General features: G+C 35.3%; 2 protein-coding genes across 5 annotated transcripts in view; one reads left to right on the top strand and one right to left on the bottom strand.

Annotated features, from left to right (window-relative positions):
• Window positions 1-5,398: 5,398 nt before the first annotated feature.
• On the bottom strand, window positions 5,399-56,900 carry NUP155 (nucleoporin 155). 3 transcript variants are annotated; one of them, XM_074207578.1, is made up of 36 exons: window positions 56,597-56,900; window positions 56,267-56,497; window positions 53,406-53,543; window positions 51,652-51,748; window positions 49,278-49,348; window positions 48,156-48,248; window positions 47,165-47,331; window positions 44,126-44,231; window positions 43,456-43,529; window positions 43,050-43,141; window positions 40,084-40,181; window positions 38,782-38,934; window positions 37,658-37,758; window positions 35,284-35,454; window positions 34,439-34,549; window positions 33,232-33,326; window positions 30,859-30,947; window positions 30,345-30,410; window positions 29,361-29,511; window positions 28,727-28,793; window positions 27,739-27,854; window positions 26,954-27,054; window positions 25,452-25,585; window positions 24,183-24,374; window positions 23,203-23,341; window positions 20,509-20,644; window positions 19,693-19,846; window positions 19,283-19,387; window positions 18,867-19,021; window positions 13,799-13,928; window positions 12,776-12,889; window positions 10,748-10,868; window positions 10,247-10,357; window positions 9,637-9,773; window positions 8,444-8,550; window positions 5,399-6,455 (listed from the first exon to the last, which is right to left on the bottom strand). In XM_074207578.1, exons 2-36 carry the CDS (start codon window positions 56,427-56,429, stop codon window positions 6,317-6,319), a joined length of 4,194 nt encoding a protein of 1,397 aa, XP_074063679.1. In that variant the 5' UTR covers window positions 56,430-56,497; window positions 56,597-56,900; the 3' UTR covers window positions 5,399-6,316. The 3 variants fall into 3 exon arrangements, with proteins under 3 accessions (XP_074063679.1, XP_074063681.1, XP_074063680.1); XM_074207580.1 differs by having other exon boundaries at window positions 56,267-56,900; XM_074207579.1 differs by having other exon boundaries at window positions 25,452-25,582; window positions 56,267-56,651.
• Window positions 56,901-69,220: 12,320 nt separating this feature from the next.
• WDR70 (WD repeat domain 70) overlaps window positions 69,221-121,870 on the top strand; it is a 333,335-nt gene continuing 280,685 nt past the window's right edge. The window contains exons 1-5 of one of the 2 annotated variants that reach the window (XM_074202579.1): window positions 69,221-69,324; window positions 69,417-69,476; window positions 71,198-71,281; window positions 94,149-94,269; window positions 104,032-104,251. In XM_074202579.1, coding sequence (XP_074058680.1) covers window positions 69,300-69,324; window positions 69,417-69,476; window positions 71,198-71,281; window positions 94,149-94,269; window positions 104,032-104,251 — 510 coding nt within the window. In that variant the 5' untranslated portion in view covers window positions 69,221-69,299. Of the gene's footprint in view, window positions 69,325-69,416; window positions 69,477-69,554; window positions 69,648-71,197; window positions 71,282-94,148; window positions 94,270-104,031; window positions 104,252-121,870 lie in introns of those variants that run through there. The other variant, XM_074202580.1, reaches the window with a different exon arrangement.

Here is a 121,870-nt window from a genome sequence, read left to right as displayed (position 1 = left end):
TCCAGGCTTCCCTGAAATCCCGTCCCTCCTGGTTTCTAATAGAACAATAGTGTTCCATCACATACATATGCCACAGTTTGCTAAGCCATTCCCCAATTGAAGGACATTTACTTGATTTCCAATTCTTTGCCACCACAAACAGGGTTGCTATGAATATTTTTGTACAAGTGATGTTTTTACCCTTTTTCATCATCTCTTCAAGGTATAGACCCAGGAATGGTATTGCTGGGTCAAAGGGTATGCACATTTTTGTTGCCCTTTGGGTGTAGTTCCAAATTTCTCTCCAGAAAGGTTGGATGAGTTCACAGCTCCACCAAAAGTATGTGTCCCAGATTTTCCACAACCCTTCCAACAATGATCATTATCCTTTCTGTTCATATTAACCTGAGAGGTCTAAGGTGGTACCTCAGAGAAGCTCTAATTTGCATTTCTCTAGTAATTAATGATTTAGAGCAATTTTTCATATGGCTATGAATTGCTTTTGATCTCATCTGTAAATTGCCTTTACATATTCTTTGACCATTTGTCAATTGGGGAAATGGCTTTTTGTTTTAAAAATATGTTCTCTGTATATTTTAGAAATGAGTCCTTTGTCAGAATCATTCTTGTAAAGATTGTTTCCCAATTTACTACATTTCTTTTGATTTTGGTTACAGTGGTTTAATCTGTACAAAAGCTTTTTAATGTAATTGAAATCATCTAGTTTGTTTTTAGTGATGTTCTCCATCTCTTCCTTAGTCATAAACTGCTCCCCTTTCCATAGATCTGACAGGTAGACTATTCCTTGATCTTCTAATTTGCTTATAGTATTGTTTTTTATGTCTATGTCCTGTAACCATTTGGATCTTATCTTGGTAAAGGGTGTTAGGTGTTGGTCTAATCTAAGTTTCTTCCATACTAACTTCCAATTTTCCCAGCAGTTTTTATCAAAGAGAGTTTTTATCCCAATAGCTGGACTCTTTGGGTTTATCAAACAGCAGATTACTATAATCATTTCCTGCTATTGCACCTAGTCTATTCCACTGGTCCACCACTCTATTTCTTAGCCAATACCAGACAGTTTTGATGACTGATGCTTCATAATATAATTTTAGATCAGGTAGGGCTAAGCCCCCTTCTTTTGCACTTTGTTTCATTAAATTCCTGGAAATTCTTGACTTTATTTCTCCATATGAATTTACTTACAACTCTAATTCATTAATTTTTTTGGAATTTTGATTGGTAGGGCCTATGGACAGGTATGTGAGTATAAAACAAAAGAATTGGCCCCAACCTGATCAAAATTTGAGATTAGATTAGGTCTGCTCATCTAGTTCTGAGTTAACCTAAGGTCTGTGTCCTTTTTCTTTGTACTTGCTCAAGGTTATTGTGCTCATTAGTATAATGAGCAGGACAGGGGAAAACGTGTGGGGGTGAATATCAATTAGATTATGACCCTGGCCAAAGATTGGCATGAAGGGGATGGAACTAGTCTTTCAAACTGCATAAGATCCAGATTTGCCATGATCCAGGGTCCCTTTCCTAGAGAGAGGTGGTCCTTTTATGAAGATGTCTTTTTAAAAATTTATTTAAGGCAATAAGGCTTAAATGACTTGCCCAAAGTCATTAGACAATTATTGTCAGAGACCAAATTTGAACTCAGGTCCTCCTGACTCCAGGGCTGCTGCTCTCTATACACTGTACCATTTAGCTTTCCCAAGATATCTTAACAGAAGTCATTTTTAATCACTCTGGACTATTTATAATGATGAACCACTGATAACACTATCTTCACTTTTTAAATTTTTTTTAGCTTTGTCTTTGTTGTGGTTTTTCCCTTTTTGTTCTGATTCTTCTTTTGCAGTGAGACTAAAATGGAAATGTGTCAAATGATTGCACATGAGGAAGTGGGCCAAAAGTCTTCAGCTTTTCCTGCTTGTGACTAGATGCTGAGACTTAGTTGCCTCCAGCAATCTGGACAATGGAATTGTCTATCTATCCCAGCTACTCTGGTTCAGGTCCCAAAGACTGCAATGGAGGGATTTAAGGGCATGGGTTTAAATGTTTTAAGGTTGGAATGCATCTAGATTAGATTCTGTTGACACTACAAAGATCTCCTAGATGGGTGGTATTTGCCCAAGATTGTGGAAAAGTACCCCAACATTCAAGTTTTTTTAGTTTTAGGATTCACAAGGTCAATGTCATATATCTTGATTTTCAGAGATTAACTGGATGACCTACAAGGACTGATCCCTGAGTGAGGAAATAGAAAGGAAAAAAAACCTTAATCCTAATAATCTATTTCTTTCATAATCTTAAAATTTATTAGAATAAATAGCTGGTAAGTTTTGGCAAATTTCTGGATCTGTTTGTTCTTAACTTTCTTGTTTCAAATTTTTCACATTTATTAAAATGACATTTACTAATTTGTCAATGTTGTTCTCAAGAATCACATAATACCTCATTTCTTCTATTTTGTTTCTTGGTTCTCTTTCTCCTTAACCATTAACTCAAAGATAGGAGTATTCCCCCCACTAATATGAATAACAATAGCATTTGATAAATGGTCTTTGAGAGTTGCAAGTCATATAATAATGCCTTGGAGAATGCCTAGATCTCTTAACAAAGAGACAGCCTACTTCCTGTATTGTCTCCTACCACCTGATCTGACTGGCTGTGTAGCCAGAAGCTATCTTTAAAAAGGGCCAGATTGGGCAAGTTTATCTTTCCCTCTTGCATCCAAAGACTGATGATGATCATGGTTCACCCATAGTGTGGATGACATGAACTAAAAATTGGGAGATACTGGGGGAGGAAATATCTTCATATCCCCCTTTTTGACCCTTGGCTTCCAAGTTTCTTTTGGGCTGAGGTTTCTTTTTTTGATTGTCCTCAGTTTCAAGTGCAATTGGAAACCTGACCTGACCAGTTTGAACCTGAGACTTTGGAACCATGATTCCTGAGATTGTTGCAGTCAAGAAAGGACTGCGAAGTTGAGGTGCCCAGGACTTGAGGCTAAATGCAATTCTGGATTTGGGATTGTGCTCTACGAAAATGAAATTAAACTGAGAGTAAAGTGATATTTAGGTGTTTAGAATTAAACTCCACTTTTTAGGATGTAAGTTTAAATATTTGTGATTATATCTTTGAAGTAAATACTCCTTTGTAAAAGCTACTCTATTAAGGATTAATTGGACCTGGGTTACAAGGAATTTTCCCCCCCACAATATAGGGGAAACTCCATTGGTGGGCTAGCATTAAGGGCAGAGCCTAGAGGCTTCAAAATTTCTCTAGAGTACCAGAGAACTCTGAGAGGCGTAATGTAACACCCAGATAGTCAGCAGAAACAGGAAAATGTTGAAATCAAAAATTAGTCATCTTTGGACAACAGAACTTCTCTCAGTCCTTTTCCAGCTTGGTAGAACTTATATAAGACTTTATACTTTGTTAGGATAGCCTTTGAGAACCCTAAATCAAGTCTGTGCCATAGAAAATTAGGGGATTTCTTTTTTGAGGTTTTTTGCAAGGCAATGAGATTAAGTGATTTGTCCAAGGCCACATAGCTAAGTAAGTGTCTGAGACCAGATTTGAATTGAGGTCCTCCAGACTATAGGGTTGGTGCTATATTCACTGCCTTAGCTGCCCCAGAATGTCTTTTAAAGCTCTAAATCAGGAATTAGAGAAATGCAAATTAAATAACAGATCCTCTCCCACTTTTCGGATTGATGAAAATGACAAATGCTCTAGGTTAGTTAAGGAGAAAAAGTACTAGCAAATGGGGTGGGGAGGGGAGGTCAGGAAAGGTTTACTGTAAGTGGTTCTATAGGAGAAAATAGCAGAAATCATAAGAATCTGAGACCTCAGGAACCAGTTAATCTTATCTCTACTAGAACACTCAACAAATGCTGGACCAATCTGCTTGAAAACCTCCAAGGAACCCACTACCCAATCTACTTTTAGACATCTCTGGTTGCTAGGATGATTTTCCTCAGGTCAAATGTAAATTCGCCTCTTGAAACTTTTCTTACACACACCCTCAATCACTCTTGATTTTATCCTAGGAGGCTAAACTGACCATCTAATTTCTCCATCACAATAAGGTCTCTCAAGTATTTGAATATATTTATGTCATTTACACCCCTCTGCCTAGTCTCCCCTGCCCTTCCCAATCTTTTCCAGTTTAAATATGCCTAGTTCCTTCAAATTCATCCTATTAATGCCTTTTATTATTTTGATTGCCCTACTGTGTTCACTGTGGTGGTGCCCAGAACTGAACATAAGCTGTAGATGAAATCTTAGTAAGGGTAGAGAGTAATGGAACCATAACCTACATATTCCTGGGAGACATATCCTTCTTAATGAAGCCCAAAATTAGATGAGTATTTTTTTGTGGCTCATCACACTGTTGACTCATATAGAAATGACAGTCCACTAAAACCAGCCCATTTTTTTAAATCAAGAAAACTGATTTTTTGATACACCCAAGTTCAAGACTTTACTCTTTTGAATTTTATCTTTTTTTAAAATTTAAGGCAATGGGGTTAAATGACTTGTCTAAAATTCACACAGCTAGGCAATTATTAAGTGTTTGAGGCTGGAGTTGAACTCAAGTCCTTCTGACTCTAGGGCCAGTGTTCTATCCACTGTTATTGCCCCTGAATTTTATCTTATTAGATGAAATGTCTCCAGCTTGTTCAGTCTTTTAGATCCTGAATCCATTAATGATTATGCTATCTTTCCATTTCAGCATTGTTAAATCTGTAAATTTCAGAATTATATCATCTCTGTCTGATACTAAGCCATCAATAAAACTACAGCATAACACAAACCTGATTCCCTGCGGTTTTCCACTGAAGAATTCCTGCAATGATAATCATTCAAACAGAGCTAAATCCCTCTATTATCATGTGAGCCAGATGTTGCCTTTTCTCTATAAAAATGAGGGGCTTTATCAAAAGCTAATAAGTTTTTCATAACATTCCATTCATCTACTAGTTTCAGAAATCTTGTCAAAAAAGAAGTAGCCCCACATGACCTGTTCTTGATGAAGTTGTATTGGTTTTTTGTAACTACTATTTCCCTTTTCGGAAGTTTATCAACCATTTCTTTAATGAAACATTCAGAATTTTTATTTAATGTACATCATTAGTTTTTTAGTTTGTAGGACCATATAGGTAAAAGTGAGATATTAGAGTTTATTGAAGAGGGGAATGACTAGATTAGATATTTGTTTAAGAAAATCATTCTGTTAGCTGTATGGGGGAAAGACAGAGTTAAGATTAGACTAATTATCATAAAATGAGGATAATGTCAACTTAAAAGGCTGGAAGGTCAAGGGACATAATACATATATAGAGTTCTGCAACTGTAATGTACTATGTAAATAACTACCTATTCTGATTATTCATTTGAGGATATCTCCATAGTTAACTAAGTTTATTTTTCACCTTTTTGCTTCTGACATAAACTGCTGCATCTGCTATACACTATTTAAAAAAAAAGTAGTGTTACTCTGCTTGGAGTGCAGGGAACGGGTTTTTTGGGGGGAGTCATTTGTCTCTTTTAATATAAAATTTTTAGGGGGTATCTAAATAGCCTAATTTCTCTGTAATCTATCACTTTGCCATTCTAGCTGAAGGCCCCTGTAAAATTTTGCAAAACCATTCACTTTCCCTCAGGAACTGGCCTAGCTGCCTGCTCTGATAATCCTTTTGAAACAATTTATATTATTTTTATATAGTCCCCCCTTTTCTAAAAGCCATCTGTTGTAACAGATTAAGAAAGAGGGAAAATAGCAATTCAACAACACTAATCAATATATCGACTATGTCGTACAGTAAATGCAATCAATACCTACAAACTCCCACCTGCAATGTAGGAAGAAATTCTGCTAACATCTCATAAATGTAAATGTTTTTATGATAACTCGATGTTTAAACTATAAAAACCACAAATCAGGCATATATATTTAATATGTAAAACATACATGTACAAAGTGCCATCTTTAATCTCTCTCTATATATATATACTGAGATGCAAAAAAGAGACTTCAAAAGAGGCTTTAGTTTGGGAACACATGTTATTTCAACTGCATAAAAATGAATTTTAAAAGGACTACATAACATACTAGTAGTAAAAAAAGTCATTTGGCATATTTTCTACCACTTGTATATACCAAAAAATTAAGCACACAGAAACCATACAATTCGATTGATTGTACAATACACTTAATTCCCTAGTTCTTCTGGGCATCTATCCTGCCTTAGGGTACATATATCTGAACCTTTATTTTATAGTTGAAAGAACACATATTTAAAGTCAATTTCTATTAAATTAATCAATGAAGTCGTTCTAATTTAGCCTGAAGAGATTTAAAATTCCCCGTGCTAGCCTGTACTGCTAGTGTTGAGCTCATAGACTGGAGTTCAACGAGGTAGCAGCAAACAGCATCCATGCAGAGATTTGTAAAGCGTCGTCTGTTAAAAAAAAAATGCAGGTTTATCAGTTTATATACTATATACTCTTTTACATTCTCTTATACTCATATTATATTTTTCTTTTTCTTAAAGAAATGAAATGTGCACATGAGGAATAAATGAAAAAATAGTAAAATTATGGAAAGTAAAATTAGAGAAATAATAAGTTAGGGAAATAAAGGTAAGTCGTGCTTTTAAGATTTTAGGTAGTTTTAGGTATATAATAATAAAAACAATAATAATCTGATACAAGGGGAAACTTGGTTTAAATAAGGAAAGTTACTCTATGCTCATCAAAAACCCTAGAAATAAAAAGGAAGAAAATGAGGAGAAACAAATCAAGAAATGAGGGGAAGTGAATTTTATAGATAACATTCTTGGTTAAAAAATAATACAATTTATAATTACATATACTATATTATAATTATAATTATTAATTACATATTTATAAAAATAAATTTATTTAATATTTTTAAAGTGGAAATTTTAACAATGAAAATAATGAGCAGATTTATAAAATTAGATGAAATTAGGAATAATACAGCACTAAAAATGAAAAGAATTTAAATTTTTAAGCAACAGTCTTAAATATGATTATATTACTATTTTTTCCTAGCTCTGTAAAATAGTTTTTTAGAAGTTTGATTGGTATGTCACTGAATAAATACTTTAAGTATGATTGCCATTTTTAGAATATTATTAGCTGGGTCTACCCATGAAAAATTGACATTTTCCCAAATGTTTAAATCTATTTTTCTGAAGAATATTTATATAGTTTCTGGATTTGTCTTGGGAGGTAGATTGCCAAGTATTTTATGTTGTCTACAATTACTTTAAATGGAATTTCTCTTTCTGTCTCTTACTGTTGTGCTTTTTTGCTCTTATATAGAATTGGTTTATTATTGGGTTTATTTTATATCCTGCTACCTTGCTAAAATTGTTAATTGCTTCAGTAGTTTTATAGTTGATTTTCTAGGGTTCTCTAAATATATTTATCATCATATCATCTTCAAAGAGTGAGAGTTTTTTCCCCTCACTACCTATTCTGATTCCTTCAATTTCTTTTTTCTTACTGGTAAAGCTAACATTTCTTAACCTATTTGCTAAAGCTAACACTGAATATTGAATAATAGTGGTGATAATAGACTTCCATTGTTTCAACTTGCTCTAGTTTATTCCCATTACAAATAAAGCTTGCTGATGGCTTTACATAGATACTTCTTATCATTTTAAGGAAAATTCCATTTATTCCTATGCTCTTTAGTGTTTTTAACAGGAATCAGTACAGCATTTTGTGAAAGAATTTTCAGCATCTATTGAGATATGATTTCTGTTAATTTTGCTATTGATATGATCAATTGGTATAAATCCTACCTGATCATAGCACATTATATTCTGTAACATGATTTTACTGAGGGTTATCATGATAATCTTTAGAAACAAACCAGATTTTTCTTAAGCAGTTTTCAAAATTAAAATAGAATTGGACTTTCTCATGTTATTTCTCTATTACTTTTTAGCATAGAATTAGAGATGAAAATAAAAATTAGGAGCTAGAGAGAACCATAAAAGCTTTTGCTAGGTTATTGTGAAAAAATATGAATGCCTAAAGTTCATTATTAAAACCTGCTGTTTTGTCAACTTGAGTATAAATAGTCAGAGCTCAAATATCTTAGGGGTTACACTGGTACAAGATTAGAAGCATCAGCTTAAAGACTATGGTATAAGAAAAGGCTAAACTATGAGGCCAAAAGAACTTACAAGTACTCCTTATAAATTACTAAGGACTGAAGAACAGTAAGAGCAAAGGAGAGGTCAATCACAGTAATAGAAGAGTAAATTTTAGTAGTTAATTTGTACTGCATCAAACTGATCCACTTAGTTGAAAGGAAAAAGCTTTACAACTTTTTCCATCTCAAATTTTTACTCAAAGAACTTTATATTAAGAGTCCTAAAAGCTTCTAGAACATTCAATAATTTCTGATTACCTCTCATAATTAGACACTTGGTTAGGATTCTCAACATATCTTGACAATAATACATGTATACAATCCAAAAGGTGTAAGGGCTTCTTTATCCTAGTCCAGAATGGATCCTGTAAAGAAAAAAGACATATGAAGTAATATGAACTATATGTATTTTCAGCAAATGTCTAAGTCAGTTAAAGAACTCAGATTTACTATTAATGTTAGTAAGTACTCTGGGGTGGCATGGCCTCCTGGAGTATTGATTTGGGAATTAGAGTTAGAATTCTAGCTTCACACTTATTGTAATATGTGTAATTTTGGGAAAATCCCAATCTCTCTTTGGAAATCCACACTTTCCTATGGATTCTTCCATAAACTGGTTGATGTCTTGATGAGAAAGAAAGCATGAGAATGAATTCTGGATCAAGTTTTGTCCCTTATGACCTTTTTAATACTGGAATGGTCACATATTCTCTCAAGAAAGGAGTTTATTAATCTGTAAAAAGGGTAGTAATACTTGCCTTCCCTTTTTCACAAGGTATTCATGAAGAGCAAATGAGAAGATATGTGAACATACTTTTCCTTTTTAAAAGTTAAAACTAATAGAAAATTAAGATATTATTTCAAAACCAAAGTCTTTGAACATCAAAAAAAGTATGATTCTTATCCTCAAGAGTAAAAGTAAGCAAAAATTAGGTAAAATAAAATGCTGATCTGAAGTTTCAACCAATGAAAACAATTATAAAGAATGAACAACTTAAATTAATTAAACAAAGTTTAAAGTCTGATTTTTTTTTATTGGGGATAGGTGTGGCAGGGGGTGAGGAGATGGCCAAAGTTTGTGCTTTTTAGTCAATAATTTTATTCTGAACATCATGTACTCCTCTCTGAGTTAGAATGCATATATTTATTACAAGATTAGGGGCAGTTAGGTGGCAAAGTGAATAGAGTACTGGTGCTGGAGTCAGGAGGACCTGAGTTTAAATCAGGCCTCAAGAGACATAATACTTGCCAATTGTATGACCTTGGACAAGTCACTTAAGCCCATTGCCCACAAAAACAAAACAAAAATATTAACAGATTGAGAAGATATCATTAACTGTGCCATTAAATAAATTCTCTATGAAATAGTTCTCTTCTCACATTTTTCATAGCACTTTGTACTAGAAATCTGTTAACCAAAAGACAATATGCTGCAACTGTATTTTCCTTACCCTTGATTTGAACAATTGATCATATACTTCTAATAGTCTGGGCATTGGCACTCCTATTTCATTCATTGTTTGTATCACAAATCCTACATCCCAGTTCAAGTTACATACTTGCTGCTCTAAGAACTGTACAATAAAATCTGAAAAGGGAAAAAAAAAGACAGTAAGAAATTAGGAACAGCTTTATTCATTTAGGAGTAGAATTAAAAGAGAAACTTGTCTTTGACAAATATGTAACAGCAATATATTCAAAATGTGGCCCACAAATAATCACATACTTATGGATTATATTTTGCACACTATTTTTGAAATTATTTTGTTTTATTTTGTCTGTGTAAATGGGATTTAAATATCAAATGATTAAAAGTAGATATTATAATTTTAGTTTGAAGTACACATTATTATATCTCTATTTTAACTTACAGAATAGCTAACAATAAAATATGGTCCACTGAGGTATTCTGAAATACTATTCCTTCTTACAGATTAATATTACACTGATCACAGATGTAGCAATTATAAGAAGTTATCATGGGAGTAAAAAAAAGAAAAAATGATTTGTTGTAGAAGTATGCTAACATCTATCTATATATCTCCAATGTGCTCTACTTACCTAAAGGAAAAAATCGAGGTGTGCCAGCATAAATTTTGCCAAGTAGAACAATTTTCAGACTAAGAGCCTGCATTCTGTCTGAAGAACTCATTGTCACACTGTCATTCAACTCTGCAAGAAAGAAAAAATTTGTCATATTTTACTTTTATTTTTACTTTTATTTGCTTAAAGACTTCTAAAAGAAGTCTACCATTGAAACTTATAATAAGCATTATTAATATATTCTGCCCTACCACTGCTAGCATTCCCGAGTAGTAGCCAGGAGGGAGGTTACTCTCATTAGGTGTAGATGTTAACATCTACAACATGACAGAAATATAACTTTCTTTGTAGTTGAATACACCAATGTTTTGAATGTTAAATTAAATTTGTAATTTTTATCAATCTACATTGCTGTGCACTCAATCATATAGACATGATTTTTACTTGTTCCTGATGTTTGAATAACTAGCAATTTTCTTATTTCTTCTAAATTCTTTACATTTTTATCCAAGCACTTACCCTTCTCTATGATATCTTGCCAAAGTGTTTGTACCAAGATAGGGTCTGAATGACCAGCACAATGAATTATTGCAAGTTTACACTCTGCAAGTTTGAATGGGTCAGCAAATTCTCCATAGAGCTGCAGAAAAAAGAAACAGGAAAAGCAAATTAAGTTACAAAACAACTGAAAAAGTAACTGACAAATTTACCAAAGAAGATAATATATGTAGAAAATCAAAGCAGTAAAAATTCATCAATTCTACTTAAGTTAAATAAGACATATTAACAAGAATTTTTCCTAAAAACTGAAATATGATGTAGAAAACTTTCTTAGACTACAGGAAGCAAATTCTTTCTTCAAAAAGACCTAGTTTAGGGGGCAGCTAGGTGGCACAGTGGATGGAGCACTGGCCTTAGAGTCAGGAGTACCTGAGTTCAAATACGGCCTCAGACCCAATAATTACCTAGCCATGTGGCCTTGGGCAAGCCACTTAACCCCACTGCCTTGTGAAAACTAAAAAAACCAAAAAACCTAGTTTAGGGGCAGCTAGGTGGTGCAGTGGATGGAGCACTGGCCCTGGAGGCAGGCAGATCTGAGTTAAAATCCGGCCTCAGACATTTAATAATTACCCAGCTGTGTGACATTCAGCAAGTCACTTAAACCCTACTGCCCTGCAAAACCCAGAAAAAAAAAAAACCCAGAGCAAAAAAAAATGACCTAGTTAAAAAATGTTGAGTTTGTTTTATACACACACACACACACACACACATATGTATATATATATACACACACATACACATATACATATATATGTATATATAATATATGGGGCTTAATTTATTATTTTATTGATTTTTTAGAACTAAAAGATAGTGAAAATATTAACAATGGATGTCAAATTTCAAAATGTCATGAATATATATCCCCCCTCTACAACCCCCCACCCCAAAATTTGATTTTTTAAACATTTACCAACACAGCAAACCAGTTTTAACATATTATCATAAAAGTCATACAGGCTTGTAATGACTAAAGCAACAAGCCCTTATTGTTTCATATTTTATTTCCTTGAAATGAAGATCCATGGCTTAAAATGAAATACCTAGGAGAAGGAGTATAGGACAGAGGACCACTGAGGGAAGATCTTAAGACAAAGTCCACTCCCTTTGGAGGTTAAAATTTTTCGTGATTGACTATAGATTTATTTTAGAATAAATCACCCTACCCAGACAGAAATCTAAGAAACCACAGTACTACATAGTAACTAATACAAGGTCTTCTAATCTAGAAATGGGGATAATACAAATTAAAAGGAAGGGTCATGCTCAAAAGTCTAAGTGGAAAAGGTTTGAAAAGTATATAAAAAAGTAAATGCTTGCAAAGGAAAGGGAGAGGTTGGTACTTATTTATATTAAGAGCTCTTTATAAGGGGCAGCTAAGGTGGTGCAATGGAAAGAGCACCAGCCCTAGAGTCAGGAGTACCTGAGTTCTAATCCGACCTCAGACACTTAATAATTACCTAGTTGTGTGGCCTTGGGCAAGCCACTTAACCCCACTGCCTTGCAAAAACCTTAAAAAAAGTTCTTTATAAGGGGCAGTTAGGTGGTGCAGTGGAAAGAACACTGGCCCTGGAGCCAGGAGGATCTGAGTTCAAATCCAGCCTCAGACACTTAATAATTACCTAGCTGTGTGACCTTGGGCAGGTCACTCACCCCCCCCCCCCCCCCGAGTTCTTTATGAAAAAACAAAGGAAGATTAAACACCTTTTCAGGACTAGTTTGTTTTTAAGATTTATCCAGACATTTTTCATTATGGTTGAAAAAGTCTACCTGATTTTTTAAAATAAATTAGCAGTTACCTCTTCAAATACCAGCAAGGAGATTCTAAACCATTAAAAACTTTCCTGGTCTTCAGATGCTAGGGAATTCATTTTTTTTTTATTGGAATCCCCTGAAACCACATAATACAAACCAAACTAATAACCTTATTTTGCACTTTAGGCAAAAAATTCTAAAAGTTCTCCAATGGGTCTTTCTCTTTATTACCTTGGTTATGTCCATTAGCTCAGAATCTAGCTGTGAAATTGCATCTTGCACTGAAGAATGATGGGAATACTGCCTTTGTAGTGTTTCTTGTATCTGAAGTTGGATTCTAGCAACCTAATTTAAAAAAAAAACCATTTTTCATGAAATAATGGGGATTTAAAAATTTAAAAGAAAATTAAGAAATAAATCTTTTAGTAAAACTAACAACTCTTAACCTTATGGATCTCAAAAGCTACATTTTTTCATTGTGATTTCACTGAAATTATAGCAAACAAAACAATCCTGTTGGCTGCCTTATCATATAACTCATAAAACTCTTAGAAAAGCAATATGTAAAATTATTAAACAAAACCAGTATCTCCTTTGACAGTTGTGATGTAATTTCATTAGTACAGAGATTCACTGGTGTAGACTAAAACTTCTAGGTGGTACTTCTGGACCTGGAATCAGGAAGCCTTGAATTTAAATCCAGTCTCAGACCCTTTCTAGCTGTGTGATGCTGAATAAGTCACTTAACCTCTTTGTCTCAGTTTCCTTAAATGTAAAATGGGGATAATAATACTATCTAATTCATAGGGTTATTGAGAAGAAGCATTATATAAATGCTTATTCTCTTCACCATATCCCTTTCCAGAAAGAACCCCCAATGAGGAACTCTATTTAAGCAAGTCATCATCTTTTCAGAGATTTAGTCTTGAGAGTGGTGCCTGGAATAATAAGAAGCTAAGCCCCCAGGTCACAAGGCCAGTATTTATTAGCTACAAATAGGAATCCTATGTTGTAGAGGCCATACTACATCTATTAAGCTACATTATGGTCATCATCATGCTGGTTTTATTTAAACAATCCAAACAGTTGATTTAAAAAAATCCAGAATTTTTACTAACTGAAACACAGAGAAAAAAGAATCAAATTGTGGCTTCTACAGAACTAGACTTTATAGATGTTAAATTAGAGAGGAAGATGCTTGCTGCAGTATGTGAGATAATGAACAGAATGGTTTCAAAGCCTTGTTTTCCTTACTTCCATCTTTTCTTCGAGTTCATGAAGGAATTCACCATCTGCAGCTATTGATGAGATGGCAGTGGAGCTTTTAGCACTAAGAATGGCACGAGCAATATATTCTAAACGCTGCTGAAGTGAAATTTCAGTGCTGAAGGGAAAAAAAGAAAGGTTCTTTTAAATTAGGTGCCTCAACTACTAAAGACCATATGTTACGATGAAGCAATTTACTTAAAATTAATATAAAAAGGCATTCTAAACGACTTCTAAATAATTGTAAAAACTCATAAGGAGCATTTTCTTACAGTATCCTTCTATAGGATTTTATTATTTATCAACAAGCAATGGACTGTGGGCGACCTAAGAGATATATTAAACATGGCTCTTACCCTCAAGCAGAGGTATCACATTAGTCACAAAGAGTATCAAGAATTATAAGGAGTTACCTTAGTTTGTAAAAGTTTTTATAAACATTTCCTGAATTAATTACCCTATTTTCAAATTCCTCCTAAATTTGGTTCTCAAAGGAATTTTTCCTCCTAACCTTCCTAAATATTTAAAGTACATAAATGACATAAACAGAATAAATGGAATTAAAGAGAGCTTCATGGACAGACGAGGAGACGCTTCAGACCTCTGGTCTACTGGCAGCACAAAGCATGGGCTTGGGGGCCGATGACGTAGAAACAATGATATTAGATAGATCAAATGCTGAAGTAATCATGAAGGAGGAAAAAAGGATAGGATGAGCAAGAGATATCTGTTGTTGAGTGAAATGAGCAGAACCAGGAGAACATTGTACACATTATCAACAACACTGTGTAATGATTGACTATGACAGACTTACAAAGATCAGACAATTCTAAAGAATTTGTGATGGAAAATGCCATCCTCATTCAGAGTTTGAATACAGACCAGAGCATACTATTTTTACTTTTTTAAAAACTGATTTTTTCTTTCTCATGTATTTTTTCCCCCTTCTGTTCTGATTTTTCTTTTATAATTTGACTAACACTTGCTGCCATAGTAAGGAAGGAAGGATGAAGATATGTGCAACTCAAAGTATTACAGAAAATGAAAGTTAAAAATTATCTTTACATCTAATTAGAAAAAAGAAAACAGAAAACAAACCAAGCTCTATCACTGATCAAGAATTACTATTTTGCATGGATGGCATTATAAGTAAATGAAATAACAAATACTAAATTGGAAATGTTTTCTATCTTCACTGAAAACTTTTATGCATTTTCTCTTTTAGACTATTCATCCTATGATTCTGAAATCATAGGCACCTTTCAATGAACCAAAATCAATATTTAATGTGATAACTACACTATGACAAAACAATTTTTTATAACAACTATTTCTGAAATTTCCTAAAACATCACTTTTTCTCTAAAAAGAAGTCACTTAGAAAAGGGATTGGGATGAACAATTCTGATTTTTTACAGAATGGGCACACTTCTGGACTCTGCAAAAGTTATTCTCTATACTCCTTTAGTTAGCGTACTGGGTGGATTCTAGTCTTGAAGTCAGGACAACTGAGGTCCAAATCCTGCCCTAGACATTTATTAGTAAGTTATATGACACTGATCACTTAACCCTTGTCATCCTCAATTTTCCTCATCTGGATCATGAAGGTAATAATAGCATCTACCTCTCAGTGAAAATATAAAGATCAAATGAGATAATATATATATAAAGCATATTGCAATTCTTAAAAGCACTCTGTAAGCATGGCCTTTAAGGCATATAATTATTGCAGTTTAATGAACACCAATATTATTGACTTGATAGTCCAGGAATTAAGAAAGTTTTTTGCTTTTTATCTACCTTTTAAGAGATTTCAAAGTTCGTTATTTGTTTTCCCTTTGCCTTCCTCTAATCTCTTCCTTAGACCAGTAAATATAGGCCACCTTCTCCAGCCCTGGAAGCTGGATTTGAGAGTTTCCACAGGAAACCTGAGCCACCGTGAATGTAAGAGGCAGGAAGACTGAACTTATGATTAGAGATCCATGTTCTCTTTAAAAAAAAATTATTATTTAAGGCAATGGGGCTAAGCAATTTGCCTGAGGTCACACAACTGGGTAAATATTAAGTGGTCCGATCTGAACTCATGTCCTCCTGATTCCAGGGTCAGTACTCTATCTACTGTGCCAGCTAGCTGTCCCTTACACATGCTCTTAAAGTAAAAACAAGATGATATGAAATTTTTTAAAGAAAGAATAAATGGGGCAGTTAGATGGCGCAGTAGATAGAGTCAGGAGAACTCGAATTCAAATCCAAATTCAGACTCTTAATGATTACCTAGCTATGTGACCTTGGGCAAGTCACTTAACCCCACTGCCTTGCCCCCTTCCCTCCAAAGAAAGAGAATAAACTGATTACTTTTACTAATGTCCTGATGGGTTTTTAAGATCTTGTTTCATTTTTCTAAGAGAACTTAACATCTTCCTCTCACTCAACTCTGCCCAGCTTTAACTCATCTCTATCATATAGAAAGAGATGCAGCTGTATTTCAACAAGGGAAATCCCAAAATAAGTGTAGTTTTTTTCCCCTTTTTGGGTCTTCAGACCCAGTACACTGTCATTGTCTACTCTCAACATAGTTAAAGATGATGTTCTTTTTTTTTAGTTTTTTTTTTGCAAGGCAAATGGGGTTAAGTGGCTTGCCCAAGGCCACACAGCTAGGTAATTATTAAGTGTCTGAGACCGGATTTGAACCCAGGTACTCCTGACTCCAAGGCCGGTGCTTTATCCACTATGCCACCTAGCCACCCCTAAAGATGATATTAAATAGAAAAATATACACTGCAAATTCCTACAAACTACAGAATTATAAAATGTGATTTTGCTGTGAGAAGAATTTCATTCTCTGGCATAGGGCCAACAGATTGGTTTGGCAGATTACGATAAATAGGTGAAATCTTTAATAAGAATCTCTAAGGGTATTTTCATCTTTCTAATGTGATATATATATAAATACAATGTTGTTTAATAATACTTTTTCTTTTAGTTTTTTTGCAAGGCAAATGGGGTTAAGTGGCTTGCCCAAGGCCACACAGCTAGGTAATTATTAAGTGTCTGAGGCCAGATTTGAACTCAGGTACTCCTGACTCCAGGGCCAATGCTCTATCCACTGTGCCACCTAGCTGCCCCCAATAATTCTTGTTGAATTAACATTCTTCCTTAATAAATCCATTGCTTAAAAGGAAGTTCTGGTTATCTACATATTTATCTAAGATGTTCATTTAACAATGAGAGATGAATGCATGCATGATTTGCTTGTTTCTCTGACATCAACAAAGAAAAGCCTAGTTAAACTGTACACCCTAACAACAACATGGGGGGGATGATCAACCTTGGTGGACTCACTCATTCCATCAATGCAACAATCAGGGACAACTGAGGGCTGTCTGCAATGGAGAATATTATCTGTATGCAGAGAAAGAACTGTGGAGTTTGAACAAAGACCAAGGACTATAAGTATAATTTAGAAAAAAATACTGACATCTTATTGTCTGATCTTGTTATTTCTTATACTTTATGTTTCTTCCTTAAGGATATGATTTCTCTCTCATCACATTCAATTTAGATCAATGTACAACATGGAAACAACGTAAAGACTGGCAGATTGCCTTCTGGGGTGGGGGGAGGGAAATAGATTAGGGGGAAAAATTGTAAAACTCAAAATAAATATAATCTTTAAGTACAAAAAAAAAAACACCTTAAATGGCCAAAATTTACTTCAGCACATTTCTTATATTCCTCACAACATATAAAAATTATATATCTCACAACTGAACCATTTGGAGTGGTCAGGTTCTGTTACCAAATATTTAGAATTAAAGAATAATTAAAAAAGAAATATAGTTAAATTATTTTTAAGTAAATCCAGTAGTTGTATTTAAAAGCTACTATTAGAGGAGGTACACCTAGGGCAGTTAGGTGGTGCAGTGGATAGAACACTGGCCTTGGAGTCAGGAGGATGGGAATTCAAATCCAGCCTCAGAGACTTGCCATTTACTACCTGTGAGACCTTGAGCAAGTCACTTAAACCCAACTACCTTGCATCCAGGGCCATCTTCTAGTCGTTCTGATTCATATCTGGCTACTGGACTTAGATGGTTCTGGAGGAGAAAGTGAGGCTGGTGATTTAGCCCAACACCTTCTCACTCAAATCCAGTTCATGCGCTTATTATGACATCACCTCCATGATGTCATGGTCTTCTTCGAGAATGAAGGGCAAAATCAGAGTACTTTCAGGTAGAGGGTCCTGAAAATGGATTACTAAGTGAAAAAGAATTCCAGAATCTAGAGTGAGATTGAGGCTTGGAAGTTAACTAGAGTGGCCACCTCCTGACCCAGAACCTCCTTTATCATACCCACCCCAACAGGTAGCTACCCTGACTGTTTTAAGACCTCCAATAAAGGAGAAGTTACTGACTCTAGAAGAAAGTCCATCAAAATTTGATTTTATATAACTTCCACTTGTTGCTTCTATTTGTTCCTGTGGGGTCTAACAGATATGTCTTTTTCCCACCTCTCACCTCCATAGATCCCTTTCAACATGAAAACCTTTCAAATGCTTCAAGACACGTTTCCAAATTAATTATCACTAAATCATTCATTCAGATAATTTTTATATGGCATATTCTCAAGTCCTCTTAATATTCTCTACTTTCCTTTTAGAAAGGTTTCAGTTAAGGGCTGAGCTGAGATGAATGGACTCATTTCAATTGTATCTGACTCTTCATGATCCCACTGGGGTTTTCTTGGCAAAAATACTAGAGCGGTTTGTCATTTTCTTCTCCAGTTTATTTCTACAGATGAGAAACTTATGCAAACCATGACTTTCCTGAGGCCTGATTCCAGGTCCAGTTCTTTACAACCTAACTCCCCATATGCTCATAGGCATATAGGGAAAAGGCAAATTTCAGCCCAAGCTATTCCATGAATCAAGTATCCATGAATCTTTGGTAGCACCCAAATGACTAAAGTTTTTGTGTTCTTCTAAAACTTTAGTGTTCTTTCACAATTAACTAGACTTTTAATAATTTCTCCCATTGAAACAAAACATCTTTCATACCTATGCATATCAGCTAATTTAGCCAACACTCGAGCAGCATTACTAAAACTCCTATTCTTCTCAAAGTATCTCCAGAGTAAATCCATATAACGAACTTTGTTTTGATCAACTTTCGCCATACGAACCAGATGTGGCTCCAGAAATGGGGAAGAAATCTGGAAGATTTATAAAGTCAATTAAACATTTACTAATTACGGAATGTATACATACCATTGAAATCAAAATGCAAAACACACAATATATTTTAAGCTTTAATTGCATCTCAGTAAGAAAATCAGAACATAAAAATAAAATCTTACAAAAAAAGAGTAAAAAAATGAGATAATCATTAAAAAAGCCTTTAAAAAAACATTATGTAAGTTCATTTGTAGTGTTACTAAAGAAAGAATTAAAACATGAAGAAAACCCACTCTTACCTGCAGCAGCTTGTCTACGAGGTCTGCTTGTATTAGCCAGTTGTAAAGAGCAATGCTAAAAAGTTCATCTTTAGACCTCTGAGCCAATCTAAGCATTTGTTCAAACTAAAAGACAGAAAATATGCAATGAAAATGTTGCAAAATTTTATTAATGATTGAGATTGTCTCTACATATGCATGTATACATGTAAATATGTAAACTCATAATATTTTAGTCATAAAAAATTATTAAAAAGCAGAAATTTGAGATTTCTTTAGAACCTAGTATATATAGTTAATTAATGGCTCTGATATAATGCAAGTTCATCAAATATTAGGAGCACTTCATGAGTAATTTCTAAGAGATACGTGTTTTTCCCAAGGCTTCCTATACACCTCTATAAAATTTGTTTCAAAAACTGACTCCTTACATGATGTCCTGCTTCTTCATTACTCAACATATTTGGGTCCGATGACAAGACTGGAGGACCTGGCTTTTTAGGCACACTGGGAGACTGAGGAGCAGCTTTACTCTGATTGACAAGTTCCTGAAGTGTATCTGTAATGCACTTGTAGCTATTCAACCTATAAAAATTTACAAGATAGTATAGACATTTAGACACTGGCTTATATTTTATTCATATAGTTTAAGTAAACATTTCAATATGAGAAAAATTAATAGGGATATGTATGAATAAAACTTATACATTTTATACTTTTAGATCAAAAGAACTAAAGATTACAGTGATTTTTTTTTTATTAGGTTTTTTTTTTGCAAGGCAATGGGGTTAAGCATTACTTGCCCAAGGCTACACAGCTAGGTAATTATTAAGTGTCTGAGGTCGGATTTGAGCTCAGGCACTCCTGACTCCAGGGCTGGTGTTCTACCCACCCCTACACTGTGATTTATTTTAAAACAAACTTGCAAATTCCCTTTCAAACAAAAGCTGATGATATAATAAAATTAAATATCAAAACTGGCTCAAGTATTTTAGCACAGTTTACAAAAGTTCCTTGGTGTGTTTCTCTTCAAAAGCTATCCAACACAGGAGACTTTTAAGTTATATACTAAATTTACAAAGCAATGAATTTTAATTAGAACTAATTGTTCAAATTTTCTCTAAAAATATAATGCATGATGCAATTAAAATGTGTTTAATAAATATTATATATATGAGAAAATAAACAACAAAAAGCAAAATGTATAAGCCTGAAACAACCATTATGGTTGTTAACTGTCAACTTGCCTCTCTTGGAAAGCCTGCAATCCCACAGTATCCTCTTCTGGCTCTCCATGTTTATAGAAATGGAGTCCAAGACCTTGAGGATCTTTTTTCTCAGCAGCCGTGAGAGAGAGTTCCACAACACCCTCATAAAAACGCACTAATGAAAAAGAAAAATTACAATTTGGGGATTATATTGGTTATTTGTCAATGAATTATGGAAAACCACATCTGAAGAATCCAAACTCCAAAGGAAAATGGAGAAATGCAGGGTGGTTGCAAAAAGACTGCAGTATATTATCATGTGATGGGAGTTCAAAGGAAAAAAACCAAAGAGATTTCATCAAAAACCTGAGTTTAAATCCTTCATCATAAATTTGCTCATGTGCTACCTGAGCTAGCATCAATTTCCTCAACTGTAAAAATGAGGAAAACTACAATTACGTTATAGGGCTGATACAACAATCAAATGAGAAAATAGATGTAAAGAACTTTGTAAACTTGGAAACACTACGTAACTATTAGCTACTACTAAAAAGAACAAGGCCAAGATGCAATGACTAACCATGATTTGAGAGAATCAATGATGAAGAATGCTACCCATTTCAAGACAGAGAAGTAATGGCTAAACTTGCAGAAGGTGAATACTGCCAATGAACAAATCTGTTTCGCTTAACTATGTAACCTTATTGTTGTTATTTTTAAAGTGGGAAAGGGAGAAAGAAGGAGGTATAAAAAGATTATTAATAAGAAACATTAAAAATACATTAAAATTAATAAAATAATATATATTTTAAAAAGTGATACACCAATCATGAAGTGTCAGGCTGGATGGTTTGGGTACTGCAATTGACATCTAGAATGGGAAGGTGAGGCTGGCTTGTGATCAGCACCACTGAAAGAAACACTCAGATAAGGGAACACAGATTCACTAACAAGTGAATAATCAAATTCTCAGCAAGCATGCAAAAGTAATAGAATATCTTCAAACTACAAATATATTATTTTGGTGTTATCATCATCACCATTATCATCAATAAAAATTGATTCTTCTCCATGCATGAACTGATGTTGAGCGAGATGAGCGGAACCAGAACATTGTACACCCTAACAACAACATGGGGGTGACTGTCAACCTTAATGGACTTGCTCTTTCCATCAAGGCAATATTCAGGGATAATTTTAGAGCACCTGTGATGGAGAATACATCTCTATCCAGAGAAAGAATTGTGAAGTTTAAACAAAGACCAAAGTCTATTACCTTTAAAAAAAAAGCCTTATGTGGGTCATAATTTTGTTATCTCTAATATTATATTTTTTCCTCAAGTATATGATTTCTCTCTCAACACAGTCAATTTTGATCAATGTACAGCATGGAAACAATATAAAGATTATCAGACTGCCTTCTCTGGGGGGGTGGGGGGGAGGGAAAGGAGAATAGGGGAAAAAATGCAAAATTCAAAACCTTACAAAAATTACTATTATATATAATTGAAAAACAAATAAAATATTAATAAAAATTGATTCTTCTGTATTCCATAAGGTAAATTAAATAACATTTTATATAATGTCCCCTTATTTTTAGTATCATATTTTATTTTTAATTCTGTCTTTCATGCTTTTCTCTCTCATTTCAGATATCTAGTCTCTGATCAAATTCTATCAATTTTATTCTCTCAAGACCCACATCTATTCCCTCCTCTTTACTTTAAATTTCAGCACCTTAGTACAGGCTCTAATTACTACTTACCTTCAATACCAAATAAACATTTTTAAATGCATTATCATTTATTTCTGCAGTAGGTTTTAACATTTCTGAGTCTCTGATGAATGTAATCCCCAAGTTGGAGATGTCTGCTCTCTTCTTAACCTTGATAAATTACTTTCTAGTTTTTACACGATTTTTTTATTATTCCTCAATTGGGAATAACCTTCCTCTTGACCTGGACATACCACTTTATGTTGCATAAGGAGTTCAATGTATACTATTTTACATTTATCTATTTATTGGACTTATCTGTTGGGTAAGTGACCAGGACTATAAGCTCCAGGAGAGAAGGGATTTGTTTGTTGTTTCTCACAATGGCTACTCTTGTCAAACCACAGAAATATCAAGACACTGGCTAAGGAACAGCTAGGTGGCACAATGGATAGAGAATTGGCCAAGGAGTCAGGAGGATCTGAGTTCAAATCAGGTTTCAGACATTTAACACTAGCTGTGTGATCATGGGGGAAAGTCACTTAATCTCGATTGCATCAAATAAATAAACAAATAAATATTGGCTGACGTATCAAATAACCTAAGGATCACTTAGAAGCAATTTAAAATGTCATCAAATGTATAAAAATTCATTTTTAAAGTATTTTTAAAATCCAAGGTAATAAATATATAAACAAAAAGTAGTTTATTTTGACGAAGGTGGAAAATAGAATATGGTATCAAGTTTCAAATGTCAAAAGAAAAAAAAGCATTGAAATGCTTGCATAAAGCTTTGCTAATGTCACATAATCACTTTGATTGTCACCATATTAGGTTCATTAATATAGAAAAGGGTGAATATCATATACCTAGTATAATTAAAGATAAATTCATTAAAGATTTCATTTTGTCAAGATGATCTCTGATCATAACTTCCCTTATTTGTTGTTCCAGACTCTATTCTATTATTTAACCTTGATACTGCATGTTTAAAACAAAAAAGACACTTTGCTTCTCACCTTGTCTATACTGAGCACAAACATTGGCAAGATCCACTTGATTACTAATTTTCTGATATTCCTTCAGTGATTCCCTTAACATTCTTTCCTTTTCAGGTTTGCTTTGAACTTGTCGGGACCGCTGAAGAAGCTCATTTGCCTAAACACAGATAATCAGGCTATACAAAAATGTGTACAATATATTCAATTCAGGCTAGAACACATTGATCTATTATCATTAAAATCTAAAAAATTAACAAATTTGCTTCTTCACAGTAGTATTAGAAAAGTAGGACATTTAATAAATCATCCTAAATAAAAGTTAAGAAATAAAACTTATGTTTGCTATTCCTAGTATAAAAATTAGTGATAATTTAATTTTTTTCACCTAGAAGAAAGAATATGGAAAGATTATGAATAAACGTCTACATCTGTTTGGGGACAGATATCTTTGAATTCCCATTTAAAAAAGGGAAGATAATTATGGTTATTATCTACTTCACAGGGTTATTCTGACAATAATAATGAAAATGATAAATATTTATAGTCCTTTATGTTTTGAAAATGTTTTATATATAAATTATTTCATTTGAGTCTCACAAAAACCTTGAGGTAGGCACTGTATGTTATTATCAACAATGTTTTATAGAAAAGCACTCTGTAAATCTTAAAGGGCCATATTAATGAATTATATTGGATATTAGATATGCTTTCTTATAATTCAGTTAGACTGAATTTTATTGCAACTCTGTCCTCTACTTTGAAGTGTTTTATATTTTAATTTTAGGATGAATACATTTTTTATATAAAACAGAAAGATTTTTTAAAGATAAATCCTTAAGTTCTCTTTGTGTGTAAATTCATTATAAACATAAGAAAAATGAAGACCATAGAGCTAAATATATAGAACGTTCAAGGTTATACAATTGAGCTTGAATCTAGTGCCTTATCAAGCAGTAACGGTTTTAATTCTAGTCCTTTTTTAGAAGTGCCCATCATACCTTGGAACAAATTGCATCATCTGTGCTATAAAGAAGAGGGCAGATGTCTTGTAGGTGTGAACTGATGCCATCAACAGCAGCATTATCTCTAATGTAACAGTTGATAAGGGAAGCAATCAATGCTCCAGTTAATTCTTTGTCTCTAATGACCAGGTCTTTGAAAGTAGTGATCTTCAATTGCTCTTGAAATTCCTAAAAGGAAATAAATCACTCTGTCCTTGAAACACTTCTAAGCAAGATTATAGATCTAACATTTAAGAAATTTAAATAGAACCAGATAATTGGACTTTATAAATAAAAAAAAGATTATAGATGAAGAAATGTCTCTTCAGTAGATAAAAAGCCCCAAACATCAACAAAAGCCCCAAAATCACTAAATTCATAAAATAAAGGAAATGTCATCATTCTTAAATAAACCATAATCACTACTAGAAGGAATTTGAACTAGAAGGAATCTTAGAATACCAAGGCACCCCCTCCTCTGCTTCATGGATGAGAAAACAGAGGCTTAGAGATATTAGCTTATCTAAGTTTGATAGACTGGGACTAAAGCCCAAGGTGCCTTGGCTGCCAGCCAATTCTTTTGAACACATTATTATAGCCTGTTGATTATTTATCTTAATTGGATAACAACAAGGAACTAAGGAATCAAACATCGAATAATTCAAAAATTATTTACGCTTATCTTTGCAATTCATTATGTGACAAGGGTGGTGATAAAGTAGAGGGGAGAAGCAGCAAATTATATATTCTTTATATAGGTTATTATTTACTTTGCATTTTCAAAGCACACACCATATGGTAATGGAGGAAAGAAGTCCAGAAGGTTGATGACAGAGAAAGCTGGCCAGAGATGTCAATCAGATGAATCACAAAGTGAATACTGAGTTGCTGGTATATTAGCAATATTGTTAAAGCCTACCTCAAATTAAAGTACATGCTAAATAAAGCTAAAAACTTTAGTTAGGTTAGCATTGGACAAATAATTTTATTAATAAGAAGAGTACCTCTGATGAAACAGTACCATGAATTAGAACAATTTGGAAATACTCTCAGAACTAGAACATACCCACACCCACTCAAAGGCCAGTTTTTATCATCACTAACCATGCTTTGCTATTATGGGATGATCATTCTCCAACAGTATTATTATAAATTAATCAATCTTCTCCAAAATAACTGACTTCTCTAAACTGTAAATATATATCAAGGAAAACTAAATAAACAATCTGAATCCTACTGTTAATTTGTTACATGAACAAAAAATACCTTCTGAAGCTCTCCTACAATGACATTGAATTGATGTTCACATAGGAGTTTCCATAAAGCCAAAGCCTGGTATGATTTGCGAACCAATTGCTGGATCCCCTGAAGTGAAATTTTTTCACTCACTTGAGCCTCTGCTGGAAAAATAAAACTTAGGGAGTTCCATAATAAAGATCAATGCAAAATAGTACAGTAGTGAAATGACATGTTTAGAATGTGGGAAGAGAATTACAATGAAGAACACTGTGGAGCAGATGTCTTCATCTTTTCTGTGCCATGGACCTCTCTGACAAGCTTAAGTCCTTCTTAGAATGTCTTAAAATGCATACAATAGGGGTAGTTAGGTCTATAGAGCATTGGCCCTGGAGTCAGAAGGACCTGAGTTCAAATTCAGTCTCCGGTACTTAATAATTACCTAACTATGTGATATTGGTCAAGTCACTTAACTCCACTGCTTTGCAAAATTAAGCAAAGAAATGCAAAAGTTAAATTCAAAGAATTATAAAGGAAAGCAATTATATTGAAACACATTTATTAAATTATTTTAAAAATTAGTTCTAAACTAATGGTTCAGAATGCTAGTGATTTACAATTGCTGACATTAGATTTCTAAGATGCTTCAAGAGCCACTATTTGACACTATTACTAATACAAAATGATAAGACACTATCACTAAGGCAAAATGAAAATTTTATCAAAAGGGGCAATATGCAACCCCAGGAAAGCTCTTGGAGTCAGAATACTTGCTTAAGATACATAGTAAATGAGTTTTTAGGAAGACAAACTGTAGCTCTTTAGAAGGTATCATATATCCACCCTATGGTTATGAATATTTTATTATGACTCCAAAAAAGAAATACTCCATCCTAATTTTTTTTGGCTTTTCTTTTGGATACTACTTACTGGGGTCATGTCACTTTTGGTTAAGTACTACAACCAAAGTGAAATCAAAGAAAAAAAAATAAGGGTGAAATCTATAATTTATTTTGAATATAAAACAAAAAAAATCTTAAAGTCTTAAAGGCATGATATAATTTTTACTTTTCATAAAATCTTTACTTTTAAAAAAGTATGATTAAATGTTTCAAAAAAGATTGTGACTAACATGAATGCAAATTTCAATGTGCTTTGAAAAATACCTTACACCTGACTGTTCGCTGCTGAGGGGAGGGGGGTGGTGAAGAGAGGATGGAAGGAAATTTTGTAACTCAAAAATATACACGTGCATATGGATGAAAATAAACAAATAAATTAAAAAAAATATTTTACAGATACCAGGTTATTATCACTAATTGGAATTTATCCCATACATGAAAAAATGAAGGTAATTTTATGCTGTCATGTGAACTGCTTTGAATTAAATTTATTCATTCCAATCTACTAGAGAGGGATCTAGTCCTGCTCAAAACCAAGCACAGAACTTAGTACAAAGCAGCAAATTAATATTTGTCAATTAACTTAAGACTAGATCAGAGTATATTTAATTTTGCAAGAATATAACATACCATGGAACTTCCTCTGTAATTCTTGTTGCATTTGTTGAGAATTCCCATTTTCAGGACGCATGAATCCAATCAACCTCTGTTGCACTCTGGCAGTGGTAGTACTGAAATTGGAATAAAAAAATTTAGACAGTTGAAATAAATGAGCAAATTTCATTTTAATTACATTAATTTGTCCTTCACCCTTTAAGTTCCAAACCAGGTAAAAGAAGGGAGGTAAAAGAGGGTCTACAAGAGTACGCTATCAGAGCTATATGCCTCTTTTAATATTCCCAAGGAAAAGAAATTATGAGAAATCGAGAGAAAAATAATAAAGTATATCAAATATTTGGGCATGAACCTAAATTCAAAAGATATACAAAAGAAAATATGAACATTGCATGTAATTTTGGCAGAAATCAAGCTGACATGAATGAATGAATATTCCTCACTAATATTTAGATAAAAGCAAATATAGCAGGCCCGCCTTATTGGAGAATGATTTTTATTGGAAAAATATCATTCAATATGAATTCATTAAAAAAAATTACTCAATGTCAAAGGGAGGGTAGAAGGGAGAAAAATGTGAAACTCAAAACCTTACCAAAAAATGTTTATTGAAAATTATCTTTGCATGCAGTTGGAAAAATACTTTTTTAAATGTGAAATCATTTAAGAAATGTACCAACATTTTATAGTCAAATAGTGGAAAAGATGAGTTGAATGAAATTTTATGTTTAAAAACAAAACAAAAATAATTCATTTGAAATTTAAAAATTATATTAAAAAAAGACAAGTTTTATTCTTACTGTGGGTTTCCTATGGGTCCTCCTGCAAACTGTGAATTTCTGTCAAGAAATTCTTGCAAACCTTTTAGTTCCTGTAGCACTGATTCGAGCAACTGAGATGGTACACTACTTTCAATCTACAAATAAAAACATTTTAAAAAAAACTGAAAAACTTTACATTACAAAATAAAATAAGTAATAACTTGAACATTCAATGTTAAATAAAAATAACTTGATAGGTTCATTTTAAGAAGCAAAATTTTCAGAAAACAATAAGGGGATCTACTCAACGATTCATGATGAGACTACAACAAAAGTGTTAGTAGGAAAACCATTATGGAAATAAAATAGCATCAGAGCTTAAAAGATGAGAAATAACTTTTGTGTTAAAAATAAAGATAAGCAAAAGAGAAATGTGATAGGTTTATACTTGTAAATCAATCAACAAACATGAATTAAGCACCTACTATGTGTCAGGCACTGTGCTAAGTGCTGGGGATACACAAAGAGATTTCCAGGTCACTTCAGTTGTGTCATCATCTATAAAATAAAGATTTTGGCCCTGGTGACCTGTAAGATCTCTTAAGACTGATTCTAATACAAGAGCATGCAAAGGGAAACAAGACAGTTCCAAGTCTACAATCTTTAGTAGAGGATAATTCTATGCGCGTGCGCATGAGTGTATGTGTGTGCGTGTGTGTGTATTTACATGTCTTCTCTAAAAAAATTTTGCATTTAAATTTTGATAATGAAATTATCTGAGATGAGCTACAAACAGGCTCAAAAATATTTCTTATTTAAAAGCCTAATAAATGTTCAGACACAGCTAATGTTTCAATTTGGTTTCCCTGATTTTATTATTTGGGAGGGTTTGGACAATAATAAATTATGAGCACCTGAAAAGTGACTAATATTTTTAAAAGAAAAAACTCAATAAAATGTATACAAATTAAAAAGAGCCTAATAAGTACAAAATAAAAAAACTAAAAATTAGCACCCCCACACTTACTGCAACAATTTCTCTGTTGCCACTCTTGAATACTCTCTCCACAACTAAACTTGCATCCCAAATATTTCTGAAACACAGAAAATATTTCAATTAACCATTGTACTGATACAATAAAAAAATTTCTAAATATGGTTAATGACCTTCATCTTTCAGAACACAATACTGAAGAAATCAGCTGCTTTTATACTCGATACATACCAAAAACTTAGATTTACTCCATCTATTAAACTTTCTTGAGAGGGAATAAGGTAATTGCAGTTTAAGTAAGGCTGTTAAAAGAGACTCTTGAGTGAGATGAGCAGAACCAGAAAAACACTGTACACCCTAACAGCAACATGGGGGCAATGATCAGCCTTGATGGACTCGCTCATTCCATCAGTGCAACAATCAGGGACAATTTGGGGCTATTACCTTTAATTTAGAAACAAAAAAACCCTGATATCTTATTGTCTGATCTTGCTATTTCTTATACCATGGAAACAATGTAAAGACTGGCAATTTTTTTTCTCTCTTTTGTTTAGACAAAATTTCAATCAAAGAAATGAAAAATAAATTATATTGTTATTATATGTTATAATAAATAGAAAAAGGCACACAACTAAGCCAAATAATGCATTTTTCTTAAATAACTTACCCCATAATCCGAGAGAAGTAAATGCAGATACCATTGTGTTTGCCAGAATACACCATCTCTGGCCCAGTCATACAACCAATATTTGTAGTAGACTGAGACATCTGGCTTCCAGTAAGATACATTGGTGTTGACATGGCAGGAGAATGCACACCTAGGAAATATATAAATCCTTAAAAAAAGCTTCCAAACCTCCAACCTTATGTGCAAGACACAAGAATTTTTCTTAATTTCCAAGTTCAAATGTGGGACTCTCAGATATCTATATCATATGAAAGGAACTCTAGGTAAAGGAAGACCAACAATGTCTTTACTTTCTCTTTAGTCTGGAACAGGACTAATGAGGTTAACATTTTTCTTTTGGTTTTTGCAAGGCAATGGGGTTAAGTGACTTGCCCAAGCTCCCACAGTTAGGCAATTGTGAGGGGTCTGAGGCTGAATTTCAACTCAGGTCCTTCTGATTCCAGAGTCAGTACTCGGGCGGCTAGGTGGCATAGTGGATAAAGCACCGGCCTTGGAGTCAGGAGTACCTGGGTTCAAATCCAGTCTCAGACACTTAATAATTACCTAGCTGTGCGGCCTTGGGCAAGCCACTTAACCCCATTTGCCTTGCAAAAACCTAAAAAACAAAAACCAAAACAGAGTCAGTACTCTATCCACTGCACCATCTGGAACATGACTAATTAGGAGCTATTTCAGAACTTACTCACCCTACTACCATGACTAGCAACAAGGGTATTATGTTAAATTGAGTCCCATTGTTGCCCTGTAGTAATGGCAGCTGTGATGTTCCTTTGCTAAATGATCTATTTTCACTTATTTCTTGAATGTCTGCAAATTAATTTAAAGTAAGAAGAGAGTCCTAAGAAAGAGAACTTTCACTGCACTTCTACCAGGGACAAAAATGTAAAATATTAACTAAAGAATATTTAGGGTAGGTTTTAGCTTGTCAATATTTTTAATTTTAAAGTAGAAAAAGTAAAGTACCTGGAGATGGGGTTCCCAAAAAGGACGGATTAGGATATGGACTACTACTCACAGGCATAGGGGAACCTAAAAATAAAATCAACACATATTTATAAAGAAAAACAAAAACCTTTTGAAATTGATTTTATAAGTACCCCCTTAAGCCCAAAGGGATACCATATAGCAACACACAGGAAAGACAAGAGTCAGGGAAGCTGAACATTTCCCCATGGAATCTACTGAGGCAAAATATTTGAATAATGAACCTGCAGCTTTCTCAGAATTCTCACTTTGTGGAATACTGGTCCAAAATTTTAGTATGAAAGGAATCATGTTTTTGGAAATGATGTCAATGTGTTATGAAATTTAAGATATAAGGTGACAAGAGACATGTTAAGCTCTTCCATAAAAAAAAAATAATTAAAAGAGAATGAATGCCTTCAGTGTTTAAACTAACACACTGTAGAAAAGGTTACAAGGATTACAGAATTCAAACAGAAGCTGAAACAATTTTATTTCAATGTTTCATACTCACTAGGATAGACAGGAGACCCCAAGATAGGTCCAACATTACTTGGAGGAGGAAGAGCTGATGGAAATCGCATCTGTGCTTCTCCACCATACCTAATTTAATAGATAAATCCTGAGTTACTCCATTCAATACATAAAGTTGTTTAGAAACCATAATAGATTCAAAATGTTTAAAAGGCAAAAGTACTAAACTGAAATACATTTCTTAAATTATCTGACTTTAGGTCCATTACAAACACTTTTCTACATAAAGTAAAATTGTAATTTCCCCATAAGGCTGTCTTTCTAAAATTATTATGAACTTTCTAAAAATGACATTTATAATTTTTAGCAGCTCTTTTAACAGTGACAAAGAACTGAAAATTGATGGGGTGCCCATTAATTGGGGAAATGGATGAACAAACTAATGTTCTATAAGAAATCATGAGGGACAAGACTTCCCAATAGCCTGGAAAGACTTGAATGAACTGTTACTGAGTGAAGTGAGCAGAACCAGAAGAACACTGTACACATTAACAGTGACACTGGGTGATTATCAACTAAGATGGACTTGTTCATTTCAGCTGTACAAAAATCAAAGGCTGAGAAGCAATGATGATTCTAAAAGACTTATGATGGTAAATACCATCCATATCCAGAAAGGGAAATATGGAGTTAAAACACAGACCAAAGCTTACTATCTTTAATTTTTCAAAGTTGTCCTATGTATTATGGATTTTTTCCCCTCTCTAAATTTTTTCTCATTTTGATTTGATTCTTCTTTCATAACATGATTAATATGGATTTATGTTAAACATACTTATACATGTATAACTTATATTAGATTGCTTTCTATTTGTGGAAGAAGGAAGAAAGATAAAAGGAGGGAGAAAAATGTGAAACTCAAAACCCTGCAAAAAATATTCCTGAAAATTATCATCACATATAGTTCACAAAATAAATATTAAAATTACCTCCTCAAAATAAATAAAAATAAAATTAAAATGACATTTTTTAAAAGAAACATCAACAGGAAAGAACACACTTCTTTTGAACTAGTCAAAATCCCTCACTGTCACTAAAATCTTATTAATCACAGTGTAAAGTAGCAGAAAGTAGTAGAAGTTTAAGAACTGAAAGGGAAGTTATTTGTTTGAACTTCTACTTTAAAACATGAAAAGTAGCCTTATAGCTCCATTTGTTGACATTAGGATAGAGAAAAGAGACTATTCTCATTTCAAAAGTAACCCATTATATGTTTGGACATCTCTTACTGTTTTATACACATATTCATAACACATACATATGTGTGCATAATCATTAGATTATGAACTGAAATCCATTTCTTTGTAATTTCTAGTCCCTCTTCTAAGGAACCAAGCTGAATCTTTTTAATTCTTCTTTCTTATCAATACTTTATTGGAGGTTTTCATCTCACAGTTAATCAGAAAAAAAAAGGTAATGAGAATCAGGATAGAAATAACCCTCTCAGGGGCGGCTAGGTGGTGCAGTGGATAAAGCACCGACCCTGGAGTCAGGAGTACCTGGGTTCAAATCCGGTCTCAGACACTTAATAATTACCTAGCTGTGTGGCCTTGGGCAAGCCACTTAACCCCATTGCCTTGCAAAAACCTAAAAAAATAAAATAAAATAATAACCCTCTCCTATTACAATGACCCAGAGAAGTTATATAGCTTGTTCCTAGTCAGAACAGTGGTAAATGGAAAGGCCTGGTTTTAATCTGGGTCCTCTGGTTTTAAAGTCTATGAAGTTCTTTGCACTGATGGAAGCTGTAATTTGTAAGATTTAAAGAACTAGATTTATAAAATGTTATTAAAATGATAAGAAATAAAAGAAGGGGGGGCAGCAAGGTGGCACAGTGGATAAAGCACTGGCCCTGGAGTCAAGAGTACCACTTGGGTTCAAATCCAGTCTCAAACACTTAATAATTACCTAGCCGTGTGGCCTTGGGCAAGCCACTTAACCCCATTTGCCTTACAAAAAAAAAATGAAAGAAAAGGACAAAAAATGAAGAAATGAGGAAGAAATAAGAAAGAGTAGGATAAAACTTATAGTGGTACCTGAAGACTAGGAGATGAGAAAGGAGGTACACATTACCATTTAATACTTTCATATGGGCTACATTACTGTGATTTGTTCAACTTCAATGATCCCTGATCAAAAGCAATTTTGTTCTCATATCCTCTTAGCATCTCTAAGGAAGATAAATGGCACAAATTTCTTTTACAAATTGCTCAAGAGATACTCATTAACATTCTAAATTTGAAACCAGATACAATACTGGTCTTTTCCCAACAATATTTTAATTTTAAAAGTTATAATTCCAAGATTCAGAGATAAAACTGAAACAAAAAATATAGATACAATGACCATATACCTGAAGAATGCACGTGTTGCCCAAGCAGATACCTCTCTATCACAGGCAGAAGTGGAGCAAGCTAGGATAAGGCAAGTTGCACAAGCCTGGTCCTCCTATAGGAAATACTACCATCCATAAATATTACAAATACTAAAACATTTAAATGTAAATATTGTAATCCCTTTGTGCTAAAACAAAACAATCTGACAATATAGCCTATATAAAAGCAGATCACATTAACAGGACAGCACATACCTTACCTCTTAAGTTATCATAATACTACTTTTAGTTTATTCTAGTTTAATCCAAATTGCTTCATTTATGGATATCTCTCATTTTATAACCTACTCAGAAAAGAGTAATGGACTGTGTCAAGAAAACTTCCCTAGTATTTAACCTTAATAGCTCTTTTGGTTTATTCTAAGTTATAGGTGCTTTTTAAAACTGATAGCTTTCTCATTAATGATTATTTTTCTCTCAGTGAGAGGAAAAAGCACATTCTGTATTTTGTAAAGAAAAATCAAATTAACAGAATAAAATGTGGCATTTACCATTTAAAATTATAGCAGGGCACAAGCATGCTAGGTGGATGTTCATTAAGTCTACCCACAGGAAAAATCAGAACAGATCACAATAAGGAGTCTAAATATAGTTCTGTTCCCAAACATCTATTTAGAAAGACAAAATTGGAGCTAGTAAAGAAATAGATATAAAAAGATTAAGGGATGAAATTGATTGACTTTGTTAGCAATCTTCATTCTTTTAATAACAGAAGTTTAAAACAGGCTCACTTGCGCTTATTATTTAAGCTGAAATTCTTTGGCATATAATAAACATGATGTTACTGTATCCAGAGAAAGAATTATGGACTTTGAACAAAGATCAAAGACTATTACCATCAAATTAGAAAAAAAGCGTTATATTATTATGTAATTTTACTATCCCATACTTTATTTTTCATCCTTAAGGTTATGATTTCTCTGTCATCACATTCAACTGAGATCAATGTATAAAATGGAACCAATGTAAGCATTAACAGAATGCCTTCTGTGGGGGTGGGGAGGGGAGAGGGAAGCAAGAACAGGGGGAAAATTGTAAAATTCAAAATAATCAAAATCTTTCTTTTTAAAAAAATATGTTAAAAAATAATTAACTATGGACCACAAGAAAAAATTAAGCATTCTGCTATGACTGGACAAGAATGTAAGGAATTACAAATATTCACCTGATGCAATTTGAAGAATCTTTCAATCTCTTCTCCATCTCCCCCCAAGTTACTAACAAGGAGATGCCTCAGTTGATCCACAGGTCTAAGTTTGTGAAACATAAGACTCCCCTAAGAAAGAAAAAGAAAGAAATTGATGAGCATAAAAATCATAATTGCAGAGTGACAAGTAAGCAACAAATCAAATACTGTGCCTTCATCAAGACAAAGATGCAAAGAATAAAAAATTCAATACTGTTGTAAAAAACAAAACAAAAACAACCCCAGAAGTCATTAATTTAAGTATCAAACATAGTATTTTGGTCCAAAGAACGATATAATACATTTGAAAAGAAAATATTGCTAAGAATGCTAAAGATAACACTGATCATTTTTTTTCCCCTAGCTGTTTTTAGAAATAAAGTGCAGACAATTTGGGATCTTGTACTGTTTCGAAATACAGCAAATAAAGCATATTATTTCAGGAAATTGTAATTCTTCCAATATCTACAGTTATCAGATTATCTGACATACACATAAATTATAACTTCATTAAGTTATATAAAATTACAATTTTCTACAAAGATTTTTAGAGTAAATATTTATGAATATCAAGTCAAGATGACAATATATTAAAGTCTATTATTTCACAGAACTATTAACTGCTATTTCCTTTTTTTAAGTCTATTTTTTTTTAGGTTTTTGCAAGGCAAATGGGGTTAAGTGACTTGCCCAAGACCACACAGCTAGGTCTGAGGCCGGATTTGAACTCAGGTATTCCTGACTCCAAGGCCAGTGCTCTATTCACTGCACCACCTAGCCCCCCCCCCCCCTTAACTCTATTTTAATATGAAATATATACTTACTTGAGCAGAAAGCAGGACAAATTTCTTAGGGGGCAGCATATGCTGCTGTACAACAACTGGTGAATCTGTTATTGGAATATGGTCCTTATTTAAAGGTGTTATTATCTTATCAATTTTCAATTCATCTATTGCAGAGAGTGCCCAAGAATGACCATCAACACGTGTTGTCATCTTTAAAAAAATCATTTTCACAGGTCACTAACTGAAAATAAGAACTTTTAGGAAATCATTTTACTATTCTTTGAACACAAAGGTAATTTCTTGAGATATTATAATATTCAATTCCCAATTTCTATGATTTTCAGTGCTTTTCCCCCATTCATATAATTTCTTGTGATCAAAAATTAAAGGCAGTAAGCACTATTTTTTGGAACTTTAAAATAGCTTATATTTTGTGACATGACTTACGATATGCTCACAAATGAACTTATACCACATATTCTTCTTAACCCAAATACATCCTACTCCTACATAATGGTCAATTCTGAAAACTATGGAGAGTTAATTTAATATCTGTATTTTGTTAATATGCAAATTAGTGTTTCTAAACCACCAAAAAGTTCTTATTGATGAAATAATTTTCTCCAGCTCTTCTTTCTCCTCTAAGAAGTATTTATGAAATAATACAGGATATAAAACCATCTTTATATTTCTAAAGTCTCTACCTTAGGTTGGGTCATCATCATTACTTTTTTAGTCTGTTGTAGTGGTCCCTGTGCCTAGGGAGGGGCTAGACGCCATTCTAAGTTATTCCCCACAAAATTACTAGAGTGATTTTTCTAAAACTGACAATGTCAATTCTCTACTCAATCAATTTCAGAGATTTCCTAACTTCAAAGATACATAGAGCTTTTTATAGCAAAGGTAAATGCTAATATATGCTTCTGTTATGCTTTTCATTGTGTGAATTTTGAGACAGAATTACATCTTAGGCAGAATTATTTCAATTGTTTCATATTATGAACATTTACACCATATATATTTAATACTATAATCAATTTAATACTTTCTTCAGATTTCATAGATGCACTTTGTTTTATTACTTGGTGATAATTTTTCCAAATCATTCTAAAAGTTCAAACTTTAACGACTGAAAGTGGAAGTTTCATTTTACTTAAGTTAGGTCATGAATGTTGATAAAACTACTTATAACTGCTTATTGTTAAACTAGCAGTTACCTATAATTTCCAGTGTTTGATAAAAATATTTAGCATTTTCATTTTGAGTCAAAGCTTAAAGCACAACAATGAATGAGGCCATTTTCTATCACTTCCAATAAGTATTGACGGTGCTATCTATCTATCTTGTATTTATTTATATTTACATTAAATCTGTGCATACTTGAATTTGCTGGATCCCTTAACAGAATGTAAACTACTAGAAAGGATGAAATATTCTATTCTTTGACTTTTTAATCAGTGTATAACATACAGTAGTTGCTTTACCAATGCTTGCTGACTATGTCCAATAGTGTTCTTTTGTCCAGAACTGTCATGACCATAGCTTTTTAAATGAGGATACATTGTCTCCATATTTTTAAAACACTATTTTCTGAACTTCAAAATTTAGGCAAGACATTCTAGGTAACCCCAAAACAATTTAAAGCACAGAAACTGTCTCATGAAGGAAAGACCAACCAGAAAACAGTGACTTTTCATAGAATTGAAAAGAATAATTCATTAAGAAACAAAAGTATTTAAAGGAAGAAATCTAGAATTAAATGTAGTTACTTTGATACTGTTTCATACAAATCATATAAAATTTTTAAAAATTCAAGTTATATGAAATTCCTGCAAATGTAATATTGATAATGATTTGCAAAGAATAAACTATTACACAATAAATGAAAATTGCTCAATTCCATTTAATTTTCTTTTTTGTTTGTTTGTTTTTTTTTGGTTTCTGCAAGGCAATGAATGGGGTTAAGTAATTTGCCCAAGATCACACAGCTAGGAAACTATTAAATGTCTGAGGCCAAATTTGAAGTCAGGTTCTCCTGACTCCAGGGTCGGTGCTATATCATAACTGCGCCACCTAGTTGCCCTTCCATTTAATTTTCTAATATAATTTCATATTACCTGACAAAAAAGTAAATTAAAAAAATTAAATCACAATTTTTTTTCTTTTTCCTTACAGGAATATTATCTACATTTTTTTTTTAGGTTTTTTCTAAGGCAAGGGGTTGAGTGGCTTGCCCAATGCCACACAGCTAGGTATTTATTGTCTGAAGCTGGATTTGAACTCAGGTACTCCTGACTCCAGGGCCGGTGCTCTATCCACTGCACCACCTAGCCACCCCTACATATTTTAATGTTTAGATTTAAATTTGAGTTAAAATAAAGTTAAAAATAAAGTTAAAAAAAAGATAATTTACCTGGGTTTCCATCATTGGCTTTTGGAATGGAAAGGTATCATGGTTGACACACCACAAAATGTCATTATCTTCATTTTCTGAAGCTGCCATTAGAAGAACACCTAAAATGTATAAAGGTTACATAAATATAACTATATCCATTAAGCCAAATTATATGGGCAACCAATGCCATTTCTTAATTCGAAAAATTAATTAACCTAAAATTCATTGCTCTACAGTTAATCAATATAAATTCAAATAATCATTAGTCCAAGTTTAATCTAGGTTGTCTCAAAGGAAAAATTTATTTAAAAGAATAGTTACATTTTTAACTCAATACTCTATATCACATGAACTATTAGAGTCAATCTTAAAATAGTAGAAATATACAAATTGAAAGTATAAAGCAAATTCTACTTTATTGTATGCCAAAGTACAAGTCTTTTTAAAAACAGGTAAACAAAAAAAAAATTTGCTATTTGATTTTGGAAAAGTCAAAGACATGCTTAGTCAAGTATTTCTCGTACTTAACTCCCTCTCCTCCTTAGCTGACTTCACTTTTAGTGACTAAATACTGTTGGTATAAGTGGATAATGATATCCCTGAAAATATACACATGTATCAGATATTAACAGAAAAGAACTAGAAGTTGACTAATAGTAAACAAAGCAATGTAAATAGCAACTATTCACAAAACATTTCTCAAGTTCAAAAAAATTGAATTTGGAGTGTAAACTCAAAGTCAAAGATTTTAAATTTCTCACCTTTTGATTTTAAAAGTAACTAGAGAAAATATAAATATTTTTATCAAACACTATAAATTATTATAGTTAACTCTAGTTTAACAATAAGCAGTTATAAGTAGTTTTATCAACATTCATGACATAACTTAAGTAAAACAAAACTTCCACTTTCAATGGTTAAAGTTTGAACTTTTAGAATGATTGGAAAAATTATCATCACCAAGTAATAAAATATAAAACAAAGTGCATCTATGAATTCTCCTGAAGAAAGTATTAAACTGATTATAGTAATAAATATATAAGGTATAAATGTTCATAATATGAGATAATTCTGCCTAAGATGTAATTGTATCAAAATTCATACTATGAAAAAACATAACAGAAGCATATATTAGCACTTACCTTTGCTATAAAGAGCTCTATGCACCTTTGATGGTTTTTCTACAGTTGAAGAAGCTGAGAATCCAGGAGGTAAGCGGACATGAACAAGTACCAGCGTATTGGGCCTTGCTAATGGCTGTCTAAATGGGCATGTGCTGAAATATAATCTTACACCTAGGCACATGGGAAAACAAGAAATGATAATCAAGGAACTTGCTACTGGCACACAACAATCATAATCAAAAGTTTAACTAAAATGGAGAATTCTGGGGTGGCTAGGTGGTGCAGTGGGTAGAGCACCGGCCCTGGAGTCAGGAGTACCTGAGTTCAAATCCAGCGTTAGACATTTAATAATTACCTAGGGGTGTGGCCTTGGGCAAGCCACTTAACCCCACTGACTAGCAAAAAAAAAAAAAAAAGAGAACTCTGCTAAATTCAAATTTTTTTTATTCACTTGAATTGTCTCATAGGAATACTTATATGAGTTCAATAAGCTGTAATTATCACAAATAACTAATCTACTTTTTGGTATTTTTAATTTGTAGTGAAGCAGTTATTCAACTTGAGGTTAACTGTAAAGATTCCAAAACCATGACGGGGGGGGGGGGGGGGGGGGGGGGGGAATTCAATTTCTAGTTCTCACTTTACTCCAAATGAATTGCAAAAATCTTTCAGAAGTTAATTAAATATTCCAAGTTCCTGGCCTCTACTGACTTTTAGAACCCCTAGTTTAGGAATGCTTGACTCAACACTCTCAGAATGAGTTCTTTAAAGCTCCCCATAGCTGCTATCACTTTCTTGTACTTTATGAATCAGTTTTATATAGAATTGTATACATATGTATATTTTCTTCTTTGTTAGAGGTGCCTCGCCCAATGCCTGGCACATAGTAAGCATCTAATCATTCTGTTTTTTGTTTTATTTATTTTTTATTTTTTTTAGGTTTTTGCAAGGCAATGGGGTTAAAGCGGCTTGCCCAAGGCCACACAGCTAGGTAATTATTAAGTGTCTGAGGCTGGATTTAAACTCAGGTACTCCAGGGTCGGTGCTCTATCCACTGTGCCATCTAGCTGCCCCCTAGCATCTAATAATTCTGATAAGTAATTCATTTCCTCATCCACTCAAAATAAACCCTTGAAAAAGAAATTTCTATATGAAGATATATAAGTAATTGTGACTCCTTTTATTTTCTTTATCCAAACGAGGTAATTGGACTGGATGTATTGAAGGTCTTTTGTGGACTTTGATTTAATGTTATACAATAATTCATGACAAAAGCAGGAAATAAATTGTCTATTTCTCTTTCTGATGATTGAAACATACCTGCATGTGTGATTGCCAGTAACTGACAATCTATGGATTCTGAGTTTTCAATCACTGCAATTTGGACAATTGGCTTAAAAACAGAACGATCTATGGTCCTAAAAACAATAAAAAAAATTTAAATTTTAATCAGGAAATGTGTAGTAAAATTATAAGGGAAGATTTTTACAATAAACATTGTTGCACAGATGAACACATTCCAAACAAACTTAAGATTAATTTCGTAAAATACGCAAGAGCCAACATATAAAAAAATGAGAAAACACTAGGAGTATCCACCTAGAAAGAGGTATAAATCAAGAATGTTGACTTATTCTTTTTATTTAACACAAAATTGAAAATTCTAGCAACTGTAGCAAAATGGGAAAAAAAGATAATGAAGGAATTAACACTGGAAAGGAAATAGTGAAAATATCTGTAGATTTTTTTAATGGTATAACCAGAAAATAAATTATTCCAACCAAAAAAATTACTTTAACAAAGTCATAGGATATGGACTTAATTCACAAAACATCATTTACAATCTTGTTTAAAAGATCAGAAAATACCATAAAAAAGAAACCCTGCAGGTAATAACAGAAAAAACCAAATTCAGAGTTAATCAAAATTGAAAAATACACATGACCTTTATTTTTCATGGATAACTGGGGTGGGAGCATATGTTAATGAGGGAAAAAAGTTGGATATGATTAATAATATAAATAACAATGTCAACTTGAAACAATACTTCTTTACCCCCAATTCTTATATTAAAAAATTAGTATAATTTAGAATAGGAACTCTAATAAGGCTTTTTTCAGTTTTTAAGTTTAAAGGAGAGGTTATTTGTGGCAATGCTTAATTTATCTGTAAAATATACTAGAAAGTTTAGTAAATTACTAATTCAAATATATATATATATATATATATATATATATATATATATATCAGAACTAACTAAAATGAACAAAATAATGGAAGATCTATACAACAAAAAGAACATCAACCTCAGGAGTCAACTAATACAGCAAAAAAACACAAAATTAATTTAAAACTTAATGAATCACAATCAAAAATGTTTTTTCATAGACCTAAATAAAATTAATGAAATTTAAGTAGAATATTAAAGGACATGATGAAATGAGAAAAAAGGTTGATAAAGATGTTCTTGCACTCTGAAGACTGAAACAAACTGCAAAATTATCAAAACAGATAAACTCATAGGATTTTTAAAAAAAAGCTATTAATAATAAAAATGTATATGAGAAAATTGCTTAATAAATTACAGGGTAAACAGTTTAGGTAAACAAATATAATATATACATTGAATTATATATTTTAATGAATTCCAGGTGGATTCTAAATTTAAGCAATAAACAAGATGGAAAAAACAGTTATATTACTTGATTTTTTTGGTATTGAACTAATAGAATAATTATTAGGAACAAGAGAGATAGGCTTCATGATTGTATCATTGATGCTCTGGTAGCATAAATTCTGCAAAAGTCTAAGCTTGATTTGTCTGCAGCACTAAGAGACAAATGACTTACCTAAGGTCACTTGGACCATAGGTAAGGGTTATTCAAAGGTAGGAACTAAATAAAGAAGTCTTCTAGTCTGATTCCAAAGCTAGAGTTCTTTTCACTATATCATGCTGTATTTCTAAAAGTATTTGATTACATTAAAATGGCCTTTTTTTTAAAGGTTTTTGCAAGGTAATGGGGTTAAGTGGCTTGCCTAAGGCCACACAGCTAGGTAATTATTAAGTGTCTGAGATCAGATTAGAACTCAGGTACTCCTGACTCCAGGGCCAGTGCTCTATTCACTGTACCACCTAACTGCCCCCAACAACAATTTTTTGTTAAACAATTTTTAAAAAGTAAAAAAAAAATAAATTATATGGGGACTATGTGACAAGAATGGCAATTAGAGGAAAAATATGTAGGAAAAATATTTTTGGCAAATTGGCAAATAAAAACAACATATAAAGAACTTGATGAGGAATAGGTGAATATGAGCAAAGTTCATTCCTATGCCATGATTGAAAGGATTTTCTAAAAAGGAAGCACAACTTTTTTTTTAAAGATTTTAGTTTGAGTTCTACAATTTTTCCCCAATCTCTCCCCCACCCCCCACAGAAGGCAATTTGCCAGTCTTTTCATTGTTTCCATGGTATACGTTGATCCAAATTGAATGTGATGAGAGAGAAATCATATCCTTGAGGAAGAAACATAAAGTGTAAAGAGATAGCAAGACCAGACAATAAGATATCAGGTTTTTTTCACTGGTGGAAGCACAAATTCTCAATAATTTTGGAAAAAATAACTGTTTAACCTCACCATAAGAGAGATGAAAATGAACACAACATTGAAGAAGAGTTCATGCGTTAAACTGGTAAAAAATTCAATGCAATAAAAATTCAGTGCTGAATGGGTCACTGAGAAAAAAGCTATACTCATTTGGTACTGGTAGAATTATAAACTAGTAGATTCTTTTTTAGAAAGCAATCTGGAAAAAAGATATAAAAGATGATCAAGTCCTTTGAAATCTATTCTAAGAGAGATATCAAGAACAAAAGAAAATGTATGACTATAAACAGATTAACTTCCTCAAAACAAAACAAAACAAATACCATAGGATAAAAGCAGGAAAGAATAAGAAGCAAATTTGTAAAACATAAATATGCATTGCTTGGTCAAGGTTTAGTATCTGGATTACAACTTTTATCAGTAACTGAAGAGTTATTAAAAACTTATTTTTTCATGAGATTGCTTGAATTTTATAAGTCTTCTGTTTTATGAGACTCCAACTGAGATGATTATTTTAAAGAGCCATAAAATATAAATTCAATTTTAATTCAAGAATTTTTAAATTATAGATCTCATTAAATTAGATTAAATCAAACTCTTTTATTAGTTTTCTTAAGTGAACAAGACATATTGATACAGTTGAAATTGAAGTACTTAATATTAACTTTTTTCAATTACCTTGCAATATTTCCAGCAGCATAAACAATAGCGTTCTGTGAAACAGAAGCAACTCTGCTTATTCCTTTTCCATCATGGCCCAAATCATAAACCTGCAATTAAATAATTATGTTCAAATAATTTCCACCTTTCAAAGAAAAAAGGAAAAAAGTCACACAAAATCATGCCTATATATTTCTCCAAACTTTTTCTAAACTTATTTTATCTATTGTTCATGCAAGAATGGGAAATAAAAAGGACAAAGCTACATTACAGTAATTCTAAGAAACAGTTGGGGAATGTCATTTTAAAGAGCAAATAGCTCTAAAAACCCATCAATATCCTAATGAGTATCCAATCATTTCTACTAAGATGGAGAATTTTTCTTTTAATTTCTCTTAAATGTTAGGCAGAAATTTTTAGTTACCTGTATCACACCTTTTTCTGAGCGAGTGTATAAGATATTCCTGGAATTATCAATTGCAATCTGTACAATAGGATCTATGTTGAGGGGGGAAAAAATTGAACACAAGCCATTTAAAACAAAATAAGTTTGCTATACCAAACCTCTAAACCTTAAAGCCTTCATCCCACTGTTGTTTTAGCAAAGATTCCAAGCGACTTAAATGAGAGTTTTGCCAAGGAAATTTTTTGCCAGCTATTAGCTTATGAAATAACAGAAAATGTTTTGGAAAAAATTTAAAGTTCCACATAAATATAAGGTACTGTGTGTACTGAACTTTAGATGACTTATATTTTTCTTTTTTATCCACTTCTTATCCATGAAGACAGTCAAAAATTTCTAGAAAAATACAGATTTACTTGACAAGTGAGTTTCCTTTAGTTAATATGCAGGTATCATATATTTAATGAAAAGCCCAGTTCTAAACCAGTTTACCCCAACAAATATTTCTAAACAGGACAAAACAGGAACTAGTATTTATTTAAATCAATATATAGTTTACTCTTCTGGTAATTCTTTCTGGCTTGTCTACATAGTTTTTAGTAACCCTAGCAACAATACCTATAATATTTACTAAATAAAATTTACTATTTTAAGTATACATATAACATCTGTTACTTGAATAGTTCCTTACCATCTTCTGAGAATGTGAATTGCAGTATAGATGGAATAAGGAAAGAAAGTGAACTCTTTGAGTGATTTATCTTTCTGCACCTCTGGCTAAACCAGCCGGCTTCTGCCTGGACAAATATAAAAGATTATAATTCTGTTAACTCCCCTACGGTAATTATTCAATTTTACCTGCATATTTTTTGAACAAAATGTCAATGATTACAAAGGACTGTTAAAAACTAAAAATTGAAGGATGTCATTAAAACTTAAAGAACAGCTATTTGCTTATACATGCCATCCTTAATCTTTCTCTGGAAGTGTTGGTATGTAAATGCTATGCACTGGTAAATTAATTTTATATATATTCTTGAAAATTCTTAACTAAGCAATAAGGAAAAGGATATATATATGTAGATATATTTTTTAAAAAAACCCTAAACACTACAATTCTAAGAGGTTTATAGATTCCTGACCACCTCTATGTCACAGAAATTCCTTTCAAAAAGGCTCAATTATAGGAGGGGGCAGCAACCCCCCCCCCACAGAGCTCTGTATCTTTGGAAATATAGGTGGAGAAATTCAGTATTATTAGAAATGTTGGGAACAAGACACACACATTCACCACTGATGGATCTCAGGGGGATAACCACAGTGAAAGAAGGAAAGAAACATATAAAACAGAAAACATAAACAAAATAAATACAAGGTTGCTTTGAAGGGGAAACACTAACAACTGAAGGGTGGGGGATCTGAAAAAACCTGTAGGGTCAATCACTTTGGAAAATAATTTAGAATTATTGAAAAAAATTAATTTTAATTCATAGCATTGTGATTTTCTGAGTCAATAGTTCTGTGACTAAAAGTTATTATTACTTCTAGAAAATAAGGAGGGTCAATATGCTGAGTATCATAAATAGGTGTTACAAATTCTGGGTCAGTTCTGTGGAGAAATCATGCAATTTAATATAAAAAATCCTAGACAGAATGAGCAGATACATGGTTAGTGGGAGAATTCTTTTGGATCTGATGGTATTTACAACCAACCTTTTTTTTTTAACTTTTTTTTTTTAAGGTTTTTGCAGGGCAATGAGGTTAAGTGGCTTGCCCAAGGCCACACAGCTAGGTGATTTTTAAGTGTCTGAGACCGGGTTTGAACCCAGGTACTCCCGACTCCAGGGTGGGTGCTCTATCCACTGTGCTACCTAGCCACCTCAATGGGAGAATTCTTAAGCCTTACAGGAAGAGGAGAAAGATGAAACAATTTAAATTTCAAAATCAAAAGCTTTTGATAGATAAGATCAATTCAATTAGTATGAGGAGCCATAAAATGAATAAAAATATGTGTTATCAAATATCTCTAATAAAAGTTTGATATCAAGGCAGCTAGGTGGCGTATAGTGGATAAAGCACCAGCCTTGGAGTCGGGAGTACCTGGGTTCAAATCCGGTCTCAGACACTTAATAATCACCTAGCTGTGTGGCCTTGGGCAAGCCACTTAACCCCATTTGACTTGCAAAAACCTAAAAAAAAAATGCAACAACATTGGAGAAGTTGTGGAAAGATCAGTACTCTCCTCACTATTGGTGGACCTTTGAATCAGCACAACCTTCCCGGAATACAATCTGAAATTATGTTAATAAAGAGGCTAAAATGTTCATACACTTTGACCTAGAAATTCCATTGACAGGAATATACATTGAGATCACTGATAAAGATGTTCCAAATGCACCAAACTATTTATAGCAGGACTCTTTATGATAGCAAAGAAGTGAATACAAAGTAAATGCCCATTCATTGGAGTATGACTAATAAACAAACTGTGGTACAGGAATGTGATGGCATCATTGTGTTGTAAGACAAAGACAATGAATACAGAGGAAGTATGAAAAGACTTACATGAAATGAAACAAAGTGAAAACAGCCAAAAAAACCCGATAGATACAATGACTACAACAATGTAAAAGAACCACCACCCAGAAATAAATAAATAAATGGTTAGAAATAATAGAGATTAACCTAAAAAAAAAGAAATAATAGAGATTAATTTAAGCTCCAAAGAGATGAGTAGATACCATCTCTCCCCTTACATACATATTCCCTTTGCAGATTTGGAAAGTTAGGGGGAGAAAAGCATCCACAAGTATGGATTACTACATGTATTAACAAACAGAAATTTCCAATGTACCGATTTCCTGATTTTTTTTTCTTTTCCTTTTAAGAAAATCAAAAACTCTGAACTTATACCTTCTACTGAAACTGGCAAAAATGAGAAAAATGAGAAAAAGCTAATATTGCATGGGTTTTAGGAAGACAGGCACACTAAAAGTCTATTGGTGAAGCTGTGCCACCAATAAAACTAAAAAAAAAAAGATAAAATGAGGGAGTAGGTCAGATAAACTCTTAAGTTCCTCTTAATTCAAAAATTTTCTGATTCAGCCAAATCTACAAAAATTAGAAAAGGGAACGTTTTATTCAATTAACTTCTGAAATTTTTGAGAAAACACAATCAATATTGAACAAGAATCACAATTTTTAAAGGTAATTAATTTGGACTTAAACTAAGTACTTGAAGGTAGAGGCTATCTTTTGCCTCTTTTTGTAGCTTCAGGGTTTATTTTAGCACAGTGGCTAGGCCGAGGTAGAAGCTTAATAAATATTTATGGCCTGACTTAAACAATGATTTACATCTCTGCTAACAATTCAATCCTCATTCTGATTCCTCAATTATATGTCCCTAATTGGACAAAATAACCCAAGATTCTAGAAAGACAGGACAGTGGAATTTGAAGAAACTTAGGGGAAAAATTTATAGGGGGTACACTTTCTTTTTGACAAAAGATATAATTTTTAAGATTTTTATCTTTTACTTGAAAAGCAAATTGAAACTTTTATAAGCAAATTCTTCTATATTCTTTCTTAATAGAAAATATTAAGTCCAGAACAGTTCTCATTTTCAAATAACCACAATCTTTAAAATAAAATATCTCAAAAAATCTAACCATCCCCACCTTCATCAAAAGATTGATAATTGAATCTAGTTTCCTACAAATTGAATACTTACTTGGTATGCTACTTCATATAAACAACCATCCTTTCCAGCCAAGAAAATTCTACCATTATCCGTGGAAGTGATTGTCAAAAGATAAGTATTGTCAGTGGGTAGTGAATACAAAGGATCTGGAAGTAACTGCATTCCACCAGACATACTGTCATTAAGGACTCCAATACCTAGTTTAAGTCAAGAAACAATGAAATATTTCAAAACTCTCAGAGAAATATTTACTTTTTTTTGGATTTAAAGCATAATCATATGTATTTAATATAAAGTACTGTAATCGGTCATACTTAAAATGTGCTAGGCAAGTTAATCTTGCCATGGTTTTGAAAAAGAAATATTTATTTTTTTATCAATTAATACTTAAGTAAAATATCATCTAAAGATATTTGAAGAAATCCTTAAACACATGATGGAATCATTTACCAGACAAATATGGAAAAAATTTGAGATGGGCCAAATTGATGTGAACTTAAGAGTACAATTTTTCTTCAAGCATATATTAAATTTAAAGAATTAAGCATTGAATCATCTAAAATGCATTTCTAAAATAATCTTTTCTTTCAAATATGTATCTATATTTAGATCAAAAATTTTGCCTTTAAAACAAGTATTAGGACTCAAAAAGACCAGGAATCACTACTAAATTCTGAACAAATCAGCATGTCTTCATGAAGCAAATAAATTAGATTTCCCCAACTTATGACGAAATGTCATATTCTTTCCAATTACATAATTAATGAAGTTAATATCGAGTAGATGAAAGCATTCAAAATATTTTTATTTAAAATGCAATAAATCGGGGTAGTTAGGTGGCATAGTGGATAAAGCACCGGCCTTGGAGTCAGGAGTACCTGGGTTCAAATCTGGTCTCAGACACTTAATAATTACCTAGCTGTGTGGCCTTGGGCAAGCCACTTAACTCCATTTGCCTTGCAAAAAAAACTACAAATAAAAAAAAATAAAAAAATAAAATACAATAAATCCACATACATACCTGTTTGCAAATTAGCATAGCTCAGTCCTAGAATCACTATGTCTACAGGGGTGGCCAGAACCAGGAGGTGTCTTACATGAGGCTGAAAAATACCTTTTAAAAGGATAAATTCAGATAAAGAGATCATTCTTAAGGAGGAACACCACAAGTTTATTAAAAAAATACTTATTCTGTGTTTAGTAAATTTTTTACTATCTGAATTAAGTCTAATTTGTCTTGATTTAATATATGTATTATTTCTAACATGATGTTCAAAACAACTTTCTAACATGATATAACTTGAGACCACAAATAATCTGTCTCATTTAATTGAATAGCAAACACTGGAGAGAATTCTTGCAATGACTAACATTCAGAATAAGGGTTGCATAGCAAAGTGACAGATTATAAATACAAAAATAAGGTATTTCCTGGTAATTTTAAAACAAACTCTATTTTTTTTTAAATTAAATTCACAGGACAGGTATCTGTGGGAAAACCAATTAGAGGGCAAACATAAATCATGATTGACCTTTAAAAAATGACCTCCATTCCTAAAACATTAAATTCAGGCTTAACCCCCCCCCCCCCCTTAAACTTCTATCAGGTAACATAGTTATTTCAATACTAATCAGCAACCTGGATAAAGGGAGGATATGAGATAAAATTTTAATTCATTTATTATATTATTTGTTCCCAACTATAAAGGGAGTTTGGGAGGAATTAGGTTTCAAGACATTAGGTAAAATGACTGGGTATTTTATGAATTTCATTTAGCAAATGCAAGACCAAGTATCAAAATTCCAAAAGAACAATGTAGCCATTGGAAATAACAGCACATCTAACAATTCTTTTTATATATTAGAAAATTACATTAAATAAATCTAAAATATGGCTACCTGAAATCAAGTTTAAATAATAAATTTTTAGTTTCCATAAAGAAAAAATATAAAATATTTCAGATAAGAGAATGGAAGTTATTAGCTAAAAAAATTATTTTCACACTTATAATGAAGTCTAAATTATTTTAATTTCAATTGGTGTAATATAAGAACAAGAATTCAGAAGAAAAAAATGAATTCTAACCATCTGGAGAGATACATCCCCACCCCCCCAGATCTACATGCTCTCTCTCTCACTTACCAGGCTTTGGCTTCACAAGACCCACAGCGAGAATAGTTTCACTAAGTCCATCAAAGTAGGCAAGATCCCCTCTGTCAGTAATTGAAAGAAAAATTATACAAGTATGAATAACAGAATTCTGTCAATATTCAAATTTACCAAGTAAATTTTTAATTACTACTTTTTAGTAATTGGAAAAATCAGAGTAATTTATAGAAACAGGGCAGATAGGTGCTAAGAGTGAATGAAGTGCTGGGACTGGAATCAACAAAACTTCCTGAATTCAATTCTAGCCTTGGATCTTGGCCAAGTCACTTAACCCTGTTTGCCTAAGTTAAAAACAGCAAACTCCAGTATCATAGTCAAGAAAACCCAAAATGGAATCATAGCATCAGACACAAATGAAAAATCACAAAACAACAAAATAAACAAGCATCCATGAACTTCCAACTTGTATTTATTTTTTTTTAGGTTTTTGCAAGGCAAATGGAGTTAAGTAGTTTGCCCAAGGCCAAACAGCTAGGTAATTATTAAGTGTCTGAGGCCAGATTTGAACTCAGGTACTCCTGACTCCAGGGCAGGTGCTCTATCCACTATGCCACCTAGTCGCCCCATCCAACTTGTATTTAAAAGTATACATCTTGCATTAAACTTCTGCGAAGGACATTGTTTCAAAAACCAATATATAATAAAGAGCATACAAATGTTTTCCTCAGAAATGTTTTAGACATATTGTATTTAAATATCCATAGTAAAACATAAGAAACTCCAACTACTATAGAAACACAGTATTTATGGATACATTATTTATTACATTATTTCAGATCTGAGTGGTTACACTGGGATGTGACAGAAATGGTGAGGGTGAGGAATAGAGGGAAAGAAAAAAAATCAAATGTCTGATGAGGATGTATGATGGTCAGTAGCATACAAGGTAGGACTATGTCTTTAGGGTTCACTCCATAGTTTAGCAGAAAAATAAAATAAAAACTAACACATTCATTCAACTCTATAGTTAACCTTTAAAAGAGTAATACTGGATTATGCTCAATCTATCAACAATAAAAGGGTGACTATCCAAGAAATCACTTGTAGATTGCAGATCTTCATACTTTTCAAGCAATTGTGTATTTCACTTATGTCAATTGTATCTAATGGCACCTTTTCATTTCTTCAAGTGGAACTATATTCAAATTATGCTTTTTCAATGCAGTGAAATAAAGCACCAGATTGTAAGTCAGGGGACATGTATGCTAAACCTAGTCAAGCCACTAACTGATTGTGTGATTCCCCCCCGCCTCAATTTCCTTGATTTTTTTTTTTTTTAGATTTTTGCTAGGCAATGGGGTTAAGTGGGCTTGCCCAAGGCCACACAGCTAGGTCGTTATTAAGTGTCTGGAGCCGGATTTGAACTCAGGTACTCCTGACTCCAGGGCCGGTTCTCTATCCACTGTGCCACCTAGCCACCCCAATTTCCTTGATTTTTAATGAAGCAGCTAGATTACTGCATCACTAATGTCCTTGCTAGATATTTAAGTTTTATGATTATACCAAAGTTAACAAAAGTAGCTTCTATTTTTCATCAAAATGTAATGTGGTACTTAACTACCTAAAAATAACACAAAAGCAATAGTCAGCAACTTTTCCAATAACTTAAAATTGTAAAGCTTTCAAAAATAAAATGGGCAAAAAGTACAAGTACTGATTAAACAAGAAATGCCAATGTAAGAGAAAATTTGGATAAAGCATATAAAAAACAAAACTCTAGCTTACTACAAAGTTTACAAAGTAATAAATACAATCATCTTGTTTATCCTAGAATTCCAAAGAGCTTTTTGGGAATGATCTGAATAACTTGATCTGTTTAAAAAAGATAGCAAATGGAGGAAGTGTGAATTGAAGCCTGAATGGAAAACCAAATGATAAGTTTTTCTTTTTTTTTCTTTCTGCAAGGCAATAGGATTAGGAAACTTGCTGAAGGTCACACAGCTAGATAATTATTAAGTGTTTAAGGTTGGTCCTCCTGACTATGGGGGCCAGTGCTCTATCCACTGCACCACTTAGCTGTCCCTGTTAAGTTTTTGAAAAGGAGTTTTTTAACTTCTTACATAGATTATTAGAAGTGTAGGACAGGGGTGGCTAGGTAGCGCAGTGGATAGAGCACCGGCCCTGGAGTCAGGAGTACCTGAGTTCAAATCCGGCTCCAGACACTTAATAACGACCTAGCTGTGTGGCCTTGGGCAAGCCACTTGCCCCATTTGCCTTGCAAAATAAAAAAAAAAGGAAGTATAGTAGAATACTCTAATTAAAATCAGAAGTACATTTTGGGTGTTAAGAGTCCTAGTTTCAAAGTCAGAGGAATCTTTCTTTTCTTATGTATTAAAAACATACATACCCATCTTCATAGTTCCACATAAATATGTCACTGTCAATAGTTAGCCATGCCCTCCCAATTTCAGGGAATACACCCATCATACAGTTACACTGCATATCTGAAGCATTATAGATGTAAGGCATAAATGTTTTGATCTTATTTGAAACCTGTTTCCAAAAGCTTAAAAAGTTGTTTAAATAACTTAAAATTTCTTCATGTCCCATACAGAGTAAATAACCTATGAAGTATTAGTAGATTTTATCTTCAATTAAAACATAATTTTTAAGGCAGAAAAATTCTTAGGAATACTTTAGGATGAGCAATATATTGCATGTCTATTTGTGATATTTAATTTTAGCTACCTTAGCCACAATTTCAATTAAAAATGTACAGAATTTTAACATCAAAGCTTAAAATAAGAAAAATTGTTCATGAAAAAAGGGAACAAAAATTATATACAAGTAGGTTCTGATTAATGCAAATAATGAATTCCCCTTGAATTAGCTTGAATTTGTAGGTACATATTTCCATTAGGCTGTAACTAATTACCACATTTGAAACAATTATGACTGAAAAATTCAAAGACCTGCAAGGGGATTTGGTGTTCACACTAACTGGGATACAACTATGTATGGTACTTGGAAGTCATAAACAGGTGTCAATTTCACAGACACATGTGAAAGAGGACTTAATTTATAGTAAGTAAGAATCATAAGTCCAAACTATGTTACTAGTTGTATGACCACAGGTTAAAACTATTCAATCTCTGAGCCTCGGGTTCCTTCTCTATAAAATAATAAAGATGCTAAATAAGAGATTTAAGTCTTTGCATGTATGAACACAATAAAAAAATTGTTCTTTGCAATTTATATAAACTAATAAGACTAGAAAATATAAAAATGAGAGCCATAGAACAATTCTGATAAAAAATTTAAAGTACTATAATTGTGTTAAATGTAAATTAAAAATGAGATGGGCTAGAGTGTGAGACAAAAAATAATAAAATATTTTTTAAGTACTTCAGAAGAACAGAGTGGAAATTCTAGGAATAAAACAAATCTTTTGCTAGTTTTTCTATTTATGTTCTGTTCTTATTCCATTTGCATTCCTTTCCATTACCTATTTGCCACTGCAAATATTTCAAAAATAAATTCCTTTTCGTTTTTAATCAACCAGTTCTTAGTTTTTTGTATAATTTCCTTGATCCCTTTATCAAAGGCCATAATTCATTAAAATATATAATAGTCTTAAAAAAAAGTAAGTCAAATGGTAAATGTACATATATTACAGAAAAAATAATGAAGTACACCCTACTCTCAAAAATTAAAATTTAGGAAATGCTCCAAACATGTTTTTTATCATTCTACTAAGATACAATTATCTTCCAGAAACCCTGCTCCTGGCATCCCACGATTTCCTGTAGCAAGAAGAATAGTTACAGTCATTTTTTAAGAGATGAATCCATGAATAACTGTGAGGACTACTTGAACAGGAGCATACTAACTTACAAATCAACTTAACTAGGGGCAAAATGTTTGTATTGCAAAATGATTTATTAGAGATTTCTTTAAATAGTTTCCTGTCAAAAATACATTTTAAATTATACAATCTACAAAGTTTTTCAGGAATATATCTTATGCACATGGTACACAACGCTGACTTTTGAACATAATAACATATTTTTAATGACAAAAACTAAACCAAAAAATAAAATAACGTATAGAGACACAGACACACACAGACACAGACACACACACACACACAATATAGGATACGGCCAAACTGTTCAACAAGCTCAGGGGGGAGAGGAACTCGTCGAATTGAACTGATTTCTGGAAGATTAGGTACTGAGAGCAAACCAGGTCCTTGTAGAGGGTAATCCATGTCTGACATGCCTGAAACTGTGGGACTATCTGCAAAAAAGAGAACCATTTATTCAAAGATTATTTGGGGGCATTAAAATTTTTTTTGTAAATGATGGTTTCTAGTGGCTTAGCAATTGATCAGTAGGGTTAGTGAGCTTGGTTATTCTCCTGAAGCCCTTAAGCAAATTTAAATCTAAATCTAATCTGGATCTAAAATCAGGAAAATAAAAATATCTGAAGCCTTCCTGAAAAAAAAATAGACTACTTCCTTCTATTTATCTTCTATAACATTTCTGAAGTATAGTTTTCTAGTTATTTATGGTATATTTTTATTATCTCCCCAACTACATGACAAACACTTCAATGGAAAAAAGCATGTGGTTTTGGATGCTTTAAAATTACCAAATAAAGCATTATAAGGATAAAACTTTGTATTCTCTTTGATTAACTTTTTTCTTCTCATGGAACATGCCATTCTTTTGCAATAAAGGTAACTCAATAGGTACATAAACATAAGCAAAGAGACAGAAGACAGAGGGAGAAAATTTATAAATACAAAATATTTATAATAGAATACTATTGTACTATAAGAAATGATGAAAGTAATGGTTTCAGAGAAAGCCAGGTACATGTGTATAAAAAGATGCAGAGTGAAGTAAGCAGAACCAAGAGAACAGTAACTACATGTAAATAACAACCTTTAAAGATTAAAACCCCTAAAAATACGCCAGAAAAAGATTCCAAAGGATTGAGAGGTGAGTGTAGACTGAGAGTGTAGGCTGAGACATATATTTTTTTGGTTATGGTCAATGAAGCAATTTGTTTTCCTTAACTGTACTTACTGGATACAGGGAGTTTTCTGTTTTGTTTTGTTTTCTTTTTTGATAGGAAAGATGGAGAATCAAGAGAGTGGAGGGTAATGTCAAAAAATAAGAAAAGTGTCAATTACATATCTACACAGAAGAAAATAGAAGGCTTTTCTTAAGAGGACAAAGAAATAGAGCAGTGTTGAAAATACATTAAATTTAACATATAATTTCAAAAGTACTATATAAATGCTTATACAATCCTTTTTTGTTCATTTTTATTTTGAAATGTTCATATTTGTCCAATTCATAATAAAAACTTTAAAAAAATGAAACATTAAAACTAAGATAGGTACCTCTCCAAAATGTTTATCCATTAGGTTAATGATAATACTCATACAAGCCACTTGTCAAATGTTGGATAACAGCTGTTTATAGTTTGGAACCAAAAATAATAGAAGAGGGGAATCTTTACAGGAGGCAATTCTTTGTGGGAACAGTATTAATTGTCAATCTATTTTCCCACTCTTCAAGTCTCCACATGTAGGTTTAAAACTCCCCAAAAGGGAAATGACGGGAATAATACACCAGAATTGAGAAGTAAAGATCTCAAACTACTCTGCTATCTGGCTTTACATAGTGGATTACAGACGTGAGGGGGAAAGGATCAGAATAATAGAGAAGCATTGTACTGTCCCCTTGTAAATGTTGATGCTGACCAATCGGACACACAAACAGATAAATACTATTCTGAATTCTTGCCTAGATCATCAAGTCCTCAATACCTCAATCACCCAAGGTTCCCAATTAGTCTTTCCCCACCACCCCCATTCAGTTTTCTCTACAGCACTAATCTATTCTTCATAATACTGCCAATATAATCTCAAAAGCATAGGTCTGATCATGGCACTTCCCTGTTAACTTTCAGCAGTCTGGGATAAAACACAAATTCCTTAGTCAAGAATGTAAATGCTTCCACAATCTAGGCCTAGTGTACTTTAACAATCTTATTTCCCAGTATTTTCTATTACACACACTTGTTTTAGTCAAATTGGACTTGCCATTTCTTCCCTCTGTGAACTCCCAAAAGCTATCAATCATGCCTGGGACACATTCCCTCTGCTTTTCCACCTCAGAATGCTTCCATCCTTTAATGCTCGGTTCCCATAAGCTCTTTGAAACCTTCCCCAAACTAACTGCTCAGAATGGTCTTTCCCTCCTCAGATTACTTTGAATTTTTTTATTTTTCTCTGTACACATTACAAGTCTAGTTCAGAAACTTTCATTCCTGTCCAGCACAGTTTAGTAGGTACTTATAAATGCTTGCTGAATAATGCCTAGACTTAATTCTGACAAGGATATAAAGACTAGCTTGTAGAATTTAAATGAAGCTATTTAACAGAACGTTAGAACTGAAGACTTAAGGGGCCAGCTAGGGCAACCTGACCCAATTCATAAATCTTCCCTCCAATAGATAAACTGTAAAATCAGCAGACAAGACTACTCCCAAACTGGATATGCCATCCCGATCTGTGCAGCAACAAGGTGGGCTATTCTTTCTCAATCTTTCTCTCCCCCCCCCTTCACAGCTCATCAGACACCGCCTTCCTCCGTGTGGCCTTCCTTGCTTGCCCCCTGGAGACTTCAGCTTTCTTATCAGGTTTCTTTTTTTTTTTTAGGTTTTTTTCAAGGCAATGGGGTTAAGTGGCTTGCCCAAGGCCACACAGCTAGGTAATTGTTAAGTGTGTGAGACCAGATTAGAACCCAGGTACTCCTGACTCCAGGGCCGGTGCTTTATCCACTAGCCGCCCCCCTCTTATCAGGTTTCCGCCTGCCTCCCTCCCTCCTGAGTTTCCTCCAGAAGGAAGCCCCTTGAGGGCTAGGCTCTGCGGGCCTGGCATAACAAAAGCTGCAATGACTCTACATCCCGGGCTCAGCCGGGGCGCGGGAGCAAGCGGGTCTCACTTGGGGCCGGCACCATGAGCAGCTCCGACAGGTCGGGATAGAGGCGGTCGTCCTGCACTTGGCGGTCGATGAGCCGCCCCGCGTTCTCCAAAGCCTCCTGCAGGGCCGCCACGGCCGCAGGAGTTACCGCCGCGGCCGCCGGGCTCACGAGCGAGGACGGCATCGTCAGCGACCGATCCTCAACCTGCGTGGCCGCCGTCACGCCCTCGGTGGCAGAAAGCGGCGGAAGATCTGAAATGAAGAAGAGAAAAGAGAGAGGCAGAGCCAGAAGAGGTGTGCGGCCCGGGAGCGCCCGGCAAAAGCGCGCCGCGGCGCCCGGCAGTGACGTACTTCCGGTGCCATGGTCCCGCTGCTTTGGACTTCCGTTGTTGGGGTGAGGGTGGGGGTGGGGGTGGGGGTGGGGGTGGGGGGGAGACGAAAGGGGCCCTGGCTGAGGCGGGGGGGGTGAGGGAGAAGGGGCTGGAGCCCCGGGAGACGGGGAGAGGAACGGGCAGGCGGAGGGGGAGGGGGAAGGGGAAGGGCCGGGGCTCGGAGCCCCGCGGCGGGAGGCAGAGTCCGGGCCCTGCGGCGGGCGCGCTGGTCCCCCGGCCGCTAGGGGCGCCGGAACGCCCGGGCCCGTGCCAGGGCCGCCCCGCGCGGGGGGCTCCTCCCCCGGCGCCCGGGAACGCGGCTCCTCGGTGGTGCGGGCCGAGCGCGAGGGAGGGGCCGCGCCGCGCCGCGCCCCGCAGACCCGCGGGCCTGGGGACCCGGCCCAGGCCAGCACCCGGCGCCCGGGCTTGTTGCAGATGTTGGTGGAGCGCTCGCGCACTTTGAGATTTGTAACAAAGTAGCACGGGCAAGAATTTACGCAAACAAAAAAGATAAACTATCAATATTTCCCATGAATTACAATTTTGCGGTAATAGATACTTGCTTCAGAGTGCCTCATTGCCGCCTGAAGTCGACCAGAACTATGGAGTCGCCAAGGCCTAGGGAGACAGTCTTGCTTGGGGCTGAGGACATCGGCACACAGCTGAAAAGAACAGACCCTGCTCTCCAGATGTTTGTCTGTGGGGAAACTAGGACTATTCCGGAACCTTCCGTGCTTGGCTCTGCAATAGCTGGTGGCTATAAAGACCAAAATGGAACGATCGGTGACCTCACGAAGCTTACAGTATTATTGGGGAGCTTTATTCATTGGATGAGAAAACTATTTTACAAAAATAGAGTAAGATGGGGAACCAAGTGTTGAAGAATCAAAATAGATTTTCCTGTGGGAGACATATGATTTGAGCTTTGAGGGAAATAGGAAGTTAAAAGGAATGGAGGTGGAAGATGGAATGTCATGTTCAGTGTCAAGAAGGAAAATAATACGAGATAATCATAGGAAGGTAAACTAAAGCCAGGTGGTAAAGAGTTTTATATATGAAACATGCTAATTGGTTCATTTTCCTGCAATCCATTGTTCTTTGACCCACTCACTTTAAGAGTAAGTTATGGGGGCGTCTAGGTGGCACAGTGGATAAGGCACAGGCCCTGGAGTCAGGAGTCCCTGGGTTCAAATTCTGTCTCAGACACTTAATCATTACCTAGCTGTGAGGCCTTGGGCAAGCCACTTAACCCCGTTTGCCTTGGAAAAAAAAAGAGTAAGTTATGTTCACAGACTGGAAGCCAACTCACACTTGTTTCAATCAGCTGGACCTTCTGCCTGTGAGAGCAAGGAATCTGTGCCATATATTGCTTTTGGCCATCCCGAAGCGCAAAGGGCTTCAGGCTGGCTTAGCCCCAAAGGGCTGCTGCTGCCACCCTGTTACTTTGGTCTACTATCACACTTGGGGATAGGGAGAGGAAAACAAAGAGAGGGAAACCAACCCTTACACACAAGACCCAACAAAAACGTTTTACAAACCAGTAATCAAGCAACCACCCAACTCTTTGTCCTGCCCTTTCCCCAGTGAGAAACTGGTAGCAGCTGCTTCCCAGTACTGCACTCCTTTGGAAAATTCAAAAGCATTTGAATGGGGGAAATCATATACATATACATATATATATATATATGTATATATTTGTGCATATATGTATGTGTATATATATATATACTCACACATATACATACATACACACATATACACATATGTACTTTTTGTTCTGTTTATATTTCTTAATTTGTGTTTGGAATGTGTTGGTATGAACATTTAAAGAGTCTGTGGGAGCTCATCATTGGCCTCCCTGGCTCCAGGTGAGGGTTACAATAAAGAGTGCTTGGCAAGAAAAAAATTTAAGTTATGGGGACAGCTAGGTGACACAGTGGACAGACCAATTCGAATTGGTGACTGAATTCAAATCCAGCCTAGACACTGAATACTTGCTTAACTTTGTGACCCTGAGCAAGTCACCTAACCCCATTGCCTTGTAAAAATAAAAGTTATGTAGTTGTAACTTTTTTTTAGATTTTTTTTTTTTCTCCACAAGGCAAACGGGGTTAAGTGGCTTGCCCAAGGCCACACAGCTAGGTAATCATTAAGTGTCTGAGACCGGATTTGAACCCAGGGACTCCTGACTCCAGGGCCGGTGCTTTATCCATTGCCACCTAGCTGTCCCCTAGTTCTAACTTTTAATCTTTTCTTCAAACATCCTTTATTGAATATATGTAGGGAATTATTGTAAACAATGCATTTAATATTTCTAGGTCTGCATTTGTGAAGTTTTATACCTTATAAATAGTCAGTTTTTGTCATTCACAGCAGAAAATCAGTATATTCCTTTCTAGTGCTATTCAGTATTCTCCAGAGGTCAAGCATATCTACCTTTTTCTATAATTTTATTTATTTATTTGAAAAAGACTGGGGTGGGGTGGCTAGGTGGCACAGTGGATAAAACACCGGCCCTGGAGTCAGGAGTCGCTGGGTTCAAATCCGGTCTCAGACACTTAATGATTACCTAGCTGTGTGGCCTTGGGCAAGCCTCTTAACCCTGTTTGCCTTGCAAAAAGCTAAAAAAAAAAAAAGACTGGGGCTAGATATATAGACTTGAGTCATTTACAAACTCATAGGTACTGGTAAGATCATGAGAAAAAAGAACAGAGAAGGAAGAAAAAGGGACTCAATATAGAACCTTGTGACATACTCTTAATTAAGAGATGTCATATGGAAGCTGAAACAGGAAAGGAGAGTGAGGAGCCATCAGACGTGGAAAAGAACTGCAAGAGTACATCACAAATAATGAATGAATGAAAAATCATTTATTAAGCAAAATGTGGGGCATACAAATAGAAAACCAAGGACATCTGTTCTCAAATGGAAGCTTACATTCAGATGGAGCCCAAAATACATATAGGAAGTTTCAACTGCAATATTAATGGGAAAGTCTTTTGATCTTTAGGATGCAAGAGCAAGGCAGATGGTGACAGATCATCTTTAATGTCATATCCATTAGTAAAATCATATCTGTGACTGCTGCCAACCACTTGAGAGAGCAAATGACTCATAATGAACACTTCCTTTTCCAGGTTTACAGTAACTGGCTGCTGAGGAGATGTGGGTTTGCAAAACCTTCAGTTACAATTATAAAGGCAAATCTTTCCAGGGATTACTTCTCTGGAAGATGACTGCGGAAACTGAACTGGAAGCAGGACAAGTGATTTAGGGTTAGGTACTGGTATAACTAGGTTTCAGGGCTCACCTGCCTGTTGGTAGCAGTTGGCTATTGGTGTTTATTGTGGAGAGGAAATTGGGTCTCTTGTCACAAGTGTTGTTCACCTTGATAATGACTGTGGAAAGTGAACTGGAAGGAACTATTCTCCAGAAAGCAGAGTTGACACAGAAGAAAAGGGTGATCAGTAGTATTTAGGGCAACAGATAGATCAAGCAGAGTGAGAACTAAGAAAAGATAGTCAGTTTTGGCGATGAAGAAATTATTAATAAGTTTGGAAAGAGCAGTTTAAGTTGAATGATGAAATTAGAAGTCATTTTACAAACGGGTGAGGAGTTAAAGAAGTAGAAGTGAGTATCAATAACTTTTTAGGGGGTTGGCTGAGAAATGTAGGAAAGCTTTAGGTGAAAGGATGATAATGTAGTGAAGGTAGTGGAAGAATTGTGAACTCTGAGAGGAAGAACTATCTTTTGCTTCTTTTTGTATCCACAGTTCTTAGCAGAGTATCTAGTGCATTCAATACATGTTTATTAATTGAGAAGAAATGTTCAATCACTTCTGACTCTTTGTGTTTTGTTGACAAAGATATTAGTTAGGTTTGCCATTTTATTCTCCTGTTCATTTTACAGATGAGACCAGGAAAATAAGTCTTTCTGACTCTGGTTCTGGCATTTTATCTATTGTGCTATATAGTTGTCCCATGTTTTATCAAGGGTTATCATTTGTGAAACTTACAGTCTAATAATACAATCTTAGAAGATGCCTTCAGTGTGAATGTATATTATTTACATAAAATTTTTTTTATATAACTAGGAAGTATATATAAGTTAGTAGCAGTTGTTTGTCCCTTGGTTACTCTTTTTCGTATTAATAATGACTATGATTTTGTTCTATTATTCTGTCCTCTGATGGGACTCTGCTTTAGTTCCTCAATTGTGACAATTCTATCACTTCCAATGTAGATGTCCTGTGGGTACATTTTGTATTTGAGTTGTTTTTCTTGTCTTCTCTTTCTTCTATCATTTTTATTTCCTCTATAAATCAATCTGTGCTATCAAGAATATGAATGTGGTGACTTCACTGTAATTGATGGGGGGAATATTTTGTTAGAAAATTTTTTAGCAGACTTTTTTCAATTTTTCTTCTTTTTGTTGCCCTTCCATTTTGATCTTTAAACATCCTTGGAATGACTTTACTTGATTGCATCTGTTGGCAATATGTCTTTAAATTAGTTTTACACTGCCTTACTCCTCTATTTTATGAACTGATACTGCTCATAAAGTTCTATTATCCTACTTTGTAGGATTTTTTAAGAGAATTTATAATCTAAATTTCTGTTATCCTTGGTTATCATATCTCTCTGCTTGATAAGTAAGTCATGTTTGCTAATGAAGATGCTTTTAAGACTCTTTTGGTTTTCCTTTTATTGCAATTGTTTATACAGGTTAAATTTCTGTATGGCGTTATTATAATATGTGTAGAAGATCTTTCTCTTGTTTTTATCAGTATATCAATAATAATACTAGATAAAGCTGTGATTCACTTTTCACAATTTACCTGCTGGTCAATTGAAACTCTTCAAAGTTACTTATGATTTCTTATTACCAAATGTGATGACTTTTTCTCATCCTGCATTCTTCTTGACCTTTATGCAGTATTTGACCTAATTGACTTCCTTTCCTTCAGGATATTCTGGTAATAATGTTCTGTCCTTGTTCTCTCCCCTTAGATACTTTGCTGGATATTCTATATCATGGCACCCAATGTATTTTTCTAGGTTCTCTTCCCTTTATACTGACTTGATGATCTCTCTCATCAGTTCTTATGAGTGCAGGTACCAGTTCTGTCTTTTGTGTCTTAATTATATGCCTTGAAATTGGAGTCTGAGGCAGCTAGGTGGTACAACAACTAGAGTTCTAGCTTTGGAAGGAGTTAGGAAGATCTGATTTGAAATCTTGCCCCAAATATTTACTAGTTGTGTATCACTGGGCAGATTGCCTGCTTCCTCTGTAAATTGATCCCATCTCTCAGGATTGTTGTGAGAATCAAATGAGATAATATATGTAAGGGCAGTATATAAAGGGCATTGTAGAATTGCTAAAGGCACTACATAAATAATAGCTTTTGTTGTGTTGTCATGGTTGGGATTTGTATGTGATTGAAAAAAAAACAAACAACCCACTGCATACTGATCCAGTGGCGAAAATTACCAGAGCCAGAATCCTCAGGAAAACTTAAGGGGAATCTTGTTATGCCCATTCTTGAAATACCCATTCCTACTTCACCTAGTGAGTTGGAAAACATACTTTTAAATTCATCTCAAATGTCATCTCTTCCATTATGTTTTCCTTGAATATCCTTCCCTCTTAGACCTTATGAATACTTTTAGTTATTATGTAATATTGTGTACTTTTATGAAAGTAATTTAGTTTGCTCTCTTCTTCCCTTTTAATTCTGTGCCCTACTGTTCAATTGAAATATTGTTGAAAATTAAATGTAATGATGGACTATCTGTAAAGTTATTGATTCATTTGCTTATTATAGTCTACATAAATCCCTGACTTTTTCCTGAGTATAGAGTCAGGTTAAACTTTTTTGAAGCCTTATAAACTACATTTAGGATTTCTGCAATATTTTAGGGCTTTGATATAAAACAGGAGCCTTTGGAAGATTTCATCATAGCATACCACAATTGATTTGGACTTTGCTCTAGATATTTTCTGACAATAGGAAATACCTTTCATGAGTATATTTCCCTCTCATGTCTTACTTGATATTAATAACCATGACATCATCAAACATTATTTTTGTTGTTTCTTTTGAGGAATATTGTATAATTTTTTAAAAATATTTTATTTACTTTGAGTTTTATTATTTTCCCCCTAATCTTGCTTCCCTCCCCCCACCCCCCACAGAAGGCAGTCTGTTAGTCTTTACATTGTTTCCAAGGTATACATTGACCTAAGTTGAATGTGATGAGAAATTGTATCTTAAGGAAGATAAAAGTATAAGAGATAGCAAAATTACATAATAAGATGAGGTTTTTTTTCTAAACTAAAGGTAATAGTCTTTGGTCTTTGTTTAAATTCCACTATCCTTTTTCTGGATACAGATGGTATTCTCCATCACAGATACCCTAGAATTGTCCCTGATTGTTGCACTGATGGAATAAGCAAGTCTATCAAGGTTGATCATCACTCCCATGCCCATGCTGCCAGGGTGTAAATATTGTATAATTTTAACATATATATGAGAGACCTCTTGTTTGAAGGAAACTTTTAAAGCAACATTTTGCTCTGTTCAATCAAATGCTTTTGAAGCCAACAAACATAATGGAATCTCATTTTTTAGTCATTTGCATACTTATAAAGATGTGATATGCTATATATATATCGATTTGTGAAAACTTTTAAAATTATTTTCACTTCATCAACTATTTTTCCTATTGTCTATGGATGATATTTTGTTCCTCATAGATGTTTAATAAAATTGTTAAAATGTAGTACCAACTTTGCTTGACTGTGTCTTCTTCTGAACTGTGTTCTCTCTTAGAATGGATTAAGCAAAAAGATTTGGAAGTAGAGGATTATGATAAATTTCCCCATATTTCACAATTTTAGCCAAAGGTAGCCCTCAAAAATAGTGTTAGCTTGGTTATTTTAGTTCTTCAGAAAGGATGCCATCAAGTCTATTTATAACCCATAACAACTCAGACCCACTCTGTGCAGATTTTCCTAAATATTTTCACATACTTATTGTGAAATTCAAGTTTAATAATGATTTTCAGGCCCAGGAGAAACTGATCTTTCTCATATGACTTCTTGGTATTCTTAACTCCTCTAATGTACTTTTCATTTTTAAATTTATATAATTTGTTGTTCACTTGTTTTAGTTGGGTCCAACTCTTCATGGTCTCATTTTGGAGTTTTCTTTGCAAAGATTCTAGAGTGAATTTGTATCATATCTTTTTTCTTTGTATTACTTTTATTTCCCAACATAGAACTTATTATATAACACTTAACAAATGTGTACTGAATGAATGAATTAAGAAAAATCTCCTTTTAAAGTGAAATGTAAATAATTCAAAATCTTATTCCTAGCATTATCATAAATAATCCAAATATTAACATGACATAATGGGAAGGGCATTTGGAGTAATTAATCCTTGTTCTAATTGAGTCCTACCAATTATGTGACTTATAGTAAGTTAATTCACCTCTTGGAGTCTTGTTTTCCTCACCTGCAAAATAGATGTAATAATGCTTATATATTATACATAAAACATTATACATAATGCTTTCTCACAAAGGCTTAAGAGTCTTTTATAAAATAAATTATTTATTTTCACATTTTCACATACAGTGTATTACAGAGTGGAAAAAGAGCAGGGGGGTAGCTAGGGGTTGCAGTGGATTGAGCACTGATCCTGTAGTCAGGAGGAACTGAATTCAAATTTGACCTCAGACACTTCATAATTATCTAGCTGTGTGACCTTAGGCAAATCACTTAACCCCATTGCCTTGCAAAAACTCTCCAAAATAAAAAAAGAGCAGGCCATTGAGTCAGAATACCTATGTCTACCACATACTAGAAATATGACACTAAAAATATTACTTTTGAAGGGAAATATTGAACAGAGAAATATGTTTTATAGTTATTAATCTGTTCTCTCTGCATTGATTATATTTCTTACATTAACACTGACACACTCCCTCCCCCTATCTCATGAGATGGGGTAAATAAACTTTAAGTGTTTTTTTTTTATGGATATTTTATTCTTGGTAGTTTTTCAACAATTGCCATTTGCAAACTTACAAGTTATACATTTTTCTACCACCCTCTCTCCCCTTCCCCCCCCCCCCCACTTTGGAAGCAAAATGTCTGGTAAAAGTTATACATGTATATTTCTGTTTCACATATTTATATATTAGATATTTTGTATAAGAGGAATTAGGTCTAAAGGAAAAGAAAGAAAAAGTGAATATAGTATACATTCAGATTCTGTGATTTTTGTTTTTTTTCTTCTGGATGTGGATGGCATTGTCTTGCAGAATTTTCCTTGATCTCTGAACTGCTTAGAGGAGCTGCATCCATCATACTTGACAATACTGTTGTTAATGTGTACAATATTCTCGTTTCTGCTTCCTTTGCTCAGCATTAGTTCATGTAAATCTTTCTCCATGCTTCTCTGAAGTCCAATCATTCATAGATTCCTATAAAATGAAAATACTCTATAACATACATGTATCATATATGCTATAACTTGTTCAGCCATTCCCCAATTGATGGGTATCCCCTCAATTTCCAATTCTTTGCCACTACAAAAAGAGCTGCTATGAATATTTTTATGTGGGATTTTTACCTTTTCCATGATCTCTTCAGGGTATAGACCCAGTAGTAGTATTGCTGGATCAAAGGATATGCACATTTTTATTGCCCTTTGGACATAATTCCAAATTGCTCTCCAGAAAAGTTGGATCTGTTCACAACTCCACCAACAATTGTATCAGTGTCCCAGATTTCCTACATTCCCTCCAACATTGATCATTGTCCTTTCTGGTCATATTGGCCAGTCTAAGAGATATGAGGTAGTACCTCAGAGATGTTTTAATTTGCATTTATCTAATCAATAATGATTTAGAGTAATTTTTCATATAACTATGGATAGCTTTGATTTCTTTGTCCGAGCATTGCCTTTGCATATCCTTTGATCATTTGTCAATTGGAGAATGATTTGTCTTTTTATACATTTGACTCAGTTCCCTATATATTTTAGAAATGAGTCCTTTGTCAGAAACTAGTGGTAAAAATTGTTTCCCAATCTACTATATTCCTTTTGATCTTGGTGATAGTGGATTTAATGTAATCAAAATTATCCAGTTTTTTTATGATGGTCTCTGTCTCTTCTTTGGTCACAACTAGAGATTTTTTTCTTAGGGAGTTTATTTATGTCATTGAACTTTTAGTAAAATACCTTCCTATCCTTGGCAAAGACTCAGTAAATCCCTGTCTCTCTATAAAACAATGGATTCCTACCTTAGCCTGGAAGGATTAAATCTTTGAGGTACTACCCTTCATCTATATATCCCTAATCACCTCATCTCCACTCTGAGTTACTGCCCTAGTCAACAAATAACCTAAATTATCTCATTTCCTATCCCTTTAATAGCTCAGCTCACTCCTCAGTTGAGTTGCAAGTCTTCCTGTGAAGCTGGTTGGCTCTGGGGGAGCACCTCTGTGACCTTCCTTAATAATGATGATGTTTACCCTTCATTTTTGAAGAAGACCATGGCATCAAGGAGGTGATGCCATGACAAGCACATGAACTGGATTTGACTGAGGGGGTGCTGTACTAAGTTACCAGCTTCACTTTTTTCTCAGGAGCCATCTGGGTCCAGTGGCCAGAACTTGTGGCCTGCCCTCGTTTTTTACTACTTTACTACCCTGATTGTTAGCCTTATTTTGGAGGACAGCCTGTTCCAGGAAGGTAGGATTCCCCCAAATTCTTCTGCTCCTGTTATCCTCCCTTACTGCTTATACCATGTTGGCTTCTCTGCCTTTGGAGTAGTGTCAGTCCTCCCAATAACCTCTTACATCCCTTTGCCCTTCTTTACTACTTATCCCCTGCTGGCTTGTCCTCCTTTGGAGGAGCCTGCTTTTAGAGAGCATAATTCCTATGTGGCTACTATTTCTCCTATACCTTTCCTAACTGCTCAACCTCTAATGTTGGTTTGGGTCTAGGTTGTTCTTTTATTTAGCTTCCTTCACTGCTTAGAGATCAGTGGTTTCCTGCCTTCACTTTAGGTTCTCCCCCCCCCCCCCACCCTTAGCAAATTGTGAGCTTTTTGTAGTAACTTGAGAAATTTTGCAGGCACTTGGGAATTAAAATTTAAGCCTTTTCTTACCTTCCTGAATCAAAAAATCTTGTGATTTCTTCACCCAAAATGAACCCACATAGATCCTTAAGCATACCTCCCCCAAAGCCCATTCTCTGGGCTTCATAATGATGACTAGAAAGGGGTCAAAGTGGGGCTTCACCCAGTACCTGGCAGCAACTTAACCTGTCAGTGCCATAGGCAACTCTCTAAGATTTCTGATCTACTTTGTTGGAGGGTATGGATAAAACCACAAATCAAGATAATCATGATTTTCAGCTAAGTGCAGGGACTGATGAAACTATTTGAAAAATTCCTCAAAAGTAGGGATACTTTGGATTTAAGGAAGAGCAAAAACTGAATTGTTTAAAGGCACATTTACTGATAGCTGTTAACCACAATTTTATTAGCTAAAAATGAAATAGTTTCATTTTTTAGAATCTTACCAAAAACCCATGGGTGGATGGCATCCTTATAAATACCAACACAGAAGTAAGTAAATAATCATTATTTATAGGATTTAACAATGAATAACAACAATTTTGGCAGCCAACCAATCAGGTTACACATCTTACACAGAGGTGTCACTGATCTTAACTTATAACTTCTATATCTTGTTTTACAAAGTTTATTCCATTGTACAAAACTGATAATTAGGATAGAGGAAGACCATAGTATCCTTTTCTGGGTACACAGATCAATTCCTATTAAACTTAGCATATTTAGTTCCTTGTCTAAAACTGTAAAAACTCAAATTTATAAGTATACATATCAATAAGAGGAAGTAGGTTAATGAGACAGAGAGGCAGTCTGCCTTAAGGTCTCTGTTGATAAGGTCACAATTCCTGTCTAGGGCAAAGGTTAGTATCCAAACTTACAAACCTCACTTAAGGATGTATAGACCAATTTTAAATCAGAAATATAAATTCCAAAATAAAGAATATCAGATTAGGTATAGTTTACTAAGTTGTAACCTGCAGCTAGCATGAATGAGGGAAGGCTGGTTGAACTTCCTACTTTTTTACTTAAATACCTCTAACCTGTCATCTCCAGCTCTTCCAACTAATGACGGTGGGGGTAAAGGGAGGGAGAGGTGAGGGAACCCCCGAAAAGGCAGTGGGGAAGGAAGATATTCTAGTGAAAGGAAGAATTCTAAACTCCCAACCCAAAAGTACACCTTCAGGATCTATTGATGGCATTACAAAGCTGAGTTTTGGGGGGAGTTGTCTCAAAGTACCTTTTATTAAATGCTAATTGGACTAGACCATTCCTCTGCTCCCTAATTTGACCAATAGGCATATGAAATAGGGAATTTTCAATCACTTGTTACAGAAGTTTAAAACTCACTCATTTCTGACAGGATGTCGGTTCACATACACTCCCTACCTAGCCAATTTGTGGTCAGATCTTGCCATTTAATAGCCTTTTCTTTCTCAGTATGACTTCCTTTTACTCATCCCTTTCACTCTTTCCCTCTTGGCTTCTGCCTGGACTATTGCAATGATCGAATTCTACTTCTTGCCACAAATACCTTCTCATGTCAATCCATCATCCGTAACTGAGAATGTTTGGTCATTTTTCTCTCCTTACTTAATAGGGATATTGACGGGGTGGTTAGGTGGCACAGTGGATAGGGCACCGGCCCTGGAGTCAGGAGGACCTGAGTTCAGATCCAGCCTCAGACACTTAATAATTACCTAGCTGTGTGGCCTTGGGCAAGCCACTAAACCCTATTGCCTTGCAAAAACATAAAAAAAAAAATAAAGGTATTGACTAAGGACCTTAGTCCAGCCCTCTGCTGGAGATACAAAAAAGAGGCAGCTCCGGCACTCAAGGTGCTTAGACTCTAGGGAAGGTAGGCAGCCCACGAAAGGAAGCCGAAAAGGGAGCTCCAGGGGCAGAAGGGCAGCAGATGGTAAATGAAAACAACCCTAGTCTTAGGCTTTAAAAGCCCTTCCAACCCAGAGCACACCCTTTCCCCAGCCTGTCCTACACTCCATACCCAGGCCTCACCTCTGGGCCTTTGCCCTGGAGGTGGTCCTTGCTAGCAAAGCGCTGCCTTCCTCCAGGAATCTCTGAAAGTTGGTTTTTTCTTTTTAGGTTTTTGCAAGACAACGGGGCCGGTGCTCGGTGCCCTGCGCCACCCAGCCGCCCCTCTGCTAAGTCCTAACCAGCAGGCTGAGTCTGCGGACACCCCCTTCTCTGTCCAGCACGACTTAGAGCCCAGTCCGGATCCAGGGCCGAGCCCCGCCGGGCCTCTGCCGGCGGAGGGGCGGCGCCCTGGGGACGCGTTCAGCCCGCACGTGCCTGGACGCCCCGCCCAGGCCGGCCCCGCCGGGAGCCGCGAGTGCCCTCCCGGGGCAGGAGCGTGGGGTCTCCCCCGCCGCAGCGCCACTTCCGGTGTCGTGCAGACGCTTCCGCCCGGCTGAGAAGTGACTTCCGTGTCGCTGCGACTAGACTTCCGCCCGGCTTGGCGGAGCCGGGAGCACGGGCTGGAGTTTGGGGCCGTCCCCGTCCCCGGAGCTGGCATGGAAAGCTCGGGAGGCGGCGATGGTGGGTTCGGCCCGCGGGCGGGGGTCGGGGCGGCGCGGGACGGGCAGAGCCGCGCTAACGAAGCTCCCTTTGTTCTCCCTGTCTGCTCCCAGGCACCGACGCGCCGGCCGCGGACCCGGAGCTGGCCTCCACCATGGGCTTCACCGGCTTCGGTGAGTTCGGGGCCCGGGCCGGAGGGGCGCGCGCCCCGGGGAGCCTCGGCTGCTGCCGCCGCCCGCCCTGCCCGGCCTTGGGGGAGAGAATGGGAGAAGGGCAGGGAAGAGGGGAGGATGGGAAGAGATGGAGGCGCTTCCACTTTTACATTAAAGGAGCCCAGCTCGTAGGTGAGGAAAGGGCCCGTAGCGCCTGGTGCTAAGTGCGGCTGGGCCCGCGCCCTGAGGGTGCGAAACTGTGTCGCAGATGCCATGGGGTGGGTAGGAGCCCTGGGAAGGCATCCCCGGAGAAATCCTGATGGATTGGGGCTGTGCCCTCAGCCCTCACTGGTCACAAAGGGAAATGCATGTTTATAACCAGTGTCTTTGACATCCATCCTCAAATGTTCATTTTTTGTTTCCACAAAATTATTTGTTTTTAATATTCATTTAAAAATCTTGAGTTCCATCTTCTGCTACCCAGTGAGACTGCAGAAAATTTATCAACCATTCATGTGAAGTCATCCAAAACATGCCCATGTTAACTATCGGCGAACATTAAGTGCATGATGTCATAAATGCTTTGCTAGTTGCTGGGGATGTTCCTAACCATCTAAACTATCTGAAAAGGTTAAGATTCCATCTTTCGCCTCTTTCCTTTTTTTTTTCCCCCCATGGTAGCCTTGTTTATGTATGTATGTGTGCATGTATGTATGCCATTCATTATTCCTAAAGGTAACTAAGATAAGATGAACAGACAAAGCTGCTCTATGACCATGGAATTATGTTTGGAGTCATGCTTTGGGTAACAGGTTGCTTGGGAGATTTTCTTTAATTCCCTTTACCTCTCAAGTACTATGACTGAATAACTTAGTAAATGCTTTACAATATTAGTGATCAATATTGACTGCTTAGGTACAACAGAAATAGTATTTATATTAGTTCTGTGATTTCATTGGTCTAAGGAACTCTATCAGAAAACTCCTTCCACCAAAACAAATTAATACTTGCTCTGCAAACTTACAGCCTAGCCTTAGAGACTGGCCTGAGGCATCCAGAAGTTCAATGATCAGGGTAGCACAGCCAGGATATGTTGCTGATGGGACTTGAACCTGCATCTTCTTGACTTTCATTTTAACTCCTTATATAAGTTATGGCACTTGCACTTTTCACATCACCACCACAAGTACTACCTGTATTTTCTGGGTAATGTCAGCCAAATTGCACAAGGGGAAGTACTATTTTCAAGCCCTTTGCATACTTGTAGCTTGCAAAACTGAAATGAATATCCACAAAAGAACGTATTTTTCTAAAAGATTATTTTTCTTTCTAACTCGACTCTCCCTCAGAAGATTTGTGAGCATAGCATTGATAACTAACCTAAAGCACCTTATTAAGGCTATGTGAGAGTACTTGACATACATTTATCTCATTTGCACAGTATAATCACCCTTTGAAATAGGTAATTTGCTATTTCCCTCATTTTTTATGTATTTAGGTAATTTTGTGGCCTAGTCCTCATCTTTGAGAAGTGGTACTCACAGAAGTCTAAAGTTCTTTAAATTAGGAACTTAATTGCTGCTGCTTTCCCTTTTCTCCTAAAACAGATAGACAAATACAAAGTTACTGACCCTATTCTTCTATCCCTCCCCAAGACCAGGATTTCTAGGTTATAAATAGACTAATTAGAAATTTGTACACTGTCATATCCACCTTCTCTGTTATCTAACACTACATTGTAGGAAAGAAAGCCAGGACATTTGACTTGGAAGCCATGTTTGAGCAAACACGAAGAACAGCTGTGGAAAGAAGTAGAAAAGTTTTAGGTAAGTTTAGATACCTGCATTTACATATGCTATAAGTAGAAAAATAATACACAGCTATAATTAAATATTTTAAATGTTTCTAGGTGTTTTACAAGGCAATGGGGGTTAAATGACTTTCCCAAGGTCACATAGCTAATTAAGTATCAAACGTCTGAGGTAAGCTCCTGAGTCCAGGGCCAATATTCTATCCATTGCACCAGGTAGTTGTGCCAATGTTTTCTAGTTTTAGAGATGTATGTAAGTGTATATGATTTTTAAACTTCTAGTACTCTCATGGATATGAATCTCATTGACATGAACTACCACTAGCACAAAGGACAAACCAGCTGTAACTTCTCCTCTTATATGACTTTCAACTATAACCTGTGTAAAAAAACTTACACAGGTTACTGTGTATGCTAGAGATATTATTATTCTAGATTATTAACTTTTTAAAAATATTTCCTAATTACTGTTTTAAGTCTTGTGTGCTGTTCTTCATTCTCCATTTAGAGTACAAATTCATTTGCAAGCCATTAAGAATGACAAAATTGGGGCGGCTAGGTGGTGCAGTGGATAGAGCACTGGCCTTGGAGTCAGGAGTACCTGAGTTCAAATCCGGCCTCAGACACTTAATAATTACCTAGCCGTGTGGCCTTGGGCGAGTCACTTAACTGAATTGCCTTGAAAAATCTAAAAAAAAAAACAAGAATGACAAAATTAATTGTAACTCTCACTTCGTATTTTGAATATGCTAAAAATTTCAACTGAAGAAGATAAAGTTTGTTTTTAAATGCTCATAACTTACTGACAATTTCAAAGTATGATTTTTATGGATTCTCGAGGACTTGTAACTTCATTGATCAATTAATAGATCAATTCCAGTGGAAAATATAAATTGATCAGAGAGTTAAAGAATATCAGTTTCAGTCTCCCCAAAGCTTCAACTCTTTTTAGACCCACTAGTAATATGATGAAAGAGGGGGCGGCTAGGTGGCATAGTGGATAAAGCACCGGCCCTGGAGTCAGGAGTACCTGGGTTCAAATCTGGTCTCAGACACTTAATAATTACCTAGCTGTGTGGCCTTGGGCAAGCCACTTAACCCCATTTGCCTTGCAAAAATCTAAAAAAAAAAATAATATGATGAAAGAAAGTATTTGGTTATCCAAAGTCCTGACAGTGAATTTTATTGTTTTATACTATGTTTGCCAATAAACTCATCATGTTCAAAATAGAACACATTATCTTTTCTTTGCCCTGTAACCCTCTTCTCTTTTCAGTTTTCCTATTACTATTGATAACTGGAAACTTAGAGGGTATTCAATATTTAGGGTTCAGTCACAATTTGACTGAACAAATTATGGTGTGCGAATCTAATGAAATACTATTTTGATCTAAAAGTGAAGAAAGATGGCTTTAGAGAAGATTTGTGTGGATTGATATAGAATGAAATGAACAAAACCAGGAGAACAATTTATATTACAACAATGTAAATGTTAAATTAAATTTAAAAGTGTAATATTTAACATTGTCACACAGCTGTGATGGTTTGACTCTGGGTAAATTATTTTATCTTTCCATGTTCATGGTAACTAAGACTATACATTACAATGTTTCTAAACCAGAGAAAAAGAAACTAGCCTGGCGATAGCTCCCCCCCCCATCCTGCAAATCATCCAAACTTACCAAACTTGGTGACATTGTTGACTTCTGTCTTGCACATATTGAATCTTCATATTCAGTTTCTTGTCTTGTTGTCATTTGTTACTTTCTCTCTTTTCTTTGTCCCTCTGTCTTCCATGCTCAATGTATTTCTCTTTCCCTCCTTTTCCATTCTTCCTTTAAAGTTGTTAAGCTATAACCACCTCTCCTAAACTTTCTGTCTAAGTAGGGTTCAGAGAAGACATATATATCATCTCCCTGTAGTGGAATGTAAGTATGGTATTTTTTTTTTAATTTAGTTCTTCTATCTTTATTTAGTCCTGCATTATTGGTCATTTGTGTTAACCTTTTTTAGATTTCTCTTAAATCTGTATGTTTGCTTCAGAGTTTCTACATACTTATTGCTTTTCATATTGAATACTTGAAATTCTTTAAGTTCAAGAAGAAAAAGTTTATTTTTCTCCTCTAGTATTATTCTCAGTTTTTTTTTAGGTATGTCATTCTTTGTTGTTAAGTACTAGCTGTGCTGGAGTTTCCTTATACCTGCTCATAAAAATTGATTGTAGGGGTGGCTAGGTGGCACAGTGGATAGAGCACTGACCCTGGAGTCAGGAGGACCTGAGTTCAAATCTGGCCTCAGACACTTAATAATTATCTAGCAGTGTGACCTTGGGCAAGCCATTTAACCCTATTGCCTTGCAAAAACTTAAAAAAAAACTGATTGTAAAATTTTCAGTGTAAGCACTTACACTTCAGAAATTAGCAAATGCTATTAGGCTATTGAAGGTGATGAAGTAAATGTTCCTAGTGTAGATTAAACTTAAATTTGTTGTGTACATTTTTTTCCTATAGAGCTGGTTATTAAACATTTGCCAACATATCATGTTACAAACTTCTATCCTTTGCCTTCTAGAATATTGTATTCCAAGGTTTCTGTTCCTTTATCATGGTGACTACTTAGTCCTGTGTGATCCTGACTGTGGCTCCTCAGTACTTGATGAATTTCTTTTGGCCTGCTCCTAGTATTTTTTTCTTTGATAATGTCTTTGAGTTTTGATTTTGGAGTTTCTGTCAGAAGTTGACCCCAGAATTTTTTCTGTAGTTATTTGATCTATGGTTCTGAGAGACCTGGGCAGATTTCTTTTAATATTTCTTGAAATATCATGTCAAGGCTGTTTTTTTTAAAATCAAGACTGTCATGTGATCTAGTAGTGATCCTTAAAATCCCCCACCCCCCATTCTGTTTTCCAGGTCAGTTGTTTTTTTAGTATGGTATTTTACATATTCATTTATTTTTTTTTTCAGTCTTTTGTCTTTGTTTTCCAGGTTCTTGTTTCATAGGGTCATCAGCTTCTATTTTTCCATTCTGTATTTCAGTTTCAGTATGAATAGGCTGTTGTTGTAACCAACCACTTTTTTTTTTGCTTCTACAGTTTATTTATTTTTTCATATTACCACAGTGGTCTTGTTTTAAAAGTAAACATAATTCCCCCTTCCCTTCATAAAGATAGAGAAACCTCAAAAAAAAAATGAAGTGGGAAAAAAAAAGTTTATTTCAGTCTGTATTCAGATACCATCAGTTCTATCTCTGGGATGGATCACATTCTTTACCATAAGTTCATCAGAGAAGTTGCTTCAATAATTTTCCCACAGTTGCTATTGCTAGCTGTATTTCCCTCATTCTATTCCTCCCCACTTCCATGTATTCTATTCTCTCTCTCCTTTCATCCTATTCCTCCTCAAAAGTATGTTGTATCTGACTCTCCCATGATCTTCCCTCTCTTCTATCACCGATACCCTCTTTTCCTCCCCTTATCTTATTTCTCCCGTGTCTTTCCTTTTTTCCTCTAGGATAAGAGGGCTTACTATTCCCAGTTGAGTGTGTATGTTGTTTCCTCTTTGAGCCACTTCCGATCAGAATGAAAGTTCACTCATTCTGCCTCACCATCTCCCTTCCATTCCATTGCAAAAGCTTTTTCTTGCCCATATCTTAGTCCATTCTACCTCTTCTTACCTTTTCTTTACATTAACTCTATTTTTATAATATATTATTACCTTCATATTCAGCTTCTCCCTTTACCTTGTCTATATGGTCCTTCTAACTGCCCTGATAAATGAGAAGGTTCATATGAGTTAACAGTATCATCTTCCCATGCAGGGATACAAGGATTCAACATCATTAAATCCCTCATAATTGCCGTTCCCTTCTACCCTCTTTATGCTTCACCTGAGTCTTATATGTGAAGATCATACTTTCTATTCACTTCTGGTTGTTTCAACAGGAAAGTATGAAAGTTCCCTGTGTCATTGAATGTCCATCTTTTCTTCTGAAAGAGTATGTTCAGTTTTGCGGGATAGTTGATTCATGATTACAATCCAAACTCTTTTGCCTTCTGGAGTATCATATTCTAAACCCTATGAGCCCTTTATTTAGAAGCTGGTAAATCCAAACTATAGCTACATGATATTTTTTTTAGAAAGATTTTATTAATTTTGAGTTTTACAAAATTCCCCCCATTTTGCTTCCATCCCCCCACCCCCCATAGAAGGCATTCTGTTAGTCTTTTTTTTTTTTTTTTTTTTTTAGCTTTTCTAAGGCAGTGGGGTTAAGTGGCTAGCCCAAAGCCACATGGCTAGGTAATTATTAAGTGTCTGAGGCCGGATTTGAACTCAGGTACTCCTGACTCCAAGGTCAGTACTCTATCCACTGTGCCACCTAGCCGCGCTTGTTAGTCTTTACATTGTTTCCATGGTATACATTGATCTAAGTTGAATGTGATGAGAGAGAAATCATAACCTTAAGGAAGAAAAATAAAGGATAAGAGATTGCAAAATTACATGATAAGAGAACTTTTTTTCCTAAATTGAAGTTAATAGTCTTTGGTCTTTGTTCAAACTCCACAGTTCTTTGTCTGGATACAGATGGTATTCTCCATTGTAGATAGCCCCAAATTGTCCCTGATTGTTGCACTGTAGGAATGAGCAAGTCCATCAAGGTTGATCATCACCCCCATGTTGCTGTTAGGGTGTACAATGTTTTTCTGGTTCTTTTCATCTTGCTCAGCATCAGTTCATGCAGATCCTTCCAGGCTTCCCTGTATTCCCATCCCTCCTGGTTTCTAATGGAACAATAGTGTTCCATGACATACATATATCACAATTTGTTAAGCCATTCTCCAATTGAAGGACATTCACTTAAGTTTCCAGTTCTTTGCCACCACAAACAAGGCTGCTATGAATATTTTTGTACAAATTACGTTTTCTCCCTTTTTTTTATCATCTCTTCAGTGTATAGACCCTGTCATGGTAGTGCTAGATCAAAGGGTATGCACATTTTTGTTGTCCTTTGGGCATAGTTCCAGACTGCTCTCCAGAAAGGTTGGATGACTTCACAGCTCCACCAACAATGTATTAGTGTCACAGATTTCTCACATCCCTTCCAACGTTGATCATTGTCCTTTCTGGTCATATTGACCAGTCTGTGAGCTGTGAGGTGTTATCTCAGAGATACTTTAATTTGCATTTAGAGCAGTTTTTCACATGACTATGGATCGTTTTGACTTTCTCATCTGCAAATTGCCTTTGCTTATCCTTTGACCAATTTTGTCAATTGGGGAATGGCTTGTTTTTTTGAAAATTTGACTCAGTTCTCTGTATGTTTTAGAAATGAGTCTTTTGTCAGAAATACTAGTTGTAAAAATTGTTTCCCAATTTACTACATTTCTTTTGATCTTGGTTACAGTGGTTTTATCTGGGCAAAAACTTTTTTAATTTAATGTAATCAAAATTATCTAGTTTGTTTTTAATGATATTCTTCATCTCTTTGGTCATAAACTGCTTCCTTTTCCATAGATCTGACAGGTAAACTATTCCTCGATCTTCAAGTTTGCTTATAATAATGATGTTTTTTTATGTCTAAATCCTGTATCCATTTTGATCTTATCTTGGTATAGGGTGTGTGGTGTTGGTCTAATCTAAGTTTCTTCCATACTAACTTCCAATTTTCTCAACAGTTTTTATTGAAGAGAGAGTTTTTATCCCAAAATCTGTTTATCAAACGGCAGATTACGATAATCATTTCTTGCTACTGCACCTAATCTATTCCACTCTGTTTCTTAGCCAGTATCAGACAGTTTTGATGACTGATGCTTTATAATATAATTTTGGATCTGGTAGGACTAAGTCACCTGCTTTTTCCACTTTTTTTTCATTGAATCCCTGGAAATTCTTGATTTTTTATTTCTCCATATGAATTGACTTACAACTTTTAATAACTCTTTAAAGTAATTTTTTTGGAATTTTGATTGATGGTGTATTAAACAGGTAATGTAGTTTTGGTAGAATTGTCGTTTTTATTATGTTAGCTCAGCCTATCCAAGAGAAGTTGATGTTTGCCCAGTTATTTAAGTTTGATTTTATTTGTTTGAGAAGTGTTTTGTAATTGTTTTCAAAAAGTTTTTGAGTCAGCCTTGGCAGATAGACTCACAGATATTTTATATTTTCTGAGGTTACTTTGAATGGGATTTCTCTTTCTAGCTCTTTCTGCCTTATCTTGCTAGTCATATATAGAAATGTGGATTTATGAGGGTTTATTTTATATCCTGTGCCTTTTTTTTTTATGTTTTTGCAAGGGGTTAAAGTGACTTACCCAAGGCCACACAGCTAGGTAATTATTAAGTGTCTGAGACCAGATTTGAACTCAGGTACTTCTGACTCTAGGGCTGGTGCTCTATCTACTGAGTCACCTAGCCACCCCTTCCTGTGACTTTGTTAAAGTTGCTAATTATTTCTAGTATTTTTTAATTTAAAAAATTTTTTTTCTTTTTAAAAACTGTTTTTATTAATGTCTTTGGTCTTTTTTGTATTACCACAATTTTCCCCAGTATACTTCCCCTCCTCCTTCCAGAGAGTCCTTCAGTGCAATATCATTTTACATTTATTTATTTATTTTAATTTTTGTAGAAATGATTTTTTTAATACATTACTAAAATATTCTTGTTTAAGCGTGGGCATAATACCCTCCCCCCCCAAATTTAGACCCTCAGCAATAAAATAAAGAGAAAAAATAAAAATAAAAATAAAAAAATAGTAATAGGGGCAGCTAGGTGGCGCAGTGTACAGAGCACTGGCCCTGGAACCAGGAGCACCGAAGTCCAAATCTGGCCCCAGACACCCAACAGTCACCCAGCTGTGTGACCCTGAGTAAGTTACCCCAACCCCATTGCCCTGAAAAAACCAAAAAACCCCAAAATAAAATAAAATAAAATAAAATAAAATAAAATAAAATAATTATAATAGTAACGATGATAATAATAGTAGGGGCGGCTACTAGGTGGCGCAGTGGACAGAACACCGACTCTCGAACCAGGAGCAGCCAAGTTCAAATCCGGGCTCAGACACCCCCAAAATCACCCAGCTGTGTAGCCCTGGTCAAGCCACCCAACCCCATTTGCCCTCCAAACCCCCTCTGCAAATGATAATAATAATAATAATAATAATGATAATAATAACTGATGTGCTTCAGTCTGTTCCAACGCCACCAGCTCTGTGGCGGGTGGATCACATTATTTATGACAAGTCCATCACAAAAGCTACTTCCATATTTTTCCACTGTTGCCACTGCTGATCACAACTTCCTCCATTTGTACTTCCTCACTACCATAAACTATATTTTCTCTCTGTCCCTCTTCTTAGATGTGCTGTAGGGTAGCTGAGTGGCACAGTAGACTGATCACTGGCCTTGAGAACAAGGGGCCCCAAGCCTACATACCACCCCTAAGGCCAGCATACACCTGGCCTTGTGGTCCCAGACAGGCCATCCAATCCCAGTCCCTTGCAAGAAGTTAAAAAAAAATGTATTATATCTTATCACTCTACCCCACAATTCACCCTCTCCTCCATCACTCACATCTTCCCCCCACTCCCCTTGTCCTTCTTCTCTCCTTCTTACTGTAGATGTCTATACCTCATTGAGTATATATGCTGTTTCCTCTCCGAGCCACCTCTGATGAGAGTGAAGGTTACCTTATTCCTCCTTGCCTTCCCCCCTTCCATATCATTGCAGTAGTCCATTGTAATAAAAAAAATCTGATTATATGAAATATCTTAGCCTATTCCACCTCTCATTTCTCTTACTCCCATTACATTTCCCTTTTAGCCATTGACTCCATTTTTACAATATATTATATCTTCAAATTGGGCTTTCTCCTGTGCTTCATCTATAAAAGTTCCTTCTACCTGATCTATTAAATTAGAAGTTTCTTATGAGTATTATCAGTATCATTTTTCTATGCAGGAATACATGTAGTTCATCATCATTAAGTCCCTCATATTTTCCCCTTCTCCTCCACTCTCTATGCTTGTATAATGTATTATCCTAGTAGTCGTTTTCCTAAGATTTTATTTAAGATTTTTGCATCTATATTTATCAGGGAGATCTATAATTTTCTTTCTCTGTTTTAACTCTTCCTGGTTTAGGTTATTAGCATCATATTGGCGTCATAGAAAGAGTTAGGCAGAGTTCCATCTTCACCTATTTTTCCAAAGAGTTTATATAGAATTGGGAACAGTTGTTCCTTAAATATTTGATAGAATTCATTTGTAGAGCCATCTGGTCTTGGAGATTTCTTCTTAGGGAGTTCAATGATGGCTTGTTGAATTTCTTTTTCTGAGATAGGGTTGTTTAGATTTTTGATTTCCTCTTCACTTAACCTGGGCAAGTTATATGTTTGTAAATATTTGTCCATTTCACTTAGATTGTCAAATTTATTGGCATAGAGTTGGGCAAAATAATTCCAAATTTTTACTTTAATTTCTTCCTCATTGGTGATGAGTTTACCTTTTTCATTTATGATAATTTGTTTTTTATGGTTTCATTTATAGTAATTTGCTTTTCTTCTTCCTTTTTTTAATCAAATTGACCAGAGGTTTGTCAGTTCTTTTGGCTTTTTTTTTTCATAAAACCAACTCTTGGTTTTATTTATTAGTTCAATAGTTTTCTTACTTTTGATTTTATTAATTTCTCCTTTAATTTTTAGAATTTTTAATTTAGTATTTAATTGAGGGTTTTCAATTTGTTCTTTCTGTTGCTTTTTTTTAGTTGCATATTTAATTCATTGATTTCTTCTTTCTCTAATTTATTCATGAAAGCATTTAAAGATATAATATATCCTCTGACCACTGCCTTGAGTGAATTCCATAGGTTTTGGTATGGTGTTCCGTTATTGTCATTATCTTGTATGAAATAATTAATTCTTTCTATAATTTGTTGTTTGATTCACTCATTTTTAAAATGAGGTTATTCAGTTTCCAATTAGTTTTGGGTCTATATCTCCCTGGTCCAGTATTGCATATGATTTTTATAGCTTTATGATCTGAGAAAGATGTATTCACTATTTCTGCTTTTCTGTAGTTCATCATTACGTTTTTATGCCCTAGTACGTGGTCAATTTTTGTGTGTCATGTACTGCAGAAAAACAAAAGCATATTCCTTTTGGTCCCCATTCAGTTTCCTCAATTACTCTATGATATCTAGGTTTTCTAACAATCTGTTTACCTCCTTAACTTTCTTTTTCTTTATTTTATGGTTATATTTGTCTAAATTTGAGAGTGGGTGGTTGAGTGAGTGTTGCTGTCTATGTCTACCTGTAGCTCTTTCAGTTTCTCCTTTAAGAATTTGAATGCTAGGGGCCGCTAGGTGGCGCAGTGGATAAAGCATTGGCCCTGGAGTCAGGAGTACCTGGGTTCAAATCCGGTCTCAGACACTTAATAATTACCTAGCTGTGTGGCCTTGGGCAAGCCACTTAACCCTATTTGCCTTGCAAAAACCTAAAAAATAAAAAAAAAAAAGGAAAATTAAGAAAAGTCAGAGAAAAGGAGGGTCCACAGAGAAATTCCTAGAAGGAAAAGATCCTAACTCAGAGAAACCTAGTACCTCTGAGGAGAATATGATCTGGTCTGCATCACAGAAAGACTTCCTTGAAGAAGGAGTTTCAAAATCAATTGGAAAATTCGGGAGAGACAATTAACACCTTGCAACAAAAAAAACCAAATCATTGGAAAACACAACTGAATAAATGCAAAAAAGAAAATAATTCTCTCAAAACCTCAATTGGTCAAATGGAAAATTCTTTCAAAAATAGAACTGACCAATTGGAAAAGGAGCTGCAAAAGGTAAAAGAAGAAAACTCTTCTTTAAAAAAAAATGGAGTCTGTGGAAACTAATGACTTCATGAGACAGCAAGAGTCTACTAAACAAAACCAAAAAATACAAAAAAATAGAAAATATAAAATACCTCACCAGAAAAACCACTGACCTTGAGAATAGAAGCATGAGAATTATAGCTCTTCATGAAAATACTGAAGAGAGGAAAAAGCCTGGACTTAACATTACAGGATTTAGTGATGGAAAACTGCCCTGATATCATGGAACCATAGGGCAAAATTGTTATTGAAAGAATACTTCGATTCCCTACAGAAAGATATCCTAAAATGAAAACCCCAAGGAATGTTGTGGCCAAATTCCAGAACTATCAGATAAAAGAGAAAAATCCTATAAGCAGCCAGAAAGAAACAATTTAGATACCAAGGAACCACGGTAAGGATTACACAGGACCTGGACGCATCAACATTAAGGGATAGAAGGTCCTGGAAGGGGATATTCTGAAGAGCAAGAGAACTTGGCATCAGCCAAGAATCCACTACCTTGCAAATTCCTACAAACTACAGAATTATAAAATGTGATTTTGTTGTGAGAAGAATTTCATTCTTTGGCATAGGGTCACCAAGTTGGTTTGGCAGATACGAGAAACAGGTGAAATCTTGAGTAAGAATCTCTAAGGGTACTTTCATCTTTCTAACATCATATAAGTTGTTTAATAATTCTCATTGAATTAACATTCTTCCTCAATAAATCCATTGCTTAAAGGGAGGTTCTGGTTATCTACATATTTATCTTAGATGTTCATTTAACAATGAGAGATGAGGGTGGCTAGGTGGCACAGTGGATAGAGCACTGGCTTTGGAGTCAGAAGTACCTGAGTTCAAATCCAGCCTCAGACACTGAATAATTACCTAGCCGTGTGGCCTTGGGCAAGTCATTTAACCCCATTGCCTTGAAAAATCTAAGAAAAAAAAGAGAGATGAATGCATGCATAATTTGCTTGTTTCTCTGACATCAACAAAGAAAAACCTAGTTAAACTGTACACCCTAACAACAACATGGGGGGGGGATGATCAACCTTGATGGACTCACTCATTCCATCAGTGCAACAATCAGGGACAATTTTGGGCTCTCTGCAATGAAGAATACCATTTCTATCCAGAGAAACTACTGTGGAGTTTGAATAGAGACCAAGGACTATTACCTTTAATTTAGAAAAAAACCGATATCTTGTTGTCTGATCTTGCTATCTCTTATACTTTATGTTTCTTCCTTAAGGATATGATTTCTCTCTCATCATGTTCAATTTGGAACGATGTATATCATGGAAACAATGTAAAGACTGACAAACTGACTTTGTACGGGGATAGGGGGAGGGAAGTAAGATTAGGGAAAAAATTATAAAACTCAAAATAAATAAAATCTTTAAAAAAACCAATCACTCCATAAAAGGGGGAATAGTAGGAAACAGGAGGATGGAGGAAATTGAATGGGGTAAATCTCATTACATTAAGAGGTACAAAAGATATATTGTAATAGAGGGGAAGAAGGTGGAACTGAGAACCACCTGAATCTTCCCCTCATCAGACTAGGCTTAAATATAATTTACACAAATACTCAGTTAAGAAATTTACCTTACCTTTCAGTTATTAAAAGGGGAAAAGGGTAGGATGGGAAGGGGGGAGGGGGAGAAAAAGGGGGAGCTAACAGAAGGAAGGGAGGGAAAAAGGGGAAAGAAAGGGGAGGGGGTTAATATAGGAGTGCAAACAGTGAAGGGGGTGGTATTTAGAAAAAATACTGGGGAATATGGATAAAATGAAAAAAGGGAAAAATACAAACAGAGGGAAGATAGCATGGAGGGAAATAAAGACTTAATGATTATAACTTTGAATGTGAATAGGAGGAACTCTTCCTTAAAACATAAGCAAATAGCTGAGTGGATTAAAAACCAGAAGCCTACAATATGCTGCTTATAAGAAACTCATGTGAAGCAGAGAGATACAAAAAGAGTAAAGTTAAAAGGTTGGAGCAAAATATATTTTGCTTAAGTTGAAGTGAAAAAAGCAGGGGTAGCAATCCTTATCTCAGACAAAACAGCTGCAAAAATAGATAGCATTAAAAGGGATAAGAAAGGAAACTATATCCTACCATAGACAATAAAGTGATTTCAATATGGAATATGTATGCACCCAATGGGATAGCATTCAAATTCTTTTTTTTAATTTTTAATTTTTTTAGGTTTTTGCAAGGCAAATGGTGTTAAGTGGATTGCCCAAGGCCACACAGCTAGGTAATTATTAAATGTCTGAGACCAGATTTGAACCCAGGTACTCCTGACTCCAGGGTCAGTGCTTTATCCACGGTGCCACCTAGCTGCCCCTTTTCTTCATTTTCCTACGAACTTATGTTGTTGAGGGGCTGATAGTTCACAGAGGTTTGGTGTTGAGATCCCTAGAGGCTTTACTCACTGGGTTTAGTAACTCCAAGTGGGCTGACCAGTAGGCTAGGCTATGTTGGTTGCTCTCTCTCCCTCTCTGAAGGCTCTGTGACCTTAATTTGAGGCCCTTTCTCTCAGTCTGGAGGAGGTGGATGAAGCTGTCAAGTACTTTTATCTTTGTTCAGTTGTGGGTTCCCCAAGGCAAGATAATTGCTCTTCTGATTTGGAGCTGAGGGAAGTCTGCTGCTCTCAGCCTGGGGCAGAGGTAGGCTGTAATTATATTTGTTCTGGGAAGAGGCTTCAGTTGAAATGAAGGTATGACTGCAGCTCTCCTGCCCTGGAACTCATCCTCCAGCTCTGCAGGCAACCTCCAGATTGTCAGTGCCACAACCAGTGCCTCTGCTCCCTTGTTGCCCCTGTGGCCCATCAGGCTTGCCCCACTTTTAGGCTTCCAGGCTCTAATCCACCCCACTGATCAGGCTATTGAGCTCTCCTACTCTGGCATGCCCCGAAGATTAGCCTAGTGGAGCTCTCAGGGTCTGATCCTGTCCTGACCCTAAACCTGTGCTCCTGGCTGAGTCCACCCTCTGTGCCCTGACTCACCCATGATCCTGGAGGACAAACCTTGAGGTAGATCCTCTTCTCCTAGTTGCTCTTTCTGGGTTTTATAGATTGGATTTCTGTTAAGAAGCTTGTTTCATATTATATGTGAGGGAAGATTAGGAGAGAAGATCAGGAGACTAACACTGCCTGTCTTCTCTCCACCATCTTGACCCAGAAATAAGCTTCATGATATTTGAATTATTTTTTTCTTGCTGCTTGTAATATTTTCTCCTTGACTTGGGAGTTCTAGAATGTGACTATAATTTTCCTGGCAGTTTTTATTTTTGGATCTCTATTAGGAGATGATTGGTGGATTCCCTCAATTTATATTTTACTTTCTGCTTCTAGGATATCAGGGCAATTTTCCTGGAGAATTCCTTTAAAAAATGAAGTCTAGGCTCTTTTCCTGGTCATGATTTTCAGGTAGAGCAATAATTTTTAAATTATCTCTCCTGCGTCTATTTTTCAGGTCAGTTTTTCCAAAGAAGATATTTCATATTTTCTCTTAGTTTTTCATTCTTTTGATTTTATTTTATTGTTTCCTGAATTCTCACAAAATTATCAGCTTCCTTTAGCTCCTATTCTACATTTGAAGGAATGATTTTCTTTGGAGGGCTTTCTTATCTTTTGTTCCATCTGGCCAATTCTCCTTTTGAAGGCATTCTTCTCATTGACCTTTTAGGCTGCTTTTTCCATTTGACCTAAACTATATACATATGCACATATATGTGTGTGTGTGTATATATATATATATATATATATTTTAAGGTTTTTGCAAGGCAGTGGGGTTTAAGTGGCTTGCCCAAGGCCACATAGCTACGTAATTATTAAGTGTCTGAGGCTGGACTTGAACTCAGGCACTCCTGACTCTGGGGCTGGTCCTCTATCCACTTCACCACCTAGCCACCCCTAAACTGGTTTTTAAGATGTTATTTTCTTCATTATTTTTTCTGTCTCCTTCACCAACCTGCTGATTTGGTTTCCTTGATTTTCCTGCATTGCTCTCATTTCTTTTCTCAATTTTTCCTCTACTAATCTTATTTGATTTTCAAAATCTTTTTTGAGGTCTTTCATAGGCTGAGACTAATTCCTATTTTTCTGGAGATTTTGGATACAGAATCTTTGACTTTGTTATCTTCTGAGTGTGTATTTTGATCATCTGCCTATGATCAGATTCTTTTTTTTCTGTTCTTTGCTCATTTCCATAGCCTATGGCTTAATTTTAGTTCTTTGTTAAGGAGGAAGCACTTTACCAGGCTTTTTAGGGTTTTTGCAGCTATTTTCAGGGACACACAATTCCTTTAAAGTCTTAGGAAAGATTCTGACTGCTCTCCAGTCCTGTGCTCTGGTCTTTGGATGATCATAGCACTTGCCTCTCACCTGGAACTGTGAGGAGAGTCTCTGTTCCACTATGGCAGTATGGGACCCAGATTAGGACCTTGATCTGAATAGGGGCAAAGCAACAGAATCCTGCCTCAGGGATAGTGGGGAGACCTATTTCATCTCCTCTGACCCCCTTACTGACTTTGGGCTGAGCATTCACCCCCCTCTCCCCCCCCGCCACAGACCCAGGCACTCTCAGGAACCCAGGTGCCCCATGGCCTGTTCCTGGATGACTGGAGCTAGTTTGCTCAGGTTGCCAGTCTGGCCTGGGCTGTGTTGTGGCCCTTTCCATTCCTGGTGGGACAGATTTTTCCTGTGGATCTTCCAAGTTGTCTTGGGCTGAAAAATTTTTACACTCAGTCTTTCTGTGGGTGCCACCATTCTAGAATTTGGTTAGAGTCATGATTTAAAGATATTTGGGGTTTTCTGGTTGAGAGCTGCCAGAATTTCCTGCCTTCAGTTAGCCATCTCTGTACCGCTTCCTAGTTTTGCTGGTACCCAACCACTTTGAGCCATTTGGAATACTCCTCTTCATTAAAAAATGATGACTCTAAATTGCCTTTGGTCTTAAGTTCCTGCCCTCATTATTCTTTTGAGGTTTCAGTTTGGATTAGAAGTTGGGACTGATACCCTAGTCTGATCTTGAGATTTGGGTCATACCACTTCTTCTTGCTCTGAACTTTCTTCTTTCTGACAACTGCTCCTCATTCTAGAGTACTACCATTGTTTATAGATCCCTTTCTCATCCATTCTAGATTTATGACCTGGAACTGACTAGTGAGTGACAAAATTGACAGTTGACAACTTTTCCCAATCCTTGCAAGATATCTTCGGGCCCTGTGAGTTTATAGATCAATTATTGACTCTGATTTTTTTTTCTTGGTTTCCCATCTGATTCATTCTGGCACATTTTCTTGATCTTTTTGGAGGAATTTTCTGGGAGGAGGTTGCTATATTGCTTTTTATTATTTCATTATCTTGGCTTTGTCTTCTATTTTTTATAGTCTTAGTAATATTGGCAATAGCATTATGAATTTATGGAAAAAAGAAATAAAGGTTAGTAGTGAAGAAATAAAAATATATCCATTTGTAGATAACATGATTTTTTATGTTGAAAATTCATTTATTTTAATAATTTAAACAAATGGGAGATTTAAGTATATTAATATATTAGGTGTTCACAAAAGTTGTCTTTTACTATATGCCACTAAGAAAAATCAAGAAAAACTAATTGCAATGAAGATTCCATTTAAACTTATATGAAAATATATTAAATATTTGAACATAAATGAGATGCAAAGATTTTTAAAATAATTTTGATCATAATTAAAGAAAAACGAAAAAGGGAATGTCATCTGAATTTCATACAGTTGAACATAATACTTCCAAAATTAGAGATTTAATATGATATCAACCAAAATACTGACAGACTATTCTAGAGTAATACAAAATAGGAAAAAAAAAGAGGTAAGTGAAACTATGAAAAAAAAATTGATGAAAGTGTAATCATCCTGTCTGATTCATTTATTTTTAAAATTAGCATTCTTTGTTTTTTTAATATTTAATATTTATTTATTCTCATTTTGTACAATTTTTTTATACATTAATAAAATATTCTTGTTTAAGAGTAAACAAAATACCCCCTCCTCCCCCCAAAATATAGACTCACTTGAGTGATAAAGTAAAGGGGAGAGAAAAAAATTAAAATTAAAAAAAAAATAATAATAATAATTGTAGGTATGGCCAGGTGGCGCAGTGTATGGAGCACCAGCCCTGGAGTCATGAGCACCCCAGCCCACATCCGGTCCCGTACACCCAACAGTCACCCAGCTGTGTGACATGCAAGCCACCTGAACCCCACTGCCCTGCAAAAACCAAAAAACCCCCCAAAACTCAAAATAAAATAAAATAGTAATAATAGTAGGGGTGGCTAGGTGGTGGACAGAGCATTGAGCCAGGAGCACCTGGGTCCATATCCGGCCTCAGACACCCAACGATCACCCTGCTATGTGGCCCCAGCCAGGCCACCCAGCCTCATTTGCCCTGCACCCCCCCCCAAATAATAATAATAAAAAATGTGCTTGAGTCTTTGTTCCAACAACTCTGTCGCAAGTGGGTCTCATTCTTTATAAGTCCATGGCAAAAGTTACTTCCATATTTTTCCACTGTTGCCATTGCTGATCGCAGCTCCCTCCTTTCGTATTTCTCCATTACCATGTACTATATTTTCTCTCTCCTTTCACTCTGACTCTGCTGTAGGGTAGCTGAGTGGCGCAGCAGACAGAACCCCGGCCCTGGGGTCAAGAGGCCTGAGCCCCCATACCACCCCTTAGGCCCAGCATCCACCTGGACCTATGGTCCCGGACAGGCCATCCAATCCCAGCCCCTTGCAAGAAGTGAAAAAGAAAATGTGTTATATCTGACAATCCCCCCCCCCCCCCCCCCCCGCCATGGTCCATCCTCTCCTCCATCACTCACATCACCCCCCCCTTCCCCCTGTCCCCCCCCTCCTTCTTACTCCAGATGTCTATACCCCATTGAGTATATATGCTGTTTCCTCTCCTAGCCACCTCTGATGAGAGCGAAGATTCCCTCATTCCCCTTTGCCTCCCCCCCCTTCCATATTGTTGCAGTAGCTCATTGTAATAAAGAAAAATCTTATTATATGAAATATCTTGGTGTATTCCCCCTCTCCTTTTTCTTTCTCCCATTATATTTCCCTTTTTTCTATTGACTCCATTTTTACTCCATATTTTATCTTAAAATTCAGCTTTCTCCTGTGTTTCAACTGTAAAGACTCCTTCTACCTGCTCTACTAACTGAGAAGGTTCATATGAGTATTATCAGTGTCATTTTTCTATGCCGGAATACATGCAGTTCATCATCATTAAGTTCCTCATATTTTCCCCTTCTCCTCCAATCTCTATGCTTCACCTGAGTCCTGTATCTGAAGATCATACCTTCTGTTCAGCTCTGGCCATTCCAAAAGGAACATTTGAAATTCCCCTGGTTCATTGGAAGTCCATCTTTTTCCCTGGAAGAGGACATTCAGCCTTGCTGGGTAGTTCATTCTTGGCTGTATTCTAAGCTCTTTTGCCTTCCAGTATATTGTATTCCAAGCCCCACAAGCTTCCAATGTAGTTGCTGCTAAGTCCTGTGTGATCCTGACTGCAGCTCCATGATATTTGAACTGTGTCCTTCTGGCTGCTTGTAATATTTTCTCTTTGACTTGGGAGTTCTGGAATTTGGCTATAATATTCCTAGGGGTTTTTTTTTGGGATCTATTTCTCGGGGGGAATTGGTGGATTCTCTCCATTTCTATTTTGCCCTCTACTTCTAGAATATCAGGGTAATTTTCCTGTAGTAATTCTTTGAAAATGATGTCAAGGCTCTTTACTTTCAGGTATTCCAATAATTTTCAAATTACCTTTCCTAAGTCTGTTTTCCATATCAGTTGTTTTTTTCAATGAGATATTTCACATTTTCTTCTAATTTTTCATTTTTTTTGATTTTGAAGTATTGATTCCTGATTTCTGGTAAATTTATCAATCTCCCTGAGTTCTATTCTTTGTCTGAAGGGTTTGTTTTCCTGAGAGAGTTTTCTTATTTCTTTTTCCATCTAGCCAATTTTGCTTTTTAAAGCATTCTTCTCCTCAATAACTTTTTGAACTGTTTTATCCATTTGACCTAAACTGGTTTTTAGCATGCTATTTTCTTCAGCATTTTTTTGGACTTCCTTGACTAGGCTGCTGACTTCATTTTCATGTTTTTCCTGCATCTCTCTCCTTTCTTTTCCCAGTTTTTCTTCTAACTCCCTCATTTGATTTTCAAAGTTTTTTGAGTTTTGTCATAGCCTGAGCCCAATTTCTATTTCTTGGAGTCTTTAGATGCAGGAGCTTGTTCATCTTCACAATGAGTATATTGATCCTTCTTGGGTTCATAGATAATGTATTTCTCAATGGTGTTTCTCTTGTTTCTCTGCTTGCTCATTTTCCCAGTCTAAGCCTGTTTTTGGGGTGCTTCCTGAACTTTTGGGACACTCTCACAAGGGTCTCCATGTGTGAGGCTCTGTCCTCCTTACTGGTCTGTAAATAACCACAAGCTCCTCCCCTCTGCCACGGGTCTGAGGTGGGAGGGGCCTGCTGTTCTATGGGGGGGGGGCCTAGACTGCCATCAGGATCCGCATTGTGGTCAGAGCCCCAGAGTCCTGTTCCAGGGGTAGAGCTCTGCAGTCTCTCTTCACTCCCCTCCCTAGGTTCAATGGGCTCATCCCCTGGGGGCTCCTGGTTACTGCCTCTGCCTGGATCTGGAATGCAGTGGCCAAGCAGTTTACTGTGTGCCCTGAGGGCTGGGCTTCAGGTGCTCGCTCTGGCAGAGGTCCCCCACTGTTCCCCCAAGTTGTGCCTCGTGCTCCTGGGGGCGCAGGTCAGGAGAACTCCCCCTCTGCTGTGAGCTGCCGCTCCCAGTGCCCTGGGGCTGCCTCCGGGAGGCTGAAGTTCTTCCACTCTGGCGGGCTGCCCCTCCGACCCCAGGGAGCAGAGCCTTTCTTCTCTTTTCTAGGTTACCTTGAGTAGGAGAACTGCCTCACTGGGTCCCTCTGTGGCTTCTGTCTCTTGAAAATTTAGTGAAAGATTTATGAGAGAGCACCTAGGATCCACTCTTGTTGCTATCTTTGCTCCGCCTCCCAAATTAGCATTCTTTCTTGAACAAATCAGTTATTTCTTAATAATCTACCATTACCGTGAAATATTTCTGCTTCCCAGTATATTTGTCAGCGTTCATTCCTTTTCTTTTAATTCTTTTAAGTTCTTTGTTTCTTATGATGAAATATTATCCCAGTCTATTTATATACCATGGTGCACTTATTCCTTAGATATTGGATTCTCAAATTGTTTTACATCTTCTGATATTAAAACTTATTTTTGGTACATTCTCATGCACTCTTATATAGTTTATTCTTAGAATATTTAAAAAGTTTAAATGAGTGGTGGAATTGTGTTTTGCGTGGGTTCAACACAAAGGGGGAAATCTTCTAGTCCCCCAGGAGTCACCCCTGGTTATTTGTTCCTTTTTCATGACTTCATATAAATTTTCCAAATATGTCCAAGTACAAGAGAGGTTGATATCTTTTGTTCCTGGTTGATTAATCAACTCAGCTGTTGACCTGAAAAGTTTCTAAGCCATAAAACTACATCTCAGGAGGTGATAAAAGGCCTTTTCCAAAACAAAAATATTACTCCCCAATAAGCTTATCTTTAGTTAGTCACTGAAACCAACCTGGAGATTTTGTTCACTGGTAGCATTATACAAAGATTTACCCTGATAATAGGGTTGTAGTAGAAACAATACACTCTCTATCACCCCAGGTGTTCAAGAAAAGTATAGAGCATAAATGAGTCCATTAAAACCAAACCTAGGGCGCCTAGGTGGCGTAGTGGATAAAGCACCGGCCTTGGAGTCAGGAGTACCTGGGTTCAAATCCGGTCTCAGACACTTAATAATTACCTAGCTGTGTGGCCTTGGGCAAGCCACTTAACCCTATTTGCCTTGCAAAAACCTAAAAAAAAAAAAGTAATGAAAACCAAACCTAGTAGTGCAGTGCATAAAGCACTGGGAGTCAGGAGTACCAGAGTTCAACTCCTACTGCAAATACTTATTAGCTATGTGACCCAGTACAAGTCACTGATCCCCCAATTACCTCCAGTCCTCCCCCCAAAAGAAAAAATAAGCAACAACAAAGAAAATAGCTAATAATATCTGCCAATATTTAGGATTTCAAAATGACTACTTGCTCTTCCATTAACATTATTTTCTCTTAGAACCTTCCCAAGGTTAAACTAAAACTTTCATCTTTCGAAACTTTTTTTGGTAAGAGTCCTTTTGCCATTATATTTTCTCTCCCCTGCTTAGCTTTCTTCACTGAGGTACTGAGGGATGAGAGGAAATGAGGGGGAGGAGGTCTTTGCAGTACCAGTTGTCCTTTCTTCACAAGCATGCAGCTTTAGGACAACCAGTACCTTTGGATGTCCTTATGCAATGTTTCCTATCATATGATCAGGTATTCCTACAGATTTGGTACAAAGATCCATTGGAGCGTAAATGGGAAGTCCCTGGTGCTTTTGACCACCTCAGTAGCAGTCGAGGCTAAAAAGAAATCTGGTTCCTCTGTACTAGAGTTAAATATCCCTTAGGAGGTAAAGATACTGAGATCCTTAAGTGGGAGATTGGACCTCTAGAAGCAGATGAATTTGGACTTTGAGGAAATAACTGTCATATCTCTTAGAAATGGTGATCTAGAAGCAGATGAGGGGATGCCTGCCTTTTAGCTCGCAAAAAGTTTAAGTTTTCTTGTGTGAACTATAACCAAACTTTCATGTGATATGAATTGAGGGTAGATTTTTTTGTTTGTTTGTTTTTTTAGCCTTTTCCTCTTCCTGCTTGGTGGTTTGGGGGGAATCTCTTCTATTTCTTGGAATTTTGGTAACCATTATCATTGTATTGGCAAAATTTGAGGAAGTTAGATTATCAGGTTTCAGGGTTAAGTTTCAATATCAATACCTTTTCTTTGTTGTGATTGACCTGAAATTATAGTGACATTTAGAGCACATCTGAATAATCTTGGGGCATCTCAGCAATAATAACTCATGTGAAACTCCAGGTGCTACCCCCTCCAACTCTTTCAGTTTCTATAACAACCTTTACCACCCTCTCTTCCAACTCCTTATCCCTCCCACTCAAGAATATCCCTCTAGATCAGCTGAAGATGAAATTTTTAGTTGAGATTGTTAAAGAAAATGACCCTACTTTCTAAAGATTACTATTGGGTGTGTATGAATATTTCTACCTGCCACTGCCTGACTGGTGATAATTCTTAGCACTGGAATATGACCATTTACAATCACAAACTTCCTACACTGCCCTCACAGGAGAAACAAAGGTCCCTTTGTATAGTCTCTGTTTTGGAAACAAGACTTCACTAGGCCATACCTGCTCAGTATAGGCCAAATTAACAGGAGAGTCCTTTGCCAGTGGAACACTGAAGGTGGTATGGGAAATTTCAATGAATAGCCAGATAGCTACCTAATCTGATAGACATTCCAGAGAGGTTGTTTGATATATGATCTGTTCTGGGGATGTAGACCTAGGGAAATATTTACCTGACCTCCCTTAATGGGTAGACTCTTCTATCTGGGGAATAGTCACACTTTCCCACACTTCCAAATGGATGAATGTGGGAACAGAGGTTCCCTGACATTCAGTTAAATGATCTTTGTGATAACCAGACAATGGGAGAATGTTACCTCAGAAATTTTTTTTCTCCTTATAGGATAACAGCTAATCCCATTGGCCATTGACATACTTTTATTTACTGATATTTTTTAGATAGCATTGCAGAATCTCACAGCCTTTCATTAAATTAAGTTCTCTGTACACTACACCCTTGAATCTGATCAAATATCCAATATTATCTTTCGTCTGAACTGAATCAGAATGTTAGGATCAACATTAGAACACATTAAAACATGAGAGGTTATCTTATTGTGACATTTGGGGTTGGTTCAGGCTGGATCTAAAAGGTTTCTTGTTTTCTAATAAATTCCATTTACTTATGCTATTTATATATTGACTTTTTGGGCTCTGGAGTGCTCTGGGCTCACTGACTATTGTATTCAATCAGAATAGATTGTGTTCTGAGTGCAATAAAAGCTGCAGTTACTTTGTATTGTAGATTTGGTGATTTATGACAGTACCTAATTAATTGACCCTTGGACAATTTTATCTCATCACTTTTTAAATAATTTAGCAGAAAAAGTTAAAATCTAATATTACCTGATTTGTTGCTGCACTATTAAGTGGTTTGTGAAACTTGACACAGTCATAAACTTTATTGAGTACCATGCATAATAAAAGTTATATAACTGATCATATTCTTTTACTCAGTATTGTGTTACTTGGACTTCATCCTAAATAAGTCTTTAAAGGGAAAAAATGACCTTATCCTCAAAATAGTCTTTTTTTTTTCCTTATGAGAGACAGTATTGCATATGGAATGAGTGTTGGTCAGAGTTCAAGAGCCCTTGAATTCTCTCTAAATCAAAATTTCTGTGTTTTCATCAAATGGGGATGATACTAGCTATAGCACCTGTCTTATGGTCATTATTATTTTAAATGAAATAGCATGTTATATACTCTGTTAACTTTAAAGTTATGGATAGATGGTTAGATGTTGCTTTTAACCAATTGGGGAGTACCTAGATAAATTATTTTTTATTAGTATTATGAAACATGTCAGAGATAAAGATAATGAAAGGGAGTGTATCAAGAGGTATATGAAGTGATGGCAAAGCTAGATTTATGGAATTAGAATAATATTCACATTGATTACAATTATGCATTTGTACATTTAGAACTTTTATAAGTACACAATGACCTTGGAGCAAATATGTTCTTTTTCTTTTTTTGTTAAAATGCATGGAATTTTCTTTTTAATTAAAAATACTAGTAGTTTAAATTTTAGAACTATATTTGGAAATTTGTTTATTTGTATTTGGGGTGTATGTTAATTTAAAAAATACTGTATTTGCTGTTTTTTTAATACTAAAACTTTTGAAGTCAAAGTATAAATTCATTTTTTTTCCAGAAGCCAGAGAGAAAGAGGAAGAATTGCAGAAAGAGAGAGAATTAAGAAAGCAGCATGAAGATAATGAATCAATACCTTCAGGCTCAAGTTTGACCAAACATCCTTCTATATCAGCTTCCAGGTGTCTAGTTTTCTAAGAAAGAATTATGCAAGATTTTCAATTGTCTGATTATTTAATAAATTGTCATAATATTACCATTATTGTTTTAGTAAACAGAAGTTAAATTTAAATTAGATTATCAAAAAGAACAAAAACTTGCACATTTTTCTTGCTTTTAGACAAATTCAAAGTATATGGCTTTAAATATAAGGCCATGAGAATTTATCTCTCACATTGTAAATAACTTGAGTTTTCCTAATATATTCCAGATATAATGTATTATATTTATGCATTTTCACTATTGTACATTATTACAAATTTATCAAGAAATCTGATTTTCATTTTTTATCTAGTTAATTTTTCTCCAAATAATTGTACATTCTTTTGTCTCTTTGTCAGAAAATTTACATATATGGTAAACTTTTTGCTATTTTGAAATGAGTAGTGAAAAATAGGCATCTTATTAAAATCTACTTGTTTAAAGAAGAAAAAAGTGGGGAAGGAATAACTGATAAGGCTGTATCTTTAATTTATAGACATGTAGTTGTAAGTAAGCTTAAAAATTCCTTCAGGAAAGATTTAGATAAATTCATCAGGATTGGATTAATATATTAAAAGGAAAATAGGAATTGTGGCTATTCTAAATTTCATGATCTTTGACCCATTTTTGTTCCATTTTTTCCATTTCATTCATTTGTGTTTATTGTAAACTTTTCTCCCCATTCATGTTGTGTCTTAAATCTTTCTAATGTATTTATCTTTAAATCACATATTGTTGAATATATATATTAGTGTTTGTGTGTGTGTGTGTGTGTGTGTGTGTGTGTGTGTGTGTGTGTGCTACGTATAGATGTAAATCTTTTAGAGAATTTACTGAGTTATCATCAAAACATGTGGCGAGACATGAAACTAAAAACATCAGACACTGGGTGGAAGACTTAAAGATCTTTAGGGTATCAGGGTAGGGTTGTCAGTCTCAGTAGTATGCTAAGAGGGGACTTATCATTTATAGGAGTAGAGAAGCTCTCATAGTGCCTCTGCCCTTGGGTTTATCATTTAGGAATAGGTACCAAGGAAATGATTCTGTGTTTTTGAGGTATCACTTTTATTTTCATTTTATTTTACCATTTGTAAAGAGAAAGTATAAATTGAAACATTAATTTCATTTTATCTATCTTTTACTTTTTTCTCCTATAATTGTTATCAGATATTAAAATGGTAAAAAAAAGGACTGTTCCCCACCTTTCCACCTGTCTCCTCACTCCCCACCCTTTCTTCTCCTGTCTATTTCTTCTATATTAGGAAGCACATTGTGGGGGCAACTAGGTGGTGCAGTGAACAGAACACTGGTCCTGGAGTCAGGAGGACCTGAGTTCAAATTCTGTCTCAGACACTTAATTACTCAACTCTGTGACTTTAGGCAAGTCATCTAACTCCATTGCTTTGCAAAAATAAAAATAAAAATAAAAGAGAAATGACATTGTGAAAATAGACAATGATAAGATAATGAAAAGATAGACAATGAAAAGAAAAAATAGATAATTTGAACCTAATTTCCTTTATATAGTCTAGGCCAGTGCTCTATCCACTGCATACCTAGCTGCCCCTCACTCATGATTTCTTATAGAACAATAGTACTCCATAAGATTTATTTACCACAATTTGTTCAGTCATTTCCCAATTGATGGGCATCACTTCCGTTTTCTAATTCTTTGCAAATACAGAAAGAGTTGTTACAAATATTTTTGTACATGTGGGTATTTTCCCCTTTTTTATACTTAGTAGTAGTTCTGCTGCATCAAAGGATATGCAATTTTCCTTTGGCCTAGTTTTGTTAATCTTTTTGTGTATTATTTAATTCATTTAAAAACATTATTTTGTTAAAGGGCATGTTAAGCTTCACCAGATTGCCAGAGGTTTTTTTAGGATTTTTGCAAGGCAAATAGGGTTAAGTGGCTTGCCCAAAGCCACACAGCTAGGTAATTATTAAGTGTCTGAGGCCAAATTTGAACTCAGGTTCTCCTGAATCCAGGGCTGGTAACTGTCCACTGTATCACCTAGCTTGCCCAATTAGAGGAGATTCTTTTTTTTTTTTTTTTTGGTGAGGCAATGGGGTTAAGTGGCTTGCCCAAGGCCACACAGCTAGGTAATTACTAAGTGTCTTAGGCCAGATTTAGATTCAGGTACTCCTGACTCCAGGACTGGTGCTCTATCTACTGCGCCACCTAGCTGTCCCTAGAGGAGAATCTTAAGCAGATAAATTGACCGTTATAAATATTTGAATAAATAACAAGGATAGTATCTCCTATTCCAGGAGACTTTGCAAATAGAATAGTTATTATCTGGAATCTTGTATCTGTATTATTTTATTCAGGCTAGGGGATGGGTTCATTACATGTCTTAAAATTCTGATAGGCTTTTTGGATTTTAACATTAAATAATTGGAACTTAGACAAATTGATTACAAAGATGAAAAAAAAGAGAAATTTGGGTTTTTTCAACTTTTTATTTATTTATTTATTTAAAGCAATGGATTTAAGAGTGACTTGCACAAGTCACACAGCTAGGCAATCATTAAGTATTTGAAGCTGGATTTGAACTGAAGTCCTCCTGACTCCAGGACTGTCCACTGCATCACCTAGCTGCCCCCTGAAATTTGTTTTTTAAAGCAAGACATTCATAAGTTCAAATTGGACGTAAGCAAAAGGGAAGAATTAAGGAGACGTTACTAGCTTTTAGTTTTCCAAGGTAAATCACTTATTAGTTCAATTTACCTTATGTTGGATGAGGTACTCTGGGAAACATTCTTATTTCAGTCTTCTGGAGAATCAACAAAATGATTGTTTTCTTTTTTTTTAGTTTTTTTGCAAGGCAGTGGGCTAAGTGACTTGCTCAAGGCCAGACAGCTAGGTAATTATTTAAGTGTCTGAGGCCAGATTTGAACTCAGGCACTCCTGACTCCAGGGCTGGTGCTCTATCCATTGTGCCATCTAGCCACCCCAAAATGATTGTTTTCTAAACTTTATTTCTAAACTTACAAAAAAAATTTCTTTAATGAAGACTTGAAGATTTTTTAAAACCCTTGGGAAAATGTATTTTTATTTAAGTGAATATTAAGAGTCCTAGGGTTGAATTAATATAAACTAAATTAGTTACCTTTATTATTATTTTTTGTTTTGAATAAAATGATATCCAAAATCTGTGGGCAAAGGAAAATTATTTTGCTTTTGAGCCATCATTCCTATATTTTCAGGTCACTTAGATTTGAAAATCTGAGTTTTGCTTTTTGAGTGTGAGACTTGGTAGAAGAAATTAATTATTAATTCCAATTGGTTGAACATAAATATTATCTCTCAAATCTATTACTTTTCTGATTTCCTTTTCACAACTCTTTATAGATTTAAATTATGCCCACATGGATTCCAGTGGTAGTCTCCTAACTGCTATTCCTGCTTTTAGTCTTTCCCTTTCCTACAATCAATCCTTCCTGCTACTGCCATATTAATTTTCTTTTTGTACAGTTATAATTGTATTATTAATTTTCAATTGATGCCCTATTTTTTTCCAAATGAAACCCAAAATTCTTTTATTGGTTAATATGACTTTATTTATACATTACTAAAATATTCTTGTTTAAGACTAAATATATTACCTACTCCCCTACAAAAATATAGGATCTCCTGAGAAATATAGTAAAAGAGAAAAAACTGTGTTTCACTCTGTGTTCTGATACCATCAGCTCTGTCGTTAGGGTGGATCACATTCTTTATCATAAGTCCATCACAGAAATTACTTCCATATTTTTCAACAGTTGCTGTTGCTGATTGTAATTTCCTCCATCCACTCCTCCCCACTACCATCTATTATATTTTATTTCTCCTCTCACTCTGTCCCTCTAATAAAATGTCCTGTAGGGTAGCTGAGTGGCACAGCGGACAGAGCACTGGCCCTGGGGCAAAGAGGCCCCAAGCCTACATCTCACCCCAGAGACCAATGGTCCTGGGCAGGCCTCCCAATCCCAGCACCTTGCAGAAAGTAAATAAAGAAAATGTGTTATATTTGACTATTCTCTCCTATGATCTACCCTCTCCTCTATCACCCACATCCCCCCCTTCCCCATGTCCCCCTTCTCTCCTTTTTACTCTAGATGTCTATACCCTATTGAGCATGTAGGCTGTTTCCTCTCTGAGTCATTTCTGATGAGAGTGAAGGTTCCCTCTTTCCCCCTCGCCTTCCCTTCTTCCATATCATTGCAAAAAAAAAATCTTTTATATGAAATATCTTAGCCTATTCCACCTCTCCTTTCTCTTATTCCCATTACATTTCCCTTTTTGTTCCATTTTTACAATATCTTCAAATTCAGCTCTTTCCTGTGCTTCATCTATAAAAACTCCTACCTGCTCTATTAAATGTGAAGGTTCATATAAGTATATCATATAAGTATTATCAGTGTCATTTTTCTATGCAGGAATACATGCAGTTCATCATCATTAAGTTCCTCATAATTTACCCTTTTTCCTCCACTCTCTATGCTTCACCTGAGTCCTGTACTTGAAGGTCAAACTTTCTGTTTAGCTCTGGTTGTTTCAACAGGAACATTTGAAATTTCCCTGGTTCATTGAAAGTACATCTTTTCTCCGGAAGAGGATGTTCGGTGTGTAGTTGATTCTCAGCTTCATTTTGAGCTCTTTTGCCTTCTGGAATATTATATTCCAAGCCCTATGAGCCCTTAATGTAGTTGCTACTAAATCCTGTGTGATTCTGATTGCAGCTCCATGGTATTTTCTCTTTGACTTGGGAGTTCTGGAACTTGCCTATAATATTCCTGGGGGTTGTCTTTTTTAGATCTCTTTCTGGGGGAGATCAATGGATTCTCTCAATTCCTATTTTACCCTCTGCTTCTAGGATGTCTGGGCAATTTTCCTGTAGGAATTCTTTAAAAATGATGTCAGGACTCTTTTCCCGGTCTTGAATTTCAGGTATCCCAGTAATTTTTACATTGTCTTTCCTGAATCTCTTTTCCAGGTCAGTTTTTTCAATGAGATGTTTCACATTTTCTTCTATTTTTTCATTCTTTTGTTGTTGAAGTATTGTGTCTTGATTTCTCAGAAAGTCAGCAGCTTCCTTTAGCTCCATTCTACATCTGAAGGATTTGTTTTCCTCAGAGAGCTTTCTGATCTCTTTTACCATCTGGCCAATCCTGCTTTTTAAAGCATTCTTCTCCTCAATAACTTTTTGGAATTGTTTTATCCATTTGACCTAAGCTGTGTTTTTAACATGTTCTTTTCTTCAGCATTTTTTGGATCTCCTTGGCTAAGCTGCTGATTTCATTTTCATGTTTTTCTTGTATCTCATATCTTTCCCCAATTTTTCTTCTATCGCCCTTAATTGATTTTCAAAATCTTTTTTTGAGTTTTGTCATAAACTGATCCCAACTTTATTTTTCTTGGAGTCTTTAGTTGCAGAAACTTGTACTTCTCTTCTTCAGAGTGAGTATTTTGATCCTTGTTAGGATCATAGACAATGTATCAATTGTCCAGTTCCTTTTTTTTTTCCTGTTTCCTCATTTCCCCAGCCTGTGCCTGGTTTTGGTTTGCTTCCTGAGCCTTTCCGTTTTATTGGGACATAACTCCACAAGTACCTCAGTGTGTGAGGCTCTGACTGCTCTCCTGGTCTGCAAATGACCACAAGCACACCCCTCTGCCCATGCCTCCTGGCTTCTAATAGCTCAGTAGTGTTCCATAACATACATATACCACTGTTTGCTAAACCATTCCCCAATTGAAGGACATTTACTTGATTTCCACTTCTTTGCCACCACAAACAAGGCTGGTATGAATATTTTTGTACAAGTGATGTTTTTTACCCTTTTTCATCATCTCTTCAGGGTATACACCCAGTAGTGGTATTGCTGGATCAAAGGGTATGCACATCTTTGTTGCCCTTTGGGCGTATTTTCAAGGAGGTATTTTTAAATCATTCTACGTGAGTCACAGAAAAGTCAAGAGTGTCCAGCACTTCTGGCTAAATACATTCTCTCTAATAGAGTTATAATTCTCCAGAGTTATGAGAATCTTTCTCCCATGAGGGGATATAGTCAGTTTCATCTTGTTTGGATAGCAGTTTTTTTCCCCTTTACCTTTTCATATGTCTCTTGAGCCTCCTGTTTGATGTCCAAATTTTCTATTAAGCTCTGGTCTTTTCATTTGGAAATGTTGGAAGTCTTCCATTTCATAAAATATCCATCTTTTTCCCTGGATGAGAATACTCAGCTTTGCTGGGTAGTGGATTCTTGGCTGCATTCCAAGCTCTCTTGCTCTTTGAAATATCTCATTCCAGGCCCTTCTATCCCTTAATGTTGATGCAGTCAGGTCCTGCGTAATTCTTACTGTGGCTGATCAGTCCTCTGTGCCTAGACTCACCCAGGACCACAGAAAACAAATATATATATATATATATTATATATTAAGACAGCCTTCTTGGGGGGGAGGGAAGGGAGGAGGGGTGAAAAATTGTGGAATTCAGAGCCTTGCAAAAAATGATGGGTACATATCACTATTGTATATAATTGTCTTACAGTCTCTACATTGTTTCCATGCTATACATGGATGTAAATTGAATGTTGTAAGAGTAAACATAAGGATAAACATAACAATGCCCCCCCCCCAAGAAGATGAGAAACCTCAAGAATAGAGAGAGAGAGAAAAAAAAAAATTGTGCTTCAGTCTGTTAAGATTTCATTGGCTCTGTCTCTGGGGTGAGTTGCTTTCTTTATCAAAAGTCCACCAGAGAAGCTGCTTCAATATTTTTCCTACAGTTAATGTTACTAACTGTACCTCCACTCTATTTTTCCCCACTCTCATTTATTCTATTCTCTCTTTCTCCTTTCATCCTGGGCCTGTCCAAAAGTATGTTAAATCTGAATACCCTCTCCCTCGATCGATTTTCCCACTCTTCTATCACCTATTGCCCCCGTCCCTCTCCCCCATTCCCTCTCATCCCCATCCCTTTCCTACTATTCTTCTCCAGGGCAAGACAAATTTCCTCACCCTATTAAATGTGTACGTCATTTCCTCCCTGAGCCATTTCTGATGAGAATGAAGGCTCACTCATTCCCCCTCCACTCCACTGAAAAAGCTTTTTCTTAACTCTTATGTGAAATCTCTCAGCTTTTTCTTCGTTTCCTTTTCCTTCCTCCCAGTACTTTCCACCATTGCCTATTGACTCCATCCATCCTTTACCACACCATACCATTATGTTCTGCTCCTTCCTATGTCTTGTCTATATATGCTCCTTCTAACAGCTCTTATAAATGAGAAAATTCATATGAGTTATCAATATCTTCTTCCCATTCAGGAATACAAACAGTTCAACATCATCAAGTTCCTCGTAGTTAGTTCCTCTCTTTCACTCCCTCTATGGTTCACCAGAGTCTTGTACTTGGAGATCAAACTTTCTGTTCAGCTCTGGTCATCTTAATAGGAAAGTTTGAAAGTCCCCTGTTTCATTGAAAGTCCATCTTTTCCCCTGAAAGAGGATGTTCAGGTTTTTTTTTTTTTAGGTTTTTGCAAGGCAAATGGGGTTAAGTGGCTTGCTCAAGGCCACACAGCTAAGTAATTATTAAGTGTCTGAGACCAGATTTGAACCCAGGTACTACTGACTCCAGGGCTGGTGCTTTATCCACCGTGCCACCTAGCCGCCCCGATGTTCTGTTTTGCTGGGTAGTTGATTCTTGGTTGTAAACCAAGATCTTTTGCCTTCCGGAACATCATATTCTAATCCCTACGAGCCCTTAATGTAGATGCTGCCTGATCTTGTGGAATCCTGACTGTGGAGTCTCAATAGTTGAATTGTTTGTTTCTGGCAGCTTTTAGAATTTTCTCTTTGATTTGGGAGTTTTGGAATTTGGCTATAATATTCCTGGAAGTTTTTCTTTTGGGATCTCATTCAGGGGGTGACTGGTGAATTCTCTCGATTTCTGTTTTACCCTCAGCTTCTAGGATCTCAGGGCAATTTTGTATTATTTCTTGAAAAATGAAGTCTAGGCTCTTCTCCTGGTCATGGCTTTCAGACAGCCCAATAATTTTTAAATTGTTTCTTCTGGATCTGTTTTTGAGGTTGGTTGTTTTTCCAATGAGATATTTCACATTTTCTTCTAATTTTGGGGTATTTTGGAAGATTTTATTTCTTCCTGATTTATTGCAAAGTCATCAGCTTCCTTTAGTTCCATTTTGCATTTGAAGGAGCTATTTTCTTCAGAGAGCTTTTTTTTTTTATCTCCTTTTCCAGCTGGCCAATTTAGCTTTTAAAGGCATTCTCCTCATTTGCCTTTTTGCTTTGCTTTTTTCCATTAGCCCTAAACTGGTTTTTTAACATACTATTTTCTTCAGTGTTTTTGTTTTGTATGTTTTTCACCAAGCTTTTGATTTGATTTTCATGATTTTTCTGCATTGCTCTCATTTCTCCTCCCAATTTTTCTCCACCTCCCTTAATTGCTTTTCAAAGTCTTTTTTGAGCTCATCCATAGTTTGAGCCCATTTTCTATTTTTCTTCGAGGTTTTGGATAGGGAAGCTTCAATTTTTGTCATCATCTGAGTATGTGTTTTGATCTTCCATGGGACTAAAGTAATTCTCTGTGGTCAGATTCTTCTTTTTCTGTTGTTTACTTATTTCCTCAGCCCAAGACTAATTTACAGCACTTTCAAGACTTCGGGTTTTTTTTTTTTGGACACCCCACTGGGACCTTTATTCCTCCAAGGTCTTATGCTCTCTAGCCTGTGCTTTGATATATAGATGATCACAGCACTGCCCTCTGCCCTGGGGCTATAAGGGCTGATCCAGCTTGGTTATTTAGTATGGAAGCCCAAATTGCAATATCTGAGTGTAGGCAAACAGCAGAGTCCTATCCCAGGGAGAGCAGAGAAATCTCTGAAGACTTCGCTTACTGTCTCTGGGGGTGCAGGCTGATTTCTCCCGATTCTCGCTGCAGATTCTGCAGCTGGTGCTCCCTCACTCCACACTCATTCTGGTGGAGTAGGGTTCTCTCACCACCCCTTCAAGCTGTTGCTGATGATCTCTGGGCTGTGCTGGGCTGTGCTGGGCTGCACTGGGGCTTTTTTCCCAACCCCTGGTCCCAGTGAAGCACACCTTTCCCCAGGGAACTTCTAAGTTATCTTGGACTGGGAAAATATATCACTCAGTCTTTCTGTGGGTTCTACCCCTCTAAATTTTGGCTAGAGCTATCCTTTTTTTTGGAAGGGTTGGAGTTCCCCGGGAAATGCTGCCTTCACGCTGCCATCTTGGCTCTGCCCCTCTGGTTTAAATCTAATGTCTTCAGATTTTGAGGGATTTTGAACAGTTTTAGTGAGGAAATAAGGCAATTCATTTATTTGAGGAGTTGAGATAAAACTTACAAGAAAATTATATATTGAACAGTAATGTAAGGAATTCAATTGGGAGAGATTTGCATGTCTTCTGAATGCTTTGTTGAACAACAGCAGAGAATTATTCAATTAACAAACATTTATTAAATGTTCATGACATTTCAAGAACCAGAAGAAGCACTTGAAATGCAAAGAAAGGTAAAAACATATTCCTTGCTCTACAGTAGATTACATTCTCATAGGCGAGTATTCAAACAACTACATTTATAGAAGATATTCCAGCTATCTCAGGGCAAGGGCTTGTTGGATTATAAACCTAAATGGAGAAGAGTTAAGTGCAAGAAGACTAAAAAGATAGATAGATTTGAGTGAAAAAAAAATTATTATTCTCTATTTTTAGTGACACAGAGAGTAGTGGAAGTGAAGATAGTTCTGATGAAGAATTAATTGGGCCTCCTTTGCCACCCCGCACCATCCAAATGCAATCTGAAGATACAGATGAACAACTCATTGGTCCCCCACTCCCACCAGGATACCAAGATAGTGATGGTGATGATGATGATGATGATGATGATGATGATGATGATGATGATGATGATGATGAAATAGAAGATGAAACTGTAAGTGTTACTGTTTTGCTATATTGCATATATAACACTAAACTATATCTCTTATTGGATCATTCCTATGTGTTTTAAGTACTCAGAGTGCTATTCTATTTTTATTTTTTGTTTTTTACAAGACAACAGGGTTAAAGTGACTTTCCCAAGGTCATACAATCAGGTAATTATTAAGTATTTGTGGCTGGATTTGAACTTAGGTCCTCCTGACTCCAGAGCTGGTGCTCTATCTACTGCGCCACCTAGCTGCCCCCATCAAAGTGCTATTCTGAAAAAATGGAATCAAAAAACCAAAAATATAAAAAACATTTCTAATTACTACATAATAGATTTCTATTTGTGATATTCCTTCCTATTTAGACATTACCGAAGGTATAGTATTTCTATAGAGCTTCCCATCTGTGAATTTGCTTTAAATTCAGGACACAACCCTGCATTTTAATCTTTAAGTCTACAAACATTTATTATTTGCCTCTAATATGCTAGTCACTATGTAAAGACTAGATATATATTTTTTAACCTATTAAGAAACACTTTGAATTTTGATTCCAGAGGTTCTTAGTTTTAATTCTCCACACTTCTTACTTCCTCTGTAACTTGTGGCAATTTATTTTCCTTTTCTGAATCTCCACTTTCTTATGTATAAAATGAAGGGATTGGACTAAATTATCTCTATAGTCTTTTTAAATTTTAGGTCTATAATCTGGTAATTAAAACAACAGCAACAAAAGGGATAAAAGAATGAAGGAGAATATGTTGATTATCTTGGGCATTGGTTTACAACCTCAAATTTTGACTCAGATTGTCTTTATTGAGCATCTTGGAGAAGACTTTGGAATGTCTCTGAGCACAGATAATCATATCTGCTGGACAGAGCATTCTCCCCTGGTAACATTCTTTCCCTTTTTTCACCCTGAAGTACAGCAGAGATTGGAAATTAATTTGGGACTGGAATAGGTATGGGAAGGGCAACATAAAGAAATATGTAATTAAATCATTAATTATTAGAGAAATGCAAATTAAAGCTTCTCTGAGGTACCACCTCACACCTCTCAGACTGGCCAATATGACCAGGAAGGATAATGATCATTGTTGGAAGGGTTGTGGGAAATCTGGGACACTATTACACTGTTGGTGGAGCTGTGAACTCATCCAACCCTTCTGCAGAGCTATTTGGAACTATACCCAAAGGGAAACAAAAATGTGCATACCTTTTGACCCAGCAATACCACTACTGGGTCCATATCCTGAAAAGATGATGAAAAAAGGTAAAAACACTTGTACAAAAATATTTATAGCAGCCCTGTTTGTGGTGGCAAAGAATTGGAAATCCAGTAAATGTCCTTCAATTGGGGAATGGCTTAGCAAACTGTGGTATATGTATGTCATGGAACACTATTGTTCTATTAGAAAGCAGGAGGGATGGGATTTCAGGGAAGCCTGGAGGGATTTGCATGAACTGATGCTGAGTGAGATGAACAGAACCAGATAAACACTGTACACTCTAACAGCAACATGGGAGTGATGATCAACCTTGAAGGACTTGCTCACTCCATCAGTGCAACAATCAGGAACAATTTTGGGCTGTCTGCAAAGGAGAGTGCCATCTGTATCCAGATAAGGAGCTGTGGAGCGTGAACAAAGTGCAAGGACTATTCCCTTTAATTTAGAAAAAAACAGATATCTTATTGTGTAATCTTGTTACCTCTTAGACTTCTCTTCTTTAAGGATATGATTTCTCTCTCATCACACCCAGTTTGGATCAAGGTTCAACATGGAAACAAAGTAAAGACTGACAGAGTGCTTTCTGTGGAGGGTGGGGTGGGGGGGAGGGAAGCAAGATGGGAAAATTGTAAAACTCAAATAATATCTTTAATAAAAATAAATGAAAAAAAGAAATATGTAATTATGTAGCATCTACTATATTCTAGATGCTGTGCTTAAGCTCTTTTACAAATATATCATTTGATCCTCACAACTTTTCAAGATAGGTTCTATTATTATTTCCATTGTTCAGTTGTGGAAACTGCGACAAACAGAGGCTAAGTGATTTGCCTAGGGTTACCTAGTTTTCTGCATCTGAGGCGAGTGAGCATATCTAATCAGCAAATTGAAAATGTCTGGAAAAAATATCACTTCATCCATGAAGGGGTGGGTTGGGGATAATGATCTCTCATTCTCTTATTTCTTCATTTTAGTTCTTGAGATTTATAATTTTGTTACACTTAATTTTGATAATTTTCGGTGTGTAGTAGTTATTTCCCTTTAGGTTGTTACTATGTTTATTGTTTTCTTAACTCTCTTTCACTATATTGGTTCTTTTAGATCTTCCCATGATTTTCTGTATTTTTCTCACACATAATTTTTTTTGCAAGGCAAATGGGGTTAAGTGACTTGCCCAAGGTCACACAGCTAGGTAATTATTAAGTGTCTGAGGCCAGATTTGAACCCAGGTACTCCTGTCTCCAGCGCTGGTGCTCTATCTACTGCACCACCTAGCCACACCACACATAATTTCTTAAACACAGAAATATTTTAATACATTTACGTGCCACCATTTGTTAAGCCATTCCCCAGTCAATGGACATTTGACTTTCAATTCTTTGTTTCCAATTCATAACTACCATAAAAAATGCTGCTATAAATAATTTGAATTGTATGGGGACTTTCTTCCTATTGAAGAAGGGTTTCTTGTCACTTTTTTTGTATAATTCTAAGATACTTTTCAAATTTCTTAGCTCCATCAATAATATATTATTGTCCCTATCTTTACAACATTCAACTATTAACTATGCCATATTTTTTTTTGCCCATTTGTAGGATATGAGCAAAAATTTAAAGGTTGTTTTTATTTAAATTTCTCTTTTTATTTATGATTAAGAATACTGCCTAGAACTATGGGAGGTAGATGATCTGATTCTTCTTTTATTAGTTTGATCTTTAATATTCATTTATAATGCATTGTAAAGCAGATTGTGTCAGATATTCGTCTAATCCTAAATTCTATCAAGACAATTTCTAGTTTTCCCAGCAGTTTTATTAATGAGTTTTTTCTATGTGATTTATGTTTTTTTAATTTTATCAGACACTGGATTATTGAGTTCTGCTGTTTCTGATTCTCCCTTATGTAATCTGTTTCATTGCTCTATTTTTTTTTAAAGAATATAGGTGATTTTACAGAAATTTGTTTATTTTCATATTTTGTCTATTATCTTTTTATAGATTTATCAAAAATTGATAGATTGATATAGGAGTATTTTGTCATTGAGTTGCTTCTTTGATATTATGACATTTGATCATATAAATTCATTACTGTTATCAATTTATTGCCTATTGGTTCTTTTAGCATAGTATAGTTTCCTTGTTAATCTTGGGTTTTTTTGAATGTTTGTTTTTGCTTTGTCTGATAATATGATGTCATGTCCTCCCTTTTGGAGTCAGTTGATGCATAGTACAGTTTTTTTCCATACCTTCATTTTTAATATGTGTAAATCTTTTTTTTAAAAAATTTTTTTAAATAAGTCCCTGGGGCTAAATGATTTGCCCAAGATCACACAGCTGGGTAATTATTAAGTGACTGAAGTCAGATTTGAACTCAGGTGTTCCTGACTCCAGATCTGGTACTCTATCTACTGCACCACCTAACTGCCCCTAAAATGTGTTTTTTTTTTGTAAGCAGCAGATTGTAAAGTTTTGTTTTCTTATCCAGTTTTTCAGTGAAATGATTATTTTATCCTTTCAACATTTAAAATTAGGAGAATTAGGTTTGTATTTTCTTCTATCTGTATTCCATCAATATTTTTAAGTTATGAATTTTTTCTCTTCTACTATTAACACACTATTACACTACTCTTACAGTCTTACACACTATTACTTTATTCTCTTCTACTGTTAACACACTATTCTTTATTTATTTTAATCTTTTTTTTAGTTTTTTTTTTTTTTGGCAAGGCAAGTGGGGTTAAGTGGCTTGTCCAAGGCCACACAGCTAGATAATTATTAAGTGTCTGAGACTGGATTTGAACCCAGGTACTCTTGACTCTAGGGCCATTATTTTATCCACTGCTCCACCTAGCCGCCCCTATTTTAATCTTTTTTTTAAGGTGACTCTATTCCAACCATCTCTTTTCTCCCCCCCCCAATATCCTTTTTTTTATTGGTTATCCCTTTTCTTTTAGGATTTATTAGTTCCCCTCCTTTACTTTTTATCTGGTTATATATTTCTTCCTTCTTTTCATCCTCTTGATCAAATAGTTCTACCTTCCTTTCTTCTCTTTGGCTAGTTCTGTTCATTAATTTATTTTTTTGCATCCTCTTTCAAAAAGGATTTCTCTTACTTCTTCATTCTCTTTTTGTTTACTGTAGATTCTCATTCTCTGATTCATGAATCTTTTAATCATCTGACTTCTTTCTTATCCCAGTATTCTTCCTGAAGTCAAAACTTCTACACTTTCAATCTAGGCTCTGTCCTCTTAGGTCTTTCTGCCACTGTCTTGGAAGGCTTATCCTATGGATTCTTTTTGTGTGGGATAATGAGCACAGGAATCAAGAGTTTGGAGCCTGAGTTGGAGAGCAGAAAAGGTTTTTTAAAAATAATTTTTTCTTATGAGAAGCATAAGCCAGGGAGTGTTCAAAAACAGAGACTTTCTGGTGTCTTTTATCCTAATCCTAATCCTAGCCCTAAATTCTGTCTTATTCCACCATTGGCTGGTTAGACACGTTCACAATCTTTTTACAACTACTTCCCTACTGGCACAAGGTAAATTCAATTCTTATTATCCTAATTATTCATAATTAATCTCTATCCTATTAGAAAGTTTTCAGATCCTTATTACCATAATTATTCATAACTATATTTTATTAGAAGTGATGTTTTACAAAACCTCATGCATTTCCTTTGACCAAATTTGGAGACATCTAATCAGAAAGGAAGCTAGTTCAGTTCCTAGTGAAATTACCTCATTTCTGAGAAATGATGGGTTACCAAGGAAACAAACTAACCTAACTTACAAAGGTAAGGGTGTATAAGACTATCCATGAGGCAGGAGAAAGCTTTACTGAAGGTCTTTTTCACAATTTTGTATAAGAGTATATTCATAAGGAAACTTCACTGAAGGTCATCTCTCACACCCTTTTCAGTTAGGCTTCACTCTTTTTTTCCCCCAATAACTTTTTTTTATTGTTTTTTGAATTTTACAATATTTCCCTCCATCTTGCTTACTCCCCCACCCCCTAGAAGGCAGTCTGATAGTCTTTACATTGTTTCCATGCTATACATTGATTAAAATTGAATGTGTTGAGAGAGAAATCATATCCTTAAAATAACATAAGATACTTTTTTTTAAAATTAAAGTTAATAGTCTTTGGTCTTGGTTTAAATTCCACAATTCTATCTCTGGATACAGATGGTATTCTCCATCGTAGATACCCTAAAATTGTCCTTGATTGTTGCACTGATGAAAGAGCAAATCCCTTAAGGTTGATTATCACCCCCATGTTGCTGTTAATGTGGGCTGTTAGTAGGGCTTCACTCTTAGAACAATACCTATTATTGCAAGTTTCAGAGAGGGCACTGCTTCATGACAGGGGACCCCCTCACCACTGTACCTGGTCTTTCATTTCCTATACTTAACTGGAAATTACTCCCCTGTATCCATGCTCTACTAGTCCTCCAAGTGCTAGTTGTGCACAGGGATTCCAACTCCTCTCCCAGAACAAATAGATTTTTCAGGGACCAAATTCCTCAGCCCTCATCTGTCATCCAGCCTTTTCCTCCTCTTTATGTTTTTTTTAAGTTTTTTTTTTTGCAAGGCAAACGGGGTTAAGTGGCTTGCCCAAGACCACACAATTAGGTAATTATTAAGTATCTGAGACCGGATTAGAACCCAGGTAGGTACTCGACTCCAGGGCCGGTGCTTTATCCACTATGCCACTAGCAGCCCCCTTTTCCTCCTCTTTAACTACTTTCCTGTAATCTCTTTGATTTTTGGAGTCCACAGAGGTCACTGATTGCTAATTTGTGTCTTGACCTTAGTGCATCACTACTTCCCTCCTTCCTCATTTTATGCATTCCCATATTATCATGTAGACCCACAAAAGAGGCATTCACTTGCAGGCAGGTTCTTTTCAGATTGTATTCATTATGCCCTTTGTCCTCCTCTTCACTTTTATTTTTGTCCCTGTTTCCTTGTATAGATTTAGGTAGAATTGTTTTACTGGTCTTTTCTCTCATCACTCTGTTACTATTGCTGTCTCTATTCATTCCTCCTGCATTTTTGTTGTTTGTATTATTTAAGAAGCAAGTAATCTCTTTTCTGATTTTTTTCTTTTTTTTGATTGATATTTTATTTATTTTTCTAATTTCATGTTATGAAAGTTTTTTAATATTCATCTACTTTCATATTTATAACTTACACATTTTTCTACCACTCTCTTCCTACCTTTCAGTGGTGAACAGTTTAGTTAAAATTGTACATGTTCATTTGTATTTAATATGTTTACATATTAGTCATTTTATGCATGAGGAATTAGGACTAAGGGGGAAAACCCATGAGTTAATAAGGGAAAAAAAAGAGAAGTTTTAAAAAAGTGAACATAGTATTTATTCAGATTTTGTGGGGTTTTTTTGGTTTGTTAGTTTCATTTTGTTTTCCTCTGGATGTGGGTGGGGTTGTCCATAATAGCTCTCCCCAGAGTTGTCCTAGATCTCTGAACTGTTGAGAGGAGTTGCATCCATCAACTCCAGTGTTGTTTTTAGTGTGCACAGTGTTCTTTTGGTTTCTGCTTCCTTTGCTTAGCATCAGTTTATGTAATTCTTTCCGTACTTCTCTAAAGTCTGATCATTTATGATTTCTTATAGATTTCTTATAGATCAGTAGTACTCCATAACATTCATATTCCATAAATTGTTCAGCTGTTCCCCAATTTATTGGCATCCCCACAATTTCCAATTCTTTGCCACTACTAAAAGAGTTCTTATAAATATTTTTGAACATGTGGGATTTTTCCTGGGTCAAAGGGTATGATCAGATGTTTTATTGCCTTTGGGCATATTTCTGATTTTTTCCCTCTAAACAATGTTTTAAATTCTTCTTTATTAAATGTCTGTCTTTTGTCCTGTATGTTATTTTAGCTCAGATTTGCAAAAAATACTTCATTTGCAAGATACTGCACTCTCTGAAACATAGTGTTCCATTCCCTTCCATAGTATTTCATGAAGTAGGGTCCCCTGGCAAGTATGTTCCTGAAGGGTTCTGTTGGCTCTATTGCCTGTCCCAACCTAGAACCAAAATTTCCACAGTACTGGAAGCTTGGACGGAAGAAAGAGTATTGGGGGTGTGTTTTGATGTAAACCTGTCATTTTCTTCAAGTGCGTGTTTGTATTTCTTCCCAAAGCTTAATATATCTTAATAGTGTTCCAGTGTTCAGTCTTAAGATATTGGAGAGAATAAGGAAATCCTTAGGAAGCAGAAATAAAGCTTTTTTTAGAGGTAAAAAGGAGAAATTCGAAGTAATGGAAGAGTAGACTTTTGTCAAGATGTTGGAGAATGGAAGCATATTACATTGAGGTAGAAAGGAAATGACAGTTGTATGAATGTAGCTTAAAAACATACTGGTAATCTTAATGGACTTGCTCATTTTATTAGTGCAACAATCAGGGACAATTTTAGGGTATCTGCAATGGAGAATACCATCTGTATTCAAAGAAAGAATTGTGGTTTTGTATGGGAGCACTGTAAACTATCATCACCTGGTGTCCTTGAGTACCAGAGCCTTGTTTTACTAAGTGTCATGGGAGTGGGAGTGGATTAGAGACTGGGAAGGATGCTTAAACACTGATATTTGGTTCAATAAATGGAGTACTTGGAGACCTTGGTGCATAGGGAGAAACATGTCTTCCTTGTCTCCCGCCACTTCAGTGCTTGCCTGGGGAAGATTGAGGGAGTCCAGAAGGAGACTCAACATATGACTCCCGAACCGGAACTCAAGAGAGTTTAAACAAAGTCCAAAGATTATTACCTTTAATTTATAAAAGGTATCTTATTATGTAATTTTGTTATCTCCTATATTTTATTTTTTCCTTAAGGATATATTCTCTCTCAACCATTCACTTTTTTAGCATGGACACAATGTAAAGACTATCAGACTGCCTTCTGTAGGGGCTGGGGAGAGGGAAACGAGATTAGGGGAAAAATTGTAGCATTCAAAAATTCAAAAAACACTTTGGTAGTTTTTTCTGAAGAGGAAAGAGTTGGATGCTCCAAGGAAAAAGTTGCTGCTTGTTGACCCAGGAAATGTATAGTTGAACCTGAGACACTCAATATTATAACAATATGAGAAGACATCCAGAAAGAGTTATATTATAGTAGGAAGAGGAGGCAAAGGTTATTAGTGAGATAGCTCTTGTTGATCTGATAACAGCTATTGTCTTCTTAGGATATGTAGCCAAGAGAAAACATGTAAATGCCATTTCATTTTATTTTCATTTATTTATTTATTTATTTACTCATTCATTCATTCATTTATTTATTGCCAGGCAATGGGGTTAAGCGGTTTGCCCAAGGCCACACAGCTAGGTAATTATTAAGTGTCTGAGGCCGGATTTGAACTCAGGTGCTCCTGACTCCAGGGCTGGTGCTCTATCCACTGCGCCTCCTAGCTGCCCCATAAATGCCATTTTATAAAGGAAATGTTCTCAGATCATAATTACTTGATATGCTGGGGGGGGGGGGATCCTCTTTTAGAGTTAATCCATATTTATTAAGACTCAGATATTTCCTGTAAAGTACCGTGGTGGTGTCTAGTTTCTAGGAAGTTTCTTTTCCTTTGCTTAACTTTTTATTTATTATGATTAAAATGTCTTTGAAATATTAGCTATATTTTATGAGAATGTAAGGTTTTTAAATTATAACCTCTGAGGGGTATAGATATTTTTAGTTGAATGATTTGGCACTTGGACAACATCAGAATTTTTTTTTTTTTGAGGAAGCCAAAGGCAGGTATTGGATTATCAACCTTAGATACAGTTCCTCTTCTTTTGACTTTTATATTTTAAAGTTTTTGTATATGTGAAGATGGAAAATTAATGTTATACTTTTAATCCTGATGTTTTTAGGAAGGTGATTGGTTAACAATGATAGACCATCACTGATGTAGGAGAAAACCACCATTCTTGGCTAAATATTTAGATGATTCATCTTTCTAAGATTTCTTATTGATATCAGAACCTGACAACAGCTTGGGTCAGGGGTCTGTGTAAATTAGTAGACTTATTCCTTGAAATATTTTTTATATCATTTATTAATGTAGCATAACCAAATATATTTCTTTTGCAAATTTGGGAAGTTTCTTGTAAATAAATTTTTAATAATATATATTTTTTACATCGCCAAAATTTCTTCTAGTAAAATCTCTCCCTTTTTCTACCTTCCAGAGAATCATTCCATATAACATGCAATATTTTAAAAAAGAGACCAACAATCCAAAAAAATGATTAATATATTATACAATCTGACTTCTCATGTCTCTTTATGGAAACATATTCTTTGTAATTTCACAACATTCAATTAAAAAATTTTTTTTTTAATTTTTTTAGGTTTTTTGCAAGGCAAATGAGTTTAAGTAGCTTGCCCAAGGCCACACAACTAGGTAATTATTAAGTGTCTGAGGCTGGATTTGAACCCAGATACTCCTGACTCCAGGGCCGGTGCTCTATGCATTGTGCCACCTAGCTGCCCCTTAAATGAACCTTCAATCTTATGATTTTATTGGTCCCAACTCTTGGGCACCATAAGATTTTTTTTTTTTTTTAGGTTTTTTTGCCAGGCAGTGGGGTTAAGTGGCTTGCTCAAGGTCACACAGCTAGGTAATTATTAAGTGTCTGAGACTGGATTTGAACTGAGGTTACTTTCCCTTTTTTTTGTTTTTGTTTTTGTTTTTTGTTTTTAGGTTTTTTTGCAAGGCAAATGAGGTTAAGTGGCTTGCCCAAGGCCACACAGCTAGGTAATTATTAAATGTCTGAGACCGGATTTGAACCCAGGTACTCCTGACTCCAGGGCTGGTGCTTTATCCACTGCGCCACCTGGCTGCCCCTACATTCACTTTTAATTGTTTCGTTATTCTTTCTGTTTACGTTGTTATGTTTTCTTTATTCAGTTTACCTATTCCTACATCACCTTATGTAAATCTTACATGATTCTCTCTTTATCATATTCATCATTTCTTCTTACATAGTAATATTCTGTTCTATTCACATATTATAATTTGTTCAGCCATTCATCAATCAGGAAGGCCCAAGTTCAAATCTAGCTTCAGGCATGTGACACTTAACCTTCTGCATGACTTTGGGTTAGTCACTTAACCCTAATTGCCTGGCATCCAGGGCCATCTCCAGTCTCTTTGATTCATATCTGGTCTCTGAGTGCAGAAGACTCTGGAGGAGAAAGTGAGGCTGATGACTTAGTACTGCATCCCCTCATTAAAATCTATTTCACTTGCTCGTCATGGTCTTCTTTGCTATCAGAACAAGTGTAGAAATACCTTGAATTATGGGGGGGGACTTTATTTTCAATGACCTCCCAGTATTTGAGTTTCTGATGAAGATGGTATAAAATCTGAGTTAAAGGGTATAGACCTTTTATTCACTTGATTTGCATAATTGTTAATTTTAGAAACCTGGGAACTTTCTAACCAGTAGTACTAAAAGAAGTTTAGTTGGAATAAATTTGAGATCAGTGCTTGTCCTGGAGTTAAGAATTGGTTGATAGTAAAGAGAAAGACAGAAATAAAAGATCTCATGATCACTATAGCAAAACTTTTGCCTGAAAGACTAGAAGTCACTAATTAGCAATTTGCTCTCTGTATCATTACCTTAAGTTGTGAGATGGGAACCATGAATAGAACCATATATATATATATATATATATATATATGTACACACACACACACACACACACACACAATTGTTGGTTTTAAAATTCAATTAGATTCCTAGTGAGATTTCATCAAGAATTCCCTTATATATTTTCCTGACTAAACCATAATTTTTTTAATTTATTAATTAAATTATATTTTTCCCGAATGAAGTTCTACTTTTTCCTCCAACCTTGCTTTCCAATAAGAAAGCAAAAAAAAGAAAACCCTATTCTAAACAAGAAATCACTTGTTAAAACAAATTCCCTCATTGGGCTTTTCCAGAAAAATTTATTTCCGTCTTTACTCTAGTTCCATCACTTCTTTACCCAGTAACTGATTTTATTATGTGTGTTCTGGAATTATGGTTAGTCATTGGGTTGATTTGAGTTTCTAATCTTTACAATTGATTGTCTTCTTTTTTAAAAAAAATAGTTTTTTAATTGTCTTCTTTATAATATAGTTATTGTTGTATAAACAGATCTTTTAGATATACTCTCTCATTCTTAATAAGTTCACATTTTACCAGGATTCTCTGGAACCATTCTGTTCATCGTTTCTTTTGGCTCAGTAGTATTCTATCATCATGTTCATATATCATAACTTATTCATCCATAACCTAATGGATGAGTATATCTTCAATTTCCAATTCTTTCCCATCACAGAAAGAGCTCCTATAAATGTTTTTGTATATTTGAGTCATCTTCTTTCTTGGATCTCTTTGTAGCAATATTGCTGTGTCTAAAAGTATGCACAGCTTTTAATAACTTTTGGGGCCTAGTTCCAAAAGACTTTATACAAATGACTAGACTGGATCATGGTTCCATCAACTGTGAATTAATATGCATGTTTTATCAAGTATCAATCTTAGGGGTTGTGAGGTAGATCTTTAGAGTTGTTTAAATTTTATTTCATGAATTATTGACAGATAATTTTTCTTTTGGCTGTGTATAACTTGGATTTCCTCTTCTGAAAATTGCATGTTGACCATTTATCATATGGGAAATGTTGACCAAAGTTTTAGTAGAGAAATATTTGAAGGAAAATTTTTTAAATACATTAGGAATATGGTGTCTGGCAAATTCGTTTTGAAGAATACATTTTTGGAACAAACTCTAAGAAGGAAACAACAGATATTATGAATATAAATACAATTAAAAGTAATTTAAAATTTTGATTATTGCTCTGTTAATCAGTATCAGCCCAGATTTATATTCTGAGCAAAAGTATTCAATCAAATACTGAACAAACTAATTAATTGAAATGTCATGGAATGTCTGTTTTTAGCATTGTGTTAAGTAGTAGCTATTTAGATTAGCTGCACAGTAACTAGTAAAGGTTAGGAATAGTGCCAAATTAGATTAATAGATGTTTTACTTTGTATAAGGAAATATTTAATATTCTTTTAGTCTTATGAGCATATATATGAGACATAGAAAATGATAGTAATTTATAATATATTAAAATACATAAATAATTGGATGAGTTGAGATTATGAGATTGGATTCAGTGCTCTTGCCTCACCTTTGTCACTGTTTTATTGTGTGTGACCATGGAGACATCCATTTCTATATCTATTTTAGGAAATGGGAAGATTACTTTTGGTCATACATGGAAACCACCACTTCCACTCTTCGTTGGAATTCTATGAATAGAGAATTCCATGGCCTGGTAAAACTTCTCAGGCAGTGACTTCTTCAAGTAGCTTCTTAAATTTCATGAGAGGAAAATGGAATTTGGATGGGTCATGATGGAGGGACTCCCAGAGCTTGATGGAAATGAAGATTTTATTATGATGATGATGATGATGAAGATTTTTATTATTATTATTATTATTATTATTATTATATTTTATTATTTATTTATTTGCAAGGCAGTAGGGTTAAGTGGCTTGCCCAAGGTCACAGAGCTATGTAATTATTAAGTATTTGAGGCTGGATTTGAATTCAGGTACTCCTGACTTCAGGGCTAGTGCTCCATACACTGTGCCACCTAGCTTCCTAGAAGTGAAGATTTTAAATTATTTACTTTTATGATGAAATAGAGATGGAACTCATTAAAATTGAAGCTGAACCTTATCTTAGTAGGGATAATATTTGTAGTAGACTTTCAAATGAGGAAATCTTTGGAATCTGTTCAGGTGAATCCATGTGTGCAGAAGGCACAGATCGGGGTTAACTTAAATTTAAGTTTTAACACCCAAAGCGCTAAGTACTTTTCATTTTTTAAAATGTATTTATCATGGGTTTGTAAGCCCTTCAGCATTTTCAGATTTTAAAAATTAAATAGATGATACTATAAACAGACCAATTTTACTTTTGGGATATCATTTTGCAGATGTAAGATAATGTTAATACTTTCCAACTTTAGAATATTTCCAGGTGAGCATTTAGTGGTATATAGTGATTATAAATACTTAATCTTGATAGTGAACAGATCACAGAATGATTGTTCCTTGGCTTTCTTTTCCACATTTCATAGTTGTTGATTTTTTTTAATCTCTGACTTTATGTGCTATCATAACTTTTCAAGAATTTATGTCCAGAATGAAGTATTATTCTGTCATATATATATATATATATGTATCATTTTTTATTCAAATTCAATAATGTGAGTTTTTCCTTATATTAATGTGATTAAAGACTTTGAAAAAATAATGGATTGTAGAATATACATGTAAAAACTTATTTTACTTGTTTGATTGCTTTCTCCGGGGGGAACAAAACACTCAAAAAAAAAAGCTTTTGAATTGTGGCTAGTATATTAGAATACACAGAATCCATTCATATCCTCTTCTGTCCTTTTGGTACCAGGTATAAAATTGCTTTTCAGTGATTCTCCTAAGTTCATTTTATCAAAAAAAGATGTAATAATCTCTTAATTTCTCTAGGTTTTGATGAGGGAGGATTTCAGACTTCAGATTTAAATTCAAATTTTTTTATTTCTGGAATATCCTAATGTTGCTAGAAGAAAATAGGATGTGCTTTTGCGTGCCATATAATGAAAATAGTGGAATAATTACTTTACATCAAGTTTAAATCCCTTTAATGTTACTCTATATTGATAATGGTTATAATTTTCTGTATATATGACATTCTTTCTTCTGTTTCAGTGCCTTTGATGAGCTTCCCTCCATGTCTGGAATGCTTTCCTTCCTCATATCTACTTCTTGGAAGCCTTAGTTTTTAACAAGTCAAGTAATGCTTGAGGAATCTTTCCTAATTTCCACCAGTTAGTATCCCCTCTCTCCCATTTGTTATTTACTTATTTTGCAGCTATTCATTATTTATTTAACCTTGAATATATTTCTTTAGTGATGTTTTATAATTTTACAATTTTTCCATTTCTGTTTTTTAAGGTGTTATTTCCTTCAGTATTTTTTGTGCCTCTTTACAAAGCTGTTAATTTTTTTCTCATTTTTCTTCTTTTGTTCTCATTTCTTTCCCAGTTTTTCCTCTAAAAGTCATATTTGACTTTTTTAGAAGCACTTTTTTATTTTTCTTCTAAAAAATTGCTTTCTTTAGCTCTTTCAGAAATTACTGTTGGGCTTGTGTCCAATTTTCATTTTCTTTAAAGTTTTGTTTGTAGAGGCTTTCAAGTATTGAGTTGTGTTTTGCTTCCTTGTCATGGAAACTTTATTGTCAACTTCTTTTTTTGTTGTTTGCTCATTTTTCCAGCTTATGTCTTGACTTTGGATTTTTGATGGTGTTGGGCTCTGATTACCTCTGGGAGGGATAACTGACTTGAATTTCTATTGGTGGATCTGGGGGCATGTAAGTCACAAACAAACACTGATAAATGTGTTTATTTACAGTATTATTGGTTGGAGGTTAATAGGTGAGTCTGGAAAGAAAGTGTGGCACCAAAGCGCTGAGGGAATTGAATGAATTAAGAGGAATTTTGAACTTTTCTTTGTGGGCAGTAGAGACTCACTGATGCTTTTTCAATTGTGGAGTGACACTACTGGATCTGTTGATAATGAATATATTTTGGCATTGATATAAAGGACATATTGGTGGAGGGAAAGAATCGAATTCCCATTTTACTATATTTCTTTTGATCTTGGTTACAGTGGTTTTGTCTGTGCAAAAGCTTTTTAATTTAATGTAATCAAAATTATCTGGTTTGTTTTTAGTGGTGTGATTCTCCTAGTGAATATACCACTGCTATTCACATACTAAGAACATTTCTGTAATCTTTCAGTCTTTAAAACAGGTACTTAGCAAGTCAGGAGATCCTATCTCTGACTGAACTCCTACAGTGATGGGGGTGATCTTTACTCAATCCTTAGACAATACACTGAAATGCCTTTCAACAAGTTAAAGGCAGTATTTAATGAAATCATTGTAATTAAGTTATTTATATACAAAGTTAGGGAACTTAAGATGGATTTGATATGACTGGACTTTGGACAGGCTGGGGCATAACTCCCCCCCCCAAGAACAATTCCCCCCCCCAAAACCCATAACAGGTAAAAGTCTTATGAAATTATTAAGTAGGGTTTCCCCATAGTTTTGTGAAAGAAGCCAGATTTAATTCAAACCTTTCTAAGAAGTGGCTCACATAGCCCTTGATTTAAAAAAAAAAAGTTGCCTAAATCTTTTAATAAACATTCAAGTGTGACAGCTTGGTTGTGACTGGACTTATGACCAAAACAGAGAGAATGGATCATTTCTTATTTAAACCCAAGGCTAACCAATCTACATAATTTCTCTATTAGAACAGCAGCCATTCATGATCAAAATGCTCAGGTCGATGAAACCAATTTAAATAGGGTCGTTATGGTACATGTAAAAAAAAAGAAATCTCATAAAAGATGTCTCCTTTTTATTTTTTTATTTATTTGTTTTTTTAAAAAAAATTTTTTTTTTTTTAGATTTTTCAAGGCAGTGGGGTTAAGTGGCTTGCCCAAGGCCATACGGCTAGGTAATTATTAAGTGTCTGAGGTCGCATTTGAACCCAGATATTCCTGACTCCAAGCCCGGTGAATCGCCACCTAGCTGCCCCTGGTGTCTCCTTTTTAAAATAAATACGGTGCAGACAAGTGTTACTTGTTGGTGGCCTTTTTAAGGTAGGCTGTCAAGTCGGCCCTCTCCCCCTTCTTCTTGATGCCTGCGAAGATCATCTTTGTCCCCGGGATGTACTTCTTGGGGTTCTCCAGGTACTCCATTAAGGTGTCCTCTCCCCAGGTGATCCCTTTCTTCTTGTTGGAGTAGGAAAAGCCCAGGACCTGGCCAGTCTTGTGACTGAAGAGCCCGTGCAGGTTGGGGCTAGTCTTGTGCTTGCCACCCTTCTCCACCATGTGGCACTGGGCGTACTTCTGCACGAATATCTTCTTGCCCTTCTCCATGTCTGCCACAGCAGCCTCGGCTCGGCCCGCTGTACCCAACACTGCCTCTCTATTATTGAACTTTTAAAAAAATGTCTTTTGTTAGCTGTATTTCAGAGTAATTGGATTTCTTTTATATCTTATTTTATTTTATGCATTGAAAAGCATTATTCATAGATAAGGCCTATAGTTTTCACCAGTTGGTCAAAAGGAATCCTTGACACACACACAAATGGTTAAGAACTCTGGATTAGTTGGGTTCTTTCTAGCTATAAATCTTATGTTCTTGTGATCTTCTGACCTCAGTGTAGGAGAAGAGGTATTCTAGAAGGAGTGGTTCACTCATTATCTTAAAGTGATCTCTTGGGGGGGGGTGGCTAGGTGGCGCAGTGAATAGAGCACCGGCCTTGGAGTCAGGAGTACCTGGGTTCAAATCCGGCCTCAGACACTTAATAATTACCTAGCTGTGTGGCCTTGGGCAAGCCACTTAACCCCATTGCCTTGAAAAAAAAATCTAAAAAAAAAGTGATCTCTTGGGCATTGAAGTGATAGAGAAATGTCTGACTTTTAAAGAAAAAGACAGTCCTGAAATCCTTGGTGGCTTAGTGCCTTTTTAGTCTCCTTTTGAAAAGTTCCAAGATATTTACAGGAATCATACTTTTTCCCCATTGAGAATAACTTAGAGAGTTTTATCACTTAAAACTGGTTGGTTTTCCTTGCATTTTTTTAGCTATCAATTCTGTGTATAGAGTTTAGCAAATTCAAGAAAAATGTAAAGAAACCAAAACTGCATTTTTTCCAATTGATATTTTATTTTTCCAATTATATATTTTGAAAGTTTTTCAGCATTCATTCACATGCATTTACATATATTTTTTCCCTATTCAAAGATTTTATTTATTTTGAGTTTTACAAATTTACCCCTATTCTTGCACCCCCTCCCCCACAGAAGGCAGTTTCTTAGTCTTTATATTGTTTCCATGGTATGCATTGATCTAAGTTGAATGTAATGAGAGAGAAATATCCTTAAGGAAGAAAAATAAAGCATAATTACACAATAAAGCAAAATTATACAATAAGATAATTTTTTTTCCTAAATTGAAGGTAATAGTCTTTGGTCTTTGTTCAAACTCCACAATTCTTTCTCTGGATACAGATGGTATTCTCCATCGCAGATAGCCCCAAATTATCCCTGATTGTTGCACTGAAGGAATGAATAAGTCCATCAAGGATGATAATCACCCCCCCCCCCCCCATTGCTGTTAGAGTGTACAGTATTTTTTCTGGTTCTGATCATCTCATTCAGCATCAGTTCATGCAGATCCTTCCAGGCTTCCCTGAATTCCCATCCCTCTTGGTTTCTAATAGAACATTAGTGC

The sequence above is a fragment of the Macrotis lagotis genome, chromosome X, assembly GCF_037893015.1.
Source record: "Macrotis lagotis isolate mMagLag1 chromosome X, bilby.v1.9.chrom.fasta, whole genome shotgun sequence".
Classification (NCBI taxonomy): domain Eukaryota; kingdom Metazoa; phylum Chordata; class Mammalia; order Peramelemorphia; family Peramelidae; genus Macrotis; species Macrotis lagotis.
Note: the sequence above shows the minus strand (reverse complement) of the source record. Positions and strands in the feature narration are given on the sequence as shown.

What these genes read in the sequence shown, in the direction of transcription:
- NUP155 (XM_074207580.1), bottom strand. Translation starts at nt 56,429, where the DNA reads ATGCCGTCCTCGCTCGTGAGCCCGGCGGCCGCGGCGGTAACTCCTGCG. An exon ending in ACTGGCAATCACACATGCAG is followed by an intron (nt 38,935 to 40,083) that starts GTATGTTTCAAT and finishes CCATGTGCCTAG; the next exon opens with GTGTAAGATTATATTTCAGC. An exon ending in TTGCAGGCTTTCCAAGAGAG is followed by an intron (nt 19,847 to 20,508) that starts GCAAGTTGACAG and finishes AAATTTTTATAG; the next exon opens with GTTGAATAGCTACAAGTGCA.